We start from the raw sequence: 144,179 nt of genomic DNA on the forward strand, positions 1-144,179 counted from the left end.
TTTTATAGGTTATTTTTGTAGAATTCAATTCCTACGCCTAGTGTTTAATATAAAATATGTAACAGTGGGTGGTGGTGGTTGTTGTTTAAACCAACATTTTACTAGCTAATTCCGGTAATTTGACTAAGGTTTTGGGTCAAGATAGTGATATAGGGAGAACCTGAACTCACATACTCTCATGAATACATTGCATCTACAGTTACATTTGAAACAATTTCTCTTAAAAATAAAATGAAACAAAACAAAAACTTAAAAGCTGGCTGAGTGATGACTATACAGTTGGCAAATGAGAAGAAAGCCATCTCAAAGTGGGTAAGAGAGGCTGGGACACCATCTCATCATAAACCCCAATCATAGCACAGTGACGCATAACTGGGAGAAAACTCAAAACCCAAAACTTATCTCCAAGTAGCAAAGGGTTCAAACCCTACATGAGGTCTGCACCTGAGAGACAAACCCCCAAAATATCTAATTTGAAAACCAACAGGGCTCATATCATGAGACCCATAGGATTTTGTTCATCTTGGAAGCAGCTCTTAACAGCCCTTGTGCTCAGACTTACCCACCCCAGAGTAAGGCAGGATCACCTGCTTATATTAAAGCACTGGCCCAAGGACAGGAATCTTATTTAACACACACATCTTAAGAGCCTGTTGGATTACCATCCTTTCCTGTGCTCCAGAGGACCGGCATCTCCTGTAAAGGAGCTGTTCCACATATCAGAGCCCTGATCACTATGGCTCCCACCAAGGGAATGCCTCTTGAAAACCTCACTCTGGAGGCTAGGAGATTTTGGATTCTTAGTTCCAGAGGACTATAATAAGCATTGTCACTCAGAAAGAAGCTCATATGTTTGGCACCCCCTTCTGTCAGGGGACACCTCTACATCACCTGGCTCTGGAGCTTACTCTCATGAATCCCACAAGACTCTAATAGAGAAAAAGTCCTTAAACAGCAACCACCCCCAGGCAGAAAAGGCAACATACCCAGGAGCCCAGTCTTTCTGTCAAGGTCATTAGCTAATTATCGTAGTTATAGCCAAAGAGGCACACTCCTAGCAAAACATACATCTAGGAGCTAACTACAATATACCTATCTTTGTACTTTCCTCTGCTGTGATCCAGAGGGTAAGTGTCTCCAGCAAAGGAGCTTTATAGTTGGCTGTAATATGACTTCTATGTCTGGTGTCCCAATTTGTACAACTTCAGTCCATGGGATGACTCTTCATTGCCTAGTTCTGATGGCAAGGGCACTTGCAAACCTGGATTCCCCTAGACTGCACTGATAGAGAGATGGTTCTTGGGAAAGTTCCTCATACACATACATTCTCCTGCCATAAAGCACTGCACAGACTAAGGCACACCCTCAGGCTTTCTGTGAAGCATGCCACTTTGCTTGTCCTGGAGCTTTGGCCTGAGAAAAAGACTTTGGGTTTAGGACATATCTAGTGGACTATGGAGCTTCTTTCAAGGAATATAGGCTGTGGGTGCCATCTTAGTGTTCTTCCTCTCTCCCACACAACCTTGCTAGTATATCCCAGAAAAGAGCTTATATTCTCATTTAGAGCCTTGATTTTTGTGGCTCTGCCCAGGGGATACCACATGATTCCCTAAACAATAGGTCTTATGCTTTAGTCCCACTTGACTATAACTACCTCTCTTAGGGACATTGACAGGTCTTGGCACTGGCTCAACTATGGAAAGCTATTAAAAATAAAATAGGTTGCTCAGATAAAAGCAAAAGTTTGAGAGACAATAAAGAACTGAAGCAGAGTTAAATGACAAAGTTCATCCTCTATGTAAGGCCAGTCCTTCAGAACTATGAGGGGTGATTATTTCATCTATTGTATAGAAAATAGCACAGAGAATCAAAATTAAGAAACAGAGGAACATATTCCAATTCAAAGAACAACATAAAACATCAGAAAAAAAAAAAAAACTTAAAGAAGTGGAGATAAGTGGAGCTCTGTGGTTAATGAACTCAACTAATGTCCATGAGAATATGGGTTTGATTCCTGGCCTTGTTCAGTGGGTTGAGGATCTGGCATTGCTGTCAGCTGTGGTGTAGGTCACAGATGTAGCTCAAATCCCAAGCTGCTGTGGTTGTGGCATAGGTCCACAGCTATAGCTCCCATTCAATCTATCATGAGAACATCCACATGCCATGTGTGTGGCCCAAAAAAGACGAAAATCATAAAAAAATTCAAAAATTAAAAAAGAAGTGTAGGTAAGTAATTCAAGTAATAAAGAGTTCAAAGTAATTGTGATAAAAATGCTCACTATACTGGGGGGAAGAATGGATGAACACAGTAAACTTAGATAGAAAATATAAGAGTACAAAATAGAAATTACAGAGCTAAAGATTATAATAAGCAAACTAAAAAAAAAAAAAAACGCACTGGAGAAGCTCAACAACAAAGTAGATAAAGCATAATAAAGGATCAGTCAACTTAAAGGTATGGCAATGGAATTTACCCTATCAGAGTAGGAAGAAGAAATGGCAAAATGTGAAGATAGCATTAAGGGGCTTATGTGACAACAAACAAACTAACATTTGCATTATAGGGCTCCTAGAAGATGACAGAAAGAGGCAAATATCTTGTTTGAAGACATAACGGATGAACTTGGGAAAGGAAACAGAGAACCAGACCAAGAAGCCTGGAGAGACTCAAATGAGAATAACTCCAATAGAGTCAGACATCAAGATATGTTATAATTAAAACATCAAGAGTTAAAGACAAGAAGAGAATAATAAAATCAGCAAGAGAATAACAACTTGTTATTTTTAAGAAAATCCCCATAAAACTATCAGCAAATTTTCAACAGAAATTTTGCAGGCCAGAAGGGAGTGGCATGATATATTCAAAAGGCTAAAACAAAACAAAACAAAACAAAACATTTTTAGCAAGAGAATATGCTACCTGGTGGTTTTCATTCTTAATTAAAGGAGATATAAAATTATCTGGGTAAAACCTAAAGGAGTTTATCACAACATCATCAATCTTCCAAAAAAAAATATTAAAAATGACTCCTTTAACCTGAAAAGAAAGGGTCCTAAATAGTAATCAGAAAGTATATGAAAGAATAATGTCATTAGAAAATTGAAAATATATATATATTACATTTTCAAATACTATATGTATATATTTGCTTTTTAGGGCTGCACCTGTGGCATATGGAAGTTCTCAGGCTAGGGGGTCAAATCAGAGCTACAGCTGCTAGCCCTATGCCACAGCCACAGCCACATGGATCCAATCCACGTCTGCAACCTACACCATAGATCATGGCAATGCCAGATCCTTAACCCACTGAGTGAGGCCAGGGATCAAACCCTCATCCTCATGGATACTAGTCGGACTTCTTTCCATTGTGCCATAATGGGAACTCCCCAAAAATTAAATATCATTTGCAACAAAGGATGGACTTAGAGATTATCATACTAAGTGAAGTGAGTCAGCTATAGCAACAAATATCATATGATATCACTTTATGTGGACTCTAAAAAAATGATACGAATGAACCTATTTACAAAACAGAAACAAACTCAGAGACTTAGAAAACAAACTTATGGTTACCAAAGGGGAAACATACGTGTGGGGGGTGAAATAAATTTAGAGATTTTATTGACATATACACACTACTATACTTAAAATAGATAGCCAACAAAGAACTACCGTATAGTGATAAATTCATTTGAGTAATAAAAAAATAAAAAAAGAACTACTGTATAGTACAGGGAACTCTACTAAATATAAATTCATTTGAGTAATAAAAAATAAAAAAAAGAACTACTGTATAGTAGAGGGAACTCTACTAAATATTCTGTGATATCCTATATGGGAAGATAATCTGAAAAAGAAGGGATGTAAGTATATGCAAAACTCAATCAATTTCCGGTACACCTGAAACTAATACAATACTGTAAATCAGGTATACTCCAATTAATAAAAATAATAATAAGCGATTGCATTTCTCTATACTAACAATGAAATATTAGAAAAGGAATACAAAAATAAAATATACTTTATAATTGCGCTCCAAAAAATCAAATACCTGGAAATACGCCTGACCAAGAAGGTGAAAGACTTATATGATGAGAACTATAAAACATTACTCAAGGAAATTAAAGAGGATTCAAAGAAATGGAAAGATATTCCATGCTCCTGGGTTGGAAAAATTAATATCATAAAAATGGCCATACTACCCAAAGCAATCTACAGATAAAATGCAACCCCTATCAAATTATCCATGACATTTTTCACAGCACTACAACAATCCAAAAATTTATATGGAACCATAAAAGACCCAGAATTGCCAAAGCAATCCTGAAGAATAAAAACCAAGCAGAAAGCATATCTATCCCAGACTTTAGGCAATATTACAAAGCCATGGTAATCAAGACAGTGTGGTACTGGTATCAAAACAGACATACAGATGAATGAAATAGAATAGAGAACCCCGAAATAAACCTAGACACATACAGTCAATTAATCTTTGACAAAGGAAGCAAGAATATAAAACTGGAAAAGACAGTCTTTTTGGCAGGTGGTGCTGGGAAAACTGGATAACTGCATGTAAATCAACGAAACTGGAACACAACCTCACACCATGCACAAAAATAAACTCAAAATGGCTTCAAGATTTAAATGTAAAATGAAACACCATCAAATTCCCAGAAGAGAACATAGGCAAAACATTCTCTGACATCAACCTTAAAAATGTTTTCTTAGATCAGTCTCCCAAGGCAACAGAAATAAAAGCAAAAATAAACCAATAGGACTTAATCAAAATGACATCTTTTTGCACAGCAAAGAAAACAATGAAAAAAAAAAGAAACAAATTACAGAATGGGAGAAAATAATTACAAATGATGCAACCGAAAAGGACTTAATCTCTGAAATATACAAACAACTTATACAACAAAAGAGCAAAACAGCCAACAACCCAATTGAAAAATGGGCAAAGGACCTGACGAGTCAATATTCCAAAGAAGATATACAGATGGCCAATAAGCACATGAAAGAATTCTCAACATCACTGATTATTAGAGAAATGCAAATCAAAACTACTCTGAGTTACCACCTCACACCAGTTACAATAGCCATCATTAATAAGTCCACAAATAACAAATTCTGGAGAGGGTGTGGTGAAAAGGGTACCCTCCTGCATTATTGGTGGGAATGTAAATTGGTACAACCACTATGGAAGACAGTATGGAGGTTCCTCAGATAACTCAATATACAACCACCATATGACCCAGTAATCCCATTCTTGAGCATAAAGACGAAAAAAAAAAAAAAAAACTTTCCTTGAAAAAGATACACGCACCCCTATATTCATTGCAGCACCATTCACAATAACCAAGACATGGAAACAACCCAAATGTCCATCGACAAATGACTAGATTAGGAAGATGTGGTGTATATAAACAATGGAATACTACTCAGCCATACAAAAGAACACAATAATTCCATTTGCAGCAACATGGATGGAACCAGAGACTCTCATACTGAGTGAAATAAATCAGAAAGAGAAAGACAAATAGCATATGATATCACCTATATCTGGAATCTAACGTAAGGTACAAATGAACCTTTCCACAGAAAAGGAATTCATGGACTTGGAGAATAGACTTGTTGTTGCCAAGGGGGAGGGGGCGGGAGTGAGATGGACTGGGAGCTTGGAGTTAATAGATGCAGACTATTGCCTTTGGAATGGATTAGCAATGAGATCCTGCTGTTTAGCACTGAGAACTATGTCTAGTCACTTATGATGGAGGCTGATAATGTGAGAAAAAAGAATGTACATATGTATGTGTAATTGGGTCACCATGCTGTACAGTAGCAAAAAAATAATGTTTGGGGAAATAAAATTTTTAAAATTTATATAAAAAAGAAGATGTGGTATATATGCACAATGAAATAGTACTCAGTCATAAAAAAGAACAAAATAATGCCATCTGCAGCAACATGGAAGGCACTAGAGACTCTCATACTAAGTGAAGTAAGTCAAAAAGACAAATAACATATGATATCACTTATATCATGGAATCTAATATATGGCACAAATGAACCCTTCCACAGGAAAGAAACTCATGGCCTGGGATAAATGACTTGTGGTTGTCAAGGGGGAGGGGAGGGAGTGGGACTGGGACTCTAGGGTTAACAAATGGAAACTATTGCATTTGGAGTGCAGAAGCAATGAGATTCTGCTGTATACCACTGGGAACTAAATCCAGTCACTTACAATGGAACATGATGGAGGACAATGTGAGAAAAGGAATTTATATATATGTGTGACTGGGTCACTTTGCTCTACAGTAGAAATTGACGGAACGCTGTAAACCAACTATAAAAATAAAAATCATTAAAAAATAAAGCCTATGGAGGAATAAAAAATAAAAGATTAACTCCAATAAAACATAAAATTTAATAAAATGCAAATAAACTATATAGTGATAAATTTCTTAACAGAAATTCGTATACTTATTCACTAATCTCTTAAATATTTAACAAAAAAATCATTATAGAAATATAAAATGTAAGAAATTAATATGTATGCATATGTGTATATATATATATACTTATGTTTGTATATCAAACTTTGATAAAAAATGAAAGAAGTTTATCTGCTATTCAGAAGAAATGAACATTAAGTAAGTCAGAAAGAGAAAGATAAATACCATATTATATTATTTATATGTGGAATCTAAAATATGACACAAATGAACCGATCTGCAAAACAGAAACAGATTCTAAGACAGAGAACACTGGTTGCTAAGGGGGAGAGAGGAGGCTATGGGATGGACTGGAAGTTTGAGGTTAGTAGATGCAAACTTTACTCTTAGAATGGATAAGCAATGAGGTCCTACTGTATAGCACAGGGATCTATATCCAATCACTTGGGATAGGTCATGATGGAAGATAACATGAGACAATGAATGTGGGAGTCCACTTTGTGGCTCAGTGGTTAATGAACCCAAGTAGATCAATGAGGATGTGGGTTCCGTCGCTGGCCCTGCTCAGTGGGTTAAGGATCCTGCATTGCTGTGAGCTGTGGTGTAGTCACAAATGTGGTCAGATCCTACATTGCTGTGGCTGTGGCATAGGCAAGCAGCTGCAGCTCTGATTCAACCCCTAGCCATATGGGAACCTCCATATGCTGCAGGTGTGGCCCTAAAAAGCAAAAAAAAAAAAAAAAAAAAAAAAAAAAGAAAGAAAGAAAAAAGAAAAGGAATGCATATATATGTATGACTGGGTCACTTAGCTGTATAGCAGAAATTGGCACAGCATTTTAAATCAATTACACTCTAGTGAACATTTTTTTAAAAGAAAAAAATGGACAAATTCTTAGAAAAATCTATGCTACCAAAACTGAATTTGGAATAAATAATCTCAAATATTAAAGTAAGAAGCTAACTGAATCATTTTTTTGAAGTCCCAAGAAGAAAATTCCAGGACAAAAATGTTTTTTTTACAATTTCTATGTAACTTTAAGAAGAGATAATGTATCTTATATTACATAAACTATTTCAAAGAATTAAAAAGATGATATATTCTTGAATTCATTCTATGAGGTGGTTTATATGCATTATCAACTTTAGACAAGGATATAATTGAAAGGGAAATCCTAAACCAATTTCCCTTCTACACATAGATGTAAAAATCCTAAACACTGTAGTAGTTAATTTAATCTAGCAGTGCATGAAAATGTGCATAGCATGACTATGCTTGGTTTATTCCAGAATTACAAGGGAATTCTTGCAAGCCACATTAAGAGGCTACAGTGAAAGAGTAATTCAATAAATTTAGGCCTGTCAACTTAATGATTCAAATTTTAAAAATGAAAGGAACTATTGTCAAACTAGAAATACCCTTAATTTAATAAAGAGCATTACAGAAAAATATATTTAGTGGTGAAAATTTAGAAGTTTTCCGTTTAAAATCACAGCCAATACAGAGACTGCTTATATCATAGTTATCTCTTTACATTTTATTGGAAAACATATCCAGTGTAATAAGACAAGAAAAATATACTTTATAAGGATTAGAAGGAAAGAAATAAATTACCCTTATTCAATGATGATATAACTGTATAGCAACTCAAAACAATGTTCATAAAAATATTGGAATTAAAACATATTAAGAGAATTGCTGAATATAATATTAATGTAAAATGTTGATAGCATTTTAGAACTAAAATAAATATTAAGAAAACACAATTAAGGAGTTCCCATTGTGGCTAAGCAGTAAACAAACCTGACTAGTATCCATGAGGATGCGGGTTTGATCTGTGGCCTTGCTCAGTAGGTTAAGGATCTGGTGGTGTCATGAGCTGTGGTGTAGGTCACAGACATGGCTTGGATCCCACGTTGCTGTGGTGGTGGCATAGGCCAGTGGTACAACTGTGATTGGACCCCTGGCCTGGGCACCTCCATATGCTGCTGGTGTGGCCCTGAAAGGCAAATGAATGAAAGAAAGAAAGAAAGAAAGAAAGAAAGAAAGAAAGAAAGAAAGAAAGAAAGAAAGAAAGAAAGAAAGAAAGAAAGAAAGGAGGGAGGGAGGGAGGGAGGGAGGGAAGAAAGAAAGAAAGAAAGAAAGAAAGAAAGAAAGGAGGGAGGGAGGGAGGGAGGGAGGGAAGAAAGAAAGAAAGAAAGAAAGAAAGAAAGAAAGAAAGAAAGAAAGAAAGAAAGAAAGAAAGAAAGAAAGAAAGAAAGAAAGAAAGAAAGAAAGAAAGAAAGAAAGAAAGAAAGAAAGACAATCAAAAGGAATATATCAGATATCATTTCTATGGTAATTCAAATGTGTCATCTCTGAGTAGTCTAAAATATAGTAAGGTATTTTTGCAATAAATTATAAACTTTATTGTGAGACATTTAAAAAAATGCAAATAGATTGAAAATACATGAAGTGTTCTTAAGATTGTAAAAATCTATCCAGTCTTTTTTGTTCAGTATTAATCTATAGGTTTAAAGGAATTACGAACACATTTTTAGCAGGATTTTTGTAAAAGGTGTGTGGAATTTCAAGGCCCAGGAGTAAATAAAGAGGTTCCTGAAAAATAACAAATTTGGAAGCTCTTTATCAAGTACTAAGGTTTATTGAAATATTTATGTTACTGTGGTCTTAAAATAGGAAGAAATGAAACACATCCAAAATATCCATTATCTTAAGAACATTTAATATATGACAGGAGAATCACAGCAGTCATTAATAAATAATTGAGGTGAAAAGAAACTGTTTAATTAGTGGTACTAGGACAATGAGATACTTTTATATTCATAAGACTAGCAATGTTTGACAATACCAAAAATGGTGGGAATATAGGACATAAGGAACTACATATACTACTAGTGGAAAAAAATTGATATAATTATATTGGAACAAATTTAGCATTATCTTATAAAATAATAAATGCAAATACTAAAACCCAGCAACTGCACTTCTGAGATATACAAATGCCTTTAAATGTGCCCTAGAAAACACGTACGAGTGTTCAAAACAGTACTGTTTTTATTAACCAGAAAAAAATATATATAACCTGTAAAAAATATATATAAATACATAAATAAATAATAATATATTTATGTATAGCATAACACGATAAAATAATGGCAGCAAAAGGGAAAAAACTGCATAAGAATAACAGATGAAATTTAGAAACGTTTGACGATAAAAATACCAAAATCTTCGTAAAGTATGAAAAAACTTTTAAAATCTCAGAATAATATAATACATTGTGTAAAAATGCCCACATATGATAATTACATGCATATGAGTAAAATTCCAAATTTTAAAAAATGTGAGAAATGAATTCTCACTAACAATGAGAGGCATGACACTGGAATGGGGAAGAGTAATAAGGTAGCAGTAAGTTTTTATTTTATTGTAATCTGTTTTTATTATGCTTTATAATTTACAAATGTGTCACATACATTTTTATGCATCAAATAATATATGATTATTCCAAGATTTCCAAAAGCAAAAATGGTATCTAGTTTTTCTTTTGAAAAAATCTCTGAGCTCTATTACTGTGGTATGTTCAGAAAAAAACACCTAGCAAAATAATATTATTGTGCCATCAATACATATCCATTTATTTTGTAGAAATTAAAGATTTAAAATTAATTAAAAAAACACACATACATAGACAGTGAAACAGGCTGACAGTGCTTTGCAATTAAATTTCAGCTTCAAAGTATAATTGCCACATTATTATCCTGTCACTTGGTCAAAATGATTGGTCCTGGCTATCAAGTCAGAAGCAAGAGGAACGTTCCTTTCCCGACAAAAATTTCATGAGTGTCAGCAAAATGTTCAAATCATCCTTTTCACACCGATGTGCCTGTTTAAAACTTTTCTCTTCAAATCAAGGGCTCTTCTTTGTTCCAGATTTAAGGAGCAGATGAAATATATTCTAATAGATTCATATCATAAATCTCTAGTGTCTAAGTAGACCTGAAGAAACATCTATTTGTCCTGACCAGTATCTCCAGAGGCTATTATATTCCCATTTTTTTTTTAAAAGTCATCTGTGTAGGGCGTATCTCAGTGTCTATCTTGTCAGTTCAAGAACATTAGAATGCCTCTTTAGTTTTGCTCATTAAGATGTATATCTTTTATGCCCCATGATAACAATTAATATTCAAAAAATACAGGGAAAAGCATAAGACAAGTGCTTAAACCAGAAAATACAACTATGCCAAACATTTGGAGCTTCCCAATTACTATTGGACCCTATTTCCGTCTGGTAACTGAGGGTTATATCACAACATAATGTCGTTTTGAGGCTCAAGTAAGCAGCATCAATCTAACTGCTAGTCGCAGGATGACTTTGTAGTCCTAGATGATTGCAAGATGCGGATGATTGCTCCTTAGAGGAATAACTGTTGACAGGGATGGTGAAACAATTCACAAATGATGAACTGAGAAAGCGTCCAACTGTTCATGCGGACCTGTAAATGTGCCACACCACAACCTTAGGAGGGATTACAGCAATTTCCCCATGTTCTATTATTTGCCTCTGACCAAAAATGACAGGGATGCACAGCATCACTAGGTATAGTCTGAATGTACATTTCACACATCGTGATCCTTGAACTTCGAGTTAAGAAATGTCGTCATACAGCATTACCGAAATCTTGAAACTCTCTCTTACATTTGAACACATATCAGTTTCCTTTGTTACAAAATTAATGACTAAAAATCAATTCTAATAATGTTTAAAGTGAAGGAAAAACTTGCCACAAATTTGTTCTGCTTAGCTTTCTATTCCCAAGGCTAACAGTTTGCACAAGGACTTTGATTAGGACTCACAATATACAATTAAAAAAAAAAATCAATCTTACCCTCTGTGTGAAGTTGTAAATATAAACATATAATAGGCATGCCTTGAGATTTACATAGTAATGTAAAAATGATATACTGTTAAAAAAATAATTTTATTCCTCTGCATAGAGTACTCTCTCTGGTAACAATAGCAATAGCATTTACAATAGGGAAATATGAAGCCATTAAGAAAGAGGATTAATATACACCCAAGAATGGGACCATTTACTCTTTAATAGTAATCTCATTCAATTCTATTTTTGATATATCTACCACTATAAACTGTACATCATATTTACTCAAATATCACAACATATACTTTAACAGTTAAAAAATATGAGCAAATTTTATTTCCCTCCTTTCCTACATATATGTCTCATTTATTTTTTCATTTGCTGGTTGTCTCTTTCTTAGCCACTAAAGAGTTACTTTTTCATCCATTTGCATCACTCATTGCCTTCTACTTCTATCATTATTATCATTATTACTATTTGCGCTGTCGTTGTAAGAACACTTAACATGCTATTCATTCTCTTCACACATATTAAAGTGCACAATACAGTATATTAACTATGGACAGGGTGTTGTACAGCAGATCTCTAGAACTTATTCATTTTATATAATTAAAATTTTAATACCAAACAGCAACTCTCCAATTCTCTTCTACTTTCCACTTTGTCTTTACTGTTTCCAAGATCCCTCAGCTGTCCTTGTGTACCTTCTTTGTTCTTTTTTCCATTTAATCTACCTGACTTATTGGAAAAAATATTTGATTTTTTCTCTTATTCCCCAATTCCAGATAAAGGGATTCCAACTCTACTTGTGAATAATATGTGAATTGTCAAAATAAGTTTCACACCTTAAAATAATTATCTAGTAAGGAGATTTTATTTTGTACATATTAGATAAACACTTTGCAGGATCAATATTTTAGGAGGACACTCTGCTAAGGAGGAAAGAACAAGTTATGCTAAGACATTTCATGTCATCCAGCCTATTAAACCAAGGTTGTATATCTATCTAAATAAAGTTTCTTGTTGTTTTTGTTTTTAATATCATTTACTCCCTCCTGTTAAGTCTCTTAAACAAAATGAAACAACAATGTTTAATAATCAGTAAGACCCTAAGAAAACTTAGCATTTGGGTAAAGAAGACCCAGTCCCCATCAGGATGATGTACCTGAAGAAGAATTGCCATAGATCCTTATCAGGAGGAATTTAAATGCTCTGTTTTTATCTTGAAGCTTCACAAGAGTTTAAAATGGCAGTTCTGCCCTATTGGTTTGATGGTGATGGTTTGGGTAAATATAATTGATTAAAATTCATCCTAAATTAGTTTTCAACAGGTTTTACATGAGAATATATATCATTACATTTATATATGTTTTTGAAAATAAAAATATCATTTTAGTCCCTCCTGTTAATTCAGTCTTTTAAACAATATGAAATGATGTTTCATTTAGCATAGCATATAGCTTAAAAGTATGGAACACTTAAGAACTTAACATAGAAATTATTTTTACTTATATTCAAAAGGAACCACAATCGTTATTACTACATAATCCCTTGTGTAAAAATTAAAATGTAACGCAAATACTCTTCTGATTCACTTGCCAATTTGAGAAAAACTTTGAACCATACACACTTGAAAATAAAAGGTCTTAGTAAAGACAGGGAACATTATTTCCTTAAAAATATTTATTAAAAGTTAACCTAAAAGACTACATTTAAGAAAATTCCAATTTTCCCTGATATGCTATTTTGACATGATCTTCTAAGAAAATAGGGTATTCAGATGAAGTAATTTACTTAGAAAGTGATTTATAATGAAAATACAGGAGTTCCCGTCGTGGCGCAGTGGTTAACGAATCTGACTAGGAACCATGAGGTTGCGGGTTCGGTCCCTGCCCTTGCTCAGTGGGTTGACGATCCGGCCTTGCCGTGAGCTGTGGTAGCTGTGGCGTTGCCGTGAGCTGTGGTGTAGGTTGCAGACGCGGCTCAGATCCCGCATTGCTGTGGCTCTGGCATAGGCCGGTGGCTACAGCTCCGATTAGACCCCTAGCCTGGGAACCTCCACATGCTGCGGAAGTGGCCCAAAGAAATAGCAAAAAAAAAAAAAGAAAATACATTGGTCTCCATACATTTATATCTATGGATTATATTCTAACATCTCCACCTAGAAATCCAAGTTCATCAACATTTATTAAATACTTATTTAGCAATGGATTATTATAACCATAAGATATATTTTAACAGTGAGAAGACAGACTTTGCTTAATCTTTCTCAAGTATTCATCTGGTAAAGTGAATATACTATAAAAATGTTTTTAAAGCAATGCATTAGCCAAAAATGCTTTCCTCTGTAATTTTGTATGCTTGGCTTATTGTATATTCTTCTAGCAAACATAAAGGGCCAAATTATAGTAATTCATTTTGCACTATTCTTATGTCTATTACAATAACGATGATCTTTAAAATATGCAACCAGATACATTTAAATATGTACATGTTATCATAATTTAAAAAATGATAAATTTTCTATAATCAGTAGGCACATATAATAGAAATTAAGCTAATAATCATAAATAAACTATGATCATCTCTTGGCTTGTAAAAATTTAGTCAGTCATGATAGCACTAATTTATTGTGTCCATAAACCATCTTATCTGAAAAATTAACATAATTTAAATAGACAAAACTCTTTTATTGTTGAATGGAGGAAAGCATATTTCCTTAAGGTTGTCAAAAGTGTGCCCAGAAAGACTATGAATTGGGGACCATAGAAGCATCCTTTTAAATTTTATATATGATGTCTACATATAATGTAAGTTTGAGTCAAAGTGGCAGTTTCAATGTGCTCCAGCAAAAACAAAAAAGTCAGTCAACTTATGTAGTGGATTGTTATGAGAATTATGTAAAAATAATCTACATAAAGGACCCAGAAAATATCTAACCAATAGTGATATCCACAAATATTAGCATTTTTTTTCTTCTTTTGTAGGCATAAAATAATGCCATAGTATTACTGTAACAGCAGTTAATCAGTGGTCTAGACATTTTCCCTCATACTTAAACATTTGGGGTAAATATATATAACATAATATTTACCAATTTAACCATTTTAAGCGTATAATTCAGCGGCATTAAATACATTCACATTGTTATACAACCATCACTATCAATTTGCCTAACTTTTCATCATCCCAAACTGAAATTGTATCCATTAAACAATAACTCTCCATTCCTCTCTGTCTCCTGCCACTCGTTACCACCACTATTCTATTACTCTATGGATTGATTATTCTATTTATCCTCATACAAGTAAAATCATACAATATTCATTTAGTTCGGGCCTATTTCAGTCAGCATAATGTTTTGCAGGTTTATCCGTGCTGTAATATATATCAGAAGTTCATTTTTTATAAAGGCTAAATTATATTCCACAGCATGTATATGTCACATTTTTTTTATTCATCCAAACTTCAGTGGACATTTGGGTTATTTTCAACTTTTGGGTATTGTAAAAAATGCTGCTTTGAACATGGTGTGCAAAGATCTGTTTGACAACTTGCTTTCAACTCTTTTAAACTCTTTGGGTATATAACTAGAAGTAGAATTGCTGGATCATATGGTTATTTTGCTTAATTTTTTGGAGAAATACCATACCATTTTTCCACAGGAGTTTCACCACTTCAAATTCCCACCAGCAATGCACAAGAGTTCCAATTTTTTCACATTCTTGCAAACACTTTTGTTTGGGGGGTTTGTTATTTTGATAACAGTCATCCTAATGAATATGAAATGGTAGCTCATTTTGGTTTTGATTTGCACTCTGTTAATGATTAGTGATACTGATTAATGTGATTTGCATTCTGTTAATGATTAGTGATATTGATTAATGATGTTCATCTTTTCATTTGTGTGTTGGCTATTTGTAAATTTTCTTTGAAGAAACGTCTATTCAAGTCCTTAGCCTGATTTCTTAAATTCAATTTTTTTTGTTGTTGATGTTTAGGAGGATTTTTGTTTTTTAAATATTTGCTGGATATTAATCCTTTATCATGTATATTATTTGCAAATTTTTTCTCCCACTTTATGGGTTGCCTTTTTGCTCTGCTGATGCCCTTTGATGCAAAAGTTTTTCATTTTGATGAAACTAATTTCATCTATTTTCTTCTCTTGTTGACTATGCTTTGAATGTCACATCCAATACATCATTAATAAATCTAACTAATCTTTTAATCTGTGTTTTTTTTTTTTAATCTGTGTTTTCTTATAATAGTTTTACAGTTTTAGGTGCTAAGTTTAGGTCTTTGACTTGTTTGGGGTTGATTTTGTATATAGTGTGACATAAGAGTCCAAAACTATTCTTTGGCATAGGGATATCCAGTTTTCCTGGCACCTTTTCTTGAAAGACTACCCTTTTGCCATTGAGTGGTCTTGGCCACCTTGTTGTAGATCATTTCATCATATGGACTAGAGTTTAGGGTCAGTTTATATGTCCACCTTTATGCCAGTACCACACTCTTTTTAGTACTACAGGTTCTAAGTAAGTTTTTATTTGTTTGTTTTTGGTTGTGCCCATGGCATTTGGAAGTTCCTGGTCCAGGGATTGAACCTTCACCACAGCAGTGACCTAAGCTCCTTCAGTGACAACAGACCCTTAACCCACTATGACACAAGAGAACTCTCTTTAGTCTTAAAATCAAATGAGTCCTCCAAATTTGTTCTTTTTCAAGACTGTTTTGTCTATGTGCAGTACTTCATGATATGAATTTTAGGATGAGTCTTTCTAGTTCCACAAAAGAACATCATTGGATCTTTGAAAGAGATTACATTGAATCTGTGGATTGCCTTGGATGGTATTGACATCCTAACAATAGCATGTCTTCCAATCCATAAACACAGATGTCTTTCCATTTGTTTGTGACTGTAATTTATTTTAGCAACAATTTTGTAGTTTCAGTGTACCAGTTTAGCTTCCTTGGCTAAGTTATCTCTAAATGCTTTATTCTCTCAGATGCTTTTGAAAATGGATTGTTTTATGAAATTCCTTTTTGGATTTTTCATCATCAGTGTATAAAACAAATCCAAAACTGATATTTATGTATTGAATTGCATTCTGAAATACTATTGAATTTATTTCTTCACTAAGCAGTTTTTTTGTGAAATTGTTATTTTTCTACATTTAAGTTCATGTTATCTGCAGAGATAATTTTACTTCTTCCTTTCCAATGTTGACACTTTTATTTCATTACTTAATTCCTTCCTTTATTTCTTCCTCCCTTTTTTCTTCACATCCTTACAACCTTCCTTCTTTCCTCCATTGCCTAATCACTCTGGCTGGAAGTCTATTGTACAGAAGTGGCAAAAGCCATTATGATTTATATGCTCTTATAATACATCAGACACCAACTATGTGTCTTTGAAGTCATATAACTCTTTGAGCGTCGCTGTTTTAAAATAGGAATAACTGTTTTCATTACACTTGATAATTTTACATATTTAATGAAACAGTATATTACAAAGCTTTCAGAATAGTCCCTAATAAAGAGTAGTATGTACCCAACAAATTAGAGCTTTTTCCTTTCATTTTCTTTATACTTTAAATGAATAAAATGGGGATTAAAAATAGCTTTAAAATAAAAAAGTAAATAAGAGCTAAGTGACTATCTTTTTCCCTTTTATTTCAATAGTCTTTATATATATATAATTCTATAAGGTTTATACATTCAAATATAAAGAATATGATTTTAAATATTTAATTGATTTTTACCCTTCAATACATTTTTTTTAGACAAGAGAACACATGCACTTTTTAGTGGCATGTCTCTTGAGTGCTGGATATGCAAATTAATACATATAAAATACATATTTAATAGCTAAATATGTAAATTAATGCATAGTTTCTTTATAAGGGAAAATCAACAAATAAGCATTACATTTACATAAAGTTCACTTAGAAATAGTCAACTATATTAATTTTGTGAAATTCCTTTCATCATTATACTCATGTCTTAATTTGTTTGTAACTTAAAATAAATCCATGATGCTAAAGAATAAGTTAATTTTAGCTGTTTGGTCTTTTAACCCACTTTGCAATTGGATTTAAACTAAAATCTTGGTACAGAGGACAGTTTATGAGAGTACTTTCTTCTTCAGGGCAAAAGGGAGCAAAATTGTATTTAAGGAACATACAGAATATAATCATGTTATGAAACTGCCTAATAGGCTAAATGAAAATAAACCACATCATTATAAGGAAAGGAAAAATTTACTATATATAAATTAAAAGTATTAACTTTTAAAAAACAGTAGAAATGGAGGTTACCTTAAGAGGCTCAAATCAGTTTTTTAGATAAATACTTTAAATGATAGTGACAAGAATGAAAGTATTATAAGGGACATTTGAAATGTTATTCAAGCAGTAAATAGAATTTACTGTCACAACAAATGATGAAATTACGTAGGGTAATACCTTAGCTGTTGTTTTATTTTCTTTCTGTGTTCTTGATAGACTCTATAAATTGTTCTCAAAACAGGGGATATTCAAAGTCTTCCTGGTCATCAAAACAAATACGACCCAGCTATGAGATTGAGTAATTATATTTTCAGATCATGCAAGCATCCATTCTTGTGAATGTCAACAAGCTCCACCATTAAAATATTTAGTCTTTACAAGTGAAATTTATTGCTTATGGAAGGTGCTTTTAGAATAAGGGGAAAGGATAAATTTAAAGTCTTGAGTAGCAGAGTATCAGCCTTATTGTACAGCCTTATTGTACAGAGGATCAGCCTTAATTGCCTGTTATAAACATGTACCTATATTTGATATAAAGGCTTATGAGTATCTTTTATAAAATAATACATTTATATATGTCATAAGATAATTTATTTAAGGTCTGCACAGCTAGGATTAAATAACAAGGTTATGAACTTTTTTTTCAATAATGTAACTGTGAAGTCAGCCGCCATACATCCTAGGCCCTTACAAACATTTGAAAATTCTGATGATCTTATCTATTTCTTCTGTTCACTTATGGTATGATTTCCACCTCTGGCTAGACTTTCATTTTCCACTTTCTATTTTGTAGTTGCTTTAAACTTTTTCCTGTCTTCACAGTATACATTTTAGACTTCCGTGAAACATTTCATACTCTTTTCATTAGACATGCAACTTTTTGATTAGGTTGAAAAAGTTATCTGATTCATGTACTACACAAGTATTTTTCTATATAGAGTTTATGTGCATATATATATATGCACACACATTTATATATGAGTATATATATGTATATGTGCATATATGTGTATAACAAAGGCTAAATTGACCCCTTGATCTTCATTATTCTTCCTCTTAAAAAGCTCCCAGAATATGATAAATCTGTAAGAGAAATAAGATATTTATGCTAAATAAATTTAGTTGTGTGAGGTATGAGGCTTTAGATTCCTCCATTTTAGAAGTGAACAATCTAGTTCATAAAATCTTAACTATGGTTTTAAATTTACTAAATATTATTTAATATTTTAGTAAATATTTATTGATTAAAATTAAATAGTAGACATATTTTTCTATGGACTATACAATCAGACTTAACTTTTAATTTTCTTTTCCACAAATTATAAAATCCTAATGGTATTGGTTCATCTTGGTGGGTATTAAGACTATTCTTAGAGAAAGTATATCCAAAACTAAACTCATAAATGTGCCATGATTTACATGCTTAATTGTTTACATATCTGTTCTTGCTCTCATTGGATTGTGCTACCTCACTGTCTTTCCATAGTTTCTATTTGTCCTTTGGATTTTACCTGATATGTCTCTTCTTCTACAAAGCTTTCCCTGACACTCCCCTAGTTGTCTTTTGCCGTGATTAGATGGTGATCACTGGTTGCAGGGATTGTCTTTTATTTCTTACCCCAAAACTTAGCTTAGTACCTGGTGCAGAGTAGGCACTCAGTAAAGTTGGAGAATGAAGAAGTTTTTCCAAATTTCATAAATTTCCCTTTTCCTTATCTTACATATCATAGTGATTTACATAGTAATTAATGCTACGTTATGTTAATTACATAGTAATTAATTTACTGAGTTCAATGCTGAAGCTGATTCAAAATAGCCCTAAATATAGTTCTTGATTCTTATAAAGAGACATTAAAAGGAAAGGAAGAGTCTGGTCCAAGAGTTGGCTGAGAGGAAGATGATGGCTTTCCTTAGGTTTGGGTGTGGCCAACATTATGTGATAATTCATATCACGGAGATGATAAACTTGCTTCCTGAGTTTCCTGCAAAGTCAGATTCTAAGACAGTACCATATTCTTTTATTTCTTTCTCTTTCTTTTTTTTTGAAAACCCAACTTCATTTATGAAATTTAGTCCTCAGTATTTGAACTGTAAATATTATCTTTTGGCTGCTCCTTCTGCATGTGGCCCAGGCCAGGGATTGAATCTGTGCCAAAGCAGCAACCTGAGATGCTGCAATAACAATGCCAGATCCTTAACCCACTGCACTACAAAGGAACTCCATTAATATTCTAAATTGAACATTTTAGGGCTCTCAAGAAATAACTATATGCATTTATAGCGTGTTTCCATACTGTCCTCACATTTGGTTTGCCTATGACCAGAGCTGCATCCTCAGAATAATCCTTTATGACATCCTGAAAACTCTATGTAGCCAAGATAAACTGTATATTCAGCTACCTCTATCATATAAAGTCTACAAAAACACATGCACTTAATAAATAATGTCACAATTAATAAGACTAGATCTCATGCCCCACAGCTCTATGTGAATAAGGCATTGATTTCCCTAGAAGAAAGCTGAACTCCCAAGACGTATTTCAAAGCCACTTTCAATTATCATAATTTGTGGGATTCCTTCAGTCATGAGTAAATAATAATGCCCTTCCATTTTCAATGCCACAGTTGGATGTTTTTAATTCCACCACACCACCTTTCAAAAATGTTTGGGAAATATTTAATCAATGAAATGTGCAAAGTTTACAAACTATAAACTTCTATGTTTCATCTACGAAAGATTAGTTTTTCATACATATTTAAGTGGTTTTTTGTGAGTTATATTTTGAAATAGTTCTTTACTAAGCAAATACCTGATCATTAATTACCATGTGAAATTTAACAATGCTTCTTATTCTTAGTGATACTACATGTAATAGCTAAAGGTATCATAAATCCTAATGCATCTCTATTATGGCAGGCTTTTAGAACATATAATATTCAGTTCCTTTACTGAATGAATTATGACCTATTTACCTTAAAATAAGAGTCTTCTCATCTTAAGACTGGTGAATTTCAGCTTGTACTGGGTGGTATCTGCATAGCTGGTTGAGACATGAATTGTTATCCTGATAATGCTAGGCTGTAAACATATACCTCATTACTCAATTTTCCTTCTATAGGAAAATTCAAATCATACTTCAAATGATCATTCTCTTCTCATTTATTCTTCTCTGTGTGAAGATTCTAGAGCTCCTGGACTCATAAGTTCTCAAAATACAGTGTGAATTAAAATCAGAGTAGGCTTCATCTCCAGAGACTACAAATCAGTAGGCCAACAATGAGACGCTAGATATGACATTGTCAACAAGTTCATTGGATGATTCTGGTGCCATTAACCTTGGATCATACTCTGAAACTCACTTTTAAAGGGTGTGAAACTCTTAAGTTCAGAATTCATGGAAAACAAATTTCTGAAAGGTAACATGTTCACTCCCCCCGCCCCCAACCCCTGGCCATGTTTCAGGCTTCCATAACATTTTATAAGATTATTAAGGATAAATTGTTTATGCTCTTTAATTTGAGCGAAATAAAATGCAGATATTCCAAATAAATGTTGTGTAAAAAAAGGCTAACAAAACCAAAACCAAAAAAAAGTAGGGTACACATTTTAATAATAAAAATTCTTTGAAGTGATAAAGAAGGAGGAGGAAAAGGATTGCTAGACACAAACATAGCCACAGGAATTACCATTTGGACAATTATATCGAATTCATCTCAAAATTAAACAAAATAAAGAAATGTGGGGTTGAAACTCAGTATAATAAATTTTTTGGGTAAATAGTTAATATAGGTATAATATAAATATTAACTCAAATACTATGAAACTGTGATTGAAATTAATTTTATAGTGAAAAAATAGAAAATAGCTTTAAAACCCTGGATCCTAACAGAATCTTATCTTCAGCAAGCCTAAAAAAAAACTATGTATATAATGATTAACTGCATTATTTTTCAAATCCAAACTGAGCAAATACATTCACGGAAAAGAGCAAATATTAATAAAATGTCTTCGGACAAGATGATGACATATTCTTAACGGGTATAGTTTAGATCAGACCAGAGCAATACAGTGGCAGACCTATGACAGTGAAAGATATTTTGGCATCCTGATCAATCACTGTGTCCTTTAGAGTCAGGTGTGATGTGGACATGGACCACAAGGATAATTAAGTCATTTAAATTTTGTTCTTCTTGTTATTTTGATATGCTTAATGCCATATTATTTCTACTAATGTTCTTGATTATTGCTATAGATTATAACATTCCAACAGGAGAAGAACTTGGTTGTTTAAATTTTGAAAATTTCCTGCTGTATTCTACTGTCTTGAGCTATTTCACATACTCTTAATTGAATTTCTGAAATGAAGTTAGTAGACCTCTACTCAGATATGTGATTGATGAATTAACCTGATTCCATCAACAGATGAGAGCTTACTTCAAAATTGGGTATTACCAACAGATAGACATACCCTGCCTTTAGCAAGTTGTGAAGTGATTCTTGATATTAACACCTGGATCACTTTTTTCCTTAGCAAAAGGAAGGACTTCTTTTGACTGCTTCTTTGGACTATTCTCAGCTTTCAATGTGATCTGAGAACTCATACGTGGTAACTAATACTTTAAAATGGCCAATAAAAAGCCAATTTCATTTTAGATCTAATTTATGTAACTTTCCAATTCCTTTTGATGTCCATTCTCTCCATCTTGCCGCTTTCTGGTAACCAAATACACAGCAGATTACATGCAGAAAAATAGAGCTACTAGAGCTACAAGTTTTCAGCATTATCTTATTCTTTGAATGAAACTATAAAATTCATGTTTATATTGGTGGGCAATATTTTTCATAGGCATTTTGATTATGCTCTGACTTTGCTTAGACTTTCATTATGCTAAAACTCATTCAATAATGTCAATAAATATTTATCGAGTATATACTGGGTGCCAGGCACAGTTTCCGGGTTCTGAATACATAGCAATGTATAAAACCAGCATTAACACTGATGTAGGAAGCTTGCATTTTAATGAGGGATGAGAGAAAACAAATAAGCAAATGTAGAATTTGTGAGGCAGAGATAAATTACAACCAAAAAAATAGCACATGTTAAAAGGTAGAGAATAAGGTGGCACTTCTTTGTTGTACAGAGCAGCCAGGGAAATCTCTGAGAAGACAATTTCTGAGCAGGTGGAGATCTTACTCTATTTAGTGTGGTTCACTGTTTTCATTGTATCCTGAGTAGTAAACTTTCCTAGACAGTCCCTTCATGTTGTTTACCCTTTTGGCTTAAAACAAAGAAAACAATAAAAACAGAAATACAGCCTTAAAAAAACACTAAAAACTCCTTCCACATGGATGAGTACTAAAACCTTTCCATCTGATCAAAAGAATCTTAACCCAGCTGCACAGGTATTGTGAAATTAGGAATCCCTTTCTCAAATCACCACAGCTAGGGTCCAATTTTTGTCATAGGTACAATTTAACCAGAAGTTGGAAGTTTCAATGAGTATGCATTGCTTTCCAAGTTACTGGCTTGATCAAGTTAGACCAGATATAGCTCTTCCATACCAGGGTTTGAAATTTCAATTCTGAATCCCTCAAGGATCTTAACACCCCAGGCACTCAGGTTTCTAGTGGCCCTGTACCTCAGTGAGTCATAGAACTTCTACTACTACTCTACTGCCACAGCTAGGAAGTCCCTTTCAACACCTGAAGTTTTCTCTTTCTTTTCTCCTTGCTTTTCAGCGAAGTCTTTTCAGTGACAATAATGTATTTCATTGCTATGTGTTTGAAGATTAAGGTATGAAGCATGAAAGAGGTAGGAGTGTGTCCAGAATTTACTTAGTCCCCTAAAAGAAGTCCTCTCGATTGGAAGATGAAGAGTTTTCAATGTTTTCTCTGTGGTAAACCTCAGTCTTTAACCCATTCAGAAGATATATTTGTAACTGCAAATATTATTTGATATATTTAATCTCTCATTCTAACCATTTAATATATGGTGAAAAGTACTGCCTTATTAACTAGAAATTATCTAACTATCCTTTAAGTAAGACAATAGGTAAATTTGTTTTGTTGCATAGAATGAGAAAAGTAAATCAAAAGGATCAAAGTTTGGACAGGTTAGTGTTCATCTTTAGGTTTCCTCCACCCTTGTTAACACTAGAAGACCTGATTGGGGTGATATAAAACACTATTTTATTGTCCATCAAGAGCACATCGGACCACTGAAAAATGCACTGCAAATGGCTGGGCAAAACAGTCATGGTGTTGCGATTCAAAGACCTCAAGAGATTTAAGTTATGCTTCAAGTTATACAACCCTCAACTGCAAACATTTATATAAGATTTATAGGATCCTCTTCCTCTAAAGTTCTTATGAAGCCTTAAAAAAAATGCTTCCCTAAAGAGATATAAGACACACATTGATTCTTTCACAGGTTAGGTGGTAAGAAAGGTTGTCCTCCATAGGCGATAGACTATTATTTTTAAGGACAAATGAAAACTCTTTAGGCTCCATTTAAAAATCCATATCAAATTGGGCATATATCCAGAAAAGACCAAAACTCTAATTCAAAAAGTTACATGCACACCGATCTTCACAGCAGCACTATTCACAATAGCCAAGACATGGAAGCAATCTAAATGCCCATCAAAAGATGAATGGATAAAGAAAACGTGGAATACATACACAACGGACTATTAGCCACAAAAAATAATGAAATACTGCCTTTTGCAACAACATTGATGGACCTAGAGATTATCATACTAAATCAATTAGAGAAAGACAACCATTATATGGTATCACTTATACATGGAATATAAACAAATAATGCAAATATGCTTATATACAAAACAAAAACAGACTCATAGACATAGATAACAAAATTATGGCCACCAAAGGGAAAAGGCAAGGGGGAGGGATAAATTAGGAGTGTGGAATTAACAGATACACACTATAATATATAAATAGATAAACAAAAATTATATAGCACAGGGAACTGTATTCGATATCTTGTAATAATCTACAATGGAAAGGAATCTAAAGCTGTAACCTGAACTATTCAACTATAATTTAATAAATAAAATAACATATAAAAATATCTCATATAAAACTGGCAATTAGTATGAACCAAGAACATGGACTAAGTTCAAGTGGAGAGGTATTATTAAGTCCATAAATACTTAATGCTACATATTTGTTCTTTACATTTTTCAAACGAAATAGAAATCTATTCAAAATCATACCAATTTTATTGATATTTTATGTGTTACAAATAATTTCTATAAAACCTTGAAATAGTTTTTTTGGTACTGTGTTAACTTTTTAACCATATTATCACAGTGAGTAGCCATTTGCGTTTTGTTTTTTGAGTTATTTGTGTGTGTGTAAACTTTTTTTTATATCTACAAGAAAAATTTCACTAGATAAGCTTAACTTTTTTTTTTTTTTCTCCCTAACATTACTGTCTGGCTTGCAAAGAAAATCTCTCATTAAAAAGCTAGTACAACTATGAATTAACATAAAGGAAGTTATCAGGAAACCTATCCCCATGGAAATGAATGAGGCATAAACAGATGAGATTATGCTGAAATCTCACTCTCACTCACTGAATTAGATTGTTCAGTTAATGATTCCTACATGCTTTGGCTTCAGGTCAGAAAGAACTTCAAAAACATATGTGGCCTGATTTCTAATCTGAGAGATCCAACTTAACCACCAATTATAGATACTCAGTCTCCTAAACATCTTAGATATGGATTTGAGTTTAAAACATCAAGGCCCAGAACTGTATACGAAAGATTTTTTTAAAAAATGAACACAATAGAAAATAAAAATTATAAGACAAGAAAAGCATAAGCTGAAAGAATTAAAATTTATATTTTACCATTTTGAGATGATAAAAATAATTAAACCTACTAGAAATTATATACCTAAAAGTAAGTATAAACCAAGGCATTTGATTTATCTAGAATAATCAGATAAGCAAAAACAAAGTATAAATAAGTTATTAGACACTGGACCTCATTTTGGCTACCCGAGGAAGTGGTGGACAAGAAATGGATTCCTTTGGCATAAAAACAATAATAAGGATGTTCATGTTCCTTGTTAAAGACCATCAGAAAACTCCCTCTATATTAGAGGCTCTCGGCAATCGAGTAGATATAATGATCTACTCTGTGGCTGAAAAGGCACTAACCTTGCCATCCAGCCCACTGCATGGATGATCTTCGGACATTTTACGGACCCTTGAAAATGCCCAGGATGGCAGAGGTAGAGACTGTCACTGGATTTCTCCTCACTAGGGCTGACTTGACTACTCTGATCTAGACTGTTTGTTTCCAGCAAGGAAATTAAACAAAAAACAACAAATAAAAAACTTACGGTCCCCATATGACATAACGTCTTCAAGAAAGCAATTTGGAAGCAAGTTATTATTATATTGAGCCCCTTTTATAATAAAAGTTAAAGGTAGTTTTGATTCCCTAAAATAGACTTTATTGTGGAGATGGATGTGCCTCCCATTCCTTCAAATAACTGCCAGCACTTCTACCAATAGATTTACCTCATGTATCGTAAACTATCATATACTGTCTTACATAGTCCTTGCTCACTCATTGAGCATATTTAATAGTAAAAGTAGGGGAACAAGCTGATGTCTTAGGGTTGTCTAGTACTATCTATTTTATAATCCAGAAAGAGTTTTACTGAATGATGAAATGATATACTAACTTGTAGAATATAATTGGAATCAGATGCCAGTTGACATTGCTATTTCTCCTATAGATAAAACACATGGATTCCAGAACCAGTGGTTGCAGTTGTTAGTGACAATGTTTATACACAAATATCTACTTTCACAATATTTTAATTTTTTTTCACCAAGTGATCAGCTTTCATGAACTTTAAGTTTTATTCCCCAGGATGAATACTTCCTACTAGGGAACCCAACAATAGTTCCACTAATTTGGAGTCTAAGAGTTGGTCATTACACCTAAAAATACAGCATCTTTATGACTGGGGTAGGCTCCACATACAGGAGAGGCAGGAGAAAGACATTCTCTACCTCAGCTAACTCTACAAACTTTACACAAGTTTGACAATTCACATGAATGCAGAGACTGGAAAAAATTAAGTCACATCTAGTCACAAAGCTACCTGGGAAATAAAGTCTGTTGGTTTGTTGATTAGTTGCTTGGTTCCTTGCTTTGTCCAGCCTCTGGAGGTTAGACAAAGGTGGTTTAATAGATATGCTGAGTAGTTTAATGGGTTTTTTAATGGGTGTGTTGATACATGATCCACACCATATGAATATAATCAACTACAGCTTGGGTTTTAATTGCATATCAGAAAAGAATCAAACTCTTCACATTTCAAATACATATTTATCACATATCTTGCCCATCTTACTTTTCCACTAATTTTTATCCTACTAATGTATATAAAGTGATTACAAGTAGAAAAACTTACCTATATGTTCATAGTTTTAGACTGTCACATCATATTATAACCATTTTACAGGAGATAGGGGCATCACTCAGGGCCAAGGACTGTCATTGTTATTTAAGGTATCATCCTATATAAACATATAAAATGTGCATGTGTGTGTGTGTGTTTGTATGTGGGGGGGCATTTAAAATTGTACCTATAGAAAAAAGTATTTTTGTGTGTCAATGTCTCTTTATATTTTAAACACACAGAGATGCATATAGAAGATATTTTACAACCATTCTCTCCCAACTCTTTTTTTAAAAAATCAATATCCCTCTCTTCCTTTGTGGAACAATTCTCCCATTCCCTGTGTTCTTCATGGAAATTTCTAAGATTTATGCTATGCACGCTCCTCGCCTCATCCCTTGGGTATACATGATCCAGGTGGACCACTCACACTGTTCCTTTCAGAAATTTAAATCTTGAGCAGAATGACATATGAACAAAAAACAGATGAAACACTCAAAAAAGGCTGTTTTAAAACTCCTAAAAAATATCAGAAAGTGTCATGGATCTCATGAAATCTATGCTTGTTTCTACAGCTTTTTCATTATTTCTGTGAGTATACCGATATTATTCCAACATTACCCCTAGTCTGTGTTGCTGTAAGTGAATTCCATGGACTGAGTGGCTTAAACTGAATACATTTACGTCTCACAGTTCTTGGTGTGCTTGGATGGCAGAGAAATCACCTCTTTGCGTCTCTTCTAATAAGAGCACAAATTCCATTCATGAAATCTCTGCAATCATGACCGATTTACCTCCTAAAATCTTCACCTTCAAATACAATCATATTTGGGATTAAGGTTTACAACATATGAATTCAGGGGGACAAAGATATTCAGTCCCCTTCAATATTCATTTTTGTCAGTTATCTTACTGACTTATGAATAATGAAACCTTATTGATTAATAATGGTTATAACCAGACTTGTATGTCTTGGGAAAAAATGTTAATGGTTTCACATACTTTATCATATTTAATGCTTGCAATAATGATTTAAGTAAATATTTTAATTTTAAAATTAGGAAATGAAGATTTTAGAGAATCAAAGTAACTCCAATAAAGCATCAAACTTGAAACCAGCAGACACAGGACCCAAGCCTATAGTTCTTTGAATTTAACCTTGTGTTCCTAAATAAAAACACTACTGTACAGAGAGAAAAGAGGGGGAAAGATTACTGTTAGTTTATTTTTTTTTTAAATGAGCATTTCTATAGAACCAATGTTATATGTTTATGCCCAAAATTTTTCTACCCAGAATCTGGGAGAATATCAAATGTTGGACAAGAACTACTATTGAGACTTTAGTAATATAGAGAAAAAAAAAAGACAATGTAAAAAGGAAATTTATATCTTTTAGTCTGTATGAAGAGATGTTCGACAATATGCAGCTTTTGGCTGATAGGAAAAGATGAGCCAGACATGTCAAATGCTTTTCTTAGTAGAAACACTAGTATTCAGGAAAAAAGTGCACTCTCACACACACACACACACACATGCAAAACATATCTTTTCTTTTATGGCTCTATGATATATGAAATTATCTTATGACACACTAAGATTTCCTACTGAGGTTTTGACTTGATACCAGCAAAATGTGCTCTGAGTAAAAGCTGTAGAAATAGCAAAGTATTGATTCCCAAGTGTTGATCAGAGAATCCCATGCCATTTATAACACATTTTAAGGATACCACCTACTCCACTCTGGCTACAACTCTTCTAAACAAGTATCTATTCCATCAAGTAAAATTAACATTCTGCTACATAGAGCACAGGGAAGTCTACTCGATACTGTGTTAATAACCTATATGGGAAAAGAATCTGAAAAGGAAAAGTACTGAGGTATATTTATATGTATATAAAGATAAGTATATGTATATCATATTGATTTTTCTGTACACCTGAAACTAATAAAACTTTGTAAGTCAACTATACTCCAACAATATTTATAGAAAAACAAAACATTCTGTGACCTATAGTGACCAAATAAAGCAAATTTTGAGTATTGAACGTCATTCCCCAAGCTATCTGAACATCACCATCAGAAATGACTTTGTCACTCCCCAGATCTACTGAAATATAATGCAGGCTACTGGCAGTCTGACATTTGTATTTTGAAAAATAACATGAGTGTCTGATGGGCAACTGGTCTTGATATGTAATACGCAATATGGTCAAGTGAAGGTTAGATTTGGTACTAATCCTGACCATGCTCCGAGATAACTGTGTGGTCCCAAGAAAATTATTAAAAGTATGTAAGATTTTACCTCTACATTGATAAAGTTAGGTGGCATAACTAGATATTCACATTTTAAATTGTACATTTTTAAAGGTATACGTTACCTTTATCATAATAAATTATTGAATTATAATAATCCTGCTGTGACACTATTATGTAAAAAGTGACTTTTTTAAAGTTGCCATAGAGATAGCATCATCTCTAAGTTAACTCTGAAAGCAAGATTTCTTGATTTTTGTCTTTTAATGCACCTAAACATTTCCTGCATAATTCATAGGAGCAAATTTCTATTTGTCTTCATAAGTGTAACAAAAATAATTGATTCCAAAATGCATCATCTACAAGTCATCATCAAGTCTAGGGGAGAATCTATGATATAGGCAGCTAAATATTAATGTATACATGTTCCGGCCTTATGTTTGTCATTTAGAAGTTACAGATAATATTATAGAATTGGACCTTATCTGAACTTCAGTTTAATTTCTTTTCTTTCCTAAAGCAAAGCACAAATGCCAAAATCATCATTTGGAGAGCACAGCAGGCATCAGGAAAAGTAGGCGGCTTCATTGTCTTCCTTTTCTCATACTGACAAACTTACTTTTGAAATGCTGATAGAAAATATAAATTGCAGTTTGCAAAAAAAAAAAAAAAAATTGAACTGTAATTTCAGAAAAGTCTTTGTCCTGTTCCTCACAGGAGAAAATCATTTTTGTTATAAAACTCATAATTAGGGATAAATTCCTTAATTAAACATATGGTTAACTTTGCAGGTTAAACTTTTATGTGGAAACTAAAATAGCAGTTTTTATAGTATTCTGGATGTGGAAAGTAAGAGGCTTAAATACAACAAAATAAAATATTAACTGTATATATTATTTATTTAAAAAGAGAATATGTTCTCATCTGCTTTTATTTGAATTAATTCATTTTGATATGCCTGTGATACTTACCTGGAAATGCCAACTTTTTTTTTTTTTTTTTTTTTTTTTTTTTTTTGCCATTTCTTGGGCCATTCCCATGGCATATGGAGGTTCCCAGGCTAGGGGTCAAATCGGAGCTGTAGCCACTGGCCTACGCCAGAGCCACAGCAACGTGGGATCCAAGCCGCGTCTGCGACCTACACCACAGCTCATGGCAATGCCAGATCCTTAACCCACTGAGCAAGGCCAGGGATTGAACCCACAAACTCATGGTTCCTAGTTGGATTCATTAACCACTGAGCCACGATGGGAATTCCAATGCCAACTTTTTTGCAGAAAATTAAAATCTATCTGGAAAATATAACATCTGTTAATTATTTTTCTGTTGAAGACAAATAATAAGTGAGTAGATTTTTAATAATTAAATTAAAGAGCTCCCTGGAAAGTTGGATAATTGTTTATATATGCCCATATTTCACAGCTAAAAATGCAAATTACTGACAGTGGCTGTAACTAAAATGTGGTCTTCAAATATTCCATGGAATTGGGAAAACGAAGGATGTTAAAAGAGTCTGTAAAATCTCTTTATTTTACAGGTAAGTAACTTCTTCAAAGGGACACACTTAGATCATATTCGAACTGAATTTAGAGTCTCACTTCCAGGTTTACTTCATTTCAGTGTCATTCCCTGGATGATGTCTATTGCTCTTGGTCTACTTTAAAGAATAAAGAAGAGGAAACAGATGTTGGGAAACAAAGATCAATAAATTCGACCAAAGAAAAGAATTCAGATGAAAATATATACTCAATGCCAAATTTGCTTCTACCATATTGAGATTAAATTAAATGGCCAGACTTTCTCCTGAAGGAGGGATGTAGAAGGTTCATAAGAATCATGCCAGTAACCTTGTCACCACCAACACAATGACCTCAGCTCTGCTCAATTTTTCTTCACATATAAAATTTAGTCCTACCTTTTCTATTTTCTCTTCAGTTCACTTCAGTCTGTCTTTAAGCCCCACTTCACAGAAATTTCCTTCATTAGGTAACAATGACCTTTATGACTTTAAAGTGAATGACCAATTTCTTGTCACCTTATCTAACATCCCAACTTTGGATATATGTTGCTGCTGCTTGCTTCTTGAAATATTATTTCCCCTCGCTTCTATTTATGATTTTCCTCTAATGTGTGTGGGCTGTCTTTAGTCTCCTTTGTTCACACCTCCAGACCTTTAAATAATAGCGTTCATCAAAGTTTGGCCCCTAATCTACTTTTGCATTCCCAGCAGTCTCTCCTTAGGACATCTCACTCATTCCACAGCTTAAGTTTCATTCCCTATGCAAAATCACAGACATACATCATTATCTCAAACCACATTTCTCTGAATGAAAAACACAATATCCAACTGTTATTTGCTACATACATGAGGAGGTCTTCAAGACCCTTTGAAGCTCACATACCCAAAAGTGAACTGATGATCTTCTTCCTCAAAAATGAACTGCAAAATGATGTTCAAGTTGGTGTTTCTTTAGCATTCCTTAAAAAGAAGTTGTGTCCAATACAAAGAGAATTCCTAAAGCCCCACAGTTAATGTATTTCCAACAACATATTCCTCTCTATCAAAATCCTTTTAACCTATCTCTATGACAGGCCACTGACAATCTGATACTGGCTTCTCAAACAGCCTGATCCTCTGCACAAAAGAAATCATGCTCTAAGTTGTAAGTATAGTATTGCCAAGTTCAATATTCTTACATCTAACTCACTCATTCACTTATTCATTATGCGCTTAAGAAATCCTGAACTTATAGCAGTGAAATACAGAAGACCAGGCCCTTGTAGGTTCATGGAACTGACAGTCTAATTGCAGGAAAATAATAAATATGTATACAAATAAGATGATTTCAGATAGCAATTAAAAGTTTTGTAGAAAATTAAGCAGGAGAAGGTATACAGGCTGTCTTGGAGCTGGGTAATAATTTTGCTTAAATATGAAAAAAAAAACACTTTAAGGAGGCAACATTTCAATTAGAAGGATAGAAAGATCCAGGAGAACAAAGATCAATTGAAAAGCAATGGAGACAACGTTGTAGAAGTTCAGATGGCCAGGTAGGGTGGAAGAGGTCTAAGTAAGTGTGCATGTTTGAGGATAGATGGACAAGAATGGGCAGAAAATGTTTAGGAGAGAGTTTGTAGGGTCAGGTGGGAGAAAAAAAAATGAGTAAGTGTAGGAGGGGGTAGGAGAAGCAATACCCTATTTGTGTAAGGTACCTTCCCATTGGAAATATAGTATTTTATTTTAAATGTAATAGGAAGCCATTTGAGAGTGAGGCATTTAAGAGGGATAATGATACAATTTGGTTTACATCCAAAATGCTTATCCTCATTGGTCAGAAAGAGATTGTCAGTCTTCTCTGATGGCAAAAAAAAAAAGTAAAAGTCATTGGAGGTCATGCTTCTACCTTGTGTAGGAAGCCAAGTCATACTACAAATCAACTGAACAATTAAAAAAAAAAGCAAAAGTAGAAGATATTACAGTTTATGAATTAGTTATCTGTTAAAGATAAAAATAAATTATCTGAAGTATTGGAAACAGAAAAGAAACACATTTGCTATCTCACAGTTGCTGAGGGTCAGCAATCTGGCACAGTTTATCATGGATCTCTAATTCAGGCTCTCTCATAGGGTAAACAAGATGTTCACTGGGGTTTATTTATTTCAAATCTCAGCCAGGTAAAGAACTGCTTCTAAGATCAAGTGACTAATGGCAGGATTCCATTCCTGAAGGTTATGAAGATACTGACAGGGTAAGTTACTCACTGACTATTGGCCATTGGTTTCCCTCTGTTCTCTGCCACATGGGCTTATCCATCAAGGCAGTTTGCTTCATAAAAACATGCATGGTGAGAAGGCAATGTTTTTGAAAACCTATTCATGTAAGTGGCATTCCATAAATTTTGACATTTTCTATCTTTTAGAAATAAACCATTAGATCCAGCCCATACTCAAAGGGAAATTACAAAAGTGCAGGAATGCCAAAAAAGTAGGCATCACCAAAAGTGATATTAAATGACTCCTTATCAGAGTCTATCCTTTGGCCTCCAATGATTTACATTCTTCTCAAATGTAAAATATCCCTTCTCAAGGCCTCCAGGAGACTCCTCACATTATAGTATCGGCTCAAAGCCCAGAATCTTCACCATTAAAATCAGTTCTAGCTCCTTGTTCAGAACCTCTTAATATGATGCCTGTGACTTTCTAGGTTAATCTTGTGACAACTATTGATGCCACGTGAAACAGAAGAATCACCCTCCTAAGCCTTTCCAGATTCCTTAACCACATATTTGCAGTATTTAAATACAAGGTTTATTATTTTCAGCAGCTATTATTTTTGCTATACAGCAATTGAGAATAAGAAAAATTTACTAGGAACCCCAGTTCTTAGATCAACAGAATTATGGGCCACAAAACATACTCTGCAATAGAACATGTCAAATGTCTTGAAGCAAAACATCTTTATGTTTTATGGTCAGATGCTCAGAACACTTTCTTCTGGGAGAATAGATGCTGAAGGCCAAACAGCTACAATGCAGCATACTAGGTAGGTGTTAGCCCCAACCTTGATGCTTTCCGAATGTTTTCTATATTTTTATATTGGGCACACAGGTGAAACCATTCATAGGCTGTACTGTAACTCTGGTAACTACTGAAGAGTAGCAAAACATGCTACGCAAAAATATGCTGCTTCGGTATATTAATTTTTTTTTGAGCTATAGGTAGCTGATAAACAACAAATGCAGGAAGAGAGTCTTTCTCTAAACACCCCTTTATCTGCTGAAAGATATACCCTACAAAAGGAACTCAACTGTTGTTTTAAACCCCTCCCTTCATCAACTAGGGAAGATTGACTCTTATCAAGGGAAAGGAGGAATTCCCGTCATGGCTCAGTGGTTAACAAATCTGACTAGAAACCATGAAGTTGCGGGTTCCGTCTCTGGCCTTGTTCAGGGGTTAAGGATCCCACATTGCCTTGAGTTGTGTAGGTCGCAGACGCGGCTCGGATCCCACCTTGCTATGGCTCTGGTGTAGGCTGGTGGCTACAGCTCCGATTAGACCCCTAGCCTGGGAACCTCCATATGCTGTGGGTGTGGCCCTAGAAAAGGCAAAAAAAAAAAAAAAAAAAAAAAGAAAAAGACAAAAAAAAGGGAAAGGAGACTGCACCACACCCAGATAAAAGTTGTCAAAAACTACCATACCTACTCTTCTAAAGGTCCGTTGATCTTTCCTAAAATCACTGACTCTACCTTAAAAGAGTATTTTCCTATTAGGATGGCATTTAGTCCTGAATTCTAAACCACCTCAAAGAGTTACTCATATTTCCCTGGGTTATCTTTCATATATACATGATGTATATGTGTTAATAAACTTCTGTATATTTCTCTTATTAATCTCTCTTTTTATGGAAATCTCAGTCAAGAACTCGGAAGGGTAGAAAGAACATTGCTTTTCTTCCCCTTTTCTTCCCTTACACCACTCATAGAAAATGCATTATTTCTGTATGCATCAATATGTGGTGGATGACATGTTGTTTCTTAGGTCCCTATTTCTCCTCAACCTTCTCAGGTAGAGCAGGGAACAAGGAAATACCATCAAGCTGTTCATTGTTCATGAAGTCCCATGGCAGAAATGCCCACCCATTCCATTGTTTAGAAGAGACATCAACTGCCTAGAGGTCTGAAGGTGGGTGAATTTGTGAAATCTAGTTATGTCTCAAAAAGCATTTGGCTGGACTCCCAAGTCTTTAAACCAATGCAGAGTTGACTTCTGCTTATGAGGCTTTATCTGAACAAAAGCTAGCTGATTTTTAAATGAAGCTTTGGGCTGCCTGTCAAGCTGATTTTATTCAGTTAAGGAAAACAAAACTCATCCTTGATGGTCCGGAGACAGGAGCAATAAGACATCATCCCGGAGTTGGGGAAATGTAGAAAATCAGTGTTCATGGTGGTGGCAGAGATTTTCACGGCAGGGATTTGACTCACAAGTAAAGTATTTGCCACAAACTTTCTCTACATCAGGAGGCTTACCCCTAGAATCTCCTCACTATCTATACCTACTCTTTATGACTTTATGTATCTTTCTACTGATGGCACTCAAATATCATTTTCTCATCTCTACCTATCACCAAGACACCATATTCACATTTCTAACTACTCATATCTTGTCCAGGGTGCCCAAATGGCATCTCGAACTTGACATATCTGAAACCAAATGTTTGTTTTCTTTCTCCTCAATCTACTTCTCTGATGGTCTGAAATCCCACATAAGATTCCTCCATTCACCTATTGCTCAGATTAAAAAAAGAAAGAAAGAAAATTAGAGTCATCTTTGCACCCTCTCTCTCTCACATCACACAGTGATCCATCAGACAATCATGCTAAGTATATCGCCAAATTTGTCCATAACCTATTCATTTGACTTCTCTCCAAGCAGATTGGAGTCGATTTTGCAGTAGCCTCCTGTTCTGTCTCCCTGCTTCTATTCTTAGCCTCCTATAATCTGAAGCTATTGTGCTCCTTTAAATTTAAATTAGATTATATTAAATCTGGGAATTCCAAAAAGGGTGATTTCTATTCCTAACAAACCAGGCCAAGAACCTGTCACCTGGAGAAGTCATCTCGTCTCACCGTTCCTGATTGAGCCACCTTACTGGTATTCACTAGCCATCAAATCACTTCAGCAAGTCTTATTTTCATCATAATGACAGTAAGCATTGTTTGAATGTGTGTGTATTAGCAAAGAAGCATTCTAGCCATTCCTAAAGTTATCAATAGTTGAAGAGCCAGAGTATCTCTGAAAAAAAGGACTCACTCTCAATCCTATAATAAATATTTGTCTAATACCTCCAGAGTTATTCTTGTTATCTCCAAACAGAAAAGTGAAAAATTCTTTAAATACCACTAGAGATAAAAAAATAATAATAGGTATGGTACAATATGTTGGGCTGAGTAGTCACCCCAATATGCCCTGTTAGATATACAATTTGTGCAGGTAGGCAATATTGCCTTGTGAATGAGATAAGACACGTCCTTGTTCAGAGCTTTCATTTAATTCTCACATATGTGCTTTATTCCAATTCCCACCCCCCCAAACCCATGGGCACGCTGCACCTGGGTTTGAGTTTTCTTAAAAAAGTCTTTTGGTAATAACAGAAGGTGAGTGTAGTTCAATAAATTGTCATGGGAATTGGTGCTATATTTTATTAACAATGTACTCAGACTGGGAAGGTTCACCTGCTTTGAAGAGAAATATGAAAGCTAATGTGATGAAGTGACTTCCTATTGTAGAGTTTAGAAAGCTCCTTTTGTTTGTAATGTATTGTTACTTTCAGTCTTTATGTTTCAAAGGTTTTAGATTGCTCCTTAGAGTATGGAATTTATCTGTCCAGAACATTACAATGTCATAAAAAAGGGGAAAATATCCCCAAGTTCAAACTTCTATTTTCTATAATAAAGGTATAAAAATCCCATAGAACTCATTCTTCCTGGTAGAATTGTGTGCCCCACAAGCTGAGACTCAGGACAAAGAACTGCATACATCTCCTCTCCCTCAGTTCTCAGCAGTTTTCATTTTCAAGCAACCACTACAAAGTTCTTTTTCTAGTTACTAAGATGAATACAAAAAAAAAAAATTTAATGCTCCAGGGCATTTCTGTGTTAAAAAAAAAAAATCATATCACCTGAATAACTAATGCAGACCTTAATGTGATATTCAACTTTATGATTCCAGTTTAGACAGACAGAAAACAGATGAATTACCCTTGAATACATTGAATACATACCAAAATATATTTTTTGCTTCAACTTATAATGCAATCTTTCAAATGAAAACAAAAAATGTAGATGCCTTTTCATATGCCAGGGATACCCAATTTATGACAATGTCTGCATTTATCAACACCAAAATAACACTAACAGAAAATACAGCTCAAAATGCAGAGCCATCAACTCTTCTCACATGAGAAAGCTATAGTTCCTGAGTTTTGACCTGCATTTTTTATATAATTATGCTAGACGTAATCACAAAACAATTATAAAGCATCAGTTTTTGTAGTTTGGGGATCTAATGTATTTGAAAGCATTCAAACTGCACTTGTTCCATGTGGGAATATGACTAATGCAAAGGTGTTTTACAGAGTCATGATTACTAGAAAATTCCCTTTGGGGAGGAATATCCATCTTGTCAAAGGACTTTATATGCTAATTCTTTCAAAACAAAACAATGGAAACTTTCTTTAACTAATTACATTTTAAAAACAAGCAGTAACTACTTTTATTATTCTTACACACTTCCAAGATGTTAAAATTCAGTACTATTTAAAGATAAGGAAAAAAACCTGAGTACATGTATGTAAAAAAGACATATAGTCATATAAGTTTCTCATCACAAAATTAGGTATTGGTTTGTCAGTTGCAAAAGGTAAAATAACACAGAGATACATGACCTTACTTCTCTGTCTTTGTCAATGATAACAGTAGTATAATGGAAAGATTACTAATTGGAAAAACTGAATTTGAATTCTGTTTTGCAGCTCACTGCTCCAATTATGGTAGGCAATCCCAGATAGCTTCTTTGGGTCCTAGTTTCAGACCAAAGATTTTCTTTATGTTCCCATAGAAGGGTAATTAAACTTGTTTCTTTGGATCTCAGTAAAATAGGTGCAAGCATCAAATTTAAGCTAAAACTTTCTACAAGTTGGAGGTAACCAAAGATGGCATGGAAGGTAGGCAGGAGACATATTTTAAACTTAAAACTCATACTGAATGATCATGTGGCAGGAGTCTGAGAGAGGGGAGACTCAAGCTTTGAAAGGGACACAGGACTAAAATTTCTACTAACCCTGACATTTCATGACTTTCTGGTTTCTATATTTCTAATATTCTTCAAATACTGCATTGATCAGTATGCTTCCTTTTGGAAAGATGTGTTAATTTTCACTGGATACTGAAACTGTATCTAGTTCCTTTGAATAATTTTCATGGCCCATGGCCTCTATTTAAGTATATTTATTCTTCAAAAGTACCTTCTACTCTAGGCAGAACAGTTTTCACTTTATGCCACAGGTACACCATGGCCATGCCTACCTCCATTCTTTTTTTTTTTTTTAATTCAGAATGCCTTCTCACTTTTCTGTAATGCCTTCATTATTCATAGGCTAATTCTTCAAGACCTGGTTAAGAGTTTTAAACACCTCCTATTCACCCATTAATGAGGGATTATTCTTGCTCTAGGGTTAAAGGGTTGAACACATACTGGACCAGTGAGATCAAGGGCAGTGCATTAGTTACAAATACAGACCTAAGGAGGAGGACCCCATATGCCATTCAGAGCCCCACAGGGGTTGTACTTAGGAAAAGACTGACCCACCAGAGGTTGTGGGAGATGAGTTATGTAGTATCAAGAGAGTGAGGTGCCCTCAGGTACCAAAGGAAGGATATGATGGCTTGTTTGAATAATTCCACAGACTGGCAGGAACTCAAATCTACTCAAATCAGGTATAAGCAAGAAATTTATCTGGTCCCTTTAATGAGGACGGTTGTTTGGCTATAGAACCATATTTGTGCAGAAGCTTCGTGGGGAGGAGAACTGGCAATAAGGCCATTTGAAGACCTCCAGATGGCAAGGTAGCACATAACAGACTTTTTTTTAAAGGCCACACCTGCAGCATTTGGAAGTTCATGGGACAGGAGTTGAATCAGAACTGTAGCTTCCAACCTACGCCAAAGCCACGTAGATCTGAGTAGCGTCTGCGACCTACGCCACAGCTTATGGCAATAACTGATCCTTAACCCACTGAGGGAGGCCAGGGATGCAACCTGCATCCTCATGGATATTAGCCAGGTTCTTAAACCACTGAATCACAACAGTAATTCCACATATATCAATGAATTTTAATGTTAGGTCTTATGCCACAATCATGTCTTATCTCCCCCATAAAATATTCTAATCAAATGGGCTAAAGTACACAGATATGACTTTTAAATTATTATACTATTCTGTTATTTTCTCTGGTCTACTATAGCTTTCATTTATATCCAACTGAATAGCAAGAATGTAAAACATTAATTTATATATGCATTCTTATCACTAATTTGCTATTTCTGTCTCATTATCTAAATTTCACATCCCTTAAGGGTACTGAATTGGTAAAAAACAAACTTTTACTTCACTTTTTCTACTGTACAGCACTGAATACATAGTAGTCATTTGACTGATTTAATCATTCTGTGAGGGTTAAAAAAAAATCCTAGCACATAAATACTCATTGTATTCTAATAACTTTGTTCATTCATCCTCACTTAAGAGAAGAGATGCATTCCAGCAAAACTAATTATAATATGTATTCCCTTTCCTAGATGATTTTCATTATAAAATTAGATATTTCTTTCCATGTAAAACCAGGCCTTAATAGACTGTGTTAAACATCTCTAATGTAGAACCGATTAAACTAATAGTTGGACGAAATGCTGGGAAAGGGAAGAATTATTAAATAAGAAGTTTATGGGCATTTTAAAAATAAAATAATTGGAAGTCATAATGGATTTATTAAGAAAGAATTACAGGAACATGGACTTCCATTTTAGCAGTGTTACTAGTAATACTGATTTGGAAAGTACCACATGGTATAGGTCAATTTTGTTGGTATATTTGACATGACTTTAATATTCTTGAGGATCAGAAGTAAATTTATAATCAGTGGAGGAATACATAGATAATACTGATTAATGTCAACCTGACTACAATTTTCTTCTAGTTTGATGCAAGATTCTGTCTGTGGTCTTGTTTATACAAAAATTTTAATGACTAGGGTAGGACACAGAAACTATGCTTATCGAATTTTTAATGGCATGCAGTTGAAAGAAATGACAAATGAATTAGATGCAAAATTATCTCGACAACCAGAATGGCTCAATCCAAAGAAACAAGAATAGCTTTAATAGGTGTATTACAAAGTCTTATATTTAGTCGTAAAAATGGTTGTGAAAGTTACACAATAGGTATATCTGGAAATATAGCTGTCCACAAGTTTAATAGTGAAATACTGTGCTATAAAGTTAATGTGAACAATGACTGGTGAAGAACAGGGTGTAGACTGATGGGGATATCACTTCACAATGCTGCTTTGCCCACACTTAGGGTCCTCATCTGTTGTGAATGTACAGAAAAGAACATGCTTCATGCATGAGATGACCAAGTAAAAGAGCCAATGGCTTTAAGGTGAGGGAAGGTAGAAGAGAGAATGGGTACAGTATAATTTTTGAGGAAAATGCTAGGCTGTATTTTGAAAATAAAAGCTTGGGTTTTCTGGGCTTTGATTTTATACTTAATTCTATATTGAAGAATAAAAACATCATTGAAAGCGTTTATAGTATAATAATAATACACACATATATATCTAAGTGACTCTGATAAAAATTACTACCAACCCAAAGTTGATCAATATTCACTAACTGGTTTTCAAGCCCACTTCTCAGATCACTAGACTAAAAAAACAGAAGTAACTGAAAACTGAACCCAAAAGCCACTCAGAGGTCACCCACAAACATTACTTCCCCTAGATATCTAACAAAAAGGCAACAGAAAGAAACTACAGGAAAGGAAAAATAAGAGATAATAATAGTACCTTTCAAAGCTGCGAACTTCAAAGGGAGAAAGGTTGAAAGGGATAAAAGAAAGCAAAGAAGGAGGTTGATAGGGATAGATGGGGACCAGCAGCAAAAAGATTTTATTAAAATGACTTTAAATTCACTGCTCTTTTTTCCCTCTTTTTTAAAGCTCCTCCTAATTTATAATTCAACTCTGGCAAAGGAGATTTTCCAATTTGCATATTTACTTTAAGATATTCCAAAGTGTCAGGCAAATTGGATTTTTATTTATATTTAGCAAACTAATCATTTGCCTTGAGAAACAGAAAGCTCTGATGTTCTGAGACTTCCTTTTCAACAATTAAAGAAGCTGATAGTCTGTTGGATTCTCCTAAGCTATTGGCAAACTGAAAATTGACAGAAAAATGATTTTGTTATGCCAAAGAGCTTGACAGGTGGGCAAAGTATTTAAAGGGAATTGCAGTCAGTGACTTTCAATTATCTATCCTTAGACACTTATCTGTTCCTTATGGTGTCCTACCTAATGAATAACTCTTCTGCAGATGGTGAGAAAACCAGGATTGTTAATTGCCACCAGGCTAAAATTAACAACAATCATGAGCAATATTAGGGGAAGAACCTAGTATAACAGTTTATATATCAAAAAAGGAAACATATTCACCTTGATGATAGTAAGGTTGATACAATAAATGGTAAGGATCACTTCAGCATTATGAAACTTCATCAAATTATATTGCTACTAAGAATAAGTATTAATAAAAGCAATTAAAGTAACTATAAAAGTATTCTCATTGGATCAATGTTTCTTGAATGTGCTGTGTTATTTATAACAGCCAATACTCAAAACTATCTTGAAAGCAAATATAACTCTGCTTACCCATATCTGAACATTAACATGGGTAATGAAGTCAGGTAACTTAAGTTGACATTCCATCTCAAACTGACATTTAATATTTATGGAGTTCCCATCATGGCACAGGGGAAACAAATCCTACAAGGAAGCATGAGGTTGAGGGTTCGATCCCTGGCCTCACTCAGTGGGTTAAGGAGCTGGCATTGCCATGAGCTATGGTGTAGATCACAGACATGGCTTGGATCTGGTGTTGTGGTGGCTATGGCATAGGACAGCAGCTGTAGCTCTGATTAGACCCCTAATGTGGGAACCTCCATATGTCATGGGTGTGGCCCTAAAAAAAGGCAAAAAAAATAAAAAATAAAAAAATAATAATGTTTAAACCACACACCTTCTTCTCCCAAGATTATAGCTCATAGTCTGGAAAGTGATATGAGCTTGCAATTTATGAAGTAAAATATATGTAAATGAATGTCTAATGGTGATAGAGTATACAGTATGATGTTTACCCACATTTAATATCACCTATTATGGTCTTATTATAAGTTATCCTATGCAAGTAATTTAATAATTAGAGTAGTAATATACAGTTGCAAGGAAAGAACAAAGTGAGAAGTAGAGATTGAGTAAACAGTGGAAATTTTAATTTTCAAATAATTGTTTAAATTTCTGTGTTTCAGCTTCTAGATTCCTGAAACCAAATATTGACTAGTTCAAAATCTTGTATATTACATCTTTCTAATCTCATTTCTTAATCACAGTTGAAACATAAGGAAATGGGATGAAAAGAAGGCAGCAATTGCCAGAGTAGATTTTTAAGCATAGTCCTATGCTTAACTTTTGTTTTAGTGCTCCAATTTTTAAAAATCTAATGACTTTGGGAACACAAAGAGACAGTGAAAGTTCTCCATTCCAAATCTCTCCTTCCATTGGCTAATTAAACAAGGTCTATGAGATTAAAAACTTGGCTGTGGTGTGCAGAGACTTGAGTTTATGCCAAGGCTTGTTAGACTGTAGTACATGCTGGAAGGTTTAAAATGACTTAGACTGCACCCTAAGGCATCACTAAGTTGTAAGTAGGGCAAACATATACCTAGATACGTCTTGCTGGACCACTTGCACCTTAGAGTTTTCTAGAAGAAAATTTTCTTTAAGCTATTTCTATTCTAATTATAGAACAATACCCCAACACTAGTTCAAAGTTAAGTGGCTCAAACATAAAGAAGGAATTCCTACTTTGCATCACCAAGTTTTGTTTAGGGTTGGAATTATCAAATATTAAATATTTTTCTATCAAAAGATCTCAGAGGAGGAGTTTCCACTGTGGGCCAGAGGAAACGAATCTGATTAGGAACCATGACATTGTGTGTTCGATCCCTGGCCTCACTCAGTGGGTTAAGGATCCAGTGTTGCTCTGAGCTGTGGCGTAAGTTGCAGACCTGGCTTGGATCCTGCTTTTCTGTGGCTGTTGCGTAGGTCCATGGCTACAGCTCTGATTCAACCCCTAGCCTGGAAACTTCCATATACCATGGGTGCAGCCCTAAAAAAAAAACAAAAAACAAAAAAACTTAGAGGAGAAGGAGAAATATTCTCAGTTAAACCCATTCCTATGACTGCCTGTCAAAAAACTGCCAAAGACTGATAAATGTAGGGACTTGTAATTATATTTTGTTTTGACTGTGTTTATGTGGAATCTTTTAAAAGACTAACTTTTCTAGTTCTTCAGGTTGAATTTGAATCTGAGAAAATTTTGCAGTATTGAAAACCTTTATATAATGAAAACCAAAAATATAAAAGACTGATTTTTTTTCATCCCATGACCATGTTTCTTGATCACCTCTCTTCGTGTTACCTACTGGATGTTTTGGAAAGCTGTTAGGGTAAAAAACACAGAGAGTAAAATTAAATGGCTATTTTCCAAGGCTTCTTGGGCCTTGTAGGGCAAATAAACAAGAAGCTATTAAGTTCCGTGACAGCCTCCAACATAAGCCCTTTCTATGAGCTGCAGAGTAAAGAACTATTTGAAAAGGATAAAGAAATTAAAAGCTCTTAGATATCAGCCTCCAAGATGATGCTGTCATATTTCCTTATACCATGCAGTATTTATGTCATTGTACAAATATTAACTATCTCCTAAGATAGGGAAGAAGTTTATTTCCTTATGGGAGGAGCATAGAGGAGTTTTCATTGTTGTTTGTTTATTTGTTCTTGGTTTTGCTTCTCGCACTGTCCAGGGGATTTAAATAAAGCTATTTTGGAAATTATTTACAAAGAGTTGCCTAAGTGACACGATGCTTTAGCAAAAATCACTGTGCAGCTTTTTAAAATTTAATTATGTCTCCAAGCATCTGGAGACTATTCAATTGCTGCCCTTGTTGTCATCCATACCCATACCTGCTAGAAGTTGAAAGAGAAAGTACTTGTGATGCTCTTCCGAGTTTAACATTCCAGATTTTATTCATCACTCATTCCTGCAAATGCCGATATGCCCAAATCAAAAACTTTTCCCCTAACACAAGTAAAATTTCCTGGAGGTTGTGTTTTTGCTTTGCACATTCCATTATCTTAGATAGCCTGTCTCTTCCATCACGAGGGAGAGATGTTTTTCTTTCTACTTGGCATTAGATACGTAATTTTACTTTGTAATACATTTATCATCAATCAATTTTCAGGAGGTGAGTCTATGATGAACATAAAACAGCAGAATGCTGTCTCTATGATAGAAAACAGAATGTCAGAGCCACAAAGACTGTAACTTGGGTAGACAGAAAGGCTAACACTTAAATGCAATTTCTGTTTTGGGGGAAAGGAATTACTGGACCTTCTTTAGTCCTCTTCACTTATTCTGTTGCCCCTCAGGTCTTTCCTTTTCCGCTTTTAATATTAGATTTGGGGAGATTCAATTGACTGCCATGCCCTACTGCCTAATCAGTCAGTAAAAAAGCACCAAAGTCAAGAAAAATATTTTAAGAGATGTCAGTTCCATAAAAGTCAACAGAGATAAAGAGATTTATTGCTTCTATCCTCACTGCTGACCTGATTCTATTGGAGTCAGAAATCAAGAAAATCCGATTGTTTGTGTGTGGGTATGAAAGCAAGCAAGCAAGCATGAGAAATAGATTTAGTTTGCAGGGGAAAAGGAATAATATTTATAAGTTGTCATACATCCCCAGAAATTGATATTTTACTATGCTACCTAAATTTCTGGAACTTTTTTCCCCCTTCTATTGGCAGAAGATAATAAGATAAAGTGTTAACATTCTGTTATTATGTTTGCTAATTAATTCACATACTCATTTGCTCAACATTTATTATGCTATTATTGTATGCTGAAAAAAATTCTAGTCACCAGAGTTATAATAGTAAATCATCCTGATTTGGCTCTAATTTCATATTACACAGTCTAAGAGAAAATACATTAATCTGTCATTTCACATTAAAGAGAGATGAAAGGGATTAAAATAGAGCAAGAATGAGAGAGGAACCTGCTAAAGTTGTAAACCAATAGACTCCAGCAACTTCTGTAACTACAAAGTATCTTTTCGATCAGAGATAAGTTAGAAGAGAGACTATAGGTCCAAATTGAGTACCTTGGTGGTTGGAGGGCCATCTAAGATACTGATATCCAGATTTTCTGGGGTGGAATGGAATTTAGAGATAATATTAGCCTCCTCCCTTTTACAGATAACAAGAAATATGCAGCTCAACAAGCCTGGCCGAGTCGGAAAAAGATCTCAGAAGGTCTTTCTGAGTCGGGCTGCCTTGAGGAGGAGCCTCTTGGGTTTCCAGTGGCCCTGATACCCGCCCAAGCCCCCAGGGGGTGCCCCACTCCCGTGGAATAGCTGCTCAGCACCACCAGCCCCCTGGAAGAGCCCCTGCAGCCCAGAAAAGCTGCAACAAGCTCGGCCAGACTGTGAAAAGATCCGCCTACATTCTCAGGCTGTCCTTCTGAGTTGGGCTGCCCTAGGGAAGAGCTTCTTAGATTCTCAGTGACCCAGATAGCTGCTACAGCCCCCAGGGGGTGCTGCACTCCTGAGGAACAGCTGCCCAACACCGCCAACCCCCTGCAAGAACCCCACAGCCCAAAAACACCACAGCAAGCTCTGCATGACCAAGTGAAATCTGCTACCGTCGTGGCGTGGACCTCCCAGTCCTGTCTGCCCTCAGGAAGCCCTCCTTTGCTTCAAAGAAACACTGTTAGCCCCATCAACACTCCAGAAAAGCCACACTGCCTCAAAATGATTGACCAACAACGCCAGCCCTCAGGAAATATTCCACGGCAGTGACAAGGCAAACACTGCCCGATCACGGAGAGTACAACTCCCTCAGGAGAAAGAAAACAACAAGCAAGATGAAGAAGCTGAGAAACCACCCCCAGTCAAACCAACAGGAGAACTCACCTAAAACAGTCAACAATGAAACAGTCCTCTGCAGTCTGACAGACCTGGAGTTCAAAAGAGAAATAGTGAAAATACGGAAGGAATTAAGAGAAGATATGAACAGTAATGCAGATACCCTCAGAAAGGAACTAGAAAATATAAGGAGGAGCCAGGAAAAACTAGAACATTCATTTGCAGAGATGCAAACTGAACTACGGGCGGTAAAAACCAGAATGAATAATGCAGAAGAACGAATCAGTGATATGGAAGATAGAATAATGGAAATCACTCAATCCAGTCAACAGACAGAAAACCGAATCAAAAAACTGGAAAGCAATATGAGACCTATGGGATAATATAAAGCGGGCCAATCTACACATAATAGGAATTCCAGAAGGAGTAGAAAAAGATAAGGGGATGGAAAATATATTTGAAGAAATTATCGCTGGAAACTTCCCAAATCTAAAGGATACTGGATTCAAGATACAAGAAGCACAGAGGGCCCCAAACAAACTGAACCCAAACAGACCCACACCAAGACACATCATAATAAAAATGGCAAAAGTTAGTGATAAAGAGAGGATCGTAAAGGTAGCAAGAGAAAAGCAGAATGTTACCTACAAGGGAACCCCCATAAGAATATCAGCTGATTTCTCTACACAAACACTACAGGCCAGGAGGGAATGGCAAGAGAGGCAAGAGATATTTAAAGTGCTCAAAGGAAAAAATATGCAACCTAGAATACTCTATCCAGCAAGAATATCATTTAAAATAGAAGGGGAAATAAAAATGTTTCCCAACAAACAAAAACTTAAAGAATACAGCAACACAAAACCCAGGTTAAAGGAAATATTGAAAGGGCTTCTCTAAACCAAAAGAAAGGAAGGAAAGGGAAGAAAAAAGAAAAGAAAAAAAAAAAAAAGAAGAAGAGGAAGAACTAGGACTGAGGAAACCACAATCAGAGAGCAGTCACTCAAATAAGCCAGCATACAGATTTAATCATGAACATGCTTCAAACAAAATAAAATTAAAAAGAAAAAAATTAAAAAGAGTCATCAAAACCATAAAATGTGGGCAAGGGATGTTAGGAAGTAAATAACCCTTTTTGTTTGTTTGTATGTTTCTCTTCTTAATTTTAATATAGTAATGAAGTGTTTGATCTTACAGGACCATCAGGCTAAAACACACAATTATGGGAAGGGGTTAGCATACTTAAAAAACAGGGCAACCACAAGCCAAAACCAAATATTGCATTTGCAAAAAAAAAAAAATACACTCAAGCAGATAATAACAGGAGATCATCCAACCAAAAAAAAAAAAAAAAGGAAGAATGGAGAACCATAGAATCAACTGGAACACGAGGTTCAAATGGCAATAAATAATCATCTATCAATTATCACCTTATATGTCAATGGACTGAATGCCCCAATCAAAAGACACAGAGTGGCTGAGTGGATAAAAAGGCAAGAACCTTCAATATGCTGCCTACAAGAAACTCACATTAGGACAAAAGATACATATAGATTGAAAGTGAAAGGGTGGGGAAAAATATTTCATGCCAATAGACATGACAGAAAAGCAGGAGTCACAACGCTCATATCAGACAAAATAGACTTTAAAACAAAAGACGTAAAGAAAGACAAAGAAGGACACTATTTAATGATTAAGGGATCCATCCAAGGAGAGGATGTTACTATCATCAACATATATGCCCCAAAGATAGGAGCACCCAGATACATACAACAAATACTAACAGACATAAAGGGAGATATTGATGAGAATACAATCATAGTAGGAGACCTTAATACCCCCCTCACATCAATGGACAGATCCTCTAGACAGAAAACCAATAACGCAACAGAGATCCTAACGGAAACAATAGAAAAGTTAGACTTAATTGATATCTTCAGGACACTACATCCAAAAAAAGCAGAATACCCATTCTTCTCAAATGCTCATCGAACATTCTCAAGAATCCACCACATATTGGGACACAAAGCGAATCTCAATAAATTTAGGAGCATAGAAATTATCTCAAGTATCTTCTCTGACCACAATGCCATGAAATTAGAAATCAACCATGGGAAAAGCAAAGAGAAAAAACCTACTCCATGGAGACTAAACAACATGCTACTAAAAAACCAATGGGTCAATGAGGAAATCAAGAAGGAAATTCAAAACTACCTTGAAACAAATGATAATGAAGACAAAACCTCTCAAAATCTATGGGATGCTGCGAAAGCAGTGCTCAGAGGGAAATTTATAGCAATACAGGCCTTTCTCAAAAAAGAAGAAAGATCCCAAATTGACAACTTAACCCTCCACCTAAATGAATTAGAAAAAGAGGAACAAAAAAGTCCTAAAGTCAGCAGAAGGAAGGAAATTATAAAAATCAAAGAAGAAATCAATAAAATAGAGACTCAAAAAACAATAGAGAAAATTAATAAAACCAAGAGCTGGTTCTTTGAAAAGGTGAACAAAATTGACAAACCCCTGGCCAGACTCACTAAAAAGAGGAGAGAAAGAACACAAATAACCAAAATTATAAATGAAAAAGGAGAAATCACAACAGATACAGCAGAAATACAAAAAACCATAAGAGAATACTATGAACAACTATACGGCAACAAGTTTGACAATCTGGAAGAAATGGACAATTTTCTAGAATCTTACAGCCTGCCAAAACTGAATCAAGTAGAAACAGACCAACTGAACAGACCGATCACTAGAAATGAAATTGAAGAGGTCATAAAATCACTCCCTACAAATAAAAGTCCAGGACCAGATGGCTTCACAGGTGAATTTTATCAAACATATAAAGAGGAATTGGTGCCCATCCTCCTTAAACTCTTTCAAAAGGTTGAAGAAGAAGGAATACTCCCAAAGACAGTCTATGATGCCACCATCACCCTCATTCCAAAACCAGGCAGAGATACCACCAAAAAAGAAAACTATCACCCAATATCATTGATGAATATAGATGCAAAAATTCTCAACAAAATCTGAGCCAACCGAATCCAACAACATACCAAAAAAATTATACACCATGACCAGGTTGGGTTCATCCCAGGTTCACAAGGATGCTTCAACATACGCAAATCAATCAGCATCATACACCACATTAACACAAAAAAGTCAAAAATCATATGATCATCTCAATAGACGCAGAAAAAGCATTTGACAAAGTTCAACCTCCATTCATGATCAAGACCCTCGCCAAAGTGGGTATAGAGGGAACATTCCTGAATATAATCAAAGCCATTTATGATAAACCCACAGCAAATATAATCCTCAATGGGGAAAACCTGAAAGCCTTCTCACTCAAATCTGGAACAAGACAGGGATGCCCACTCTCACCACTGCTCTTCAACATAGTTTTGGAAGTCCTAGCCACAGCAATTAGACAAACAAAAGAAATCAAAGGCATCCAAATAGGAAGAGAAGAGATCAAACTGTCACTGTATGCAGATGACATGATTCTATACCTAGAAAACCCTAAGGACTCAACCCCAAAACTACTTGAACTGATTAATAAATTCAGCAAAGTAGCAGGATATAAGATTAACATTCAGAAGTCAGTTGCATTTCTGTATACCAGCAATGAAACATTAGAAAAGGAATACAAAAATACGATACTTTTTTTTTTTTTATTATTATTATTTTCCCACTGTACCGCAAGGGGGTCAGGTCATCCTTAGATGTATACATTGCAGTTACAGTTTTTTCCCCCACCCTTTCTTCTGTTGCGACATGACTATCTAGACATAGTTCTCAATGCTATTCAGCAGGATCTCCTTATAAATCTATTCTAGGTTGTGTCTGATAAGCCCAAGCTCCCAATCCCTCCCACTCCCTCCCCCTCCCATCAGGCAACCACAAGTCTCTTCTCCAAGTCCATGATTTTCTCTTCTGAGGAGATGTTCATTTGTGCTGGATATTAGATTCCAGTTATAAGTGATATCATATGGTATTTGTCTTTGTCTTTCTGGCTCATTTCACTCAGGATGAGAGTCTCTAGTTCCATCCATGTGGCTGCAAATGGCATGATGTCATTCTTTTTTTTTATGGCTGAGTAGTATTCCATTGTGTATATATACCACATCTTCCGAATCCAATCCTCTGTCGATGGACATTTAGGTTGTTTCCATGTCCTGGCTATTGTGAATAGTGCTTCAATGAACATGCGGGTGCATGTGTCTCTTTTAAGTAGAGCTTTGTCCGGATAGATGCCCAAGAGTGGGATTGCGGGGTCATATGGAAGTTCTATGTATAGATTTCTAAGGTATCTCCAAACTGTTCTCCATAGTGGCTGTACCAGTTTACATTCCCACCAGCAGTGCAGGAGGGTTCCCTTTTCTCCACAGCCCCTCCAGCACTTGTTATTTGTGGATTTATTAATGATGGCCATTCTGACTGGTGTGAGGTGGTATCTCATGGTAGTTTTGATTTGCATTTCTCTTATAATCAGCGATGTTGAGCATTACGATACCTTTTAATATTGCACCTCACAAAATCAAATACCTCGGAATACACCTGACCAACTAGGTAAAAGACCTATATGCCGAGAACTATAAAACTTTAATCAAAGATATCAAAGAAGATGTAAAGAAATGGAAAGATATTCCATGTTCCTGGATTGGGAAAATCAATATTGTAAAAATGGCCATACTACCCAAAGCAATCTACAGATTCAATGCAATCCCTATCAAATTACCCATGACATTTTTCACAGAACTAGAACAAACAATCCAAACATTTATATGGAACCACAAAAGACCCAGAATCGCCAAAGCAATCCTGAGAAACAAAAACCAAGCAGGAGGCATAACTCTCCCAGACTTCAAGAAATACTACAAAGCCACAGTCATCAAAACAGTGTGGTATTGGTACCAAAACAGACAGACAGACCAATGGAACAGAATAGAGAATCCGGAAATAAACCCTGACACCTATGGTCAATTAATCTTTGACAAGGGAGGCAAGAACATAAAATGGGAAAAAGAAAGTCTATTCAGCAAGCATTGCTGGGAAACCTGGACAGCTGCATGCAAAGCAATGAAACTAGAACACACCCTCACACCATGCACAAAAATAAACTCAAAATGGCTGAAAGACTTAAATGTACGACAGGATACCATCAAACTCCTAGAAGAAAACATAGGCAAAACACTCTCTGACATCAACATCATGAATATTTTCTTAGGTCAGTCTCCCAAAGCAATAGAAATTAGAGAAAAATAAACCCATGGGACCTCATCAAACTGAAAAGCTTTTGCACAGCAAAGGAAACCAAAAAGAAAACAAAAAGACAACTTACAGAATGGGAGAAAATAGTTTCAAATGATGCAACTGACAAGGACTTAATCTATAGAATATATAAACAACTTATACAACCCAACAGCAAAAAAAAAACAATCAATCAATGGAAAAATGGGCAAAAGACCTGAATAGACATTTCTCCAAAGAAGATATACAGATGGCCAACAAACACATGAAAAAATGTTTAACATTGCTGGTTATAAGAGAAATGCCAATCAAAACTACCATGAGATACCACCTCACACCAGTCAGAATGGCCATCATTATTAAGTCCACAAATAACACGTGCTAGAGGGGCTGTGGAGAAAAAGGAACCCTCCTGCACTGCTGGTGGGAATGTAAACTGGTACAGCCACTATGGAGAACAGTTTGGAGATACCTTAGAAATCTATACATAGAACTTCCATATGACCCCGCAATCCCACTCTTGGGCATCTATCCGGACAAAGCTCTACTTAAAAGAGACACATGCACCTGCATGTTCATTGAAGCACTATTCACAATAGCCAGGACATGGAAACAACCTAAATGTCCATCGACAGAGGATTGGATTCGGAAGATGTGGTATATATACACAATGGAATACTACTCAGCCATAAAAACGAATGACAAAATGCCATTTGCAGCCACATGGATGGAACTAGAGACTCTCATCCTGAGTGAAATGAGCCAGAAAGACAAAGACAAATACCATATGATATCACTTATAACTGGAATCTAATATCTAGCACACATGAACATCTCCTCAGAAAAGAAAATCATGGACTTGGAGAAGAGACTTGTGGCTGCCTGATGGGAGGGGGAGGGAGTGGGAGGGATTGGGAGCTTGGGCTTATCAGACACAACTTAGAATAGATTTACAAGGAGATCCTACTGAATAGCATTGAGAACTATGTCTAGATACTCATGTTGCAACAGTAGAAATGGTGGGAGAAAAAATGTAATTGTAATATATACATGTAAGGATAACTTGATCCCCTTGCTGTACAGTGGGAAAATAAAAAAAAAATATATTTAAAATAAAAAAATTAAAAAAAAGAAGAAAGAGAACAAACCCTCATCCAAAAAAAAAAAAAAAAAAAAAAGAAATATGCAGCTCAGAGAGGCTGATTTGTTCACATGGTTCTTTATAATAGTATGAAAAATAAAAATGCAGTTTCTCATGTTTTATTTACAGCAAATTCTGCCCAAATATTTTAATGATCCCTTATCCAAACAGCTTCTTTCAGAAGATATTCTTGTAAGCGTAATAGGAGTGAGTGCTATAATGTGTAATGTAAATTATGCTTTAGTTCGCGTGGGAGACAATGCAAATAACGCTGGGTACACCAATCTCAAGTCTTAGTATACATACATATATTAATACCAAACATTTAAGGACTATTTACTGACATACTAACACTTGATAATTTAAACATTCAGTAATTAATTGATTAATTCAAAAGAAACTACTCATGTGCTTCAAGCCAGGAATTCTGTAATGTGAACACCGGTTCAATAATCTAAGCTCTCAAAATGTACTAAGTCATATAATCCATGGTCTCTTAATATGATAATCATGTTTTTCCATTTGACATTATCAGGTAGAGGAGAAAGAAGGCAAGAGATTAAAAATTATAGAGATTTATTTTCATTAAAATCATATATGCTCAGTCAAGCATTATGGGTTTGGTTAAAACACATTAAATCCAGTATGCCATAAAACTTTATCATCATGACTTACCATCTGGGTCCAAGTAGCCATTTTTTTTGGTGTTGTTATTGTTTTAAATAAATACATTTAGGTCATTTTGTAAAATCATTATAGGTGACATAATAAACATACAGTGAAAAGAGCTTTATTATAAATTTTAATACAATTTTAAACATAACACTCTAATTTTAATTCCCTATTTTTTTTGAAAACATGTACCCTAAATGGACAACATTCTTTGATGACTGCATTTAATTGCTTAGCAACTCTTATGCATAGATCTGAAACATACTCATCTTGTAAATAGTTATTCCAGACTTCAAATCCATCTCTAATGGGTTCTGGATTGTCATTACTCTTGTTCTTCTTCTGCACTTATAGCACCAAAACATAATACTTTGGAATATTTTTACTACTATAATTTTTTTTAAAAAAGAAAATGCCCATTATCTATGCACCATCATTGTAAAACATTTTATTTTTAGACTTATGAACACCAATTAAGGAAGCCAACGAATTATTTTCCACTTCAATTTGATCAGTATCCTTTTGATAATCTCTGTATGCATACAAGCCTTCAGCTTTTGTTCCCTTATGAAATACATTAACAACATTTTGGTAAAAAAAAACATAAAAAAATAGAAAATGCTTTCACATGTTTTTTTAAAGAAAAAGGCATGTTTTACGCTTCATCATAAAACATGTATGATGAAACACCTTCTGTTAAATGAAGTGCTGCACAAGAACCTCATATTTCCTTTTTTGCCTTTAGACATGATGGTTCACTTATTCAGTATTGCTCAGTAATTCTTAAGAAAAACCCTGTAATTTATGGTCATCCAAAGACATTATCTAAGATTTCTATTTCAACTTCATCATCATTAAAATACTCAGTGGTGTTGTCTGACTCTGCATTTATTTTCTCATTTTCCTAATAATTTTGAAATGTCTTTTTCTGATGTTCTATTCATTGCCATTACAGATAAAAAATCTTTAAAAAATTCTCAGTTCTTAATTCTGTTTAACAATAACTTAAGCAAGTGAAAATGCTGCAAAGAAGGTGGCACCACACTTCTAAAATTTTTTGAAGAAAAATACAGTATTTTAAGTGACATAAGAAAAATTGACAAATGATTGATTCTTTCATTTCACCATTGTATCATCCTACCAGGTGACTCCACAATCCTCCCATTTCCTCATTGTTATGATCTTCATTAGAATAACTTGGCAGTTTCCAGTCCAAGATGGCAACGAAGGAGGCTCCTGAACTCACCTTCTGTCATGGACACACTGAATTTACAGCTACATATGGAATAACACCTTCTGAAAGGAATTCAGAAACTAGTTGAGTAACTCCTACATGTCCAGTGAAGGAAAAAAAAAAAAAAGGTATCAAAACTGATAGAAGAGGCAGAGACACATCTTACCCTAAACTCCACTCTCATGACAACATTCAGTTGTAAGGAACTCCCAACTTCCAACTTCTCCTTGAGGAGTGGAGGATTTGGACTCGGCAACTTAGAAAATTTCCATCTAAGTTATAGACCCCCAAAACACTTAGCTCAAAATGTCCAAGAGTATGTGTCACAGGATTATAGCACACAAAGAAATCATTCTTAAAGAACTCAGTTGGCTATTCCTGCAGGGGTTAGATCCGAGGCAGCAGGCTAAAGTTCCCATCCCCAATCTTACCCAGAAATGAAGCATGCTTGCCTGTCTTAAATGCTGCAGCATGAGGGTCAGGCTCCTAATTTAACACAAATCTAGGGGCCAACTTCAGTCTTCTCCAGAGACCAGGGGGGCTAGTGGGCACCATCTTTGTGCTCCACCTCAGTCCCTCTCCAGGTCACCTGTATCTCCCTAAAAGGAACTTAAGTGTATAATATATGGGAAAAGTAGATCATTCAGTTTTCATAACATATCTTATATTTATAAATGACCCCAGTGGACCTTTAGGGAAACGGCAAGATGAAATGAGTTTTCTTCCATTAAAAATGTGAATTTTCTCTTTACTCATCAGGAGAGCCTTGTGCTATCAAGTCATGTGATATCAATCCCCCCAAGAAAATAGAAACTCTTAATATAGAAACCCCAAAGGTATGACTTCGAAAGACCCTGATAGTATGCCCAGGATTAAATTTAAATATACTGATAAAAGTTGAATTATTACCCTTATAGGGTGTTCTTAAGAGTAGCAATAGGCACACTTATCAAAAACTGTATCATCCAAATCTGCCTCCTTAAACTCATGAAAAATAACCTAATTTGAACCTAATGCCTGGATTTTTAATTACTGAATTCCTAGTTAGTAAAATTTACTTCTGTAGCCTTTTCAAATTAAATGTTTCAAATGAAACATTTTGGTTAATACATTTTCCTAAAGTCTCATGGTTTTTAAAAATATTTAGAGTAACTTTTCAAATAATGTAGATTTATTAGAACTCAATTTCCTTCTTTTCTTTTATGATTTCAGATTAAGGTTATGGGAAAAAAAAACACCTTATTTTTAATTAAACTTTTCTTGGCATTATATGATCTGCAAAGGTAAAAATTTGAGTGCCTGACCAAATATCCAGCATTTGACTATAGACTTTTGGTGGGCCTCACATTATTCAGGGAGAAAATTCTTCTCATCAAGGGAAGTCAAACCTTGGAAAATACACATCAGCTCTGCATGAGAAAGCAGGGCCATGACATCACTTTGGCTGAAGATAACTAAAATTTATTGATAGGAGTTAGGAAGCCTACCCTGGAGTGGTTACGGCAGAATCAGAGCCCATTCAGGCAGAAGGAGATGGGTATTATGTGAGTAATCTCCAGAGCATAAACCATAGTTTACCAAAATATGTAATAGTGGTCACTGTTCTTGCTTTTGATAGGCCATGATTAATATAACCACAAGTGAGAAAGTCAGTGTTTGCTTCAGGGTGTTTCTCTCTACAGCAAATGTTTTCCAGGTATTTGGATAAAGACTATAGTTACTAAAATTGCAAGATAGAGTTCTTCCTGCTATGTGTACGTTTATACATGGTTGACATACATCTAAACAAATGGGGACATTTGAGTAGGTGAATTAACCAGTTATCAAACTATTGCATATTTAAAGGAACTTTGTCTTATACTTGCCCACTTGGCAAGTTTGGACTTTTCTAATTTGGATATTTATCATTTAATTTACTCTAACCCACTTATTTTATATTGGATAACATCCACACAGTAGCTAAAAGTATAGTGATCTGCATTAGATTGTCAAACATACTTAGCCAGGTGACCCAAAAATACACCACCTACAAGTCAGGTCCACATATGTCCTAGGTTGCCTAGGATAATCCTGGCTTATCACTAGTATTTCAACATTTTTAATATTGTCTGCTTTCACTCTCAAGGCATTCTGGTTTCTGAAATAAATTATGTGGCTGCTCTACCTATAAGAACTTAAAGGGACTAATCACTCATCCCTTGGTCTTCAATGGTTAATCGTGACTATAATAAAAATTACTCAGGATAAAGGTGAGGAAAACCAAGACCTTGCCACCAGGACACCCCTGGGAAAATTTTCCACTAAGTGGAGGGCATTGGTCATTGGGTTGAAGGATCCAGCAAATGCAGACTGTGAATCATTCAAAGGCCAGAGTTAAGTTGGATTTCTTTGTAGATTTCTTCTAATATGTCCAGTTCAAGGTTGAGTAGGTCAAAACAATAAGCACTATCAGATAGATTAAATTCTAAGTTCAGTAGACAGATGGGAGAATGACCACCCAATAGTAGAATAATATTTATTTGTGATGATTTTAGAGAAGGCCTCTCTGAAATGGATACCTATACACAAATAGATCACTGAGACTTCATTTTGAATAAACTTTGCTTTTTAGTGAATACGGAAAAGAGTGAATAATCTTGTCTCTGATGTTCTTTAAAGCAAAGTATGCCCTATAGGCATCAACAACTGATTTAAATTAAAAAAAAAAAGAAAGAAAAGAAAACTAATGTAAAAATGTCTTTACCACCAGGTTGACTATAGATATTGTTCAGAAATGAAGCTTCAGATTCTAGTTAGGACTATTTTCCTCGGTAAATATTGTATCTAATTACAATGGCTTTAGACAGATTTTCCCAACCCATGTCAAGCATATATTTGTGAGTAATTTCTATACCTTAATGAAAAAATTATGGTGTACAACTGCCAAAATGTACTATTAAGTCAGTGAATTTTAAACTAGGACACTGTGACATCCTGGTGTGATGGAAGAAGCAACCACAGTGCTATGGAAGCAATGGGGCTTGGGGAGATCTGCTCCACTGACAACACCTCACCCTGAAAAATAAATAGGACAAATCCCAGCAGAAACAGAGTGTTTAAGACTTAAAGCAGCAATAAACCAACACAAGGTACTTAAAATGGACATTTAAGATAAAGTCAGAATTGTCACAAAAATCAGAATACTTGAATATAATGAGTTATTAAAAGGTAAGGAATGGTCAGTCACCCTGAGTGGTAGTCAGCCTCATCGTTAATTCTGTTCTGTCTTCTGTCATTTCTGTTATAACATATAACTCCACTGTCCATCTGACAGCCTAAGAAATCCCTGGATTCATTTTTATCTCTTTCGCTAGCTTCCTATTCCTACCCCTACAGCCTTGCCCAGGATCAGTGAAAGTGCCACACTCATGCCCCCCTCCTGTTAATATATGTTAATACTAGAATGGGGTTGACCGTTTTGTTGGACAAGCTATGCGGGGTGTTTGAGAGTTACCAGTTAATAATATGTCCCTTCTTTGGGCTAGAATCTACTTTGATTCTTTTTTTTTTTTTGATGAGATGGAATGTTTAGGACTCTAAGAAATAGAAGCTCAGCAATGTCAAATGCAATGCCTCAGCAATGTCACATATTACATACATGCTTCTCTAAATATGAATATATTTAATCATAGGAACAGTCCTAAGTTCCTGAAAATGGCTGGCAGAATGATCTTGTTTTCAGCTTATAACCTAAACTCAGTAGAGGTTGAACTTCCAGGAAAGCATGTTATAAGAGTTGGGATTACTCTCCTGAGACTGAGACTGATGGCCAAGGTAAAATCCAAGTCAAATTTCAATTTTTTCTATACAAAGGTAATTTCTTCCTAATTTTTTAAGAAGGCAAATACTTCAAAAAATGAGTAACCAAGATTCCTAAAAGGACTGCTTATTGCAAGTGATACTGAAAAATTAATTACACGTTCCAGGCACTGCACTAAATTTAGTGAATATTATAATAAGCAAAACAAACAAACATCCTTCTCAAGAAAAAATTACATTTAATTTTTTCCTTTAAATACTCAACCCATTGTTAAAGAAAACAGCAATGTTACCATGGCCACCTAAGAACAATATACCTTGTTCTGTTTTGTTTCTGTGTAAAATCAAAGTTTTTATGTGACAGAATGCCAGAGATCTCAGTCTCCATTTGGAGAATGATGACATTGAAACTTTCCACTCCTACATCAAATGACTACCCACTGTCTCTACAGAAGCGACATTTATTATGTTTGTTATCCAACATCTATTTCCTGTTCTCTTTGTGACCACTCCAATATTGTTCTGGGAATGACATTTTCCCAAATGGCTATATTCTGATGATATAGCCAATCAACATTGGAAAAAGATTGGAAAAGCTGTTCGAAGATTCATTCCCACAATGGTGACCTAAAGAAACTATCCATGATGTCTTGATACCTGGAATCCAAGTCCTGCCCTGGTTCCTGCCCTGCTTTCTCAGCATTAAATTAGCCCTTTGAGCTCCATAAATCACCACATGAAATTCCCCTTTGCTTAGTTTAGCTTCAGTTTCCCTTGTTTGCAGTCCAAGTTTCCTAATAGATACACCATGGATTCTTCCACAGGCACTGACTGCATTCCCCTGGCTCAGAGCTTGCCTTACAGTGCCTGGCAACAAGCACTGAGACAAGTGTATTTTACTTAAAATGAAAATGAAATAGCACAAAAAGATGGTGTTAAGACTCACCCTCTAATTTATTCTTCTAAATTATTCGTTGTGATTAATGTAGCTAGTAGCTAAAACAGTTGTTTGGACACAACACCTACACACACACACACACACCAGAAAATTATTTTGCTTGATAGTAAAAAGCTACTGACTTATATACCAGATTATTATAAACAGCAATTACACAGCTGACATGCAGAAGACTTGAAAAATATGTGGCCCCTGGGATAGCAAATAAGAAGTTTGAAATAAACGAAACTTAAATACTGGAATTATGTTGATGGTCAGCAACACTCCTCTTGGCAAGAAAGCAGTTTTCTCTCTTCCAAGAAACAATTTGCATGATACTTGCCAAGACATTACTTTTCCTCCGGGTCACACATTAATTGACTACCCAGGTGCTCAGAATAAGGATAGTAACACCAAGTGCTTATTACAAAAAAAAAAAAAAAAAGGCACAATGCAATCACAAACATGATTGCCTTGGTAATAATTAACACCTGGGGGCTAGCTTGTAGCCTAAATCAATAATGGTTATTTTGCCCATCTTAGATCTATAAAATTCATGATCCTTTCTCCACACTCCTTGCCACAGAGCTAAAAGCAAAGCCTGTGTCAAATTCTTGATTCCGTATCTGTTGCAGACACAATCCAAGAGATAAAACCTAATGAGTTTCTACAAACACCACCAATTTGTTAGCATTGACTGGTCACTTCAGTGAAAGAGCCAGTCAATTTAATCAAATTGGCCAAAATGGCCTTAAGCTGAAGTGACAAATGTATGTAGTCAAAATAATCAAACCAAATAAATAGATTGGGTGTGTTCACTTCAGTATCCTTATTATGGTTCTGAATTTTAACATTTTTGCTAATAAGCACTAGTCTCTGCTGAATGGAAAGACATTAGTATTGAGGATCACACAGCGAGATGCCTGCTTACCCTAGTGGTCATAACCAATCAACTGAATGAGAAAAACCTGTAGGCAAATGGAATCAACCTCCCCCCTACCTCTTGACTGAGGGCATGCCCAGGAGTCCTACACCAGGTTTTCTAATCATTGGCATGTGAAGAATCCAGAAGAGACATTGCCCCTAGCCACAGTATAATTGGTTATATACATACTGTATAAACATACGTTTACTGGACAGTGGACACAGGAATACTGAATTAGAAAACATACCCAAGTGACTCTACCAAGAATCTAAGAAGAATAGACAGCAGTGAGGGCTTTCAAAAGCCCCAAACAATCATGGTAATTCACTTCCAACTGTTGCCCTGCTGGCACTCTTCCTAAGCAGACAGGGGAGAGCTGCTGCATCTCTCAGATAACAAGGTAATTAATGTTAAAAAGGAAGACCATATTGAGGAGGGTCAGTTGTAGCTTCAGAATTATAAAAAGGTAGAATTAAAGAGCCTATTTCCATTTGGCTCTTTTTTTTCCTAAGGCTTATTTTAAAGAGACTTTAAAAGGCAGAGGTAGAGATGTGAATAAACAAAAGCTATTAGAGGAAAATGAAATTCCTTTCCTCTTGGCCTCTTTCTATTACAGAACTTTTCTGAGCCCCAGTGGTATTTCATAACCCAACCTTCCAAAATTAGTTTCATCTAGTTAAAAAAAAAAAAACAAACAAACATATCAGAGAATTTGTTCATAAACACCTTTAGGGGTAATGCCATCCTTTCAGTGAACTAAGAGTGTGCCTCGACTTTCCACCTTCATTCTCTACAGGAAAATACATCGTCACTACTTGTTAATTACTCAAACTACAATTATTGTAGCATAACACATGGAGAAATTTCACCATCAGAGGATAGTGATGGGTTTGCAGAAAGCTATATGGGAGGATTATATATGGTTTAAATGTCCTACATTAAAAGGAAAGACTAAAAAAGAAATTGGATATTACTTTCAAATCAATGCCAGTGATCTCATAATAACTAGCTATAGCAAATCATGTCTTTAAAGATCAAACAAAATAAAATATTCAGCCTTATGTAAGAGCTAAAAGAAAGAAATGAGACCCTGAGAAATACTAATTAGGCTAACTTAGAAAAGCTGTAAGCCTAAATGTGGTAATAGCTAACATGTACTAAATACTCTCTGCTAAATACTAAGTTTAGTGTTTTATTTATTTATTTATTTATTTTTGGTCTTTTTGCCATTTCTTGGGCAGCTCCCACGGCATATGGAGGTTCCCAGGCTAGGGGTCCAATCGAAGCTGTAGCCGCCAGCCTATGCCAGAGCCACAGCAACGCATGATCCGAGCTGCTTCTGCAACCTACACCACAGCTCATGGCAATACCGGATCGTTAACCCACTGAGCAAGGGTAGGGACCGAACCTGTAACCTCATGGTTCCTAGTCGGATTCGTTAACCATTGCGCCACAATGGGAACTCCTAGTGTTTTAATATGTTAAAGTCTTTAACATTTAAAATTTCACAGCAACCTTAAGAGGTAGTTATGACTTTTACCCTCATTGTTTCAAGGTGGTAAGAAAACTGAGGCACCGAGAGGTTGAAAAATTTGACAAAGGTAGCACAGCTAATTAAGTGGATGAACTAGAATTTGAACCCAGAAAATACAGCTGTGAGATATATGTTCTTAATCTATACATATAGAAGCCCTGAAAACACAACATCTGGATATCTACAAATTAAATATTATACATAGCTCAGTTTTGAATATAATGTTGGATGTGCAGGATAACCACTTAAGGAATGCTAATATTAGTGACAGAAGAAAATAATTACAATAAATAGTATATAACTTCTACACAGCATTCTAAAAAATGGTAGGGAACATTTTTTAAATTATATTTTTGATACGATTTACTTAGGTATATATACATACCATACTCACACAATTACTTAGAGGTGAAATTTATGTCCAGAAACAACACACATTACATAAATTTTTAAAAGAGATTTAATTTCTTCTATTTACCTCTAATGCCTATTTTTTGAATGAGGATTCATTTATTCAGTTTTTTATTAAAGTATAGTTGATTTATAATGTTTCAATTTCTGTTGTACAGCAAAGTGACCCAATCACCCACGGTTCCCTGTGTCGTACAGTAGGAGCCTACTGCCCATCCAGTCCAAATCTAATACTTGCATCCACCAACCCCAAACCCTCCAACCATCTTACTCTCTCCTACTTGCCCCCTCCCCCCGGCAACCACAAGTCTGCTCTCCATATCCATATGTTTCCATTTTGTGGATAGAGTCATCTGTGCCATATTTTAGATTCAACATATAAGTTTTAATAATAAATACAATCAATCCATTTGGATTTGGGGCAATCTTGAATAAAATTATTTTAAAAGTTTTAACAAGCTTCTCGAGACCATGCATATAACTCTTATCCTAAACCCATAGTCATGAGAGGGCTTGTTTAATGGTTCAAAGCTTGGTAGATAGAAAAGTCAAGATCTGTGAAACCTGGATTTCAAACTCAAGTGCACAGTTGGCTAAAATCTATGACACGGGGTATTTCTTAAGATGTGTCCTAACACACATTAAATGACTATGACACGGAACAACTACAGCCTCTGGTCATCCTTCCAACCTCTCCAGCCTCCTACACACACAAGAACACAGCCTACCACCAATTCCATTGCAGGAAAGCAGCAAAAAGCAGTAAGAAGAGGGAGTTGTAGAAATCTCTGAATATTTTAGATTTTTCCAAGGCAAACTTTATCATTTTGATCAGTATCACTAATGAAAAACCTAAACAGCTCACAACTCCTTAAATGGAGATATGCCATAAACACAGGAAAAGGCCAGGATTCCCAAGCAATAGAAAGTCCACACAGAGCATTTTCACCCAGGGAAAGGGTCTGCCTCATTAACCTTTAGGTGATGGCAACTGAAGGAGACAGCCGAAAAAAAGGGGCTCGGACAGCTCAAGGAAAGACGGCAATGAGTCAGAAGTCAGATGGGTTGTGACAGGGACAATCTCTCAAGGAAAGAAAAAACATGGACATTGGTGACGCAAATAGGAAGTGACAGGAAGAAACTGTTTGGGACTGTAAATGAGCTCAGTGGGAAAAGAAGTGGAACATGCACTGGAGTGAAACCATTGAATTATGGGATTATGCCCCCAGAACTCTTTGTCTAGCAATACTGTCTCCCAGCCAACAGAGCAGGCTTCAATTTATTATAAATCCTCCTGCCTTCCTCATCCTGTCCTCAGAGAAGAAGCAAAGTCAATTGTGACTAGAAAATGAACAGGCTCTTTTCTTTTTTCTTTTTTTTTTTTCTTTTTTTTTTTTTTTTTTTTTTGCCTTCTCTTTGCTTCTCAAATTAGTGAGAAAATGTAAATTTTCCCTCTGTGGCTGTATCCTCACTGAGCGGTGACACTTTGGAAAATCCTGGTGAGAAAATTTAATTCTGTGTGTCTTCTTTCCATCGGGACCAATGTCCTTCTGAAAGTGCTAATGGACCCTCTCCAGTTCAGAGTCTAGTGTATACTTCAATTCTTTTCTATAAAAAAGGTCTTTTCAACTGAAGAAATCTGGGATGCAAATGTCTCAGCATATCCCCTGTGTCTGAACTTCAGGTGTCTCTCAGCTGTATATCCCCAGTAGGTGTTGTTAATTGATGCAATTTAGTAAGAGGTGGCTCCCAACTTCTGAAATCTAGGTCACAAACTGATTTTTTTTGCTCAGCATCTACTTTGTTTGTAGTGATAGTTTCACTCCACTTGGAAATAAAGAATATTTAATACCTCTCTAATAATCTGAAGGCTTGCAGAATTATGTAATAGAGTCCAGTGGGGGCCCACAGCTCACACTTCTTGAATGTTGGGCATCAAGAGCTGTGGTCATTGTACACTCAACCCCACACAGTCCAGCTTTCACATGAGTACCCAAACGAACACTTAACATGCTGTGTGCTTGATGCCTCTCTGCATGCTTTTCTTGCTTGATAACAGATGCTTAAAGATGAAGAACAAAAGTAGTCAGAAAATAGGTTTGAGTGTAGTTTTTGAAACAAATGCTTTTATTTGATGCAGATTTTTAGTAGAAACCACACACATATAAACAGAGAGTAATTAAAAGTCTGAGAATGAAAGCAAACAAAACTCAGAGATCTTGTAAAACCTTAAAGAACTTCTATGTCTAGAATAAAATGGTTGCTTTGCAACAAAGTGCAGGGTGAGGGGTTTGAGAGGGGATGGAAGACAATGCTCTTTAATATGCACTTTAAGCCCCTGAACTAGATGGAATTCTAGAAAAGTGAGTGAAATATATATTAATTAGGAAAGTTGTGGGGGAAAAGAGCATGAGAATGGGCTAGAAGTCTATAACCTCCTCATTCACTACATGATGAGGAGGTCAAGGAGGCAACAGCAGGAGTTGCTAAAGCACAAGCATATACAGAAGACTGAACTACTTTCTATAGTCAATCCCAACTCCTCAAGAGAAAAGGAAGCCAGGAGATCTGAGACTCAAGGTCCACCCTCCTTGGTGAGGGGGAGGCTTGGGACAGAGAGGAACAACTACTGAACACTCTCAGTTTCACCTCCAGGTGTCACACTATAGGATCATTTCTGCAATTGTCTTGTCGGTAAGATCTAAGAGAAACCATCAGGCAGCCTATATGAGCTTTCCCAAATTGTGAGGAGAATTTCTCAGGTGAACGGAAAGTGTAACCTGAAGAAGGAAAGCCTTCACATCATCACAGCAGGCAGGAGTGGGAAGCAGAGGGAAGAGACAGAACAAAGGGTGGAATATATTTAGTGCCTCAGAGAGCCTGGGTGAAGGTGACAGGGGAGAACCAGGTGACATTCACACTCATTACTAAAATTGTCCCTGGGAGCAAGTGACAATCCCAGAGCTTGGAAGTGACAACAGCAGGGACACTGTTGGCTACAATTGTTCACGGGGAAATATAAAGTCTTGAGTAAGATAAAAGAATCAGAAGATGGTGTTTTCTTTTCATTCCTTTTCCATTTAAGGTCTAGGAACTGTGGCCTAGGAGGAGGAATCAAATGTCTCACAAACAAAACTGGGGACTGACTATTGAGTATTTTTACGGTTAGTTTGGCTCCAGGGTGAAAAGCTAATATAATTTCCAATGAAAATAAGATTTTTTACTCTGAAGAAAATAATTGAGATATATGCAAAAATTAAATCTGTTATTAATAATTATTGGCTTATTGCCTTGTGTCTGAATTTGTCCATTTGAGCAGGAAAATAATTATTTGTAAAATCTAAAATTATTTAAAAATAATAGAGCATAGGGCTTCAAAACATTGGCTTCTTAAAGAGAAACATACACGAAACACAGACATGATCTGTATTATAAATGCTAACAAATATTGTAAAATTTTTAAAAATAAGCATGATAAAGAAATAGAGTATTGAAATTAGATTTTAAATTTAATTTTATAATTATAATTCTGAAAGGACTATATATGATTCAATTTCAGCAAATTATATTCCTGTTTTTAAAAATATAGTTTAGTAATTTCTAAAAGGAATTGATTCTGTCATTAAGAATCAGATCAGTCAACCAATAAAAGACCCAGGAAAAACAACATAAGGTTTTATTGCAAAGAATTCACAGTAGATAATAACAGTAAACATTATACCTCTTAGGATAGATGAAATATAGAGAAATAATGACAAAAGTAAATCAATAAAAAAACAAAATAGAGGTCTACCAATCCCTCATCTAAAAGCCTTGGAGTTCACAGATTTTGCATATATCATACATTATATAAAAACACTGTAATACATTGTTTCTCAACATTCACACATAGTGGAATACATAACAGTGTCCTTATTAATAACAGCATAGGTCAAGATTTGTCACCAAATGTGATTTGGTGTCAAAACCAAAAGAGAAAAAAAAAGATTGTTTTCATAGTTTGCTGTGTTGAAGAATTGCAGAAATGGGGTTACATACCTGTATTTTTTTTTTTTAGGGCCACACCTGTAGTATATGGAAGTTCCTACACTAGGGGTTGAATCCGAAGTACAGCTGCCAGCCTATACCACAGCCACAGCATCACCAGATCTGAACCAGGAACTGCGATCTACACCACAGTTTACAGCAACACCAGATCCTTTAACCCACTGACCAAGACCAGGGATCAAACCCACATCCTCATGGATACTAGTCAGGTTCTTAATCCACTGAGCCACAAAAGGAACTCCATTATTTAACTGTATTTTATAGGAACATACAACTCTAGGACACAAAACATTTAAAATTCTTATGGGGCAGTGTGATCAGCTATAATAATTCAGGGGGGTCTAAAAGGGAAGGTCTATGTTGTATTGACTTCCAGAGGACTCTGAAACCCTCTGGTGCAATGCAAAAATTCCTATGTGCTGAAAGAATAATGACTGGATTCAGGATGTTAAGAGAAAGAGATTTGCAAATAATGTTCAAATATAATTTCAAGTGAAGTAAATGTTTGAATGGTTGTTAAATAGTTTTAAAATTTTGATCATCCCTTCACTAAGTTATTGAGAAACACATGGGGTACATCCAGTCTAAAGATTTTCATCCTTGAACTGCTGTATCTTGCAGGCAAGAATCACAGGGGATGACCAACATTTTGAAAGGATTCCATGGTTTCAATAGGAATCTTTGGATGGTAAACATGGTTACTATAAGGCAGTAGGAACCAAACATCTTGATATGACCATTAGACATCTCTTGCAACAGCTTATTTATTTTGACATCCCAAGAACTGAAATAGACAAGCAATTGACTCACAACCCTACTTATTATGTACAAGTAAAACAAAAACAAAATTAAAAACAAATAGTTATGGTCTTTCACCAATACCTAGCCCTGAGTCAATCTACACACTATGGGTCCCTTTTCAAAAGGGACTGTGTGACCCTGAAAAAGACTTCTGTAGCAATCCTAACAAATATGTATTTCTGGACACTTTTCTTAAGAGACCTGAACTCATTTACCATATAACTGAATTAGAGAAAATAAATGAGATTATTGGATACTGGGTCCAAAGTGATGATAATCTTTGGGCACAAGAACACACTGTGGTTTGGATATCAAGTGATAAATGGAGTGTTGGTCTGAGTCTGTCGCTGTTTTCTCACTTCCAGAATGCAAAGTTGAAACAGACATTCTTAGCAATGAATATAATTAAGCAATTAGCTATGTTTATTCAAATGTTCATCATATTCTCAATTTTGTGACTTATCAAAGAGAACAATTTTAGGTTACCTCTTAAAAAGTTAGGCTTGATTTTTACAGTTAATCTTTACATATGAAGAGTTATCCATCATTATATTAGCATACAATTGATCAAAAACTTTGTAAATGTTGATTTGTGAGGTACCACAAATGTTCCTTATCAGCAAAAAACATATTTAAGGTCCACTCCTTATCAAATATAATTTTACTTAAAGAATAGCTTCTTAGCCAACATGCTGAAGAGTTGTAATTTGAATTTGATAATTATAACCATTTTGTGTGATTAAAAATTCTTTTCACCAATTTGAAAATTATCTTATCTTAGAGACTAGAACATGAATATGCTTAAGTTCATTTTTGATAAACTTACATGTAGTATAATTTATATATAATATATAGATGCCATATAATACAGCATAATAATTGAAAATACTTTTTTTTTTCAAGTACCTGTATTTAAGTCCATTTTTACTACCTACCACTTAAGTGGCCCTTGTCCAGATTATTAAATTCTCTATGCCTCAGTTTCCTCCAGTTTCTCTAACATGAATTGAAGTTTCAAAAATATGTTTTCTCTCTCTTGCCCTTCATGCAATTTCAAATGAAGAATACATTCTATTGTATTAGATGAAGAATCTTAAGATCTTTGAAGTAAAGTTTATGTATACAACCAAATATAACAAAATATTATAAAAGGATATAAGCATAGTTTAAACAATGAAGTATAATTTCACTAATCTTGACAAAAATCAATATAATTTATCTATATACTAGCAAAATTTGGAAAGTGAAACTAATAAAAATGCTACTCACAACAGCATCCCAAACTAAGATAACTAAGATTAAATTTAATAAAAGATACATGAAAATTGAAAACTTTGAACATCTAAATTGAAAACTTCCAAATCTTGCTCTAAGAGGATATAAATAAATGAGAGATACACCATGGTCCTGAATTAGAAGATTCAATGTTGTTAACATGGCTATTTCCCCAAAACTGATCTATAGATTCAGTGCAATCCAAATAATCACATGGGGAAAATGTCTTCAAAATTATGAAAAAATAAATAACTTTTATATTCAGACTCTATACCCTACCTGTTAACAAAATAGGGCGGCAAAATAAAGGCAATTTCATAAATGTTATGTCTATAAAATTTGCATTCCATGCATACCTAGAAAAGTAATGGAGTATTTTCTCCATCAAAATAAGGAAGAAAACTGATACTGTCAAGAGGAGTCTAAAGACACATGACAACTCAAATGTAATGTGGTCAAAATGGATAGTAGGTAAATACCAAGGAAATATAAATAAATTACTGGACTTTAGTTAATGACAACATAACAATATTGGGTTATTTGTTGTAACAAATATACTGTAAGGTATTAGTAATAGAGTAAACAATGCAGGTATACAGAAACTCTCCACTATGGTCTTAGTTTTCCATAAATCTAAAACTGTCCCTCAAAAAATATAAAGTTCATTAAAAAATGAGTATGATTTAGGTCTTCCTATGCTCTTCTTAGGAATTAGAAAAGTGAAGCACAAGATAATTTAGTAACTTTCCCTAAAATCACAGTAATTAGTGGGATAGTAATTGATTAGTGGGGCCGATATTCTAACTTCACCATTTGGCCCCATCATCCACACTTGAATGCTATGCTACATATAAGACCTAGGGCTAAGAGAAATATGTTGTCATGAGTCCTCCTCTGCTATACTGAGCTGTCCTGATTAGCATATTAAGGAGGAGGTGCTTTTATAACCAACTAGCAGCAGGATAAGAAGGAAGAATGTCACCCACAAGTGTGAGGAGCCAAGAATACAACACTTCTGATTGTCTTGGTTATGAAGACCTTGCCTAGAATGACCAAGATTATAATACAAAAAGCCATATGCAAATGAAGTAAATAGTAGTAAGAGTTAGGATAGTCTGTGTTTTAGCTAACTCCATTTTAAGGGGACCTCTGAGAGGGTCCTTGGTGTTAGACAGCAGATAGATGTTTGAGACTTGGGTTGTAAATAGAAGGCATTATGATGGGACTACCTGCTCACGAACTTTGGTGTCCCAGACAATTTACCCATTAATTTCTATATCTTGCATAAACAAGGAATTTCTTCGAATCTAAATTTACCTACCTATTTTATCTGTTGGTTTCATTACTTAGAAGAAGCTCTAGTGTAGACTGTGAAATCCTAGATCTTTTTCTTTTTGTTACCTAGTGATACTTCGCTGAGAAATATGGCAATTATAAGTTACAGTTCTGAATGTGGGACTCTTTTTTGTTTCAAGTGGCAACACTTGTTTCAACTAGTTTAATGTCAGTATAGTGGTACATGCCACAGAGAATTCAGAAATGTCTGGATACAGGTTTCTGTTTATGTCATCAGGATTCTCTCTTTCATTTATCCTGCACCCTGTGTGGTCCATTCTTAAAGAGATTCCTCCCATAGTGCACAGCCAATATCAGAAGCTCTAGGCTTAGTTTGAAGAGGAAATATCTTTTCTCCCCTTGGACCATATAAAGTCATGCAAAACAAACACAACTGAAATTAGCTCTCTTTGTCCAACTCTTTCATCTTTGTACCTGGACCAGTTATTTGATCAGAGGAAGATGGTAGAATAATCTAATTTTGCAAACTTGGGTTATATCCCAATGCCTGGTTGTAGAGCTTGGGGATAACCCACATCAGCAAAGTTGATGGAGTGAGAGGAGTGTTTCCTTAAAGAAAAATTGGACTCACATAAAAAACTACAAGTGCAAAAAAAGTATGTTTCTTTTTTTTTCTTTCTTTTTTCTTCAAGTATTCTTATTTACTTTCCAATGTCCCCAGGCTTTCTACTTATTTCCAAGGTTACAGAATTTAGATATGTGAATAAAAATGATAGATTTAAATGTATATAATACCTAGAACTCCTTCAATTATAGACATTAGAGAAACTAATGTTATGTTTAATAAATTCTTTAATATTCTCCTTTTAGGTGACCTGTTTAATAAAGCATACCATTATAAAAATTCCAGCAAAATAAACATCATTAAGTAAGTTAAAGTAAATGTTTTCTAAAGGACCTTTCTGTAAAATTGCAATAACTATGCTGTATTAACAAAGACTCTTATTCTCTTGAAGGAGAATATAAAGTTAATTTTGCCAGTGGTTTTTTTTGTTTTTTTTTTTTTTCATTGAGAATGATATTCAAAGTGGAATATCGCCTGCAATTCAGTGTTTGCTTTCTATTGTACTTGGCATGCATCCCTCGTTAAAATCATACTTACTGACATGTAGATTTAACATTTACCTCTAAAATATCGGAGTATTTGCTTCCAATTTCTTACAGATTTTAGAGAAAAAAATAAGAATCATTATCTCTAAATTTAAGTAAATTTGAGATGAATAATTGTTTAATGTAATTATTTACTGTATAGTTTCTCTCACCTTTTATTTCAATTTTCTAATATTAAAATTCGTTCTCATTATAAAGTTATATATGTCATTTGATAAATTCATAAAGGTATAGGAAAATGAAAATTTACATGTTATCACCTAGGAATGATACCTGATGTTTTGATTTTTTCTCCCAATAACCATGCAATTTAAATAGCTAAAACCCTTGAAGTTCCTGTTGTGGCTCAGTGGTTAACACATCCGACTAGGAACCACGAGGTTGCGGGTTCGATTCCTGATCTTGCTCAGTGGATTAAGGATCCGGCGTTGCCATGAGCTGTGGTGTAGGTCGCAGATGCGGCTCAGATGCTGCGTTGCTGTGACTCTGGCGTAGGCTAGTGGCTACAGCTCAGATTCGACCCCTATTCCTGGGATCCTCCTCTATTAATCAATTTGAGGATAATAACTTTACCAAGTTTTCTCCATTTCTTTTGTCTTTCTCAATATATCATATATTTCTCCATTTATTTGTCTTCTTTAATTTCTCTCAGTACTTTCATTACCTTGAATATCTTCCATTTAATGTGGTTCTATTTAATATGCTATTGTTTATAGCATTTTTGAAGTTTTTTTTCTGTTTATTGCTGCTGAAATAATTTTCTTATTCATTCTTGTACTATTTTTAGCTGAAAAAATACATGTGTGTATGTGTGGTGTGTTTGTGTGTGTGTGTTCATCCTTAAGCACTGCATGGTTGCAGTTTAAAATGTTAATTTTATAGGCAGAAATTGAGTTTTATTATCTTAATTTTCATTTCTCTAATTATTAGTGATGGTGAATATTTTTAAATGTTCATTAGCTACTGTAGCTGAATAATTAATGTTTCTGCAAGCTACAGAGAAACTCTTATAGAAATATTAGCTGAATTCTGATCCTATGTCTTTAAGCAAAAACATTTTTGTGTGTGTGTGTGTGAATTAGGCTTTTTATTTAAGCATAGCTTTATTCTGTTGTTTTCCTCTGACTATGCTTTCTAGCATTATCTGAATTTTCAGTCTTTTTGTTATGCCCTTTTTATTAACTGGATTCATTTACTCTGTTATTGGGATGTTGAAAGTTTTCTTTGAGAATAATATCGACAAAAAAAAAAAAAAAAAAAAAAAAAAAAAAGCACTACCTGAGCTTTGTATGTTAAGTTTTAAGTTTTATTTGGGTCAAAATGAGGACTACTGCCCTCAAGACAGCATTTCAGATAGCTCTGAAGAGAAACTGCTCCAAAGAGGTAGGAGGGAAAGTCAACATATATATGATTTTCGGTGAAGGTGGCTATGTGTAGTCAAGCACATGTTTTTGGCAGAAGCTTGCTGCTAGTCTCCTGAAGGTCCCTACCTGGTCACCATTAAGGATTTTAGTGCTTTCCTAAATATGAAGAGATGCAAGAACTGGGCTCATTAATCCTTCTCCTGAAAATATCTACCTGAAGACCTGTTCTGCCAGTTTTTATCAGAGCATAGAGTACCTCACTCCTGATCTCCACCCTGAACTCCATTAAGTGAAACTGAAGGTCAGCAACTACAAAGGCTCGGCTCAAGATTTAATCTTTTTATAAGTATCAGCTTTTGGTTGGCATTAACAATACCAACTTTTTATTTATGTCAAGCTATGTTTTGTTCACTATATTGAATCCTGACTTAGATACAAGACTTTATGTCATATGCTGTGAGAAAAACAAATGAACGTGATTCATCCCCTACTTTCAAGTAGTCGCCCATCTATTAGTGTAGAAAGCCATGTGTGCAATTAAATATAATCAAGCTTAGGAACAGAATCTGAAATTTAGCCAACCATAAAATTCTAAATGGAATAAAAAAAATTACTTTGTAATTTAATTTATTTTGCCCAGGTGCTTTTTTAGATGTTAATGAATCATCCTACCTAGGCACCTGTGGTGACGTGAATACACTGATGAAAAGACTAAATTTGAAATTATGGAAAAGTTATATCAAAAATGGTAGGTGAGAATAAAAGAAAAAAATATTTTGTTAACATAAGAATAGAATTCACAACTAGAATGGAATTTGCATTCCCTTTATCATGTATTTTATGTTAATTTATAGACTTGTTCAATGAAATTTGGGATGTGTTCTGTCAGCCTCCACTTCCCCACAAAGCAGCAGATTCTGGATCTTCTCACCCTGCAGGTGTTACAATTAATTAAACCAGTGTTTCTATTTTGCAAGTATTATGATTGTGATAGCTAATGGTGATTAGTCTAGATAATATTGTTAGGCTCTCACTTTCCAGCTTAGGGGTATTGCTTTCATTCTAAAGTGTTGATTGTTTCTTATCTAACTTTGAAAAGAAGATTAGATGCTTTTTTAAACTGATGTCTCCCATATTGTCTAACTCTGGAAATTTATATGGTAATTTAAAATCTGATAAACTATGAATAGCATAAACCTGCATAATGAAGCAATCATAAGCATTGACACATTGGGGAGAATTCAATTGTTTGCCTTTGGGAGGGAAAAAAATCTCCATCACATGCTGAAGAGTTAGAAGAGACACTGACGATACTATTCATCATCAGACAAAATTGTGTTCATTTTATCCACTTTTTGAACATGGCTGGAAAAGTTTATTTTGGAGTTTCAACAAGATTCTTGAAGAAAATAAAGGATAATATCCCTCTGGTCAGCATTTTGTTCACCTTCTTCATTCAACAACTATTTGCTGAACTCAAACTTTATAAAACAAGCCGCTCTACAAGTCACAAGAAAGGATTAGATGCCATTCTTGACATCTAACAGAAATCAAATCATTCAAAGTCTATTTGCATCATTACAATCTGGGTACAGATTTATTACCTAGTAACAAAGTGACTCTATAAAACTGTTTAATCGAAACTGTCCTTTTACCAAAGGTATAGAGAGAAAATTTTCTATCAATGTTGTGTGTGGATTACACTGTATGTTAGCCCAAATTCCGACATATTATACACAAACACGCACACACAAAATCCTTTAGCTTCTGTGGTAGACAGCTATTACATGGCTCATAATGATCCCAATCTCCTGGTATTTATACCCTTGTATAATCTGCTCCCATTGGGTGGACCCAGTGACTTGCTTTTTAAAAACAGAATACAGTAAAAATGACAGATGTCATTTCATTGGTTAGGTTAGAAAAGACCATGATTTCTCTCTTGCCAGTACTTTCTGATGGCACTCTCTGTGTCCTCACTTGCTCACTTTGATGAGAAAAGATGTAATGTTGAAGAGACCCATACAATAAGGAATGAGGCCGTCAGTCCAACAGACTATGAGGAACATAATCCTGCCAACAGCCACTGAGGGCTCTTGGAAGTAAAGCATGCCTCATTTGAACCTCAGGATGACCACAGCCACTACCAATACTGTGATTGCGGCCTTGTAAGAGAGCTGGGTCAACATCTTGATTTCAGCCCTGTGATATACCCAGAATTAGAGATCCCAGGAAAGCTAGGCTCTGATTCTTCAGTCACAAAAATTGTGAGATAATAAATGTGAGGTGTTTTAAGCTGCTATGCCTAATAGCAGTTAGTTTGTTATCCAGCAGTAGCTAACTAATACAGTTTATGTTCCATATTTCTTCCCTGAATCTGCCTTTTCTGATCTCTAAAAGCTAATAAATAATGCATGACATACTGACCTCAAAAGATCTTTATAAAGTTCAATTATGATAATGCATATAGAAGAACTTAAACTCTGAAGCACTCTACAAATATAAGTTAATTTTAAGGAATAAACAAGGTTAATACAAGTGACTAGTGTCACAAGGTAATTACCACTTACTGAGGACCTAGGATGTTCCAAGGACTTTCTAGGATATTTTATAAATATACCTAATCAATATCAACAGTTTATAACTGAGAAAACCGAGATTCAAGAAAGTTTAGTGACTTGAAAAGGGATGGTTTTAGAATTCATCATACAGATATGAGTGAGAAGCTCTATGAAATTGTTTTCCTGTGGTCTTTTTCTTTCTTTTCTTTTTTTTTTAACACAACAAAAGGTTAGGTTTTTCAAATATTAAATGTCCTATAGTGAGTAATGTTGGTGCCTCACCAATACTCCTAAATCCAGCAGGTACACTAATCTTCCAGCTGTTAAGTAATGGCTGCCAAAGTCTATAGTTGTCCTCTGATCTGAAGAAATCTCTTATAGAAGGGAGGTGCCCTGAAGCTTAGGACTGACTGACACAGGCCCTAACATGCATGCTTCAAGTTGAGACCAACTCTGTTGTAATTCATATGTCAGAGTCTTCTATAGGATGAAACAGAAGCTAGTTTCTAGATAACAACACATATTTGCCATATTATTATTCCTCTGCCCTGTCCTGCTTCTACACTCCACTTCTCCTGAGGGCACTTCGTCTCTCAATAAATCTCCCACATCTTTGTCTCAGCCTCTGTCTGCAGGGAATCCAAGCAAAGATAGTCCTTTGCCTCCCTTATTTTCTACTTTATCCTTTACACATTTCTACCCCCAAATCCCATGTACACTTACACAGCAATACATTTAGTCAAATCTTGAGGTTATAGTTACACAGGTTATTGAATTTATAGCAAAAGAACTAGCTGAGGTATAAGGAATAGTGGGCCAAAGCTTGTGTTGCACTTTTGCTGACAGACTCTTTTTCATGGATCTATAATACAAAACCTGGGTATACTGCATGTATGTTTATTGCACAAGAAAAATTCTATGTTGTGTTAACAGATATTTATATATAAGTATAAACCAATTTATTTTATTTAGAAAGTAATACTATTGTGGTAGATGTGAGCCACATCTCATCTGCATAGAAGTCCTATACAGTTGAGGTAGAAAAACTTGAAAATAATTTTTTTTAGGGAAAAAACATATGTACCTTTATTTCAAGTATGCAAAAATAATTTTAAAAATTAGTATAATTTAAAGAAATTTTTTTAAAAGTTCTAGTCCAGACTGATTAGCAATTCTTGACAGAAATTCTTATTCTTTTACCAGTTATTACCCTTTGGGTACAAAGCATCTTATAAATGTATTTCTCTTTCTTTGAACAGAACTATTATTACAATAGGACAGTTCTAGTCTTTCTATCAAAAGTGCCTTTGGATAAGCAGTGGGTTAATTTACTATATACTTTATTTTGTGTTATTTTCATTAACCTTCTAGCACAGATTTCTCAGAACACAGACATATTGACATTCTCGGCTTATGCCTCAATACAGATACAATCTTGATACCCACTGCCTTCACCTTAACTCCCACTCACTGAGGCAATTTATCATTCATGAAAATTATTATTTTTTTATTTTATTAGTATCATTAAAAGAACACAATCATCAGTAATTAGATGACTGGGGTAATACTCAGAGTACCCCACAAATTTCTAGGGTTATATATTCCAGATACTATGTGACCTAAAATAAACAATATGTATAGGGCTAAAGATTGTACCCTACGAAGTGCTATCTAGCCTTTTTCTCCCCATGAAGCATTACTTTAAACACAAATTAGCAGGCATTATCTTCTTCAAGAATGCTGGAATGCTGCATAGCACTTAGCACATTTTCAATATGAAAACTTTGTTCCTTGATGACTACATTCTTTAAAGTCATGCAAGTGGCAGAGTGCAGAGGTCACATACTATCTTTCCCTGTTTAGCCTTGGTCACTGACCCCTGACATAATTCTGGAAACATGCCTCGAACAGATGTTAATCTTTGTTAAATAAAGCATTTTGATCACAGACCTAGTGACAATCTATTAAGCTATATTTTTTCTAGGTAGTATAAAATACTGAAAATTAACATAAAAATTTTCCCTTTGAGTACAAGTCAGTCACTATCAGGTAAGGGGAGCCTCCCTTCAGACTCTACAAGGTATTATAACTAGGGTGGCTACAGAGCTTTATTCCCGTACAGGTATATTTCTGTTTACTCTATAGCTCTTTCTTAGAGCATATTGATTGTATCTACTAAAACAAAATATATCAAACCAAACATTTCATATAGTCTGATAAGCATGTACTTGCCTTTCACTATTTTTGCTTTACATATAAGAGTTTATGAGTCCATTTGGGCATCAATTTAGCAAATACATGCTTGGTTGTTTATTATATGTAAGGCACTGTTTTCAGCCCTATAATGGCATTATGGCTATGGTGTCCAGGTTCTTACCTACTGTGTAATACTACCTCTCATTCCAGACATTTTGGAAGGCTATGTGCTCGGAACTCCAGTTGAGTCTCACTTTTAATTGTTTATATTCTTGTCTATCCCAAAACATGTTTCAAATAGCTCTTAGACAATAGCATCTTAATATTGACTTTGCCTTCCCATTAAAAAAAAAAAAAAAGTACATTTTAAAAGTTTTTTTTTTTTTTTCCAAGATGCATATCCTTCCCAGAAAAAAAAGAATCATCTCTAGCTAGGATAGAATACATAGAGTTTAAACACAACACTGTAGTACAAATCAAGAGTTTTGACTGGTTGCTCAGTAAATAAACAGAAGAATGGGTATGCAATTTTCATCTACCCAACAAAAATTTGTAACATGAAACTACAACTATGATATGAAAAACAAAACAATATGTACACATCTTGGCTACATGTACATCCACTTTTAAATAACCTGATTTAAAAGAATCACGGAATTTGAAAAATTCTCACTGCTCTATAAGAGATAGAGTATGCGTAAAAAGTAAATCAGTGACAAATTCCAAAGAGTGATAACTTATCTACAACTACATAGAGTTCCCTAAGGACAATCTGAGTTTTAAATGCTAGAAAATTAGAAGTAAAACATCTTGCTATTTACAGCAAAAATCTCTTCCTGATTGGAAGTAATATGACAGCCTATCACAAAGTAGAAAAGCCAATCTCTTCATATGAATGAAAAATCATAATCCATAGACTCTCTGAAAGATCAGATCGGAAATTTGATTTTAGAAATGAGGGAATCATGGCCCTGAAAGTTGAGTGATTTGCTTAGGTCTTTGTGGAAGTCAGTGGTTGAAATAGAGCATGTCACTACCAGTTTAGACTCATTCATGTTGACATGTAATCTCTGGTTATTAAAATAAGCACAAAATAAGCACGGCCTCTGATAATTCAATCGCAGTTTGGCTCATATAAATTACCTCAAAAGAAAGAGCACACAGAACCCAATGCTTTACGTATTAAGTTTTCTCATAGCAATGTCATCCAATCTACCTACATGCAATTTAGGTTTTAATAGCATCAGATCCCACAGGTCAAGGATCCAGTGCTGTAATACCACCCTCCTCTTCACTTCTGATGTCAACTGCAAGTCCAGGCTGTCATCTGTTCTTCTGACAAACCAGCTATAGATTGGAGGTCCCAGAACCCCCCTTCTTGGATCTGGTTTTGCTAGAGCACTCCCAGAACACGGAAAAACATTTTACTTCATAGATTACTAGTTTATTATAAAAGAGAATGTAAATCAGAACAGACGGATGAAGAGGTGCATAGGGCAAGGTTGGGAGGAAGAGCACAGAGCTGCCAAGCCCTCTCCCAGGGCACCAGTCTCCCCAAACCTCCATATGTTCACCAACCCAGAAGTTCTCCAAACCCTATTTTTATGTTTTTATGGATGCTTCATTATATAAGCATAACTGACTAAATCACTGACCACTGGCAATTGATTTAACCTCCAGGCCTCCTCCCCTTTCTGAAGGTGAGGAAGGGAAGACTGAAAGTTCTAACCTCTTTAGTATGTGTTTGATTCCCCTGGCAATGCACCCCCAACCTTAGGTTACCTAGGCACTTCCCGAAAGTTGCCTCCTTAATGAAAGATGTCTTTATCTCTCATAATTTAGGAAATTTATGAAATACCAGTGGTTTTAGAAGCTCTGTGCCAGATGTACATTTATTATAAGTCACATCAAAATATGCATGTAGGAGTTCCCGTCGTGGCACAGTGGTTAACGAATCCGACTAGGAACCATGAGGTTGCGGGTTCTATCCTTGCCCTTGCTCAGTGGGTTAACGATCCAGCATTGCCGTGAGCTGTGATGTAGGTCGCAGACGTGGCTCAGATCCCGCGTTGCTGTAGCTCTGGCGTAGGCTGGAAGCTACAGCTCCAATTAGACTCCTAGCCTGGGAACCTCCATATGCCGTGGGAGCAGCCCAAGAAATGGCAAAAAGACAAAAAAAAAAAATGCATGTATATGAATATGTATATATGAATAATAGTCATGAACATTTAAGGTATAATATACAACAAGCAGTCACATATTGACTACCCAGATATATAAAACATCCGCAGTACACAGAGGCACCGTTTCTACCTCACAGACATAATCATAATACTGAATCATTTATCACTCTGTGATATATTACCTGCCAAATGGCCACACATTTTCCTCTCCTTATATTGCATACTCTTTTGCAATGTGACTTTCAATTCTTCTCATGAAAAGGAAGAATCTGTACTTCACCATGTCAGGTAAAAAATCTGATTTGACTGTGACAGTGGATTTTCTGTGCCATCTTGGCTGAGGCATGGTACCTAGGTATGTAGTCAAACATTATTCTAGATATTTCTATGGATGGTTTTGGATGAGAGTAACATTCAAATAAGTAGTTTTTGAGTAAACAGATTATCCTCCATAAGACAAGTGAGACTTAACCAATCAGTTGAAAATATGAAGAGAACAAAAAGACTGACTGACCTCCCCTGAGCAAGACAGAATTTTGCAGTAGGGAGACATCAAACTTGAATTGCAACATGAGTTTTTCCCTGGGTCTCCAGCCTGCTAGACCATTCTGCAGATTTGGATTTGTCAGCCTCCACAGATACTAGTTGGGTTTGTTACCACTGAGCCATGACAGGAACTTCCAAAATTTAGCACCTTAAGTAAAAAATATTTATTATTTCCCAGTTTTAGATCAGGAATCAAGAGGGGCTTAGCAGGTGGTTACAACTCAGAGCCTCTTACTATGTTGCAATTAAGCTATCAGAAGCTATCTCAAAGCTTGACTGCAGCTAGAAAATTTGCTTCCAGGATCACTACAGTAGGCCTCAGTCCTTAGCTGACTGTTGGCTAGACATCTTATTTCCTCATGTATCCACAGGGTCACTCACACATGTCTCAAGTTGCTTCCTTCAAAATAAGAGATCCAAGAGAGAAAGCAAAGATCACCCAAGACAGAAGCCAAGGTCTTTTATAATATAAACTTAGATGAAGCATACTAGCATGTCTACCATATGCATTGATCACATAAGACTTTCCCTGGTAAATGAGAGAAGGAATTACAACATATATGTTTATCAGAGGAGGTGATCACAGGTGCTTTTCAGAGTCAGGTTACCACAGAATTTATGTCTTTCAGTGAATATTTAATGGAACTTCTATTTTAACATAGATTTTGTTGGTTTTAGTCTTAAATATCTTATGGGTAATTATTATTTTAAATGGCATCTTAAAATTTTACATTTTTCATATTTACCTGAGAATATGTAAAAATGAATACAATTGACTTGTATATATGAGGCTTTTATATAGAACTTCCCTAAGCTTTTTTTATTAATTCTGAAAATAAATTTACATTTTATGTTTTTGATATAAACCTAGTCATGGAATTAACTAATGTGAGTCCCAGTTCTAATTCTCTCTCAGAAATTTCTCTCTTAGAGAGACAGCAGGTATTATTTGGCTAATCTGAAACTAAGTCTTTTAACCTTCACTATTAAATATGATGCTTGTTCTACACTGTGGCATTTACCAATTAGAATAGTAGTTTCCTTCTATTCTGATTTAGCTGTGAATTTGTTTTTTTAAGGATGGATGATGAATTTTATTTAATGATTTTACTATATACATAAATGACCATTCATTTTTACTCATTTTATGTATTAATGTGGCTAATTAATATAGGTTTTCTTAAATTTAAACAAATATGACGGCAGCAGAGATAAACTCAATTTAGTCATGCTATATTTTAATGCATACTGTATTTTGCTTTGGATTATTAAAAATGTGTTTACATCTGTATTCAATACGAATAGGCTGTAATTTTCTTGCCTCCCATTATCTTTGTCAATTTGGATATTAAGATTATATTCACCACATAAAATTTGGAAGAGCTCCTCTTTTTCATTATTTAAAAAATAAGTTTGAAATTATATCTACCGACTTTTGGTAGAAGACATCCATAAAATTATCTGGGCATGATATATATATATATATATATATTATTTTTTTTTTTTTTTGGTCTTTTTTTTTGCCTTTTCTGGGAACACTCTTGTAGCATATGGAGTCTCCCAGGCTAGGGGTCTAATCAGAGCTGTAGCTCCCGGCCTACACCAGAGCCACAGCAACGCTGGATCTGAGCCGCGTCTGCAACCTATACTACAGCTCACCGCAACGCCAGATGCTTAACCCACTGAGCAAGGCCAGGGACCTAACCCTCAACCTCATGGTTCCTAGTCGGATTTGAAAACCACTGAGCCACGACGGGAACTCTGGGGCATGGTATTGTTTAGAAGTATTTTGGAGTAAAAATATACTTTACCTTCAATTCAATAGTTTTAACGGTTATATTTTTATAGAGAATTTCTATTTCTTTTCAAATAAAGGTTGAATTTTAAGGGATAATTCTGTCACCTAAGTTTCAAAATCAAAATATAGCTTTTAGTAATAAACTACTAACTGCATAATCTGATGAATGGATATCCATACACACATATTTATTTCAACTCTTCTAGTATTGTTTATTTCTGACATTTATTTTATTAAATGTCATACTTATTTTTTTAAATAGTTGGACCTGTGGCCTATGGAAATTCCCAGGCTAGGGGTTGAAACAGAGCTTCATCTGAGGCCTGCACCACAACCACTGTAACACCTGATCTGAGCCGCATCTGACACCTGCACTGCAGCTTGGGTCAACACCAGACCCTTAACCCACTGAGTGAGGCCAGGGATCTAACCTGCATCCTCACAGAGAAAACACTGGGTCCTTAACCTACTGCACTGCAAAGAAACACCCTTATTTTTATAAGATGTTCTCAAGGTTTTCTTTTTTTTTTTTTTTTTTTTTTTTTTTTTTTGTCTTTGTTGTTGTTGTTGCTATTTCTTGGGCCGCTCCCGCGGCATATGGAGGTTCCCAGGCTAGGGGTCCAATCGGAGCCGTAGCCACCGGCCTACACCAGAGCCACAGCAACGCGGGATCCGAGCCGCGTCTGCAACCTTCACCACAGCTCACGGCAACGCGGGATAGTTAACCCACTGAGCAAGGGCAGGGACTGAACCCGCAACCTCATGGTTCCTAGTCGGATTCGTTAACCACTGCGCCACGACGGGAACTCCTCAAGGTTTTCAACTGTACTAATTTTAGAACCAACTTTCAGCTTTGTAATTTTTCTTTGCTTTATATTACTTTTGTGTCTCCTTAACTCTCACATTTATTCATGCTTATGTTTCATAGTACTGAAGGTTATTCTATGACTACTTTTGCACCTATTTAATTCAATGCTTAGCTTACTAATTGTCAGACTTTTTCTCATCTAAGTTTTACTAACATTAGCATACAATTATATGTGATAATTTCATTATTATTCATCTAGGAGAACTTTTTAACTTCATTCTTATTTTCTAAGTGGTTGATTTAGTATGCTTTTTAAATTTCTAAATATTTGGATTATTTAATCATTTTAAAATTTATTTCACACTGAAAACTTATTTAAGATATTGGCCTTGTGTTTTTTAACTTCCACATTTGTTCATAATATGTATTCCTTAATAGTTTTATTTATATGTTCACCAGGACTATTTATTGAATATAATCTAATTCTACTTTATGTTGTTTTGCTGTTTTCTCCCACTATGAATGTCTATTTCTCTATTTAGTTCTGCCAATATGTAATTTGCATATTCTGTAACTATTTAATTGATACATACATGTTTAATAGTGTACATATTTCTCAGGAAGTAAATATTTTATTATTTTGTTCATTTTTTTCCTTAAACTACATAGTGTATTTATATAACAGTAGCTATATAAGCATTATTTTAGGATTTCTTTTCATAAGATATTGTTTGCTATTCTTCCCCTTTGAATGTTTCTGTGCCCCTTGTTTTATATACATTTTTCGGTAAACAGTATATAGTTTCATTGTTTGTATATGTATGTATGAGTGTTCTCATGTAGTCTAAACATTGTTATCTTTTAACTGAAGGCATTATTCGAAATACATGTACTGTGATTATTGATATATTTGTGTTTACTTCTACCATGTTATACTTTTTATTTTATCCATATTATTATTGCATTTTTCTCCTTTCTTGTGTTATTTTAATTATTTTCCTCTCATTCCATTCACTTCTATTTTTCTAATTTAAGTCATTTCGATAAATACTATCATGCATTTATAATACAGGATAAAATTAATTATAGTCCTTCCTTTTCTTGATACTACAAGATCAAATTACAAGATTGATACTACTAGTACACCTATTACTTTTGACCTTTCTTTTAGGTGTCACTTTTTTCATAACATGAATGATTACCATTGTTTATACACCATTTCTTAAAACCAAATGGGCAAATTGTAGTAAGCTGGCTACATCAGGACTCTTCCATCCTAGAAGGACCTGCTATTATCATGTCGTGAATAGACATGTGGTTCAGGTAGGACTTTCCCTACTACCTGGAAGGCATCTGTCAACATCACTTCTCAGGGGATTATAAAATGCTTGTTCCGATGGTAGGGAATCCCAGATAACATCAAAGAGCCCAAGGACCCACCTTAGAGCAAAAGAGGTCCTAGACAAAGCCCATGAACGTGAACACAGGTGCCACTGTTGTATCACATATCCCACCACCCAGAAGCTGCTGGTCTGATAGAACAGTGAAATGTTCAGCTGATCATATAGCTGAAGAGTCAGCATGGAGGCATTATTCTGAGGATGGGTATCTTCTCTAGGATGCTACATACTCATTGAAGTCCTTTAAATGACACTGAGTTCCCAACAAGAGGGCTACTTGGTATGGCATCACGCTGTGAAGCAGTAGTTTCCTCACTTACCATTATCCCCAGTGTCTCCCTGTGGGATTTCATGTCCCCACATGAAACTCAGGGCTCAGGTGTAATAGGTCCTGGTCTTCCAAAGAGATACAGTTTTTCAGGGCACTCAGTAAGTAATCCAATGAAATAAAACTACTAATGCAATGTAGGCACTTTTTGTTTCCTATTTCCAGAGACAAGGAGACAAAAAGAGGATCCCCATCTTTACAGAGTTATTGACCTTGGTCTTCAGTAGAAGGCAGGGCTGCTCCTGCACAACAGAAGCAGAAAGAAGCACTTGTTCTCTTTTGCCTAATGTGACTCTGAATGAACAGCTGGAGGAACGAATCTTGAGGAAGGTTTGGAGACTAGGGCTCAGATCACTCAGGGATGAGACTCTCTGAGAAAGCCACTAAAGCAGACAGAAGTGGTAGCTTGAGGGTAAAGGGGGAATCTATAATGCACAGCAGTGAAGGGTCACAAAGAAAAACAACTGCAGCACCAAGTCCAACTGCAGCCGTGAGAACTGTACTGTCTCAATGCTTACACCCCACCCCCAATTTTTTTTTTAAGTTTCCTTTCAGGATGAGAGAGCCTCTGGAATCTTGATGGAACTCTTGCCTGAACCCTTGGAGAGAGATGCATCTGGGCAGCTCCTGAAGCAAGCTGTGATGGATAGAGATGTGCTGCCTAAAAGGTCCTCCAAGTAAGGACTTTCAGTCCAGCTGTGAGAAGCATAGCCAGGAGACCACAGGCACCCATTAGGTCCTCCAAGGTCTGCCTCAGCTACAGGCCTAGCCCAAGGTCACAGACTTCCCCAGGCAGAGCACATTTGGTGACTGAGCAAAACCAGGGTAAAAAGGCCAGGCAATTTTGACAGAAAATATTTGTTCTAAACTTCCCCAAAAATTTGACTGAGTTTTATTGTGCCTGTATTCCATTTTGATACCTTCCTCTGGCTAATCCTTCTTTTTCTTCCTTCCTTTCATGGGAATTGAACCCTCATAAATATCTTGCAGCCCAAATTCCATGTAAACATTTGCTTTGAGAGTGACAACATTCCAGATACTTTTTTCTTTTTCCTTTTTTTTAAATTGCTGCACCCATAGCATATGCAAATTCCTAGGCCAGGGATTGAAGCTCAGCTGCAGCTGCACCAACACAGGATCCTTTAACCCACTGCACCTGGGCTGAGGATGATACCGGCACCTCTGCAGTGACTCAAGCGGCTGCAGTTAGATTCTTTAACCTACTTTGACACAGCAGGAACTCCAGATCCTTGTTTTCTGTCATCAGAAATAAAGAACAGTTTTGAAGTGTCCAGCTTGTGTCACATGCTGTTGGTAGGTTCATTGAGCAAATAAACCAAGATAGTCTAGTTTGGAAATAACTGCATTGCTCTATAGAGTATCTTTATTTTTCTGTATTAAAAAAAAAAATCCCGGTGTGGCGCAGTGGTTAACAAATCCGACTAGGAACCATGAGGTTGCGGGTTCGATCCCTGCCCTTGCTCAGTGGGTTAATGATCTGGCATTGCCGTGAGCTGTGATGTAGGTCGCAGATGCGGCTGGGATCCCGCGTTGCTGTGGCTCTGGCGTAGGCTGGAAGCTACAGCTCCAATTAGACTCCTAGCCTGGGAACCTCCATATGCCGCGGGAGCAGCCCAAGAAATGGCAAAAAGACAAAAAAATAAAAAAATCACACTTATGCATTTGCCTGATATAATTCCCTGGTCTGTCTTTACTTATAACTTGAGTAGCCCTCTGAACTCACACCTCAGGCACAGGCATTTCTGAGCATTTGTGTTCAAAAGTTTATCAATATCTGATTTTCACCACCTAATTTAGTATTGTACTGAAAACATTCTAATAATATTAATTAAGAGGAAAGTTAATAACAATTTTACAGTCAGAAAAATGTAATAAAATGAAGCTTTAAGATGACTTTCAAAAACAAAATTCCATAGCAACATCTACCCTTCTCACCACCAAAACTAAGACTAAACTAACAAAGTTAGTTATACCTGTGATTCTACTCTTTCTTCCTTGATGGATCTTTGATATCATGATGTAGAGTCTTGATTTCTTATATAAAATTGCAAATCTAGTCATTATTATGACAAATATGATGACACACCAGGGCACGATTTAAAAAGACCTTCCAGATACCTTTCAGAGCCCCACTTATTCTTGAATACATACATGACCTATGAAGTTGTTTTCTCTATAAACATCAATAATCACAATCAAATTATATAGATTAAAGTTGTTGTCTTTGACTCGTCAAAAAGAAAATAGTTTGTCAATCACTCTATATATCTTCAGACAATAATCTGTCAGTATTTATTAGAATTGCTCAGGAAGCTCCATAAATACAACATTCATTTGGTAGTCTTCTTGCATCCTCCATACAGCTCAAGCAGGGAAATTTTTGCCTGGAAATTGTCTCATTTCCTAGTATTTTTCACAAGGAAATTGTTTGTGTGTCATTCATCAGCTTTATGGCCTTTTCCCCCAGATTTTAGAAAGCGGAAGCAGGCTCAGTATTCAGCCACACACAGAGCAGACTCATTACAGGATTGTCAATGAGCAATTTAACAAGCAGAAAGTCAAATTAGCTTTAGTGGAAAGTTGACTGCGGTGTGTTACCCTCAGTGAAAGTAGCAAGTAAAATTTTACCCACAACTGGTTACATGGGGGTATTAAAACCATTAATCTTTTTATTGATCTTTGACTCTGTTGCCTACTATATTTAGCAGGTAAGATGCATGAGCTACTGGAGTGTGTTCACTGTCACAGATCTCCATCGATAGATATCCCCTCAAGGGGGCTCCAGGGTAAAAGAGCATTTATCTGATTTATGCCTATTATGTGATTCCTGCAGACCTGAAACAAATAATTGTTATGCTTTATTAAGAAGCAATGTTTGCCAACTGCAAATCCAGTGAAAACCGTAACTTCTCTCATGCTATGGAAAAGTACCACATGGTAAATGCCTTTTGAGTCATATCTGTTCCCTTTAATTTTTACATTTGAAGGAGATATGGTTTTACTTGATAATATCCTAAAATGCTCTAGGGCAATGCATAATTTTATACTTACGTGCTCTTTTAAAAAAGTAAATGTTTGACCTTATAGTCCATAATTATGTCTCTGAAGTCATAACAGTCCATCACAAAAGCATGGCTTGGTTCACAGATCATTGATAGTTAGTTTTAGCATATGCTTAGATGCCATTATAATCTTTCCTATCCATTTGGCTGTCATAAAAGCTAGACCCATGTGTCCAACTTAAGATATTATTTCTACAGAGCCTTTGCTCTCCTATAGTAAGAACAATTAGTACTTTATAGGACTGCATCATAAACCAGTGACCTTTACCAATTAGAGAATTTTTTTTAAATTAAGCATGTGGTAGGGTAGCTACTCTGAGTATTTATTGAAAAAAAAAAAAAGTAAGATTTGTAGATCTTTCACTATAGGTACCCATGGGGAGAAGAAATCAATACTACTCTGAGAGTTTGGTATCTTGACAGCTGCAGTCTTAGAAATAATGATGAGAGTCCAAGCCCAGTAAATATGGTCTACAAATTTCCATGCTCCCACAAAAATGAATCAGTGCCAATGCAAATAAGTTAGTCATTACAATTTAGTCATCAAAAATGCAGAAATAATATTATAATGTATGCACTGAACAATTCCCATGTGAATATTACCCCTGTCTATACACTCTATTTGCAGGGTAAGCATGAATTATTTTGCTGCCTTGATGAGAGTCAAGAACTCCCGTACTTTACCTAAACAGCTTAAAAGGAAGCAAATAGGTCTGACAAAAAATAAAAATAAAAATAAAAAATAGCTTGAGACCAAATTTAGCAAAAGTGAACAAAACCAGGCAGAGATATTCCTAGGGAGCCAGAAGTGGAGGCTAAGCCCAGAGTGAAGCAGCAGGTGAGTGTATAGGGGCCAGCAGTGCGAGCCTGATTTCCTGCTTGTGACCCTGGTTTGTTGCCAGGTCTTATGCTTATTCAATTCTCCATCTCTAAGCTGGGATCCCCAGATTTCTAATCACTTAGGCTAGCCATTCAATCACCTTGCAATCACTGATTTTCTTAAGTTAACCAGAGCTCACCTTTGTGGTTTTAAACAATAATCATGACTGATGTACACTGTTACTAGGTATGTATATGATATATAATTCATTGCATTTGATGAATACTCTGATAGATTCTCTCGGATAATGAATATTGTTATAAGATTTTTTTCCATATACACTGATATTTAGTGATTTTTATCCATTTCTAACTTCAGACTTCAAATAAAACTATAAATCCAGGGCTAGACATCTAAACGTATTCGTTTCTGATGACTACTAAATATTTCTTGGGTTCGGAACTTAACTTTTGTGAGACAGAGGTTCAAAATTTACTCATTAACATGATTTACACATTGTCAGGAACAGTTTAATAAATATTCTTACAAATTTAATAAGGAAGTTAATGAATAAACATATACTTCTATTTCTGTTCCATTCACAGTGGTAACCAAGTCTTATCAAACAGTCCTTCATAAATAGATTTGTTTTGTTTTGTTTTTGCTTCCATTACACCTAGTACGGCCTCATTTTCAAAACTCTTTCACTCCCTTATCACCTCCTACCCAGATGACTTATTTCATTCAATTGTTCACCAACCATTTATTAAGTACCATGTATGTGACTATGTGACACAAGGCATTTGTTAATTATTGAAACATACATAGATTCCACCTTTTGCTAGCTTACTTCTCTATGGGAAGTAGACAATAAATAAATCACACAACAATTGGATGTTGTGTGTGTGTGCGTGTGAGAGAGAAAGAGACAACACACTGAATGCAGAGGTAGAGAATAAGACTATAATGATCCAAAAGAGCAGTAAGCAAAGATCTTTCACATAACATGGTATATAAAAAAAGACCTGCAAGTATGCAAAGGAATTAGCCATAAATACGATAGGGACCAGCATGTGCATAGGTACTTAAGAGAAGAAGGAATAGAGAGGAAAATAAAATGTGTGAAAATTTCTCTACTATGGAGAGTTTGGAATACATTAAAAGATAATAGGAAGTCCACATGGCTGAGCTGTGGAGGCTATGGAAAAATGGCAAGAAATGACCATGGACAAGTGGGCAGACATTTCATGTAATAATTTATTGTCCAGGGGTAGAGTTTAAATTTACCCTAAGTGGGAAGCAGTTGAAGTGTTTATGTCTAAGAATGACATAATTTGCTGGGTTTTTATTAAGCTGATTAATATATGCATGATAAATTGAAGTTGTTAAAATCAGAGTCAGGAAGAGTAGTAAGGATTCAGGTAATGATGCTGGTTAGACTACAGTGGCCACAGGTGAGATCTGGAGAGGAGCTGACTGAATATATTATTGAGATGGAAAATATTGAGCTTGATTCACAGTCTGAAGATAAAGGAACATGAGAAAAAAATGAAGGGTAACTTTACATCCCAAATATATAGTGATTATAAGAACGCGGTTAGTTCTACTCTTGGTGGTACTGTCTCCATAAAGAAACTCCATCTCCCTCTCCCTCCCCCATCTCTCCCCCTTTCTCCCTCTCCACTTCAGAAAACTCCTAAAAATAAGGCAATTTAGATATCCTAAAACCTCTCGATATAAAACACAGGAAATACTGGATAAAATATAATATTAAAGCACAATTAGGATTACAGGAATTGAAGATAATTTAAGGAAGGAAAGAATCAAAGACTCATTCTTTTTGCCTTTTGTTCAAGATACTCCCAACTCTCTCCTGAAGCCTTGTTTTCCATGTCGGCCTGTTAAGCAGTAGCTTTACTTCTCCATACAGCCCTGTTCCTCTGGGAGTAGAGGTATGTAACTGTCAATGATACCCCTTTATAGACACACAGAACATTCTAAGAACAACACCTTCAACTCTGAATCTCATGTTATCATATTATGTTACCAACTACTCCACAATCTTTCTTTTATCTACATAACCCCTAAATCATTTCTTCTGATTTCTCCGTAATTTTAGCTGTATTATAATTATCTGCCATAAGTGATCTCAATACAAATACAGACATATGGTTCATACCCTGGTCTATCAGTTCAATTTATTACTTTCCTTCAGCAGTCTTGTCTTCTTTATTTCAACTGCTAACTCCAATGTGATCTTTACCTTCATAAATAACTGCAACCTGTCCTTAATCTCAATTTCATGTTTTCTTTGAATATCAATAGCTGTACTGTATACATGTTAATTTCCTGAGTGTGATGCTTATTTTGTAATCACATAGGACAAAATTCTTGTTTGTAAGAAATATAAAGTATTTGGAATTTATGGAGCTTGATGTTGATAACCTACTCTCCAATGGTTGGGGAAAAATGAAATTTTATTTGTGCCATAGTTGAAACATTTTTCTAAGTTTAATATTACTTCAAAATTAAAAAAAAATCCACAGATGAAGTCCCACCTAAGAGAAGTTCACAGCCTATATTCACCAAAGACACCATGATGCAACAACTCACTATGAATGGAGTCAAGACTGCCTAAAGGAAGCATGCAATTTACCAAATCACAATGAGAAAACATTCCAATCTAGATCAAGTCAACCTTCCAAACCATCCTATTGCATCAAGATAAATATCTGAATTTCCAACGCAGATGTAAAACTGCTACAAAGCATAGCCATGACTACTTCTCAACTCCATTACTGCCCTTGGACCCTCTTGCATGTTAGCAAGTGATGTATTTCAAACATGTAAACACAAGGATATTTTTTCTTTTCATCTTCTTAGAACATGTTTTAAAAGTTCAATTAACTGTCAAAGAGCAATGAAAGGAGAGGACACGCCAGATGAAGAGGTAGGTCATAAGAAAAGCATGCCTACCTCTATTTAAAGTTGAAGGTCTCCCAAGTCATTCCCAACATCGCATACCCCAGCTCACTGTGCTGTGTCTCCTCTGGAGTGAGGTACTTTGGGAAGGCTTTTCGAGATACCTAGAAATCCCACATCAGAAAAATTAGGCATGGCAAGGAAAACCTGTCCTATTTTGACTCTGTGGGGGTTGGAGCAGGTCAGCTCTTGCTTGGGTTCAGGTGAGTCCAATCACCATCCGGGTCCTGGGTACTGCCCTAGCTTCTCCCCCGCCCAGCCAACCCATCGGCGCTCACAATTAGGCCTGCAGGCTTTAACTGGGCCAAAGAGGCAAGAAAAACTCCTTTTAACCTCCAGGACAAGAGGTGGGAAGCCTGGCCAGGCTATGAGCAAAGCTTGATTTATAACCTGTAAATTATTAGACATGAATTGGGGACCTCATTTGCACTCTGGCCCCAGTTCTGAAATGGTAGGCTGGGCCCACTCTTCTCTTAGCATTCCATCACCTTCCCTGCCCAGCAATGGGTTGATTGTTTCTTATGCCTCAAAGCTCACTCCCATCTCAGTACTCTCACCTGTTGACCTTCTGCCCATGAAGCTTCCCTGCATTCTTCTCCTGATTCAGGTGCCTGCACTGTTCAGGTTTCCTATGCCTTCTCCCCAGCACATGCATCGCACTTTGTTCTCTCGCTGTTGACTCTGCTTTATTTTGTTCATAGCACTTAAACTCCCTGAAACAGAAAGCATTTATCTATTTATTTTTTTCTCCCCACTATAATGTAAATGTTAGGAAAGCAGGGATTTTATCTTTTTCACTGTGCAACCCCAACACAATATAGCTGACCAATAAATACCAGATCAATGGATGAATGAATTAGAGATGGTTGTGAAGTAATGTGATCTTAATTTTTAAACTTATATATTCAAATTGCTTGCAGGTGAATATTAAAGAAAAACTATTTTCTACATTTACTAGCATGTGATCTATACAAAGATTATGTAAGTAAATACAAGAGCAAGAACTAGCTTCTAAGTAGCAATCACTTAACCTTGGACAGATTATTTAACATCTTGAGGTTTAGCATAAAGAATTTATGTGAAATAATCAGTAAGTACTGTGAAAGTTACATAAAGAATTTCTGTGACCTTCTCAATCTGGACAAAGTTTAAAGTTGATGTTTAGTGGAGTGAACAAAAAGCAGGGACTTTATACCTGCTTTCCCAAATACTATTTTCAGGAGGTAGAATCCGGAAAATATATTATTTTCTTACAAACACCTGGCCTCAAATGGGATTTCATTGTTTATAAAGGCCATGGTTTTCAAATATTGACAAGATAAGTTTCAGGAATGATTAGTTCTTCATGAAAAAAATATATTCATAATAAATTTTATGTTGAAGTTGTTTTAAAAGTGTATCAGCATGGTGAAATAAATGATGATATTTAAATTATATCTTAAATTTAGTTTTAAAAATCACCAGATAATTGATAATGACTGTAGCAGGCAAAATTATAAGGTTTCTGTGAGAGTCCCTGGCTATTGAAGCAAACACTAATCTTGGTAGTAACTGCTGAGAAGGGACTTTGCTGATGGATGAGGTCACTAATTAGGTGACTTTAAAATAGGGAGATCAGCCTGGATTGTCCAGGTGACCCCAGTCTAATCACCTGAACCTTAAAAGTAGAACAATTTCTCAGGTGAAAGCAGAGAGATATGGCAGAGGAGAGAAGCGAGGGTGGGGGAATCAGAAGGCAAAAAAAGCTCAACTCCCCCTTACTGGCTTGAAGATGCAGGAAGTAGTGGGGTGTGTGTGGGGGGGGTGTCCATGAACCAAGATAAGTTGGCAACTTCTAAAGATAAGAATGACTTCTGACAGCCAAAGAGGAAACAGGGCCTCAGTCCTAAAATTGAGGAAACTGAGTCCTAAAACAGAATTCACACAAATGAGTTCTGCCAACAAACTGGAAGCAGATTCAGCTGCAGAGCCTCCAACGTTGATTTCAGCCCTGTGAAACCCAACGTCTCATTCATCAAACTTGAAATAATGAATTTATGTTGTTTTAAGCCAAGTTGGTAATCTATTTTACAGCAATAAGACACAAATTATAATGGCAGGGATCAAAATTGTATATTCAGTCATTCTATAGATTACAAATATATTTAAATCAGGTATTCTTATAGGTGGGGGAAAATAAGGAAATGACTTTTGGTGGTTATAGAACTCCATTTATTTTTAGGCAATTTTTATTTAAAAGAAACCCACTAACCTACTACATATGCAATTATTCAAGTAACTTTCTAGGCCCAAGATGGAGCCATACCTGTCTAGGGTGCCACATTAGAAAACTAAACCTTAGATAACTTCCATGTGTCTCTAAAAATTATCTGCTTAACCAGAAACACAGTGTATCAAATCAGCTAATCCCCAGTGCTAAGTCAGCTCCGGGCTCTATACTAATTCCACGTACCTTCTCACCTCTAAAAGTTGACTCGGTGGCCCGAACCAATCAGAATTTATTTCTCTTTCCATTCTTTATTCTTTCTCCTATAAAAACTTCCTGTCTTTTGCCCCATTTTGCAGTTCTCAGAACGAAGACTGTCTGCTTCATGAAATGTTAAAACTTGTTATCACCTAAGTTGTCTTAATTATTCTTTAACAATATAAGCACACACATTCACAAGCACCATCTACATATTAAACTTAGTAAAGGAAAGAGAGATTAGAGTGATTGATTATACAACAAAGACAGTGTCACAAATGGCCCTTGTTTTTACTTTGTACTAATGAGCATATTTCGAAACAATGGAAATTTGTGTCCATAATTTTCAGTTTGATGCCTGTCTACCAAAGCAAAACTTTTTAAAGCAACCAGTGCTTTATAATGCCTCCAAGCATTATTGTCTGACAAAATACTCCTGCACTGCATTAGAAGATGTGCTTTTTATGTAAACATTAGAGTTGTCAGAGATTGGGCATAGACTGATAATTGCTCTTTTCTCATCTGATATTTCCTGTCTTGTTAGGAGACTGAGATTTTAATTTCTGTAAGGTCAAATTGGTCTTGGTGCAAAACTGACTCATCCTGCTAATCATCATGTTGCTGAAATGCCTTAATAGTCAGTTTTGCTTTCCTGACCTTGAACAACTGGATTTTCATTTCATTAATTTTTTTTCCCCTATTACTAAAAATACTTATCCTGGCTATATGGTAATTTAATTCACCTATTTTTACATCACAGTTCTTTTTACCCATAACTTAGCCTCCCTCATAAATGTATCCTTCTTGTGGTCACTGAGATTTTGTATCTTTTTATAGCCCCCAATGCAGAAGATTTAAAGTTCACAATGAATACAAAATAGTCATTTTGACTACATAGTGTAGTATTTCCAGCTCCATGGATTTTTCCCATTAATTAGAGTGAAGTTGTACCATTCTTTTCAAGAAAACTTAGAACTCTCTGAAGTAAATGAGCCGTGTTCTGTTTTATTATGAAGGTTAATCAAAAACAGATAAAAAATAGCATTGATAATGTGGATAGAGAATTTCTCGTTACTCCTATCCCCCTGACCCAAATGTAATACCTGAAAAACCCATAATTTCGGGATTCTAGTGATTGTTTTAACTGCAGGCCCTAAAATTCCACTAAATGTTTCCCTGCTAATTGCCCATGAAACCATTACCAACTTCCATTTGAAGCAGCCAGTCTCCTAGCATTTGCTCTTGTACTGTTACCAGCTTCCAAAATCCATGGATCATGAGTTGCTCATCTGATATCTTCCAATCTATAGGCCCTAGACAACAAACTTATTAAGTTAAGGAGACTTGAACAGGTTTCAGTGGAAGGGGCAAAGGACTTTCCTCTATCTCTTCCCTGCCCATGGCCCCTCTGCCCCTTAAAGTTGCAACTTATGGGAGTTGCCACAGCAGGTACCTGCATTTCAGACAATTGAGATCACAGACTCTTAAAACCAGACATGAAACTGTTATATTTGGGATGCATGGGCAATGGGACCCTACTGTACAGCACAGGGAACTCTATGTGATTGGATCACTTTGCTGTACAACAGAAATTGAAGAAACACTATAAATCAACTATACTTTAATATAAATAAATTCTCAGCCCAGCTCCACTTTATGACTAGCTGTGTAATTTTGTACTTTCGATTAACCATGTTAAGGTAAGACTGTTGTTTGGGTGCTTTTGTTAAAGAGGCACATGAGCAGGAAGGAGTTAAGCTGAGCAATGACAAGTGTAAAAGAGGCAATTTTGATGTATCTTATCTTTTTCATCACTTTGAGCCTCAAACATTAGAACACTTGGAAAGGAAAAAAGAAAACTTTTATCAAGGAGAAATCTACTGGATGCGCCCAAGACCACCACTACCGGAGCCACAGACAAGGCCATCTATTGCTGTGTGTGGTTGGCTAATGGAACAATAGCAGGGAGACCATCCTATAGTAGAAACTAATGAGAGCTCCGTGGAGTTCTAATCAGAGGACTCATGTAGAAAAGGATAGGTGTAAAAAGCCCATTTCACAATGCATATGTTTCTAGTTTTTCTATTACATATAGTTCTATTTTAGTTATTGTATGTAATGATATTTTCCATTGGAACTGTTCTGTTGGTGGGATGTAGTTTCCTTTATTAATTCTCTCATCCAGCAGTGAAAACCTTGGTGTAAATAGTCTGATTCTCTTCCCCCCTTGGCACTATATGCTATGCATTTTGTTTCAAAGATACATAAGTAGTACCACGTAGGGGAGAAAATACATTATCAAACTGCCAACTAAAGAAGGCCACTTGCCATCCATCTCTACAAGGATTGAGTCATTAGCCACTACAGTTGCTGACATTCAACATAACCTGAAAGGAGTTCAGAGCAGAGATCAGGCATGAGGCACTCTGCGCTTTAGGGAAAAGTGACAAAATAGGTCTTCAGAAAGTTAGATATTTGCAAGAGAAAAGTTTATGAGCCCAATTTCCTTCATCTTCACTATTTAGAAAAGCACTAAAATCACTAAGATACCTGTGCCTCTTGACTAGTAGTCACCTTCTACCAAGATGTGTGCTTGAGCACATGTACCTTTCTCCAAAACCATACATACTCTGACCTCCCTCCTTGCCTCTTTGGAGGAGCTCTTCAGAGCTATCCAAGAAGCTGTCTCCTGGGCTACAATCCACAGTAACTCCCTCAATAAAACTGAAACTCACAGTTCTCATACTGCACATTTTTATTTGTTGACAAAATCACCAATGTACAAAATTAAAGGGGATTTCCTATTGCAATAGGTTAAGAAGCATATAAAAGTATCAGTGGCTCAAATGAGGGGAAAATATCCCCCTAAAAGCATCAAGGGACTCACTGAGGAGAGCACAAAGAAATGTCTCTGACATTGACCCTATCTCCATTAATAACACTTTTGTCATTCAAATATATCTACTTTGTAGAAATATAGTATTCTAATATTTTGCACTAAAAATAGTCAGTACTTTCACAATGACAACTCTCATATGAACTCCACAATAGAAGCTTTAACACTGAAATTCACAACTCCTTGTTCCTTTATCCTCAGGAAAATTCTTAAAGTAATATGTATTGATCAAATTTTGAAGTGCCAGCTTTACACCTACAATTTATGAATGTGTCTCTGGATAGCAAGCCTCCATGGAAGTTGATCCATATATGGTCAGCTTATTTGAAAAACAATTTTTCAAAATTCTCTTGAGGTGGAATTTTTTTCATATTCTTGATATGGGTGGATTTACTTAAACTTTGGGTATTATTTAAAAATAGAGGTTATCCAAGTCAAAACGAAATTCAGACTTGCACTTTTTATTTATCTTTTTATTTATTCATATAGTATTTCTAAAGTCCATCATCCCTGTTGTTCAATGCCCTTTGTTTCTGTAATGTTTCACCAATACTAGGCACTATGTTCCAAAATCTCATAACTATTTACAGGCTGAATTTGTTTAAGCCCCACCTAAAACCTTCAAGCCTCATACCAATGAGAATTTATTATGTTAATTTTATTTCTGTGCTCTTCTTTTCCTTGCTAGAGTATTAACTATATTATAAGAGAATTACTAACATTATCAAAAGCTCCCTCTCAAACAACTTTGATAATTACTTCCATCAATGAGAAGGAAGGCATGCAGTTCACTCTTGATTCATTATGGCTTTAACCTGAATTCAACCTTATTTAATAGGAAAACTCAAAAATTCAAAATAACCTGAGTCAAAATCTGATGATCTCCTCAAAATAACAGAGCAATGCCATATTAGAGAAATTTCTACATAGCACTTAAGCCTAAAATAACTTGTTTGTATTTTGATAAGCACATTGGAGGAAGTGCCAACCAAGCAATACTAACCCAACTCCTGTAGGAGAGTAAGAAGTTATTAATTCACTTGTTAATAATTCAATAGAGAATCCATCTTCCCAGGCCTGCTTATTTCTGCTAGAGAGACACATTCTCTGATAAACAGTGTTTCCCTTCCCCTGAGAAGGGAACCACTCACTGCTTACTTATCAGCCACAACTGCCCACTCCACAGTATGGTGCTTCAGCAGCCTTTTTACATTCTATGACTCTGCAGAGCTGAAGGGACCTGGAAAGGACACCTAACAGCAAAGAGGCTTCTCAAATTACCTGCACACAGATGGAACAAATTCCAGATATGACAGCTAGGGCATGAGGTGTACATGTGCACGTGTAGAGGGGAAAACGTTAGGGCAGAGGTGGGGACACATCTGGCCTATTCACAGAGAAGCAGGGAAAAGTGGACTAACAAGCCAAAACAGGGACCCAGAGGCAGGGCACCATATGGGTCTAGAAAGTGGCAAATTGAGAGCTGTATCACTCCCTGATTCTAATTCCTGGTTCTACTAGACCCTCCAAAGACAGGCTCTCCATAACTGCCCTGGGAGGCTATGGAGAAGTTATTTCTAAATAAGATCTACAGTTTTGTTTATACTGCTTCCAAGCTAACTTCTAGTATATGAAACTACAGAGTCTTAAATAAAGTACTCAGGGACTCTAACCCATTAAAATACATTTTATATTGACATTTTATAATGTATTATATTTGTAGCCCTTTCCTTCTCAAATTTCAAATTTAGACGTCTAATTTATAACTCAAACTACAATTCTCTTTAAAACATTAGGAAACATTAAATAAAGCTTGCTATATAATTTTTTTAGTATGTACCACTAGCTAAGGTAATCTGGTGGGAAACTGAGAATTCAAGTACTCATATGGTTGGCAAATTTCTTTTTGCTTCCAATTTAAAGAGGTCTTAAAGTTCTCATTTTAGATAAATGATACATAAGTTCCAGTCTGAGAAATCTAATATTGCAAAGAGTTTTTTTCAAACTGTCTATATTTTTTGGCATGATTTCACTTTTTAAAGAATGTTTTTAAAACATTCAAGTGTAAATATAATCACAATTTAGCAGACTGTATACCGTTAATACATTGTCTTATCCTGCCTAGTATATCCTTTGAAGGGTATTCATCATAATAAAACTTTTTCTTACTATCTCTGGAGTTAAATTTAAAATTTTATAAATGTGTCATTTCTTTCTGTGCATTAATACATGTGTATATCTCCTCATAAAATTTTGCTACTATGCACATACCACAGAACACATTTTCCACATGCAGTTAAATGTGTAGGTGTAAGCAGAGCTCAGTCATTACCTATACATCATGGTATGATAGTTAAGTGTGCATGAATAAGTAAATATATAACATATAACAAAACGATGTCTTGTCCAATTCTTATGTAAGTTTTGCGTTCCCCTTATAGAATCTATTTTTGGAACAGAATTTAGGAAATTGTTATGTATTTTGATTCACTTTGTAATAGTTTCCCTACTACTTTCATTCAACCTTATGAACAGAAGCGTTAATTTTCAAAGGATGGAATTTCTGCTAAGTGTTCATAAAAGGAAAATATTCATGTTAAAAAGTGTACTGCCTCCAACAATGTAAATGTGTGAGTCAGAATTTCCAGAAACTAAAAAAATATAAATTTGATACTCATACTGATATTTGAGTTGAATTTATCAGACATAATCTGTAATTTAAGATTATTTTATTTATGAAAACAACTGCTGGGAGTTCTCTTGTAGTACAGCAGGTTAAGTATCCAGCATTGTCACTGCAACGGCACAGGTTCGATCCCTGGCACAGGAACTTCCACCTGCCACAGGTGCAACCAAAAAAACAAAACAAAACAAAACAAAACACCTCTATTTTTGACTGACTCTGCATTTATATATTTACATAAAACAGAAAACAACAGTAGATCTATTAATTCCCTCTCTATCTTGAGATCAAGATAAAAATGATGAAAACAAATTAAACAACACCACGATAATGACAAGAATAAGGAAGGAGGCATCAAAAATCAGAAGTTATAGAAAAGGTGACATTTCAAAAAAAGTCTGACTTGCAGCTGTAGAAATTAAAGAGATTGTACAGAAAAAGCTGCAGACTAATGTGCTTCCAGAAGTGGGTATCAAGGAGTTCTTTTGCCCAGCGCAACTCCAGAATTAGGACCCAGCAATGCTGAGAATGGAGATTGTAGAAGAAACATGACTGAGGTTTGCAGACGAATAATTATTTAACAACCTTACAAAGAAGACTTTACACACTCTGCATGTATTATGGCACCTTTCTACCAGGCAGAAGATCAGAAAGTTCTAGAGTGAATTAGCTTGATTAAAATGACAAAATCTCCACATTCATCAAAAGCTCTACTCAACTCTTCCATTATCTCCCTAAAGCAAAACCCATAAGTTGACTCAATCCTCCCACTTACAGCAAGTACCCAATCAGTCATTACGTTTCTTTCTGAAATACAGACAAATGATCAAGGCTAAAAAAGTTTTAAAGAAAGCATCAGCATGATATATCATATATATGATAATGCAGGAAGAAATACAGAAGCAATAAAATCTAATTCTTTAACTCTCTAAATGACAAATATATGTATGGAACAGAGCCATAAATGTTCATGGTAAGACTTTCAGAAATTAAAATTCTGATAGAATAAATTAAAAATTTAGTAAAAGACAGAAAAGATGAAGTCAATAAAATTTCTCTGAAAGTGAAACAAATGAGCAAAGAGAGAAAATACAAAGAATAAAGTGAGGGGCTCTATCACACGAACAGCAGATACTCCAGAGAGAAAAATACAAACAAACAGAATTAGAGAAGATAATACATGAGAACAGAAAGGCAGTGGCATTTACATTTAAAGACACACAGATCAAAAAGTCTAGGCCTTTCTATATATGTTAAACTGATAAGGGGTACAGAGTATTATCTATTATTTTTTCAACTATTTTGTAAATTTAAAAATTTTCCAAAATGCAAGGATATTGAAGATAATATTTTTCTGTAATTTCCTTTATGATTTCAGATCCAACCGCTATCCTTCCTTTGTAATTGACCATACAGATAAAAATGAATTTCGTTTTTTGTACTGCAGGATATTAAATAATTAGTTCTAAGTTAATCATAATCCCAAATGTAAGACAAAATTTATTAAACTTGCAGAAGAAAGCATTGGTGAAAAAACAATTTTATCTTGGGTTAGGCAAAAAATTCTTAGAAAGGACAACAATAAGCATAAGACATAAAATAAAAACCTTATAAGTTGGACTTCATCAAAATTAAAACTTTGCTTTTTAAAAGACACTGTTATTAAAATGAATATGCAAGCCCTGGTTGAGAATCACATTTAGTTTTTTTTATTTTTCAGGGCTGCACCTGTGGCATATGGAAGTTTTCAGGATAGGGTCAAATCAGAGCTGCAGCTGCGGGCCTACTCCATAGTCATAGCCTTGACAGATCTGAGCCACATCTGGAACCTACATTGAAACTCATGGCAATGCTGGATCCTTAACCTACTGAGTGGGGCCAGAGATCAAACCCATATCCTCATGGATACTAGTCAGGATAGTTACCACTGAGCCACAATGGGAACTCCTAGGAAAATATTTTAATAGAGGATCAGTATCCAGAATATATTAAGGACTCTTAAAAATGATAAATACCCCTTGGAGTTCCCATCGTGATGCCGTGGTTAACAAATCTGACTAGGAACCATGAGGTTGCAGGTTTGATCCCTGGCCTTGCTCAGTGGGTTAAAGATCCGGCATTGCCATGAGCTGTGATGTAGTTTGCAGATGCAACTCTGATCCCGCATTGCTATGGCTCTGGTGTAGGCCAGCGACTACAGCTCTGATTAGACCCCTAGCCTGGGAACCTCCATATTTCGTGGGAGCAGCCCTAAAAAAGAAAAAAAAAAAAGATAAACACCCCAGTGCAAAATAGACAAAAAAGGGAGATGTGGCCAAGATGGCAGAATAGGAAGACCCTTAGCTCACTTCTTTTACAGGCACATGAAAATTACAATTTACAGATCAACTATCTATGAGAAGGAGCTAAAGACTAGCAGAAAAGATTTTCTACAACTAAAGATATAAAGAAGAAACCACAATGAGACACAGAGGCAGGGAAGACCCGCAGTATAATCAAGACTCACACCCACAGGTAAGGTGACACACAAATGGGAAAATAATCATAAATGCAGAGGTTCACCCAAGAAGTGAGGGGTCTGGGCCCCACATCAAATTTCCCAGCCAAGGAGTCCTACACCAGGAAAATAAGTCCCTAGAAATCTGGCTTTAAAGGCCAGCAGGGCCTGTGCACAGTATAGCAGAGCCAGAGGTCTCTGCTTCTAAAGGGCATAATGAAAATCTCACATTCTGAGTCCCAGCCCAGAGGCAGTAGTTTGAGAGGAGCCTGAGTCACATCCACTTGCTGACCTGGAGAGCCTCCTGTAGAGGCAAGGGGCAATTGGAACTCCCCCTGGATACAAAGATGCTGATGGCAGCCATTTTGGGGAACTCTTTCCACCATGAGGACACTGGCACTGGCAAAGATCATTTTGGAACGCTCCATCTAACCTATTAAATGAGAGGCTTACATGTCCACCAGCAAGCCAGCATCAGCTTCTAGACCCCCAGACCAGTAGCCAGCCCCACACCAGTAGGCTGGCAGCCACTGCACAAGGAAGGACTAGGCAGCCAACCAGGCCAGGGGTCAACCCTGCCTACAGTGTACCCACAGCAGTCAAACCATCCCAACAGGAGGACCTGTGCAACCCACATGGGGGTGCCCTTAGAGCATACAGCTCTGGTGACCAGAGGGCAATGTGCACCCATACCCCACAGAATATCTACTACACAAGACTACTTCTCCAAGATCAGGAAATGTAACTAACCTACCTATGACATAGAAATAAACATGGAGAATTAGGCAAAGGGAGGAGATGAGGAGGCAGAGGAATATGTGCCAAATGATGCAACAAGACAATATCTCTGGAAAAAAACAAAAGGAAGTAAAGATAATCATCTACCCAATAAAGAGTTCAAGGTAGTGTTCATGAAGATGCTCAAAGAACTCAGGAGAAAATTGGGTGAACACAGTGAGAAATTAGAAGTTTCTAACAAAGACTTAGAAAATATAAAGAGGAAGGCCATAAATGACAAATCTTCAACCTACGTCACACTCAACGGGGAAAAGCTAAAAGCAGGTCTTTCAAGATCAGTACCAAGATAAGGATGCCCAGTCTCACCACATTTACTCAACATATTATTGAAAGTCCTAATAACCACAATCAGACAAGAAAAAATAAAGGAACCCATGTTATAAAATAAGTAAATTGTCACTGTTTGCAGATGACATGATACTATATAAAGAAAATTCTAAAGACACCATCAAAATAATATGAAAACTAATAAATTCAGTGAAGTTGTAAAATATATAGAAGTGTTGTGTTTGTATACACTAACAATACACTATCAAATCACAGAACTAAGAAAACTTGTTTCCATTACAACAAAGTGATAAAATACCTAGGAATAAATACAACCAAAGACATAACAGACTTTTACTCAAAAAACTAAAAGACACTTATAAAACATTGAAGGTGGCAAGAACAAATTAAAAGATACACCATGCTCACAGATTGGAGGAATTAACATTTCTAAAATGGACATACTATTCAAGGTAACTTGAAGATTCAATAAAACCTCTATCAAACTACCAATGGCAGTTTTTACAGAACTACAACAAATAAATCTAATATTCATATGGACGTGCATGCAAAAGACCATGAATAGCCAAAGCAATCTTGAGAGAGACGAACAAAGTTGGGGAGATCATGCTTCCTGATTTCAAACTGTACTACAAAGCTACATTTATCAAAACAGTGTGATATTGGCACAAAAACAGATGCATAAATCAATAGAACAGAATAGAGAGCCCAGAAATAAATTAAAAGTGGCAAGAATACACAATCAGGAAAGAAACCCTCTTTAGTAAATGATTGAGAAAACTAGACAGCTAAATGCGAAAGAACCACTATCACATGACAAGATGCTCAAAATCATAAATCATCAGGGAAATGCAAATCAAAACCACCTTACACCTGTCAGAATGGCTATCATCAAAAAGACGACGAATAACAAGTATTGTTGGACTGTTGTTGGACTGTTGGTGGAAATGTAAATTGGTGAAGCCACTATAAAGTATGGAGGCTCCTTACTAAATAAAAATAGAGGAGTCCTCATTGTGGTGCAGCAGAAACAAATCCGACTAGTATCCATGAGGATGTGGGTTCAATCCCTGGACTCCCTCAGTGAGTTGGGGATCTGGTGCTGCTCTGAGCTGTGGTTTAGGTTATAGACATGACTCAGATCCTGTGTTGCTGGGGCCGTGGCATAGGACAGCACCTCTAGCTCCAATTCGACCCCTAGCCTGGGAAATTCCATATACCTCAGATGTGGCCCTAAAAAGAAAAAAAAAATAAAAATAGAAATGCCAAATTACCCAGAAATTTCACTTCTGGCTATTTACACAAAGAAGACAAAAACATCAATTTGAAAAAATATATGTACCCACCACAATGCTCACTGCTGCATTATTTACAATAGCCTATATATGGAACCTAATTAAGAATGTGAGGTGTGTATGATACATATATAATGGAATATTACTCACCCATACAAAAGGAATGAGATCTTGCCATTTGGGACAACATGAATGGATCTAATTTATATTATGCTAAGTGAAATAAATAAGACAGAGAAAGACAAATACCACATAATCTCACATGTGAAATCAAAAAAAAGAAAAAACAGAACAAACAAAACTAAATGATAACAGATTCACAGATACAGAAAACAAGTGACTGCCAGAAGGAGGAGCTGGGGTAAGTAAATTACATGAAGGGGATTAAGATATACAAATCTCTGGAATTCCCATCATGGCACAGTGGGTAATGAACCTGACTAGGAACCATGAGGTTGCGGGTTCGATCCCTAGCCTAGCTCAGTGGGTTAAGTATCTGGCGTTGCTGTGAGCTGTGGTGTAGTTCGCAGATGCAATGTGGATCCTGCATTGCCCTGGCTGTGGCATAGGCTGGTAGCTGTAGCTCCAATTCAACCCCTAGCCTGGGAACTTCCATATGCTGTGGGTGCGGCCTGAAAAAAAAAAGAGAGATACAACTCTCCAGTCTCCAGTTATATGATAAATAAGTCAGGGGATGTAATATATAGCATAGGGAATATGGTCAATACTATTGTAATAACTGTATGGGTACAGATGTTTACTAGACCTACTATATTAATCATTTCATATTGTATGTAAATGTTAAATCATTATGTAGTACACCTGCCACTAACATAATATTGTATATCAAAAATATTTCAATAGAAATGGCAAAAAAATGAACAAGTGATATAAATCAATTGCAAATAGGCACACAAGAAGTTCATCAGTCGCAGGTGCAATATAAATAGCACAATGACCCCAAACTGCATACCATTTAGAATAGCTAAAAACAAATAATAACTACTGAAAAGACAGAGATCAACTGAAACACATATTGCTGAAAATACAAAATGGCAAAACCACATTGTAGAATAGTTTAATGGCTTGTTATGAAGTTAAAAATACTCTTACAATGTAACAATCTATGAACACCTATGTTTTTAACCAAGAGAAAGAAAATACATATCAAAAAATATTGATAATCAAATATCCATAGCAGCTTTATACATAACAGCCAAAAATTGGAAAAACCTCAAAAGACCATGATCTGGTGATGAATAAACAAACTGTAGTATACCTAGGCAATGATAATTATTCCACAATCAGAAGATAAAAAACTTCTATTAACATAAGCTATATGTATAAATATCAAAATCATCATGCAAGGTAAAAGAAGCCAGAAACAAAAGACTCTTGGCTATATGATTCATTTATAAGACTTTATAGAAATGGCAAAACTATAGTGATAAAAAGTAGATCAGTGATTTTCAGGGCCAAACGCCTTGGGCAAGGGACAGAAATACAAAGTGCACACAGTAAACTCAACAATGCCTCTCAACCCATATGGTAGGAAAGATTTTGCAGGTGCGATTAACTTAAGGACTTTGAGATAGGAATATTATCCTGGATTATCCAAGTGAGTAGAAATCAGAAGGATGGGCTCAGGTGGAATGGCAGGGAGAATCAATGTGACAAAGATTGGAGTGATATGGCCATAAGCCAAGGAATACTGACAGCTTCTAGAAACTGCAGAAGCCAAGAAAAGCAAAAGGTTTTCCCTTAGAGCCTTCAGAAGGAACTAGCTCTGTTGATACTTCACTTCTAGAAGACTCATTTTGAACATCTAATGTCTAAGAGTGTAAAAGAATACTTTTATATTGACTTAAGCCATTACTTTTGTGGACGTTCATTTCAGTGGCAATAGGATACTAATACAGAACACGAGGGAACCTGCCTACAAGTGACAGAAATGCGGTGTACTTTTAAGACCATATAGATGTACCAACTATAGACTTTCATGAATTATACATAAATTACATAAAGCTGATTTAAAAAAGAAAATATGATGTTACATCCATTCCATGCCCATTCCTGCATGTAAATTTACCTGTAATACTCCAAATTTCTTGTCCTTGTCCTCACTTATTATAGCATGCTTCCAAATACAACTGAATCCACAAAATCTTTCAGGATGACTCTAGCTTCTTCTATGTTTTAGTAGCTCTCAAATTACATCTCACATATAGATTTATCATTTTCTGTCTTGTGATATAAGTATTTGTAATAATTCATTTTCCCTGGTGAATTTCTTGAGACCTAGTGCCATGAAGATTTGTGCTCTGAAAGCAATCCAGCAGAGATCCTTGTAAATAGTACTCAATCCATGAAAGTGTGCCAAAAAAAATCATTAATTAATTCATATCTTTATTTAATTAGCAAACATCACCCAGATTGATACAATGTGCCTGGTTCAATATTAGATATTAGGTATTAAAACATCTTTTCTAATAATCACAAAGTTCATTTTCTTTGTAGAGATCAAGTACATTACTGTGCTAAGAACTCCTATTTGTCCATAAAAGAGGGCAAGGGAAACATAGTGGAGACATCTCCTAAGGTGATAAAATAGCACTCAAACAGCTCTGTGTAACTGGGCTCGATTTGCCCTCTCAGGTATAGAGATCCACACAGCTTGGTTGATCTGTGATGTCTGTGTTACTGCCTATAGCTCTGATTCCTGCTTTGTTAAACAGCATGATGAGCCAGCTATTCAATTTCTTCCTTTCAACTCCAAAAATGCTACTTTGTGCTTCCAATTATGTAATAGATTCTGCTGTGGTGGTGACTGCTGATACATTTTTACCACGTATAGCGGGACTGTATGGTGCAGTCATATTAAATAACGACCTAGCAGTTCTGCAAAAACCAGGAAAATAATCTAGTCTGGATGATAAAACATTAAACTTCATGTTAAATTTTAAACTGTTGGCTAATAAAGTTTATGGGAAAAAACAAGATGGTCCCAGTATACACTATCTGGATTGCAATTTTATGCTGGCATGTACAATTTTCATCTCATAGGATTCCTATGAAACAATTTTATTTTTACAGAGCTTTGAACTAAACCATTGTGTTCGATGGTCTCATAAAAGTTTGATATCTGATTCATCTACCACTTCTCTTATTTTTACAGAAATTGTACTAAAAAATGAAAAGCAATGTTTCATGTTTTTATTCTACTATAGAAAAAAAAAAAAAAAAACCTAAAGTGTCACCTCTACAGAGCTGTAAACGATACTAATTTCTCTACTCACAGTTTAGGAGAGTTGTAAACTTAAAAAAAAAATTTTTTTCTCAGTTCCTGGAGGATTTTAGTTATACCCCTTTGGCAAGCATTGACTTTTACCTTTTCAGATTTCTATTAATGTTTCAAAAATTTCTTAACTTTGGAAAAATACTAGTAATTTAAATTGAGACACTTAGAAAAATAAAGTATGTTTCTTTTTTTAATTTTATTATTATTATTTTTTAAATAGTTATTTCCCCAAAACAATTTTTTTTCCTTCTGTACAGCATGGTGACCCAGTTACACATACATGTACATATTCCATTTTCTCACATTATCATGCTCTATAATAAGTGACTAGACATAGTTCCCAGTGCTACACAGAACGATCTCATTGCTAATCCATTCCAAAGGCAATAATTTGTATCTATTAACCCCAAACACCCAAACTACCCCACTCCCTCCCCCTTGGCAACCACACGTCTATTCTCCAATTCCATGATTTTCTTTTCTGTGGAAAGGTTCATTTGTGCCATATATTAGATTCCAGATATAAGTGATATATGGTATTTGTCTTTGTCTTTCTGACTTACTTCATTCAAGATGAGAGTCTTTAGTTCTATCCATGTTGCTGCAAATGGGATTATTTCATTCTTTTTTATGGCTGAGTAGTATTCCATTGTGTATATATACCACATCTTCCTAATCCAATCATCTGTCAGTGGACATTTAGGTTGTTTCCATGTCTTGGCTATTGTGAATAGTGCTACAATGAACATGAGGGTGTGTGTGTCTTTTTTAAGGAAAGTTTTATCCAGATATATGCCCAAGAGTGGGATTGCTGGATCATATGGTAGTTCGATGTATAGTTTTCTAAGGTACCTCCATACTGTTCTCCATAGTGGTTGTGCCAGCTTACATTCCCACCAACAGTGCAGCAGGGTTCCCTTTTCTCCACACCCCCATCCAACATTTGTTACTTGTGGATTTATCAATGACGGCCATTCTGACTGGTGTGAGGTAGTATCTCGTGGTAGTTTTGATTTGCACTTCTCTAATAATCAGGGATGTTGAGCATTTTTTCATGTGCTTCACACCTATTAGCTATCTTCTACTTTAAGTGTTCACCTTCATATTTTATTATGCTTTTTAATTAAAGCAAATTTGAGAGGTTTTTACAGTGAATACCTGTATATTATTAACTTTTACTAAACTTACCTTTTTACATACCTATCAAATTCTTCTATTCATCCATTAATCTATTTTATTTTGGACATATTTCAGGTAATTTAACTGCAGACATCAGTAAGTTTTACTCTAGATCCTTTAGAACACACAGCATTACCAGAATTAATATTTACTTAATATTTTTAATTTTGAATAAATGTATGATAAAATATACAGATTTTAAATGTCTAGTCATTGATTTTTTTGACAAAGCCTATAGTTTTTTAACCGAACTCTCTATTAAGCTATCTATGAACTTCGCTCTCAGGCATCTCTCTCAGTCTTCTTTTCCAGCTAATATTTCCTATTCCATCTCAGGGTCAGTTTTAACTCTGATTTTCTTTTCTACTTTATATTTAAGTAGCTGCTTATCTATATTCTTAAACTGAGAAATGTAGTGACCTTTGAAACAGAAAATATGAAAACAGAAGGCTCAGAATGACAGGATAAGTGCCTCTAAAATATGTTCTCCATAAAAGCAAGAGTGCTAACAAAAACTGTCAAAATTAACAATTTCAGAATTCTGAAAATTACTTAAGACCTGTAACTATCTCATGGGCATTTCTTTAGAAAGAATTAAACAGCTAAGTATTTGTTTGTTTTTTTAAGTGTACTTTGTGTCATTTTAATTAGTCCTAATCCCACTCCTCTGAATCTCTTCAGTAGCTTTGAAAACCAATAGCCCACTTGAATAGAATTGGAATTTAGTGTTAATAGATGCAACCTATGCATTTGGAGTGGATAAGCAATGACATCCTGCTGTATGGCACTGGGAACTGTATCTAATCATCTGTGATGGAAAAGATGTACAATAATGTGAGGAAAAGATATATATGAGATTGGGTCGCTTTTCTGTACAGCACAAATTGACAGAAAATTATAAATCAATTATAATAAAAACATCGAAAAAAAACCCCACAATATCCTTGAAACTATAGAAGCTATGAAAACTAGTATGCTAGAAGTTTTTGGAAGAGGAAGAACAGATTTGGAGCTCCACAAAATACTTATCCCCAAAGAATCATTACTATTTGACCTGTCTGGCAGCTTGCTGAAAGCTGCATTATCAAGGTTTGTCCTAATTTAAACTTACTCTATAAGCTTAGTCTGTGAGAACAGACCCATCCCCAAGCATTTGTGCAAATTACCAGGGCTAACATTTAAACATTGAAGCTGCCTGAAGTGGAACAAACAAGAATCTGATAAAATCTTTAAAGGAAACACTGGGGAATGTAATGTCATATTCCTTTGACATATTCCTGAGAATCTAGAAAATGATGCATATATGAAGTACTCTGTGAATGCCCAGGTAGTACATGAGGAGACCCTAATATATCTTCTGACACCCTAAGGGTCAGCTCAAGCAAGCAAAGGCTAAAGAAGAGTTGTAAGCTACCCCTCAGACCATTAAACACATACCTCAATATATACTTTGTAACTTCTTGGCAAAGCTGGAAGAAGTAATAGTTCAAAACATCTAAGGAAATCTCTGTCCAGTCATTAACTGACAACTGAAATAACCAAAGAGAGACTTAAATGGCCTCACATGAAACAGAATATAGACTTCAAAGAATTAGTCCAGGAAAAACACTAAACAAACAGAAACAACACCAAACAGTAAAAATAATATATCCTGGAGGGAGATGGTATTTGATTTCCAGAGTTTCCACATTATATTATTTTTAAAAATCAAATTGCTGTCATTTTATAAAATAAGATGTCAATTGTAATCCAAAGGGAAGGCATTAAGAAAATAAAGTATATACAGTAAAAGAAGCAACAAGAGAATTAAATTGGTATACTAGAAAGTATATATTTAATGTAAAGGAAGACATAAATGAAAAAGAAATAGAGGGACAAAAATAAATGGGACATATACAAAGAAAATAACAAAACGAAAGATGTAAATCATACTTTCTCAGTAGTTATATTAAATGTAAGTGGACTAAACACTCTAACTCAAAAGCAGAAATTAACAGAGTGGATTTTAAAAATAATTAACATATGCTATCATATAATAGATACTCTTAAAATCAAAGTCACAAATAGGTTGAATGTATAAAGACTGAAAAAGTTAAACAAAGCAAACAGACTAAAAACAGAGCTGAAATGGCTATAATATTGTACATAAAATACACTTTAAAACAAAAAAAAAACTTTGGTAGACACAAAAAAAGATATTTTAAAGTAAAATAGGATTAACCCAGCAGGAAAACATGGAAATTATAAACATTTATGTATACAACAATGCAGTCCCAAAATACATAAATCAAAAAGTGATAGAATTGAAAGCAGAAAGAGTCAATTCAAAAATAACAGTTGGATACAGCTCCCATTGTGTCTCAGTTGTAACAAACCTGACTAGTATCCATGAACATATAGATTCCATCCCTGTTCTCACTTAGTGGATTAAAGATCCTATGTCGCTGTGAGCTGTGGTATGGTTTGCAGATGCAGCTCAGATCCTGTGTTTCTGTGGCTGTGGCTGTGCTGTAGCTCTGATATGACCCCTCACCTGGGAACTTCCATGTGCCACATGCATGCAGCCCTAAAAAAAAAAAAAAAAAAAGAGAGAGAGAAGAATAACAGTTGGAAAATTCAATACCCAACTTTCAGTAATGCATGGGACAACAGGACAGAAGATTAAGAAGAAAATAGATGACTTGAATAACACCAAAAACCAGGCAGACTTAACAGATAACTATAAATCTTACCTAACAATACTAGATAGCTCAATCTTCTCAAGTGCACATGGAACATTCTCCAATATACACAATTTGTAATACAATAAAAAATATTAAATATATTAAAAAGGATTTAAGTTATACAAAGTTTTCTCTCTGGCCATGTGGAATAAAATTAAGAATCAATTTAGAAAATATTTTGGGAAATTCTCAAATATGTTGAAATTAAATAGCTCAATTTTAGAAAATAAATGGTTCAAAAGAAATAAGATAAAATTTAAAATGCATAGAGATGAATAAAATGAAAACAAAATATCCCAAAACATGGTGAGTGCAGCCATAGCAGTACTTAAAGGAAAGTTTATATCTACAAACACCTATAATAAAAAAAAAATAATAATTCCAAATTAGTAACTTATCCAACGATGCAATAAACCAGCTGGATCTCACAGCTGTTTTACAGAACATTCCCTCTAAACACAGCAGAATACATGTTATTTTCAAGTGCCCATGGTTTGTTCTCAAAGATAGATCACATTCTAGGCCACAAAACAAGTCTTAACAAATTTAAAATGATAAAATTTATATCAAAATTTATTCCAGCCACAACAGTAGGACTACAAATCCATTACAGAAAGACAAATGTGAAAAACTCAAATACATGGAGCCTAAATAACATGCTAGGAAAGAAAGAAAGAAAGAAAGAAAGAAAGAAAGAAAGAAAGAAAGAAAGAAAGAAAGAAAGAAAGAAAGAAAAGCCAATGAAGAAATCAGGAAGTATCTTGGAAATTTAAAAATATATAAAATGATCATACACCATGTTCAAGTGGGATTTATTTGAGGAATGCCAGGATGATTCACTATTCACAAATCAATGTGATACACTACATTAACAAAGGGAAAGATAAAAATCATATGATTATGAGAGTTCTCTTGTAGCTCAGCAGGTTAAGGATCTGGTGGTGTCACTGCAGTGCTTCAGGTCACTGCTAAGGCACAGTTTTGATCCCTGGCTTTAGAACTTCCACATGCTGCAGATGCAGCCAAAATAATAGTAATAATAATAATAATAATAATAATAATAATAATAACGATAATAATAACACGACTATCTCAATAGATGCAAAAAGAGCATTTGATAAAATTCAACATCTATTCATGATAAAAACATTCATCAAATTTGTATAGGGAGAACATACCTCAACATAATAATGGCCATTTATGGCAAACCTACAGTTGACATCACATACAACAATAAAAAGCTGAAATTAGGAAAAAACAATGATGCCCAACTCTTACCACTTCTATTTCACATAGCATTGGAAGTTCCAACCACAGCAATCAGAGAAGGAAAAGTAATAAAAAACATACAAATTGGAAAGGAAAAAGTATAACAGTCACTATTTGCAGATGACGTGATACAATACATAGAAAACCCTAAAGTCTCCACCAAATAAAACTAATTAAACTAACAAATAAATTCATTAAAGTTACAGGACATAAGATTAATATACAGAAATCTAGAGCTCCCATCATGGCTCAATGGTTAACGAACCTGACTAGTTCGTCAGGTTTGATCCCTGACCTTGCTCAGAGAGTTAAATATCCAGTGTTGCTGTGAGCTGTGATGTAAGTTGCAGATGCAGCTCAGATCCTGATTTGCTGTGGCTCTGGTGTAGGCCAGTGGCTATAGCCACTATTGGGCCCCTAGCCTGGGAACCTCCATATGCTGCAGAGGAGCAAAAAAGAAAAGAGAGAGAGAGAGAATGAAGCTGGAGGTATCCTTGCTTCTGATTTCAGACTACTACAAGGTTGCAATCACTAAAACAGCATAGATCAATGGAACAGAATAGAGATCTTAGAAATAAAACCATGTATTTATGATCAATTATGACAATGGAGGCAACAACATTTGATGGACAAAAGATAGTCTCTTTAATAAGTGGTGCTGGGAAAACTGGACAGATATATGTAAAATAATGAGATTGGAATATTTTGGAGTTTCCACCATAGTGCAACAGGATTGGCAGCATCTCTGAAGCACCAGGATGAAGTTTCGATCCTTGGCCCAATACAGTGGGTTAAAGTATCTGGCATTGCTGCAGATGTGGCACAGGTCACAACTGTGGCTTGGATCTGATCACTGGCCTGGTAACTCCATATGCCAAGGGGTAGCCAACACACACACACACACACACACACAAACAATAAAACCAAAGATTATTTCCTTAAATCATGCACAAATAAAAACCACTCAAAATGGATTAAAGACCTAAATATATGTAAGACCAGATACCATAAAACACTCAGAGAAGAACATAGGTAGAATACTCTTTGATATAAACTGTAGCAGTATTTTCTCAGATCGCTCTCCTAAAACAAAAGAAATAAAAGTAAAAATAAACAAATTGGACCTTTTTAAACTTAAAAGTACAGCAAAGGAACCACTGACAAAATTTAAAAACAATCTACTGAATGGGAAAAAATATTTGCAAATGATATGACTGATAAGGGGTTAATACAGAAAATATATAAACAGCTCATACAATTCAATATCAAAAAGACAAACAACCTGATTTAAAATTGCGTAGAAACCCTATGTAGACATTTTTTTTGAAGAAGATATATAGATGGCCAACTGTCACTTGAAAAAATGCTCAATATCATTAATCATCAGAGAAAGGCAAATCAAAACCATTATGAGATATCATCACCTACTTGTCAAAAAGGCTGTTATCAAAAAGTCAACAAATAAAAAAGGGAAAAAAAGGGAACTCCAGTACACTGTTTGTGGGTGTATAAATTGGTACAGCAACTATGGTAAACAGTATGAAATTTCCTCAACAAACAAAAAAAGATAGAACTACTATATGATCCAGCAGTTGCACTAGTGATATGTATCTAAGAAACAAAAGCAATAATTCAAAAATACGCATGCATTCAAATGTTCACGGGAGCATTATTTAGAACAGCCAAGACATGGAAGCAACCCATGTGTCCACCACCAAGTGGATATGGATGTGTGTGTGTGTGTATACAGTCAGTAGGCCATTTCTCAGCCATAAAATGTATACAATTACATGCCATATGCAACAATGTGGATGGACCTAGAGAATACTATGCTTGGTGAAATAATTCAGAGAAAGACAAATACTCTATGTTATCAATCATATGTGGAGTCTAAAGTGTAAAACAAATGAATTAAAAAAAAAATTAGTAACAGACTCATATATAAAGAACATCCTAGCAGGGAAAGGAATAGGGGAAAGGTATTAAGAGATAAAAAACTACTATGTAAAAAATGAATAAGCAACACGGATATATTATACAGCAAGAGAAATATAGCCATGATTCTTTAATAACTTTAAATGGAGCATAATATATAAAATATTGAAATCACAATGTTTTAAACTTGAAACTAGTATAATATTATAAATCAAGGAAAGGGATTTATTAAAAGATACTAAGGAGTTCATAGGCTTTCCAACAAGGCTTGTCTCTGAAGAATATCTAATCATATTATAAGTATTTCCCTGGGGACTCCAAAGCTGGCAGAGGAAATAAAAACCACAAATGGGATTCTGCTGACTAAGCAAACTGGCCCCTGGTGGTGATCTGTGAAATCCAGGAAAGACACAGTAAAACCTGGCCTTGGGGAGGTAACTCTTATCTTCCGGTAAGTCAAAAAAAGCAACTGAACCAACCAAACTTCCCTTCCTTAACACTTCACTAAAACTCCGGAACCTCAGCACTAATGGATTACAGTCTCTTTTCTAGAGCTTTCAGATGTTACTAAAATTTCTTTCCCTGTGGACAGTATCTCAACCAAGACTCTAGATCCTCGATGCTCAATATGTGGTTTGTGGACTATCAGTGTCAGCCTTGCCAGAGATTTTAACACTTCATATTCTTTGCCCGCATTTCTTGGTGGGTAGGAGTGATACCTGTTTTGCCTATTTTAGAGGCTGGTTGTGAAAACCTTGATGAAGTTTATACAGAGCTGCAGAAGAATGAGAAAATTCGGGATACTACAGTGTATTTTCCAAAAAGTCCATTTTAGGCTTTTTTTTTTCTGGCTTTTTAGGGACACTCCTGTGGCATATGAAAGTTCCCAGGTCAGGGGTCGAATTGCAGCTACAGCTGCCAACCTACACCATAGCCGCAGCAAAGCCAGATCGGAGCCTCGTCTGTGACCTACACCACAGTTCATGGCAACACTGGATGGTATCCCACCGAGCAAAGATTGATCCCTCGTCCTCATGGATACTAGTCAGATTCTTGACCTGCTGAGCCACAATGGGAACTCCCATTTTAGGCTATCTAAAGGATTTTTTATATATTTGCTATGATCCCATCCTTTCATGAGTGATGGTGATAGTATATGAAAACATTTTTCTCTTTCAAATATGCAACAAAATACAAAGTTGGAGTTCTTTTCATATTCTAATTTTTTCTTCTTTTTGTAATTTTACTAGTCTGTAAAACCCAAATATCTACAGTCCACCATGTGAAAATACTTGGGAAGATACAAAAGTATAATAACACATGAGGTGTTAGTTAACTATTTTCTTATGCCTAGAATACTTCCTGAAAAACCCGTTTGAGAGGAAGAAGGTTATGTTCAGTTTCCAGAACTGTAAATGTCTTTACTGTCTCCTGAAATTCCCTGGTTTATAGGAAGGAAGAGAAGGACCCAACGAGGTGATCTGCTCCTTGAACCTCTCAAAGGCCACTTGAAGGTATTAGGACCCTCTTCAAGTCCCATGCCTCAGTCCCTAAGCTTCCTGTTCATAAAGTGACCCTGAAGGTGACATTTACCTTTTTGCCATACTTTTATTTTCATTTCAGTGGGCATGTGCCTTATCCCGCATGGTGAAGAAGATTATGTTGCTCAGTTGACTGCTATCAGCGACTCTGTTGTAGGAGCAAAATACCTGTTTTCAGTAAAAATAAAGGTTTCTTTCTTATACTAACATTTAGAAAGGAAATAAATCCTTTTAAGCACTTTTTTTTTTAAGTCAAGATAGCTCCTGTTCATGGATTAGAAGACTTAATATTATTAAGACAGCAGTGCTCCCCAAATTGATCTACAGATCCAATGCATTCCCTATCAAAATCCTAGCTACCACTTTTTGTATAAATTAACAGATGATCCTAAAAATCACAAGAAAACCTAAATAACCAAAACAATCTCTTAAAAGAAGAATTAAATTAGAGGACTCATATTTCCTATTTTTTGCATCATCAAGCAAAAACAACACAGATTTCTGGAACCTAAAATTCTTGCTTTTTCATCCCTAATCCATCACATTTTCTATTTTATTGCAAATGTATATACATTTTTTTGCCAGACATATATCACCATACATTTTTAGAATTACATAATTCTTTTATGAAATATTTATTTTACGTTAAACTTTGGAATGGAAAAGGTATTGCTCACTTATCTTTGCTCTTTCTTCCATGTTAGCTAACTGCAATTACTAAAAATTGCAACCCAAATTTAATGAGACCCTGGAAGAGAGATATTATTTAATGCTATAATTCTTTAAAATATTTCTCTGAATTTTTAAAAGTAATAATGCCTTATAGTCACATAGGATTTTAGCATTTGCAAATAAAATTGTGTAAGATAATATAAAAAATGTGCTTAATGACATGATGACATATTAACACATATTAAGCCAACATATAATTATTCTACATTTTACAGTTTTAAAAATACCCCTGTTTCCTTTCAAAAACAAATTTTGTTGGCTATATGAATAATTTGAAATAATGTGAAATTCCTAAATAAAGGAATTGAAAGACTGACATTTCTGTATTAATGAAGTCTTACACAGTGAAAGACAATTAGAATTCTGGAGCTACCTGAGCTATTGATATCATCTAGCCAAAGTTTTAATTTCTAGTGACATAGGTTACTGAGACATTTTCAGTTCAATGTTCTTTTCTCCTTGTAATGCGCACACACACACACACACACACACACAATTAATGATTAACACTGTAGGAATAAAGTACAAATGAAGTACAGTTTTTCACAAAGCTTCACTTCTCTCTTACTTATTTTTTCCCAATTTGTTTTATATAATTTTTCTTATTTTTTTGATAGTAATTCTAAATTTTAAGCACAGTTAATGCTCAAAAATATCACATGTTATTAAAGGAAAGATGTGTGCTAAATTAATTCCTATAGATACTAACTCTCAGGTAAGACCCCTTTGCTTAATGGTTAATATATTATTAGTTACAACTGTACATCCTTGCCTATCTCATATACAGCTAACTGCTAGTATGCTGTTTATAATCTACTTCCACTGACTATTGAGAATATACATAGAACTAACTTTTATAAACCATAACTTTTTAAGCATTTCAATGAAATTACACATTGTGACTGACAGACTACTTTTTTTTTTTTTTTTTTTTTTTTTGCTAATGAAATTAATCTTTGCCTCTAGGAGTAAGTTAAACTTTCTATGAATTCAATTTGGCCATGCAGATTTTACAACTCACTTGAACTATTTTGCTGCTGGCACAGAATCTCTCCACCAGGCACTGCTGTAAACACTGCATTTGGCATCTTTTGAACCATAAAGACAAACATAATAATAAAAGGATATGACTAAGAAGCTAACAGCTTTAGCATCAGTGTTTCTCACATCAGTGGTAGTTCAGCAGAGTCTGTGTAATTTTTACCTAGGGGTAGAAGTAAGTTAAGAATATGTCTTTTGAAGCTAAAGATAAAAGGTCATCATTTCCTGGACAGGTATAGATGAAAGGAAAAATTACAAGACACCAGTAGAGTTGAGAATGGCATAGGACTTCCAGGCATTTTTTTGGGGGTGGGGGAGGAGTTGGGCATACTCAATAACTAGTACACATCATTCTTTCTCACATTTCTCTACAATCCACACCTGCCAAGAAAAACAGATTTATCCGTAAAACTATTTTATTTTGATTCATTTATTTAATGGACCTAACTCTATGGTAGAGGGGTGTGGAATAAGATGGGAGACACAATAAGAGATTGGGTTTAAAATGTGGTGTATTAGACTAGGCTCCCCAGAGAAACAGAACCAATAGTATGTATGTATGTGTACCTATCTGTGTGTATACATATATTTCTTACAAAGAATCACCTCATGTGATTATGGAACCTAGGAAGTCCCAAAATCCTCAGTCAGCAAGCTGGACATCCAGAAAAGCTAATGGTATATGGTCTAGTCCAAAAGCCAGAAGTTCAAGACCCAAGAAGAACCAATGTTGCAGTCTGACTCCAAAGGCTAGAATAGACCACTGTCCCAGCTTACTCTCAGGGAAAAGGAGTTCCTTCTTACTTAACCTTTTTGTTTCATTCAGATCTTGAACTAAGAGGCTGAGGCCCATCCACATCAAGGAAAACAATCTGTTTTACTCAGCCTATCAGTTCAAATATTAGGCTCGTCCAGAAACTCCTCCACAGACACATCCAGAAAAATATTTTGCCAAGTGTCTGGGCATCCTGTGGCCCCATCAAATTGCTACATGAAATTGACTACCACAGAGGCAAAAAAAGAGTTGATCACTGAAAGGAGAACAATCAACTTTCAATTACAATATTTTCATTTGAATTCAGGCAAATGAATTCTGGTCGTACTCAATGGAGAGTTATCATTTAGTTATCTTGTACCTACTCTGTCATGAATACAGTACACTATCATAGCTGCTGAATACATGATTATATCATCCACTAATTTCTGAATCCCTCAAAGCACAGACTGTTTGTATCATTCTTGAGTATCCAACACAATGCCTAGAATTTCTTATACATTCAACAAATGTTGAATGAATTAGAAGACCAAATATCATCTGTAATTTAATAATGACTCATTATTTATATCATTTTATAGTTGTCACAGAACTTTTACATGCTTAATCTCAACTGAGTATTATGATCCCAATCCACAAATAAAAAATAAAGTTCAGAAACAGTATTGACACATGGCCAGAGTCATCAAAACAATATTTGAAACCAGAGCTCCAGAACCCAATCTGTACAGCAGGGCAAGTGTAAGGAAGTGATCAGAAAATGATGGAAGCAATAAATAAATAAATAAATAATATAAAATGAACTTCTTTAGAAGTTAATAAAATGACAGATATTACTGAAGGCTAGAAGGGAAAAATTTTTGGTGTTTAACATGTTACCTTGGAATACTTTCAATAATGACATGAAATAAAGATTATTATCACTATTTTACACTGAAGTGTTCAGAAGTTATATAACCTACAAAATATTATATAAGTGGCAGCCATCAGAACCAGGCTTTCTACTGAGGTCTGACTAATCCCCAAAGCCTGTGCTACTAGTCACTGTAAAATATCATTTATTCTGTAACATAATCTCAAAGTATGTATAAGTGCAGCATTTGTGTATAAATAAATGTAATCTCGGAAAGTTTAAATTACTTAATAAGGCTACAAAGACAATTAGCAGAGCACAGATTTTTAAATCAAGCCATAAATGTGTACTTTTTTTCCCACTGATCTCAGCCTCCAAGGCATTTTATGTCCTTTGATGGGTGAGACAAGTATCGAACCTGCACTTTTAAGCAAATACACTAACAAACTGAAAAATGTACAGAAATATACTTATTAAACTCTGAATTCATTTCTAATTTGGAGTCATTAAAGAAACCAAAATTTCTCTGTGGCTTGCATGCCAATCTGATAAAGATATGATAAGGCCAACTTATATCAACTTAGGTGAGATAAAGGTAGCATTACTTAGATGAGTGAATAGGCAAACAACAGTAAAATAAATGAAGAAAAGGACCTGTACCACAAATGGTCTATAGAATTTCCATCTATAATTTTTGGCAGATACTTCACCAATTCCTCAAAAAGGGTATTATAATAATATTGGCATATTCCTGTAGTTTCCAATAAAATATAGAAATAGGTAGTTTGAGAGGGACAGATAAATAGCCATAGAAATTCAGGTTATATGTAATTCATATCCCTTGAGGCAGCTCTTTGGCATTCTCCATATTGTTCATTCTGCAGAATGATTTTACTTCAACTAATCCTTTCCTATGTTATTACCATAATTCAAACATACAGAACCTCACCAGATATTCCTAAGAAACATTTTGGTGGAAGATAACTAAATTGGTCTTTGAATGCTTGAATTTGGTCAGTCATGGAAGCAATATAGTAATTGTTTTATATCCTGCCTTTACATTGTAAGTTGCCAAGTAAATTAAATTCATCTACAACTCTAAGGAATTTATAATGTACTAAGGTGTCACGAGACATGTTTCTACAATATTTTCTTAGCCTCTTTGCTGAAAACTCCATCCTGTCCTGCTCTACTTTACCCTATCTTCCTGCTTGAAAAGCAGTCAGTCACAGTGATGATAAATGACTTAAGCTTAAGAACAAAGACCTATTTTTTGATGGGGTTGTTTCAAAAAATGGGCAGAAGATATAAACAGACAATTCTCCAAAGAAAACATACAGATGGCCAAAAAACACATGAAAAGATGTTCAACATCACTCGTTATTAGAGAAGTGCAAATCAAAACCACTGTGAGGTACCACCTTACAACAGCTAGAACGGCCATCATCAAAAAGTCTACAAACAGTAAGTGCTGGACAGGGTGTGCAGACAAAGGAACCCTAGTACACTGTTGGTGGGATTGTAAATTGGTGCAAACACTGTGGAAAGCAGTATGGAGATTCCTCAGAAAACTAAACATAGAACTACCATTTGATCCGGAAATCCCACTCCTGGGCATCTATCCAGAGAAAACCATGACTCGCAAAGACACATGTACTCCAATGTTCACTGCAGCACTATTTACAATAGCCAAGACATGGAGACAACCTAAATGTCCATCGACAGAGGAGTGAATCAAGAAGAGATGGTACATATACACAATGGAATATTACTCAGCCATTAAAAGGAATGAAATACCAGCATTTTTTGCAACATGAATGGACCTAGAAATTATGCTGAGTGAAGTCAGCCATGCAATGAAACACCAACATCAAATGCTTTCACTGGCATGTGGAATCTGAAAAAAGGACAGACTGAACTTCTTTGCAGAACAGATGCTGACTCACAGACATTGAAAAACATATGGTTCCGGAGGAGACAGTTTGGGGGGTGGGGAGAATGTATTTGGGTTATGGGATGGAAATCCTGTGAAACTGGATTGTTATGATCATTATACAACTGTAGATGTGATAAATTCATTTGAGTAATTAAAAAAAAACTGACAAGTACTTATGAAAGTCACAAATATAATATAAAACACTATTTAACAAAGAGACATCAAGATTTTGATCAGATCAAAAAAGAATGTTTTTATTACCTATCACTTTTATCTCTCACTGCATTTCTAATAATTTAATCAAAGACTCTAATGAAGATATGATTGTCTTTCTGTTGAGCCAATCATTGGCTCATAACTGCCATTCCATTTTTAAACCCTCTTTTTTCTCTAAAACCTTAAGGAAGCAGAATCCTTTTAATATCTTTGAGTCCCTCGAGCACTTGAAAAGAAGTTTTGCTTGGAAGTGTCTTTTTTCTGCATTCTCAAATATATCCTTTGCATTACTGCTTTTAATTTCTTCTTCTCATGAACAAAAATAAACTCCAAATGGCTGAAAGACTTAAATATACGATGGGACACCATCAAACTCCTAGAAGAAAACATAGGCAAAACACTCTCTGACATCAACATCATGAATATTTTCTTAGGTCAGTCTCCCAAAGCAATAGAAATTAGAGAAAAATAAACCCATGGGACCTCATCAAACTGAAAAGCTTTTGCACAGCAAAGGAAACCAAAAAGAAAACAAAAAGACAACTTACAGAATGGGAGAAAATAGTTTCAAATGATGCAACTGACAAGGGCTTAATCTATAGAATATATAAACAACTTATACAACCCAACAGCAAAAAAAAAAAAAAAACAATCAATCAATGGAAAAATGGGCAAAAGACCTGAATAGACATTTCTCCAAAGAAGATATACAGATGGCCAATAAACACATGAAAAAATGCTCAACATTGCTATAAGAGAAATGCAAATCAAAACTACCATGAGATACCACCTCACACCAGTCCGAATGGCCATCATTAAGAAATCCACAAATAACAAGTGCTGGTGGGGCTGTGCAGAAAAGGGAACCCTCCTGCACTGTTGGTGGGAATGTAAACTGGTACAGCCACTATGGAGAACAGTTTGGAGATACCGTAGAAATCTATACATAGAACTTCCATATGACCCTGCAATCCCACTCTTGGGCATCTATCCGGACAAAACTCTACTTAAAAGAGACACATGCACCCGCATGTTCATTGCAGCACTATTCACAATAGCTAGGACATGGAAACAATCCAAATGTCCATCGACAGAGGATTGGATTCGGAAGATGTGGTATATATACACAATGGAATACTACTCAGCCATAAAAATGGATGACATAATGCCATTTGCAGCCACATGGATGGAACTAGAGAATCTCATCCTGAGTGAAATGAGCCAGAAAGACAAAGACAAATACCATATGATATCACTTATAACTGGAATCTAATACCCAGCACAAATGAACATCTCCTCAGAAAAGAAAATCATGGACTTGGAGAAGAGACTTGTGGCTGCCTGATGGGAGGGGGAGGGAGTGGGAGGGATCGGGAACTTGGGCTTATCAGACACAACTTAGAATAGATTTACAAGGAGATCCTGCTGAATAGCATTGAGAACTATGTCTAGATACTCATGTCGCAACAGAAGAAAGGGTGGGGGAAAAAACTGTAATTGTAATGTATACATGTAAGGATAACCTGACCTCCTTGCTGTACAGTGGGAAAATTAAAAAAAAAAAAAAAATTTCTTCTTCTCTTGACCTCAGTGGAGTTCGTGGCAGCGTGTGGATATGACTTTATTGTTCCTTGGCATCTGCTAAATTCTCTTTCTTATCCTGGACACTGGCAGGGATGGTTCAGAAGGACCTGGGATAGAAATGCAGAAAAGTAAAGAGGTTTGAAAGAGAATGGATATCTGTATATGTATGATGGAGTCATTTTATTGTACAGTAGAAATGATCAGGACCTTGTAAATCAACTATACTTCAATAAAATTAAAAAAAAAAAAAAAGAACAAAGACCTAAAGGCATAAGCTATTCATAGGGTCAGCTGAATGAAGACATAATGCTTTGGTCTAGGCACGCTGGACCTGTGCAGATTGGCACGCCATTTGTACAAGCATGGTATGTCCTCAAAAGAATAAGAGAAAGAGGAACCTCATGGCCAAGTGGTTTATGAGCAGTCTTTAGCAGAATATGCATTAGCAAAGAGAACCAAGGTGCAAACCTAGGCACAGAGGGTTCCTGCAAATAGGTTTGTGCAAGCACAGTGAGAATTCTCTGAAAAGCCTCACATAGATAGCTAACTCAAATGCTAATGATTGTTAAATGCCTAAAGGTCAGAGTAAAAGCTTAATCATCTACCAGCTATGTGACTTTTAAAATAATAAAAGAACTTATAAAATAATTTTAAAAAACCCTATATCTCCCAACTATAGCCCCCTCCTCACTTGGCATGAGTAAAAGCAGTGTGGTTTCTTGAGGCAGTGCTCTTGGTCCCTGAGACCTCTAGTCCCCTGGTTCCCACTTTACTTAAGATAAATGTCTCTGTGTTTTATGTTACTTTTTTTCCTTAAGTTTCATAGCACCCGTTCTTCAGCCCCATCCTGCTGAACTGGTCTCAGCATTAGGGAATGAAACATGACATTTTGCCTAATTGCCAGAGAAAAGAATCCCTTATTTGGGAAGGAATAGTCTAAGTTCAGTTTTAACCCATTGGCCTTGAAGATGTTCAAGTTGGGATGCTCATCAAGCTGTTTTAGATAAAAGAGGTAGCAAGAGATAAATGTCAGGCAGAAACAGAAATTTAGAAGTCAGGCATTTAAAAATAATTATTCAAGTTTTAAAGGTAAATGCAATTTTATCGAGGAATAAAACAGCAAAAATAATGGCAAAATCCAGAATATTGGAATATTCCTACCATGGCGTTGGAAAGAAGAGAATAAGGAGATGGGGACAAAAGAAATATAGTTCCAAGAGAAGACAGAGAAGTCCCACAACCACCATAAAAGTCTCAGGAAAGAAAATTTTATTATTTTATTTTATTTTTTTATGTCTTTTGTCTTTTTAGGGCCGAATCCACAGCATATGGAGGTTCCCAGACTAGGGGTCTAATTGGAGCTGTAGCTGCCACCCTAAGCCAGAGCCACAGCAACACCAGATCCAAGCTGCATCTGCAACCTACAGTATAGTTCACAGCAATTCTGGATCCTTAACCCACTGAGCAAGGCCAGGGATTGAACCCGCAACCTCATGTTCCTAGTCAGATTAGTTTCCACTGCACCAAAATGGGAACTCTGGGAAAGAAAATTTTAGAAAGAAATGTTGGCCAATATTGAAATACATTGAAAAACGGCTGGAAGAAGAGGTAACCTGTGATAAATCTGTTTCATTACTAGAAAAATTTTGGTATTGTCCTCAAAGTAACCTCAATATTGCGAGGGATATAAATCCAATAAGAAATTATAAAAACTGGGAGTTTCTGTCATGGTTCAGCAGTAAGGAACCTGACTGGGATCCATGAGGATGTGGGTTTGATCCCTGGACTTGCTCAGTGGGTTAAGGATCTGACATTGCCATGAGCTGTGGTATAGGCTTCAGAAACTGTAGTGTAGGCTGGGATCGTATGTTGCTCTGGGTGTGGCACAGGCCAGCAGCTCTAGCTCTGATTCGACCCCTAGCCTGGGAACTTACAGATACTGTGGGTGAGACCTTAAAAAATGTAAAAAAAAAAAAAAAGAAAAAAGAAAAAAAGAAAAAGAAAAAGCAATTATGAAAATAAAATAGCTGATAAGGATTAGATATCGGTAGTGATTTTCATACTTTAATGTGTATATGAACATGACTTTAAAATATAGATCAGAAGAAAGGAAATAAAGATTACAGCACCACGTCTATTCAACATCATTTTACAAGTCCTATATAGAGCAATTAGGCAATAAATAAATAAATAAATAAACAAATAAAACCCAAATTGGCTTAAAGATTACATCAAAAAAGGGAAACATTAGAATAAATGAATTCAGTAAAGCTATAGATTATAAAATCAATATACAAAAATACATTGAGCTTTTATACACCAATAACAAAATGTCAGAGGAGAAATAAAGAAAACAATCCCCTCTATAATTACGTCCTCCTTCAAGGAAGTAAAAGTCCTAAATACTGAAAATTATAAGACATTAATGAAAGAAACTAAAGACACAAATTAATGGAAAGCTATTTCATGCTCATTGATTAGACCAATTAACATTGTAAAAATATTTATACTTCCCAATGTGAACTATAGACTCAAAGCAATGTAATCGCCATTAAATTGTATGGAACCACCAAAACAATGAATAACTAAAGCAATCTTGAGAAAGAACGACAAAGCTGGAGGAATCACACTCCCTGATTTCAACTATATTATGAAGCTATAGTAATTAAAACAGAATGGCATTGGCATAAAAACAGACATTGATCAATGGAATAGAATACAGAGCCCAGAAATAAACCCATGCATATATATTCAATTAAATTAGTGTGACTTGTTTTATTACAATATTTGCTGTGGCCTGGAAACAAAACTGTAATATCTCTCAGATAGACCTGTATTTTTTGGTTATTAGCCATTTATCAGAATATGATTTGCAAATTATTTCTACAGTTTGTTAGGTTGCTGCTTCCTTTTATTGATGGTTCCCTTTCATGATGCATATAAAACTCATGTTTATACAGTAGACTATTAAGTGTACAGTAGCATTTTGTATTAAAAATATACACATATCTTAAGTTAAAAATACTGTATTGCTAAAAAATGCTAACCATCATCTGACAATGCAGGGTTGTGACCAACCTTCAATTTGTAAAACGTACAATATTGGCAAAGCACAATAAAGCAACATGAAATAAAACAAGGTTTGTCGGTATAACTTATAATGCGATAGCAAAAAAAATAAAAAAATGGGCATAATATCTGAATAGACGTTTTCCTAAGGCAAACAGATGGCCAACAGGTATATAAAAGATGCTTAACATCAATCATCAAGAAAATGCAAATCAAAACTACAATATCACCTCACACCTCTTAGAGTAGCTACTATAAAAAAGACTAGTAGTCCATGTTGGCAAGGATGTAGAAAAAAGGAAATCCTGTGTACTGTCTGTGGGACTATAAATTGGTATAGCCACTATGAAGACAGTATGAGAGGATCCTCAAACAAGTAAAAATAGAACTACCATATGATCCAGCAATTCCACTCCTCAGTTTTTATCTGAGGAATTCAAAAAGATATCTGCAGCATTATGGACAGTGGTGAAGATATGGAAACAACTGTAGTGTTCATCAGTGGTTGAATAAAGAAACTGTAGTATATACACAATGTATATACACAACTGTGTGTATATATACACAATGTAATGCTATTCAGTCATAAAAAGTGAAACACTGTTATTTGTAACATGAATGGGCCTCAAGGGTGTTTTACTACATGAAATAAGTTAGTTCAAGACAAATACCATATCATCTCTCTTATATGTGGAAACTTAAAAAACAAAACAAAAGAAGCTCATAGATACAGAGAACAGAATGGTGGTTGCCAGCGGCAGAAGGTGGGATTGGGAGAAATAAAAAAGAATAATAATTCCATGCAAGGGGTACTCCCTTGACGTCAATCAGAACAGACTGCCAATTTTAGCATCTTCTCTGGTGGAGTGTCTTTCCTCCATTATCAGGTCCAGCATGTCCCTATCCAGGTTATGCTGGGATTTAACCCAGGGCACCCAGGGCAGGTGGTGGGCTTAAAAAAATAAATAAATAAAATAAAATAAAAAATACTCAATGCTAGTATTTCGTAAGTGCAGGAATTTGAAAAAAGGAAAAACACAAAAGGCCACTAAACATCTGAAAAGTTATCCAAATTTATATGTAATCTAAAATGAAAGTTGAACAGTCAGAAACATTCGTAAATAAAAATTTAGTCAAAGAAAAACAACAATGAGATACCAGCACACACTTCTTAGAATGGCTGTGTGTGTGTGTGTGTGTGTGTGTGTGTGTGTGTGTGTGTGTGCGCGTGCGCACGCAGGCTCAGTACGTCTGATAAGTAGACTTAAATTCTGGATGTTTATAAGCTCCTAGGTAATATTACTGTAATTAGTCCAGAGACCAAACTCACATGTAGCAATACTGTAAAGTGTTTCCATTCATTTAGTAAACAACCCAAAGAGGAGAGCTAGCTTATATTTCAAGGGATTTGGAGGGTGGAGAGAAGATGGGCTACTTTGAGCTCATTAATAAAATTAAGCTAACAGGAACTAAAAATAATGCCAGAATATATTTTAGTAAACCTTCCTCTCCAGTAGAGAAACTTAACTATATTACATGTTTTTACAGGCCTAGGTTGGAATAAAAAATAACCAAAAATATTGGGTAACAGTATTGTACTGGCAGACAATATTTTACTTGTTCCATCCTGATATAGATGGATAATGATAAAGAATCAGCTTTGACAAACACTTGATTTGATAAGCAGAACTTTGAGAAGCTATTTGAGCTTTGAGAGATGCAAAAGAAATTTGTTTATATATACATATTTCTCCAAAGCTTAGATTTTATGTTTTTCCCACATTTGAACATTTTTCCCTTTTATATAAAGCATATCTGGTTTCTAAAACAGTAAAGAAAGAAGATGTAAACAGAGGTAAGTAGAAGTAAGTTATATTACTTATATAATAATTGCGACACTCAAGTAAGGTTTTAGTTCTTGAAATCATCACACAAACAGAGTAACATCTTCGCATGCTAGAAACCACGTCTTGTTTCACAGTGTGTACTGTTGCCTCAGTTGGAGGTAGGTTTGGATGGAGAATCGATCTCCAACAAGACAACATTCTTTCCTAGTTTTGTTAAAGAAAAACAAAAGTGATAAAATATTTACATTCAATAGAGTGTTCAGTTAAACAGAGGATATGTAAGTAGGCTCAAACATGATATGAAATTGAACATGCTTTTGCAAATTTTTATCTACTTTTAAACACCTGGAAGCTAGCCAAAGTACATCTGAAGAATTCATGCCAAATTAATTGTTTCCCTGGGGATGAAAAAACATAAATAAGTTGACAAAACCAATATTTATATACACTGATTGTCTGAATATATTTTCTGGATTAACTCTGGGTAAGCTATCAACACGAATACAAGTTCATCATGAACCAACCCTGTAAGAGAGACACCCACATCCAAAGTGTAAACCAGGAAATAATAACATACACCTGCTAGGAATGTGGACTAATTTCTTTCAGATACAGTACAGATGGGGCCAGACAGAAGTAAGACAGCAAGGCCACACTCACAGTTGCCCTCTTGGAGATAGCAGAATTATGAGGAGAAAGCAGGGATTGAGACCTGTGAGAAAAGGAGAAAGGGCAGGCTAGGCGCAGATGTGGAAATGACAACCATTATTTGAGAATCAGTGGTTTTCCAAAGCAGACTTTCTGGGAGCCCACTGGGCAAAAACAGTCACAGCAAACTGAAATCTGGCAGGTAGCAGGCCAATCCCCAGGACATCAATTTGTATTTAATGGTCTTCCACTTCAAAAAAAAAAAAAGAAAAAAGAAAGAGAGAGGAGAGGATTAAGACACATACCTCAATAAAAAGTGCAAAGAACATGAAGATGATACTCTTTACCTACAAATATATATCACTAATATCACTAATATATAATATATAGATGTAGATATTAGTGATATATAATAATATATATTAGATTATATATTATAAAAATATATGATATATACATGATATATAGATTATATGTAATAGCCTTATATATTAGTGATGTTATGTATTATATATGTATAATATATATGTATCACTAATATCACATATATATCATATATATATTAGGATATATTTTCACTAAGTACCAGTTATGAATCATATACTGTGTATAAGCAACCCAAAATGCCTATATCAATGAGACTCTAAAAATACAGCAAGGCACTGAAATTTTCCTATTTCACAGATGGAGAAACTGAGCCTCAGTAAAGTTAAGGACATATTGCCAAAAATTGGCAAATTCAGGATTTGAATGTAAAAGATTTTGATACTCAAATCCTATGTTTAACACCTATTCTATATGGTCTCATCATTAACAAATGATATACAAAATCAAGTAATAATTCAACTTAACACTACTATTGATATTGAGTGTTGGCAGAGGTATAAACAGAAACTCAGTGTTGATGTGAACAAAAGTTGCTATAACTTCTATGAATAGTATTTTTAAAATGATTATCAATAGTCAAATAATCTCTTTGAGACAATTCTAAGAATTTATTCAAAAGAAAGAAGAATGGATGGACTTAAAGATCTCACTATAAAATTATTTTTCACATTTTTTAAAATGACAAATAAAAACTGAAGGTCTCAAAACAGGGTCTTGGTAAAATGCAGTATATCCAGGAGAACATTATATGACCTTGAATGACACACTGAACATTGTAAATGGGTTGGAAGGAGGACTTTCAAGGTAAAACAGGGCAAAGATATTTGTATCACTAAATTTATATATATATATATATATAAAAGTTTTAAACCAGAATGTTCTTGTACATACATGCAGTTTAAGAAAGAATTATTTTAACTACTTACTTTATTCCAGATTGGGGAGGAATAGTATGATTTATATTGGTGGGGGAATTTAAGTCGATTTCCCTTTGAGAGACTCCAAGCAGGGAATAAGAGAAGGTAAAATTTCAATTTTATGAGTTCCCATTATGGCTAAGAGGGATAAAAACCTGACTGGTATCCATGAGGATGTGGGTTCGATCCCTGGCCTCATGCATTGCTGTTGCTGTGGTACAGGTCAGGAGCTGCAGCTCCAATTCAGCCCTTAGCCTGGGAACTTCTATATGCCATAGGTGTGGCCCTAAAAAAAAAAAAAAAAAGAAATTTTAGACTCTCTTTATAAAGAACTGCATTTGGACCTGAGATTTGAATCCATGCAGTCTTAAAGACTGCTCTCTTAAGCATTACCATATTTTTTAGTTAAAGTCTACTTTTCCAGGAACAATGTGCCAAGCATTGATCTAAGTACTCTGTAAATACTGACCCATTTAGTCTAATGCTGCTGTAACCATACGTGGTTGAAACACTGTGTATGACACAACTTCATGCAGATATGAAATAGCAGACATCAAAACAGGGTCACAGAGCTGAAAAGAAGTAGAGCCAAGGCTTTCAACTTGAAATCAAATCTGACACCAGAACCAGGCTTAACCATTATGTTAAAATGCCTCCACTTTCTGTGTTCTGTCCACCACCTCCATGGCCCCTACTGCCTTACTCCATTATCCTTAAGACTCCTGGTTTGCATTGGTTTATATTATTATTTACATATCACCACTACATTTCACCATTTTTTCTTCCATATTTTGTCACTTTAATTGCCAGACCTGTGGAGCTAAACTGGCATTTACAAAGATTTTAACACTCACTCACTAATTGTATCAAATTGCCCCATCCATCTCTTTGCTAAATCTTGTTCTCTAAATTGGCTTATTAACATCATGTTTGCTAAATTTACAAATTTCTCTATTACTTTCATGTTTGATTAAGTGTTTAGCTTGATCTAAAATTTTTGAATTACACTTTACTTTCCTGATGATTCTGAAAGAATGCTACTTATTTTTCTGATTTTCACGTTGTTACAATTCTGGGATAGCTAGACCTCTCAGAGTGGGTCCTCTTGGTTTATTTGGACCTTTTCGATTTCAAGGAAACAAATACACACATATGATCAAACTGGACTAAAGGATTACCTGAATTCCTATTATCTGGAGTCTGAAAATTCCAGGGTTGAGCTAGAGAGAACACAGGAATCAGAATTTCAAACAGAGTCCTCAGAACTTGGTTGGAGTTTGAAGATTCTTGGCAACGCTGTTTTATTCAAGGCTTTAATATTCCTTGCACCAAATGTGGCAATGTGTTAAAAAGTATTCAATATATATTTTTCTTTTCTTCCTTACTAACATAAATACAGTTTGGTTTAGAACTGCAGTGTGTCCTGTTACATTGTATCCATGTTCCCAGGCTGTGTGATAGTAGCAGTAACCTTCAGCCAGCTCTTGAAATGAAAGATTTCCAGTGAGTGTAATCTAGGAATGATACTCTTTTCCTGAAATAACTGAATAGGTTGAGGTGACCTAGGTCTCAGCTCTTTATCCTTCTCATTTCTTTCTGCCTGCCTCCAGACCAAGCAGCCATTTTGTAAACATAACATAATGGGGAGAACAGAGAATGGACCTGGACACATCCTGGGTTCCTAATGTCTTTTTTTTAATTGAAATATAATTGACATATTAATGTCAGATGTACAACATAATGATTTGATATTTATATATATTGTTAAATGATTGCTGTGATAAATCTAACATCTGTCATCATATTGTAATCACAATTTTTTCCATGTAATGAAAACTTTTAAGATTTACTCTCTTGAAGTTTTTTTTTTTTTTTTGTGGCACAGCAGGTGGATTTGGTATTGTCACTGCTGTGGCACAAGTTCAATACTGGACTGGGAACTTCCACATGGTGAGGGTGCAGCCAGAGGGGAGGGGAAACGATTTACTCTATTAGTAACTTTCAAATATGCAATAGGGTGTTAATATAATCACAATATACTATGCATCACATTCCCATGACTTATAACTGGGAGTATGTATTTATTGACCTCTTTCACCTATCTGCCCCTCACCTTCCCCACTCCCACCTCTGGCAATGATCAATGTATTCTCTGTATCTATGAGCTTATTTTTAGATTTATCATATAAGTGAGATCATGCAGTACTTGTCTTACAAATTTCACATTAGCATAATGCCATCAAAGTCCATCCATGTTGTCACAAATGGCAATATTTCATTCTTTCCTATGGTAGAATCATTCTCTATCTATACAATTACGTTTTCTTTATCCACTTATTTATTAGTGGACTTTTAGGTTGTTTCCATATCTTAGCTGTTGCAAATAATGTTGCAATGAACACGGGGGTCCATATATCTTTTTGAGTTAGTGTTTTCATTTTCTTCAGATAAATACCCAGAAGTGTAATTGCTGGATCATATGGTGATTCTGCTTTCATTTTTTTTAGGAAAAAATATACTGTTTTCCATAGTGGTTGAACCAACTTGCATTCCCATCAACAGTGCAAAAGAGTCCTCTTTTCTCCACATTCTCACTAGCAGTTATTTATGGTCTCTTTGATAACAGTCATTCTAATAAGCGTGAGGTAATATATCATCAGGTTTTTGATTTGAATTTCCCTGATTACTGATGATGCTGAACATCTGATGATCTGTATGTCTTCACTGGAAAAATGTCTACTCAGATCTTCTGTCCATTGTTGAATCATACTGTTTGTTTTTTTGCTTGAGTTGTATGATTTATTTATATATTTTGATATTAAACATTATCAGATATTTTATAATAATTTTTAATGACAATGCTAGCACTGAACTTGCTTTGCCTTATGCGCTAGTAATTACAAGAGAACAAAGAAACATTCTTTCTTTAAGAGACTAAAGCTGAATTTCTGGTACACAGAGAACACAAAATCCTAAATGACATGGGAACTTTACACAAAATTTAAAAAGAAAGCTTTCACTTTCAGAATTTTGAAGTTCAGTCCTTTTTTTACATTTTTTTAATGTTTTAAATTTTTTATTGAAGTGTAGTGGGTTTGAAGTTCAGTCTTATTCATTCTGTTGGGTGATAGGCTCATTCCTAAACAAACAACAATATTTGGGGGGAAGCCAGACTTACATTCTCAACCACCGAGTCTAGGATGGAATTAGCTTTATCTGAACCAAAGAGACTACAAATAAAATACACACACACACACACACGCACACCAGGGTGTCATTATGAGGAGAATAGTAACTATATACTAGAGAGGTTAAAAACACTCTGCCAGGTAAGAAAGTGTGTGTATGTAAGATAATTAAATTTTACTTAACTTCAGCTGACAAATATCAGTAGCACAAGTTGCAATTCATAGTTTCTCCTCTAACTTGTCTCACTAAAGGCAAGCTTTAGCAGAGATGGAATGCCTGTGTAATTTCTAGCTTCTACTCTAACCTAAGTATTGTCAAAGTTCAGGACTTTTCTACAACCAGCTCATACACTTATCTGTTTGCTCAAAATATTTGGTTTTATTCCTCAGTTTGTACATTGTTATTTCAAAAATCTAGTTCCCAGCTTAATCTGGCACAAATCTGGCACATTCATTTAAGTATTGAGGTTGCCAGTTTTGGTGCTTCTCAAATTTGGTTAAAATGGAGTTGTTCACTTGTTTTTTTAATCATCATTTCTGCTTACTGTTCATATTGCTACTAGTTCTAATTAGGAGATGACAAGAAATCTTTACTCTACCATCTTAAACCAAAAGTACACCATATACTGTTTACATTCACAAAGAAGACATATCTTACTCTTGAATTTATATTCTAGATTTCAGACTGCTTTATACTTAATATAAACATAAACACTTCTAAATTATAACTTTTAATCATTTCCATTCTATTTTCAGACCATCAAAAGCAATTTTGTCAGAAGATAAAATCCAGTAGTCTTACCTTGGAATGCACATATTATCAAAGAAAATTCAACCGCACAGCGTCTCCAATTCTTCTCCGTGTTTCTCCACGATTATGAGTGTACACAAGCTATATTTATAATGTTCTATCTAAAAGGTTTACTTTATTTAAAACATTCTTTGGTCAATCAACAATATGTCAATATTTATAGGCCAATACCATGGAAAAGATTCCTTCATTGACTCTCCAGCCAGATATTACTTTCAATTTATATGTTACTCTGACATTTAGCATACTGTTTCACATTTATTTAAATATCTGTATTTTATGTTGAAATGTCTTTCCCTCTCTGGAAGATCTCCTTAAAGGTGGCATCTTTCTAGTCTTTAGGAATACTTTCACTTTCATGGTGACTCAAGTTAGCAAGTCTTCAGCAATTATTCTTTGAATTACAATTTTAAAGTAAAAAAAAAAAACAGCTGTATGAACTTCTGTACAAGTAAAGAAAGAATCAGTTTTGTTATTCCAAGTTCCAACTTAACCTTTAACTTGTAATCATCCTGAAGAGCCTAAATAAAATTGACAGGAAAACTAGAGATTCATGTCAACAGCATAAACCTGAATAAGGAGCTATATGTTTATGGGAAATTAGGAGGAAAAAAAGCACTGTAAGGATTCTGTTTGATTTCCCACTCCAGATACCCTGAATAAGTAGTGATCAGACTCTTGGAAACTTGAAACTGCAGCACATGTACCTTCATCAGAGAGATAGCTTTGAGCTAATGTTTTCCAAATCTACACCCCCTCTAGATCTCTTTTATGAGCTCCTGTTCTGCATTTTATATATTGTCAGAAGATACAGTCATTAAATGCCTACTCTTATAGGAAAGTCATATCAAAAACAAATGCACTATCTTTCCCCATTTCACAATTATGTTTCCTCTAACATTTTCCATCTACCTTATTTGGTTAGACAAATATTCCGGATATCTAATCTGCATGTAAAACAATAATTATTTTGCTTACAGATATGTTGTCTGGGCTGGTGCCTCAGCCAGACCAACCTGTTTCTATCCCACTTTGTATAAGCTGTGGAAACTTGAAGCCTATAGCCTGGAATTACCTGAAATATTATTTACTTAAATGCCAGTGCCTAACTGGGATGCTTTTGCTAGGAAGCCTTGGCTGAGCAACAAAATGGCCAGGACTCCTTATGTCTCTCTCTATTTCCATATGATTTTCCAAGATAGCATTTTCATGTAGTTAAATGTTACAGGGACACTCAGGCTTCAAAGCTCTGTTATAAGACTCAACCAAAGGGAAGTTGTATCCTTAATATGACTCTATCTTGGAATTTACATAGTAGGGATTCCATGATACTTTTTGGTTTTTAACAGTCTCAAGCTTCTTCCCTGATTCAAAAAGAGGGACCATACACACCATTTGTCCATGAAAGAAAATGTGATGTTTCACTGGAAATACTGCTATTGCCATTGCTAAAAAATACAATTTGTCACAGCAAACTTATTTTGCTCTCAGAGATTTGCTGATAACTGCAATTGTTTGTAGTAGTACTCTATAATTATTCATTGTCCTTCAAGAAGGATTAATCTTTGAGAATAAATTAATAATAATTATTTTGGGCTATGGATGTTCCTATGCTTAATAACTATTACTGTTGTTTTCAAAATTTCTATCTGCTTTCACTTTTGCCTCTTTCTTTTTAAAATTACTATTACATAGGTTTATTATTTATTTTAAAGGAAAGTGCAAGATATAATATGTACCTATTTAATTGATACTCATAATGACAGTGACATATTTTTCATATTTTCTTTGAATAGTTTATACATTTATTTCATTCTCATTTTCACTTGGCTCTCTCTTTCATTAAAACTTTAGGCATGAATGAAAAATTTTCTGATTATTTTCCCCAGCACATTTATCCCTTCCTCTGTAATCTACCTAAAAAAAATCATTTTTGAATATAGTATAAGGTATGAAAATTGTATATTCCCATTTGGATAAAAATCATCACAGCATGACTTATCATATATCTATCCTGTCACTAATATTTTAATTAGCTTAAGATACAACTTCTACATAAAAAAGTTCAACATACAATTTGAAAGTACTGACAAATGAATGTAGTCATGTAACTATAACAATATAGGAAATTTCTATAACCCCTAAATTTCCCTTGCACCTGATTCAGTTAGCCTCTCCAATCTCATCCCTCAGAAAGTACTGATTAAACTTTCTAGCCCACGCTTTTGTCTCTTTTGGAAATTCACATAAATGGAATCATGAGTATATATCATGTATGTATGGTTGCTTATACTTAAATGCATTGCTTTGGATATTCACACATCCATGTTGTTGTTCTAGATCAATAGTCCACTCCTTTTAATTATTGAGTTCTACTGATGACAAAGATATACCATATTTTTTAAGCATTTGCCAGTTGATGGATGTTTTGATTCTTTAATGTTTTTAACTATTATGAATTAAGCTGCTATTGGGAAGTCACAAATGTTTATATAAATACGTATTTTCTGACTGAGTAGATACTTATTTCTCAGGTCCCCAGATTCCTAAGTGCATACTCAAATTTATAAGAAATTACCGAACTGTTTTCTAAAATGGCCCATCAAAAACAGATGGGGTTCCAGTTTATATCTTTTTTCTTTTTTTTTTTATTTATTTATTTATTTTGTCTTTTGTCTTTTTGTTGTTGTTGTTGTTATTGTTGCTATTTCTTGGGCCGCTCCCGCGGCATATGGAGGTTCCCAGGCTAGGGTCGAATCAGAGCTGTAGCCACTGGCCTACGCCAGAGCCACAGCAACGCGGGATCCGAGCCGCATCTGCAACCTACACCACAGCTCACGGCAACGCCGGATTGTTAACCCACTGAGCAAGGGCAGGGACCGAACCCGAAACCTCATGGTTCCTAGTGGGATTGTTAACCACTGCGCCACGACGGGAACTCCCCCAGTTTATATCTTTACCAACATGTGTATGGTATGCTATTTCAATGTAGCCATTCTAATGGATGTGTTGTAGTATCCTATTATGATTTTATTTTGCATTTTTGTCATGATAGATTATTTTTGAGCATCTTTTCATGTGTTTTCCTACTATTTGTATATCTTCCCTAGTCAAGAGTCTGTTCATCTTTTGTTTCTTGTTAATCAAGTGATTCGTCTTAATTGTAAGGAAAAGAAGAGCCTTTATTAGTAGTTTTGCAATCATTTTTCCACACTGTGTAATTAGTTTTCATTTTATCAACAGTATCTTTAAAAAACGGTTTTAATTTCGGTGAAGTCTACGTAGAAATTTGAAAGATGAAATAGTCAGGATTTTCTTACCCCGCATTAAAAAAATTTTGCTGAGAATATTTTCAGAATTCAATAGATCATATCAAAAATGATAAATCAAAAAATCACATTATAAGAATTTTTCTTAAAAATATAAAATAGACTCACGCCAAGACATATTATAATTAGTGTCAAAAATAAAATACAAAGAGAGAATCTTAAAAGCAGAAAGAAAAACAACTTGTTATGTATCTTGTACAAGGGAACCTACGTAGGACAATAAGAAGAATTTTCAGCAGAAACCTTGCAAGTCAGAAGGGAGTGAGTAGCACAACATATTCAGAGTGCTGACAGAAACAAACAGTCAACCAAGAATACTCTACCCAGAAAAGTTGTCATTCAAATTGAAGGGGAGATGAAGACTTTTCCATAGAAGCAAAGACTAAAGGAGTTTATCACCACTAGATCAGTCTTACAAGAAATGTTAAAGGGAGTTTTTTTAAGAGAAAACAAAAGAGCACTACTTAGTAAAAAGAAAACACATACAAGTACAAATCTCAATGGAAAAGGTATAGTAATATTCAGTAAAGTTATTAATAAGTGAGTTAATCAGTAATAAAGCTAGTATTAAGGTTAAAAGGTAAAAATAGTAAAATAACTAACTATGATAAATTTTAATGGATACATAAGACAAAATACATAAATTTTGTCATCAAAAACAAAATTACAAAATTACAGGGGGGAGTAAAAATGCAGACCTACAGAATGTGTTCAAACATAAGTTATTATCAACCTAAAATAGCCTCTTACAAGTTGTTTTGTGTAATCCTCATGGTAGTCACAAAGCAGGAATCTATGGTATACATACAAAAAATAAAGAGAAAGGAATCTAAGAATACCATGACAGAAAAATATCAAGTCAAAAATGAAGTGAGCAAGCGAAGAAGAAAGTAACAAAGGAACCATGAAAGAGCTGGACAACAAGGAAATGGCAATGACTACATACCTATGAATAATTACTTTAAATGTAAATGGACAATTTCCCCAATTAAAAGACATAAAGTGTTTGAATGGACTTAAAAAAAAATCCATCTAAATGCTGCCTACAAGAGATTCACTTCAGAAGTAAGGACACACACAGAGTGAATGTGAAGGAATGAAAAAAGATATTGCATGAAAATGGAAACCAAAAAACAGCTAGGGTAGCTATACATATATCAGACAAAATAAACTTTTAGTAAGAGACAAAGTCATTATATAATGATTAAAAAGGTCAATCTAGAAGAGGATATAAAATATTCAAGTATTAATTTGACATAGGAATGTGGTGTGTGTGTGTATACACAAAATAAATATTAACAGACCTAAAGAGAGAAATAGTAGAGAACAGCAATTCTTTACTATACTATAATAGTAGGGAACTTCAATATTCAACTTTCATGGACAAATGGATAAATCCTTCAGACAGAAATTAATAAAGAAACAGTGGTCTTAAAGGACACATTAGATCAGATAAACCTAACAAATATACAGAACACGAATGTAAAACAACAAAAATATGCATTCTTTTCAAGCATATGTGGAATTCTCTGAGGTAGATCATACATTTTAGGCACACTCTAGGACACAAATTTTAAGAAGGCCAAAATCATATCAAGTATCTTTTCTGATCGCAATGGTATTTAACTAGAAATTAATTACAAAACAAAAGAAAAAACTGACAGATATGTGGGGATTAAATAACATGGTATTGAACAATCAGTGGCCCAAAGAGGAAATCAAAGGATATATCAAAATACACCTTGAGACAAATAAAAATAAAAACATAATATACCAAAACTTACAGGGACAAGGACAAGACAGCTTCACAGGGGGATTATACTAAATATATAAAGAAGAGTTAATACCTATTCTTCTCAAACTATTCCTCAAAATTGAAGAGGATGGAACACTCTCAAATTCATTCTCTGAGGACATCATTATCCTGATACAAAACTAGACAATGCCATTACAAAAAAGAATATTACAAATATCTCTGAAGAATTTAGATGCAAAAACCCTAAACAAAGTATTAGCAAACCAAATTCAACAATACATTAAAAGAATCATACCATATGATTAAGTAGGATTATTCCAGGGACTCACATTAACAAAATAAAGGGTAAAAATCATATGAATATCTCTACAGATGCAGAAAAACATTTGAGAAAATTCAAAATTCACTTATAACAACTCTTAATAAAGTGGGTATAGAGGGAATGTACCTCAATATAATAAAGACCATACATGACAAACCTGCAGCTAACATTATACTGGACAGTGAAAAGCTGAGGCCTTCTATGATCAGGAAGAAGACAATGAAGCCTACTTTCAGCATTTTTATGCAACACAGTATAGGAATTCCTGCCCAGATCAATTAGGTAAAGATAGAAATAAAAGACATCTAAGTAAGAAAGGCAAAAGTACTGTTACTTGTGTAAAGAATATGATATAATAAATAGAAAATCTAAAGACCTAATTAAAAAACTGTTAGAACTCTTAAAGTCATTAAAGTTGTAGTACACAAAATCTTTACTCAAAAATATGTTGTATTTCTATACACTAACAACAAAAATCTGAAAAAGAAATTGAGAAAATAATCTCATTTACAATTTTATCAAAGAGAATAAAATACCAAAGAATAATTTTAACCAAGGAGGTGAAAGACCTATACACTGAAGAAATTGATGAAATAAATTTTAAAAAGATACTCCATGTCTGTGGATTAGAAGAATTAATATTATTAAAATGTGCATACTCTCCAAAGCAATCTACAGATTCAATGTAAATCCTACCAAAATCCCATTGGCATTTTTTATAGAAAAAGAATAAACAATTTTAAAATTTGTGTGAAAATTCAAAAGACCCCAAATGGTCAAAAGAATCCCAAGAAAAAATAAAATAGCTAGAGGAATCATATTCTGAATTCAAAATATATTACAAAGCTATAGTAATCAAAATAGTATCGTATTGGCATAGAAACAGAAACATAAATCAATGTAACAGAATAGAGAGCACAGAAATAAACTCACACATATATGGTCAATTAATTTATGACAACGGAGTTAAGAATATACAATGGGGAAAGTTATTGTCTCTTCAATAAATGATGCTGGAAACCTGGGCAGCCACATACAAAATGATGAAAATAGACCATTATCCATACACAAAAGTTAACTCAAAAAGTATTAAAGTCTTGACCATAAATCCTAAAACTGTAGAAAGCTCCTAGAAGAAAACATAGGTGGCAACCAGCTTAATTTGGGACTTAGTGATAATTTTCTGGATTTGACACCAAAAGCAAGGACAATGAGGGCAAAAATGAACAAGTGGGACTACATCAAACTAAAAAGCTTTTACACAGCAAAAGAAACCATCAACAAAATAAAAAGCAACCTATATAATGGAAGAAAATATCTGCAAATCATGTATCTAATAAGAGGTTAATGTGCAAAATACATAATGAATTCATATAACTCAATAACAAAAAAGCAAACAATCTGATTATAAAATGGGCAGAAGACCTGAATAGACATTCTTCCAAAGAAGATGTATAGATGCCCAACAGGTACATGAAAAGGTGTTCAACATCACCAATCATTAGGGAAATGCAAATCAAAACCACAGTGAGATAACATCTCACACCTACCAAAATGATGAGAAATAACAAGTATTGGGGAGGACATGGAGTAAAGGGAACAATTATGCCCAACTGGTGAGAATGCAAATTAATAAAGCCACTATGGAAAACAGTGTGAAAGTTTCTCAACAACTCAGAAACAGCAATTCCACCTCTGGGCATTTATCCAAAGAAAACAAAAACACTAACTTGGAAAGCTATATGTACCCCCATATTTACTGCAGTGTTATTTACAATAGCTAAGACAGGGAAAGAATATGAACATCTGGTGGATAAACAAAGAAAATATGGCATATATATATCACATGTATACAAACAATGGAATATTATTCAGCCATAAACAGAAGGAAATCTTCCCATGTGCAACATGGATAGGCCTTGATAGTATTATACTAAATTAAATAAGTGAGACAAAGTCAAACACCATATGATCTCACATAATGTGGAATCTTAAAAAAAAAAAAAAAAAACACTAAGGATCTCATTTATACATGGAATCTTTAAAACAGAAACAAAAACCAGAAAATGAAGGCTCACAGATACAGAGAACAGATTGGTGGTTGCCAGAGGAAGAGGTTCGGTGTTGGTAAAATGTGTGAAGGGGATCAAAAGTTACAAATTTCCAGTTATAAAATAAATAAGCCATGAAGATATAATGTACAGCATGGTGACTATAGTTCATAATACTGTACTGCATATCTGTAAGTTGCTAGTAGAGTTTAAAAGTTATTACAAGAAAAAATATTAACTAAGTATGGTGACAGATGAGATAAATGACATCTCAACATTAATTTTATGTTTTTAAACAAATATCTTTATAGAAATATGAGAAGAGTTTACCATGTGAAAGAAATAAATTGGAAAGTTCAAAACTCGACTCAGATATAAAGGAAAATTATAATATGTACAAAAACAGTTTTGTGGAAGAATATGAGACAGTGAAGAGATTAAAAATAGTCAAATAAACCTATAAACAAAAATAAATATAATAGATCCGAATTAAAATTATATAACTTCAAAAACTACAAAAATTAGGTCAGAATAAGACTGTGAATGGAAACATTCATTGCAAGTCAAAAAAGAGCTATGTATCCAAGAAACTGTAAAGGAAAAAAATAAGAGATCAGGATTATACATCCAGTTAATGTCCTTCAAGAATCAAGGCAATATTAATAGTTTAAATATGAAATAAATCAGGGAATAATATTCTCATGAATACTACTAGAGGATTCTACTATAGAATAAACTTAATCCAGCAAAAAGATTAGTGATAAAACTTCAGTAGATGACTGATGGCGATCTTTGAATATATTTGATTATAAACCTAAAACAATATACATTTTAGGAAGCTGTGGGAAGAAAGGTAAATATATGTTCTGACAAAGTAGAAATGTTAGACTGAAAAAGAGAAAAAAAAGAAAGAAGAAAGTAGATTTTTTAAAAAATTTTTGCTGTGTAGATAATAGATGGGAGTCAGGGTCAAAATAAGTCATTTTAAGCTGGAAAACTGATCAGTAGGAATGAAGGAAAATGGAGCCCTAAAGCAGAAGTAAGCAAACTTCATCACTCAGGCCACATCTTTCCCTTAAATAGTTTAATCTGGGGTCATGTCAATTTATTTCTTTATTATCTACGATTACTTCTAAATTGCATTTATACAAGTTTTGCCATTGGACAGGAAAACTGTATAACCTATAAAGTCAGAAGTATTTACTATATGCCCCTTCCTGAAAAAGTTTGTGAACTCTAATCTTAGAGTATCATGAAAGTTATTGATATAAAGATAAGCACTAAGAAATTATACATATACATACATATATATATATATATCTTCCTAAATACCAAAATATATTAAAAATAAAGTATGACAGTTCAAATCAAACCTATTAGTCATAACAACAAATATAACTGGGTGTAATGCATCTATTGAAATATTTTCTGATTACCTTTAGGCAAAACTTAATTCTAGGCTGTACTTAAAAGAGACACTTAAGATGATACAGAGACTAAAATAAAGGGATGGACAAAGACTTATCTGGTAAATAAAGCAATAAATAACAGAGTGTTTCAACCCTTATATCATACAGGTAAATTTCAGGTCAAAAGTATTACAGAAGAAAAAGGACACTTTAAAACACTGAAGACCACAGATCAAGATGACAACATAATAATATTCATACACCAAATATCTACATCTATATACCAAAAAACAAAGCAATCATTTGGTTTCTGGCTCCTGAAGATTAAGAAATGATGTACTTGAGTTAGGCCAGACCCAGATAGCTTGTCAGGATTTGAAAATTACTACTAATAAAGTTTTCAATATGATCCAAAATTTCTTTCACTTCATTTTATTTGGTTTGCAAGAAGCAGTGTAATGAATACGTACTGACCCCACATTCTGTATTCTCTTATGAGATGGTCACTCAGATGTGTCCCCAGGAAGTTAAAGAGAAAAGGCTCAGGAAAAAAAAAGAAATTATACTTGGGTCCCAGAGACAGGAGACAAGGGTGCTCAGGAAAAACGATGACCAGAACTGAGGGAAAGCATTAGGCCAGAGCTTTTTGGAGTTCCTGCTCTATGGCATGAGGGTTAAGTATCCAGTGTTATCTGTGTTGGTGTAGGTTTGACCCCTGGCTGGTGCAGTAGGTTACATATCCAGGATTGTGGCAGTTTGGATTTGAACCCTAGCCCAAGAACTTCCATAAACCACAAGTGTGGAAAAAATAAAAAAATAAATTAAAAAATGGAGGCTTCCATGGGAAAGGCAAGGCAGACAGGATAAACAGCTAGAACTGGCTAGTCTGAATAATTTAATGGGGCTTCAGGCTATGTGTGGTTCCTGGTTGCCTACTCCCTGTCCCTGGGAGGACTAAACTAAAGGAATATTGCCTCCAGGGGTGCCTGAGTCAAACAGAACAAGTGTGGCTCTGGTTTAATTTGCATATCACAAACTCTTGGGTCAACACTTTGCTATCCCTCACAAATGGCCAGCTGGGGGAGGGGCAGTTTCTCCCCTGCCAAAAAGTTTTCCTAAGATGTCAAAATACACAGAAAACTTTAAATAATACAATACACCCATTAGCATGGGCCAAAAGAGGGTCAGAGCACTTGGAGTTTAAATGCCCTGTCTTTATTCTCCCCACTTTTAAATGTAGAAGTCAAGAAAGAACTCTAGAACTTGCAACTCTTCTAGAAAAACGCCCACTCTACCTACCTCTTAACCACCAATCTCTGTACTGAATCCACTATCCACCACTCTGTATCCAGTTTCCCTCCGGCATCACAAAAATTTAAAGAACCCCAGGTCTTCATCTTCTGAATTACCATGTACAATTGTTGGCTGTTTTCTCTCACAGACTTCACAGAACCAGACCAAGAGGTGAAGCAGATACCCCACATCCTTCTTACTGCTGCTTCTAGATCCTTCTCCCATCATTTTCCCTAACCCTATTTTATATTTTATTTCATTAGATTACAGCACCTCTGCTTGTTTCTCTCATCTCCTACCTCTCCAAACAACCATTCTTCAGTACTCCTGCTCCTAGTTTATTATTACAACAGCTGTCACAACTTCAGGTGATTTCAGTATTTATAAGAGAATCATCTGGCCCAGCATTTCGTGCACCCCATCATTAGTGATTTTACCTTTCA

The 144,179-nt window shown here is 35.0% G+C and overlaps 1 long non-coding RNA gene across 1 annotated transcript; it reads right to left on the reverse strand.

The window, feature by feature from the left end:
* On the reverse strand, positions 9,900 to 91,413 carry LOC110256257. The gene is made up of 3 exons (XR_002337605.1): positions 91,264 to 91,413; positions 90,701 to 90,810; positions 9,900 to 10,953 (listed from the first exon to the last, which is right to left on the reverse strand). It is a non-coding gene; the product is annotated as an uncharacterized LOC110256257 (long non-coding RNA).

The sequence above is a fragment of the Sus scrofa genome, chromosome 13 (assembly GCF_000003025.6).
Source record: "Sus scrofa isolate TJ Tabasco breed Duroc chromosome 13, Sscrofa11.1, whole genome shotgun sequence".
NCBI classification, from domain to species: domain Eukaryota; kingdom Metazoa; phylum Chordata; class Mammalia; order Artiodactyla; family Suidae; genus Sus; species Sus scrofa.